The sequence below is a fragment of the Schistocerca gregaria genome, chromosome 7 (assembly GCF_023897955.1).
Source record: "Schistocerca gregaria isolate iqSchGreg1 chromosome 7, iqSchGreg1.2, whole genome shotgun sequence".
Classification (NCBI taxonomy): domain Eukaryota; kingdom Metazoa; phylum Arthropoda; class Insecta; order Orthoptera; family Acrididae; genus Schistocerca; species Schistocerca gregaria.
This window is the reverse complement of record NC_064926.1, coordinates 318,334,089-318,478,267: the sequence shown is the minus strand read 5'-3', so window position 1 is coordinate 318,478,267 and position 144,179 is coordinate 318,334,089. Positions and strand designations below refer to the sequence as shown.

Below are 144,179 nucleotides of genomic sequence, written 5' to 3'. Positions count from 1 at the left end.
CTGCTGTTATAAAGACGTTGTGGCTCTGTCTCACGTTACAACAGACATATGTACTCGAAAAGGAAATGGCTGGATAATGAACTCAAACTACGCAGTACTCGCTTGAACTTACAAAATTGCGACCTCTATTATTATAAGATTGTGTTAAAATATTTTACCTTCATAAGAAACGTTGTGTTGAGTAGAGCTTATTTTTCAAATTACATTGTTAACAGAAGGGCATTTTATTCCTAACTATGAAGGTGCTTCAGAGTTTATTTTACGTATGATAAGCGAACATATAACTAATGGAAACGACATAAATGCTTTTAAAAATACCTTTTACCATTAACACACGTTGTTTTCTTGCTAAGAAGATGCTAGAAAATTAGATGAAGTAGATTGCTTACACCAGTTCCATTCATATAAATGATACTACGTGTTTCTGAAATTTCATCGAGACAAACTTATCGTATTACTGTGAGTCATATGATTTACTGTTTCTGTAATATGATACTACTAACTTTAAATGATTTTAATTTAACTTTCTCGGTGAAAATGATGTCTAAGTGCCGGTATAGGGTCGAAATCAGTGGGATTTGTCGTAAATCGTAAATGGTTTCACGTTGAAAGGAACTGAGTCATAAGAACAATGCTAAATCCAGTGAAGCAACGTTTCAGAATTCAAAACAGATTTATAATGGACCAGAAAAGGGGCATCAGTACCCCTTGTTCGAAATTGGAGCAAGGTAAGAAGAAACTGCATACGTCCATGACAGAGAAATTATAATGGAAAGTAGCAGTTGGGGCAATGGGGAGAAGCGAAGATTGGTTTCGAGATACCACCAAGGATAAAGACTCCCAGTTTTATATGGCATTGAGGACAATTATGGAGCAATTAACACGTAATCATTGGCGATGCTACAGTCCTTCTTCGATGAGGATATAACAGCATCAATTACATCGGTCGATTTTTGGCACCCATTTGGCATTGAAATTTCAAGGATTCAAAATATTCAATTATTCACTCGAAAATTTTTACTAGCTCGAGCGATAGCTTCTCATTAAATAATTGAGAAGTGTAGGTATCATCGTGTGACCTCGTGGAGCTGCATAATTACCTTCTTATACTAAGCCACATATGCTACATAGGGACTGCTGTAAATTTTCGGTAACTAGTTAGGCTTAGGTAAAAATACTTAACTAATAAGTACACCAACTAAAAATGATTGTCGTCTAGGTTTAGCGGAAGACTATTATCTCAAAAAAACAATTAATTCAAACTATAACTTCTCATGACAGAACTATTACCCTAGTATCACCTGTTACCTTAATGGAGCCATGTTCGATAACTGCTCATTGTCCCATCCTCCTAACTTTGCGATCGTGCGTAGGTTGTCCACGAACGTCAAAATATCTTCTCCTGACTTACGCAAGAAAGAAAGAGCTAATGTGGCTGTTTTAGCGTCTATGATGGGTAGAGAAACACTAGGAGAGGATTCTTCCCTTCTCATCTTCCACAACCTGTGTAGTTCGTTATGCAATTGTAAACTGTCTGCTCGCTTTTGAACGGCTTGATCAAGTAAGTGTGGGATCCATTCCTGAGCAGACATCTCACCACCTTTATTACCAGATACCCTCTTGCTCAGAATGTATTTCTACCTGAAGCCAAACGGGAAACCATTACAATCATAATAACGTGAAGCGAAGAGAGAGGGAAAAAACGACCCTAAAAGCGAACCCAACGATTACAATCGGCAGTCAACTGTACCATTATAATGAATACTGTTGCTGGCCCAGCCATTGGAGGTCTTTATCTTTCATGTTTCCGACGCTGGACTTAAAATGTAGCCCTCACTAGTTCTTCTGAAACAATGTATCGGAGTCGACGGTGCTTGGTAACGTCGACCACTTTGGAGGGAGAGTGGGGTCAGAAGCAGACATAGCAGGGCGACCACTATGAGCCTCTCACTGTAAGCGGGCAAGATATCCAATGGGAGCAGGATCAAAGCCACTGAGGTTGGAACTGATTCACTTCTTTGGTTCAGCGTGCATCGGAGACAGGATGCTCACGCCCAGCAGACCAGAGTGAAAGTCGAACCCATGGTCCTTGGAAGCGGTGGCTCCCAGCATCCTGGTCGCAGGTGTAAACAGTGCAATGGAGCCCAGAACGGTGGGGGCTTGGTAGGCAGTCACACGGTGCGGCTGACTCTCAGTCAGTAATGCAGGTGCGACAACTATATGATGTTGCTGGCCTACATGGTGAAGGTTTGTGACGAAGACAGTGTAATCGAGGGATCCAACTCCAGCCCCTGATGTCTCGCTGTCAGGCCGGGTGACGAAAATACTGAGCAGGTCGGCAGCTAGAAGGGTAGAAATTTCACCCTCGGCCCTTCGGAGCTGATGCTGGATCTTACGGCAGCCAACCCTGAAGTATGACGAGCGATCGTGACTGCACCAGTGGATGGTGGTAGAGCGAGAATGCTTCTCTGGACCACAACATTCGCCGGCTTGAAGCGCTTCGCTTGCTGGGCGGTCAGTGCTCACACATTCCAGGCCCTGGCGTGTCGACATGCAGTTGTCCCAGGCGTCACCTGCATCCACTGTTGCAACGTTACAGGAGCGATGATATACCGACAACGGTCATGAAGGTGAAGCCTTAGCCAGGTCTGCAATCAGCTCGGTTACTGGAGCGGTCAGTTGCTCCAGCCAGCGGCTCAACGTTTATTCCCTCTTTAAAGAACTTTTACCCCAAATTACTTGCTGCTGTTGAACCTGTAACTGTCTGAACTATGACTGTATACTTTATATACTGTTCATACTGCACACAGTTTTCGGATACCTGTTTACAACAAGCACTATTTCACTTTATTGTTTGTACAGGCAGGCAACTTTCCTGGGCTTGCAGGTACTGATGAATCAGTTGTTATATATACACTGATCAAATTACTAAATAATTACAGATTCTCCTTTGGGTTTTCCCAGTTTTCTTGTCACCTATAATGATAAAGACATAAGAATAGGCAGAAGTTCTTAATTTCAGGAGTCGACACTGATACTCTCTGCGATACTGCCTGTATCAGAATATTAGTTCCAATGAAATGCGAAAACTCTGAATTGTTATCGGTTGGTGCAGGAAGGAGAGAAGTTATCAGTCCAAAATTTTGTTTAGCTATTTTAGCTTTTCACTGGGCAGTATCTAGAAAGAAGTATAATCGGGTAAGTAAAGCAGTGAATACGTCAGCATCTTCCTCACATCTGCTACGGACTACCTCGCGTATGGAAGGGCATATGAAACTTCAGATGGACATCGCACGCGTTGCTGTCTTACCTTTACCTTTATTTTTTTAGTACCTCATCTCGTTCGAGGTAGATGCTGGCAACTGAGACGGAGTTCCGGGGCGTTTTTGGTGGACGGACCCAATCCACTTGCACCATGGTAGCATGCATCATTAGCCGTAGCATCAAACAGACTGTGGACGTCTCGGTCACCTAATGAGGTCGCTGACACAGTGTAATACATTTGTTTTAACCTTAAGGACTGGTTAGCATCCTCCATTGTCCATTGTGTAATTCAGGTAGCCTGTTTTCCTCGTTTTACGAACTCTCTTGCCTCTCCAGGGCTTTTATATTTGTCTTCCATACTCGAGCCTTATTTTTTTTTAAAGACCCATACACGTTGCACCAGTACTCATTCGGTTCAATTAAATAGTCCGCGTGACGAGATTAGGCGTTCTGTTTCGAATATAGGCTCCATATTGTCTTAGGGGCTAGCATTAGATGCTTCTATGCCCAGCGGCCAATCTCGCTGCAAAAATAATACTAACCTGTGATCCTTTGGTCAATGGTTATGGAAGTCTAAGCACGTAACATGAATGCAAAATACAAGATGCATTAAGATAAATGTTAATCAAAATCGTAAAAACGATTAAGGTATCGTGGGTAATTGATGTAGCCAGCATCAAAACGTTTATATTGCAATGATGTGATAGTTCATTGGAACAGTTAAAAAATCACAGACAAATTAAAATGGTGGTTCCACAAATATTGTTTAGCCATGAAACAAAATTACAAAAATTAACAAATGCAGTAATATTTGTATGATTGAGTATCTAAAATTGTAGCAGGTTCCCCAGTTATTATCTAAATATCAATGGTCACAGAAAATGTTACATTTCTTCTCTTATACATAAAATACTATCCAGCTCATAAGTAATTAAAGCTCACTTTGGCGTCCAATGTATCAGAATCAGCGTAATCATGAGTAGATTCCCGCAATGTATTTAATAATTATTCCAGATTTTAAGCCGAAAATAGTCAAAGTTCAACAGTTCCATTAAGTGCAATGATTCTAAGTTCCTCTATGTGCCGGTATTCAAGTCAACGCTCACCTCACCTCTTCTATGCCTGGGAAAAACCACCACTTATCTGTCGTAGGTCACTTTCTCGCCAGCCTCGTGGTGGCTGCTGAAGATGTCACACCTGCCTGCCCTCGCCTCAGCCCCTCAGACAAATCTTACAATTCCAAGATCCCAAAATCCTGAATATCTCATCAGCAGAGGCGTTATGTTAAACACGGACGGCTGACATCCTCCCCAAGGGGTAGTTCACAGAACTCGAAAGGAGAACGCCTTTTCTGCAGATATACTACATTATATGGCGACCGTCCTGCACTATCATGCACCTTTTTATCGTTTGCTGCTACTTCATAAGATGGCAAAGCCTCCCATTCCGTTTGGTTAGCCGCGCGGAGTGGCCTCGCAGTTTGAGGCGCCATTTCACGGACTGCGCGGTCTCTCCCGCCGGAGGTTCGAGACCTCCCTCGGGCATGGGTGTGTCTGTTATTCTTAGCATAAGTTAGTTTAAGTAGTGTATAAGTCTAGGGACCGATGACCTTAGCAGTTTTGTCCCTTAGGAATTCGCACAGATTTGAACATTTTCCGCTTGGTTACTGTTGACACAGAAAAATGAATACTTTCAAATGTTCAAATGTGTGTGAAATCTTATGGGACTTAACTGCTAAGGTCATCAGTCCCTAAGCTTACACACTACTTAACCTAAATTATCCTAAGGACAAAGACACACACCCATGCCCGAGGGAGGACTCGAACCTCCGCCGGGAGCAGCCGCACAGTCCCCGACTGCAGCGTCTAAGACCGCTCGGCTAATTCCGCGCGGCATATGAATACTTTGTGATGATCTTGTGCGCTAACGCTGTTCTTGCACTAGGTTGTAGATGCAGTGCTGTCTGTAACTTCTGAATTCGTAGTAATCGCCGTAATTAATATTTATTCCCTGATCTGTTAGCAAAGTTTCAGGTATTCGAAATACGGAAATCCAATGGTTAACCCCAACTTGAGTCACGGTTTCTGCTCACTGATTTGGCAGATGGGCCGGCCGTGGTGACCGTGCGGTTCTGGCGCTGCAGTCCGGAACCGCGGGACAGCTACAGTCGCAGGTTCGAATCCTGCCTCGGGCATGGGTGTGTGTGATGTCCTTAGGTTAGTTAGGTTTAAGTAGTTCTAAGTTCTAGGGGACTTATGACCTAAGATGTTGAGTCCCATAGTGCTCAGAGCCATTTGAACCATTTGGTAGATGAATCGTAAATATATAGTGTGAGAAGTGATCAATGAAGGATAAAAGTACCGATTTCCCATTGGTATTTGCGCGATGGGTCCAGGAATGTCCAACGGTTTGTTGGCCTCTGTTAGTCTCTGCACTGGAGCCTGCTGATAGGGGAACCTGCCGATAGACAAGCACCGTCCTTTTTGTGTAGGGTACACAGTTCTTCACAGTTCTTCTCCTTGTCCAACATGCGCATTCGCCACCTGTAGTTCTCTGCGATACATCCCTTGCCCTACGAAGATAGAGTCGTGGACCTGCCTCAGTATCTCTTCGCATTAACTTGTTGGTATGGCTAAACGTCTTGCATTCTTGGTCTGTCTATGTAGTATCCCATCGTGAGTACAGAACTGTGTTTGCGTTGAGAACTGCTGAAAGTTTAGGCCTTATCCCTGCGGCTCTGGCCATTCATCCGTAAAAATGGTAAAACAGTGTACTGTGTACAACTTCCGATTCACGCCATAGGCGTTATCGTGAGATTTTTGTAGGCCACACAAATTCATTAAGACGTAACATCTACAGGGTCAGGCAGCTAGTCAGGTCCTCCAAGCTCATAAGCCATTTTAATGCTGAATGCAAACGAAGAGGGGCACAACGACGACGTGGCCAGCTGTTACCGCAGTGCTGGCAACCAAAACCAAGAACTTTTGCAGACAAGGGTTGATGTACTGTTCTTTGTTTTGTGTTGTTCTTGTTGCTGCACATTACAGGCCTTTTCACTCTTTTGAAGGTATCTTAACGGAAACAAGGGTAATTTGAAAACAAGGTGAGTAAATGATAATTACATTATTATCAAAACACTTATACAATATCCCTGAAGAACCACAGAAATTTTTCTCTTCCTTAAAACGTACTGTTACCAGGTTTCGCTTTTCACAATGTCTCACTATTACGATCGAGGTACTAATTTGTTTTTACAACGAATTCTTCATTTCAACCGGATCTGTTAAGATGTTTCATGTACAAGTGTTCTATTCGTCATGCGCCAGTGCAGAACTATATCTAAGGCACTCTGTAACTCAAGTAACAGCGCACTAACTTAAGATTCCTACTGGATCTCGTGAACGAGCAGAGCAATTTGCGTCTAAAATGATCCATGAGTAATTTATGTACTTTTCAAAGCAACAGTCCTTTCGCCTTAACGGTTTTAGGATAATTACGAAAACCGTAAATGATGGTGACGTGATAGAGATTTGTACCCCAGTCCTCACAATCCACAGTCCGGCTTACTCTGTGTCTGGCAATGATGGAATATGAATAGCGTTATACTTCGCTTGAGTGGAACCGAAAAGTGTTATGGGAGAAAAATGATCTGCCTGTGTTTTAATCGTTCCGGCAACACTGACGACTTAGCACCTTAAGTTATGTTGTCTCAGCGTACTTCACAGATACAGTTGTAGGCAGCCTGCTATCAGGCTTGGCTCTTGGCGGTTACAAGGCCATACAATGATGTCCTCAGCGCATCAGTTTACATAAACGTGGCAGAAAATGATGAAGGTTCTTTCGAGTACTGGTACAAGTCAAGAAAACTACATACACTGAATTTTTGAGATATAATTTGAGCTAAAATTGAGAAATTTAGTTTATTCTATCATTTATTTGGAATTTCAGTTTCGTATTACACATATAGGCACCTCTTCACGTGTAAAATGAGACCTTACATAATGTTTCATCTTGAATTAAAATTCATGCTTTGCCTTTGGATTTAAATTTTAGGTGCAACACCTATATAACACAAGCATAAAAATGAAAACTTCTTCGGAATAGAGAATCTGTAGTAATAACTACTCATTTACCAGAAAAATTCCCATGTGTGAAGACCGAAGTGAACGTATGAGACCTTGATGCTGATGCCACTACTCATGTGGCTGTATTGGAACTACTTCTGAACAGCACGAAGTCTGATGTATGGAGCAGGTCACAATCAAAGCTAGGAGCAGTGATTAAAAACTCTCAGACTACAAAATATCCTTGGAAGCTATCATACGTGATCTGGAATACAAATGTAAAAAGAAAATGTACTAGTATAATCGAATCTTCGATGAGGTGTTATAGAACATTACAGTAATTCGTGATTTTCACATATCGACATGACCTACGTTCACAGGTATATGATTGTAATAACTTTCACAATTGTGCGTTAATCATACAGCCAATCAATGAGCCTATAACAGGCATTACAGTTCCAATGCACACTACTCTTGTATCGAATAATAATTCTAGACCTCTATTTTGTGGCCAACAGGATGAAGATCGCATGTTATCACATCGTAAGCCGATTATTACCTCATTTTTTAATACACACATCAAAAAAAGTTTTGCATCACCTCGGTTCCGAGAGTTCCGGAACCTGTACAGTAAATTGGAATGGAAATCAACATAAACACCATTTCCGCCCTTTTTATTGCTCTTGAAAACACACATTGTATCTTCTAACACCATCCAGCTGGACCTTTAGAGGTGGTGGTCCAGATTGCTGTACACAGTGGTACCTCTAGCACACAGTAGCACGTCCTCTTGCATTGATGCATGCCTGTATTTATCGACGCATACTATCCACAAGTTCTTAAGACACTGTTGGTCCAGACTGTCCAACTCCTCAACTGCGATTCACAGTCGTTGGTGGGTCACGTCCTCCATAAACAGCCCTCTTCAATCTATGCCAGACATGTTCGTCAGAGTTCATGTCTGGAGAACATGCTGGCCATTCTAGGCGAGCGATATCGTTATTCTGAAGGAAGTCATGCACTAGATGTGCAAGATGAGGGCGCGAATTGTAGTCCATGAAAACGAATGCCTTGCCAACATGCTGTTGATACGGTTGCACTATCGGTCGGAAGATGGCATTCACATATCATACAGCCGTTACAGCGCCTTCCATGACCATCAGCAGCGTACGCCAGGACCATACAATGCCACTCCAAAACAGCAGGGGACCTCCAGCTTGCTGCACTCGCTGGACAGTGTGTCTAAGGCCTTAAGCCTGACCGGGTTGCCTCCAAACACGTCTCCGACGGTTGTCTGGTTGGAGGCATATGCAACAGTCATCGGTGAAGAGAACATGATGCCAATCCTGAGAGGTCCATTCGACATGTTATTGGGCCCATCTGTACTGCCCTGTATGGCGTCGTGGTTGCAAAGATGGACGTCGGAAGTGAAGTTGCGTATCATGCAGTTTGAGTCGTAACACGACGTCCTGCGGTTGCACGAAAAGCATTATTCAACATGGTGGCTTTGCTGTCAGGGTTCCTCTGAGTCACAATCCGTAGGTAGCGGTCAATCCACTGCAGTAGGAGCCCTTGAGCGGCCTGAGCAAGGCGTGTGATCGACAGTCCCTGTCCCTCTGTACCCCTCCATGTCCGAACAACATCGCTTTGGTTAACTCCGAGACGCCTGGACACTTGCCTTGTTGAGCGACCTTCCTCGCTCAAAGTTACAATGCGGACGCGATCGAACCGCGGTATTGACCGTTTAGGCATGGTTGAGCTACAGACAACACGAGCCGTGTACGCCCTTACTGGTGGAATGACTGGCACTGATCGGCTGTCGGACCCCCTCCGTCTAATAGGAACTGCTCATGCATGGTTGTTTACACCTTAGTGCGGGTTTAGTGACTTCTCTGAACAGTCAAAGGGACTTTGAAACTTTTTTGATGTGTGTAGATCACTTTCTTCCATGTTTGACCGTTCCATACAATTGATTTTCAACTAACTTCCCAATGAGATGGAGACTAAATATTAAACGCAGATCAGAACTGCATGACAATGTAGTATTAACTCGCTTACTTGTCTGGTGTGTGGTGGAGTACACTTCATGTAATAGTACTTTTTGCATCCTCTCGTTCACCAGAAGAACGATTCCTAGTAACCTCGGCGTGTTCTAAAACATCTAATTTTTATCTTAACAGCCTTTTCGCATTATGTACGTAGGGGGAAGCAATATACTGGTTTTGTCAGCTCAATGAAAACTGAAATAAATCTAAAATTGTCATGTCTCTTTTATAATATCGTCAAAATGTTTGAAATCGATTAAAAACTTCTGCACTACCCAGAGTAAAGCGAAGAAAACAATTATTTACAACGAAATGAATTTTTAACATGGCACATTTTTACATTGACCTAAAAATGTATAATAATTTCTAGTAAACGCTTACAGATTCCTAACCATATACTGACAGTCTTCAAAATTTGTTGTCTCAAATTCGTAATAGCTATGAAAAAGAATTAAGATTTTTCTTTCTTTTTATTGTTCATTTTTTGACAAATAATCTGTTTAAACTATTGATCAAAGTCCCAAGACACCAGCAAGAAATCATTAATAAATACAATATTGCCAGATAATAAGGTCAGACATTTCTTAACTAAAACAATTTTGCCTAGGAATAATTAAAAGAATATCCCTCCCAAAAGTTTCAGAACAAATCCCAACTTATGGCCTTTAATAGGGTTTAAAAAAAATTTAAATTAATTTCATATTAACTAGACTAGCCTTTGAAAGAACCATCTGCAGCTGCGATTACTACTTGCCAGATCACGAGTCCAAATATTCAGTTTTCAGAACAGACTAAATATAAAAGTTAAGTGCCAAAAGTTATGAACCAGCAAGATTTTCTTTGGCATGTGTGGACAGAATGTAATATGAAAGTTATGGCAAAATAATCAGAAAAACATCTCAAACATTGACCACTAGAGAAAATAAGCATAAAGTTTCCGAATATTAGCACAATAAATAAAGGCTGAAATAATCGATTTAGAAAATCAGAAGATTAATCATAAATCGAGTATAACTCATTTCAGGAGAGACATAAAATATCTGGAGGAAAACATTAACATAGGAGCTTGTAAATAAGAGCGTAGGCTTAAGAAATAGCGCGAATAGCTCCACTAAGGTAATGTAGGGCAGCGAAAACTAATCCTGGAGAACACCATGCCAGTGCATAATGACAAAAGGTCCCCACAGTCAAGCGCAACCTCAGCAACAGGCCCGAAACTTGTAAAACGAAGAGCCGTTAAACACCACTCAGGTGAAACACGAGCTAATGTATGCAAGTTACACTGTATGGCATAAATCCTTCAAATCTGCCATAATAAACAAACAGTAACCTTACTCAAAATTGCACAGAGCACAAGCGTTTAATAACAAAACAGTAAAATGATGGCGTAATAAACGTCTGTCACAAAACAACTAACTGAATAGGGTGAAATCATTACTCTGAGAAAGTTACTTCAGATCGAAAAACAGTCAATAAGTCATCTAGGCTGTCATACCTGTTTGAGCCAAACTGAAATTTCTACGAGTAACAGAAACTATGAGGTCGTACTTAAATGATAACACTTACAAGTAAGGCTCTCTATTATGGCACATAGGCAGAACGATGTAAAACTCAATTAAAACAGCATATGTTAATTGGAGAAATTTCCTTAAAATAATTAAAAGATTAAATTATAAATCCAAGAAAACATCCCAGGGCGTTAAAACAATCACTTAATAAATAGATTTACTTCAGAGATTATGAGTAATCTAATAACACTAGTTTCATTGAACACTAGAGTAACAACAAACGACCTGGCGGCTCACAGGAAAATAGCATGTTACACGTGCGGAACAAGCACTAACCATTAAATGGATCAAGCTTAAACACATCACTTGTAGTTAACAGCAAATACAATAGGTGAAAAATTTTTGAGAGCTCCATACAGCGAGAGTCATAGAGGCCGACATATCACAACGCGATGTTTTCCAACCGTTGCCACATCAAGAAGTCGTTATTCCATAATTTCAGCTCAAAGCAAAACATCAACATCCAAAAGCACAAAGCATGGATATAAAGGAAAACAATTCAGATCAAGCACACTGAAGAGGGTGGTGAAAACATCGATGCAGTCACTAACAGTACACCCGTAACTAATCGGCCTCCTCACAAATACAGCCAACGGCCGACACAGCAGGCGGGTCTACGGCCGTGTAGCTCCGTCGCCAGGTACCCATACACTTCCCAGTTCCACACGCCCCGGATTGCTTTCAAGAATCCGCTAGCAATAGCACACAGGAAGCTAAGGGTAATTCATGCACGCCTAATATAGGTGTGTGTGTGTGTGTGTGTGTGTGTGTGTGTGTGTGTGTATCTTGACGAAAAAATGAAGACGAACCTGCGACCAGAATCATCATCCAACGACAGAGCGCCTGTATTTGTATGTACAGACAGGTTTTTTCACAATTCAAGTTACACACTTCTAGAGTTTCTGAAAGTGAATTAGTAGATCAAGTTTTACCCACGAACCCCAGTCGGAATACGTCATTCAGCGACGCTGCAGACCTTAAAAATTATAGGCGTCGGTGTCTGTAAATGTATGTATGTACAGGGTGATACCGTGATGATGTTACAGACTTTCGGGGATGATGTAGACTGATAAATATATCAATGTGAATAGTTCGGAAACGAATAAGTTGAAAATTATAAGCGAAATCCGTTCAGATACCTTTGACAGTGGAACACATGTACTGGTACTGTTGTTGTTAAACATGTAGGGTAGGCAGCTTTCAGAGGTGGTATTGTAGACGAAGCCAAGAAAAAATGTCCAGTGAACATGGTCTCCTATATGCATACCCTAAGAGCTATGCGCCGAGTACACATCCACCGCGGCGCTCTGGGGCTACAGCACAGCTACGACACCTGAAGATGGGCTTATAACAGCTCGAAACGCCGTGCGGTTCTAGGCGCTACAGTCTGGAACCGAGCGACCGCTACGGTCGCAGGTTCGAATACTGCCTCGGGCATGCATGTGTCTGATGTCCTTAGGTTAGTTAGGTTTAATTAGTTCTAAGTTCTAGGGGACTGATGAGCTCAAAAACTAAGTCGCATAGTGCTCAGAGCCATTTGAACCATTTGAACCAGCCCGAAACCGGTAGTGGGATAGGAAACGAAATTTGCAGCTGAAGCGGTATTTTCAACCAGTGGTATTTTTTCTTGTCTTGTTCCGTACTACCAGCTCTGAAAGTTGCTTGTCGTACATGCCTAGAAATAACTGTACCGGCAGCAGCATTCCACTGTCAGAGGTATCATAGTTACTTTCGTTTGTAGGTTTCGATTCGTTCGTTTCCCTTACCTCAAATTGACGCAGTTATCCATTTCAATCATTCTCGAAAGTTTGTAACATCAATAGGGAATCATCCAATATGCACATAAATTTACAGGCGCCGGCATCTATAACTTTGACGCTCCTCTGCGTCGTTCGGTAACGTTTGCGGACATGGGTTCCTATATAAAACTTGATCTATTAAGTCCTGTACAACCTCTAGAAGTGAGTAACATGAATTGTGAAAAGCACTCTATACAGTGTGATTCTATGATTACGTCACAAAAATCAGAGATGATGGAGTACGATACATTTATCAATTTGAGGAAAGGGCCCCAAGAACGAGTCGAAAGTTACACTACGTGATCAAAAGTATCAGGACACCTGGCTGAATATGACTTACAAGTTCGTGGCACCCTCCATCGGTAATGCTGGAATTCAACAACGTGTTGGCCCACACTTAGCCTTAGTGACAGCTGCCACTCTTGCAGGCATACGTTCAATCAGGTGCTGGGTGGTTTCTTGGGGAATGGCAGCCCATTCTTCACAGAGTACTGCACTGAGGAGAGGTATCGATATCGGTCGGTGAGGCCTGGCACGAAGTCGGCGTTTGGCATTTGGCGGCGTGATCTGTGGCTTATGAGCAGCCACTCGACTTGAAAGCCAAGTTTTCTCACCTTCCGCCTAACTCTCATAGTACTTGCACTGGATCTTGATGTAATTTGGAATTCCTGTCTAAAGGTCTGGATAGATGTCTCCCTATTAGACATTACGACCCTCTTCAACTGTCGACAGTCTCTGTCAGTCAACAGACGAGGGCGGCCTGTACTCTTTTGTGCTGCACGTGTCCCTTCACGTTTCCACTTCACTATCACGTCGGGAACAGTGGATCTTGGGACGTTTAGGAGTGTGGAAATCTCGCGTACAGACGTATGACACAAGTAACATCCAATCACCTGACCACGTTTGAAGTCCGTGAGTTCCGTGGGGCGCCCTATTCTGCTCTCTCACGATGTATAATGACTATTGAGGTCGCTGATATGGAGTACCTGTCTGTAGGTAGCAGCATAATGCATATAATACGAAAAACCTGTGTTTCTTGGAGTGTCCGGATACTTTTCGTCACATAGTGTATAAGCGAAAATCGTTCTGATACCTCTGACAATGGACTACATGTGCCACTATTCCTGTAGGGTAGGAAACATTCAGTGGCGGTAGCATGCGCCAAAACAAGAAAAAACATGGAGTAAACATGGGATCTAAAATGAATATCTGCATTAGTCCAATGTGTGATTATTATTGCATGTGTTACGCGGTGCATAGCTTTATCATATTTTGCAGCGAGATAATTTACTGGCGATAAGATACAGACATTATTTATGACGCAGAGTGTTTCTTGGAACCAGTCGAGGGATACTTGAACTACAGTTAATTGTCGCCTTTCTTTCATTACAGATCAAATGATAAATAGCTCCTCTCCGATCTGTGGGTATATATATTGCCAGGGCGGTTCCTGCTGTTCTGAGCCAAACATGCGTTCTGTTCCGTTGCTGCTAGTCGCTGCTGCCTCCTCCACGAAGGTAGCGGCTGTCCCACGCCTTCCCATCGTTCAAGAGGTACGGTAATCGACATCGAAGGAAGCAAAGTTAAAATTGTACGTAGCTAATTGATAAGAGACATGGCGGCAGTTTAGACTGTTACCTTACTCTCCGAATGCAAAGAGCAGTAAATACACTCCTGGAAATTGAAATAAGAACACCGTGAATTCATTGTCCCAGGAAGGGGAAACTTTATTGACACACTCCTGGGGTCAGATACATCACATGATCACACTGACAGAACCACAGGCACATAGACACAGGCAACAGAGCATGCACAATGTCGGCACTAGTACAATGTATATCCACCTTTCGCAGCAATGCAGGCTGCTATTCTCCCATGGAGACGATCGTAGAGATGCTGGATGTAGTCCTGTGGAACGGCTTGCCATGCCATTTCCACCTGGCGCCTCAGTTGGACCAGCGTTCGTGCTGGACGTGCAGACCGCGTGAGACGACGCTTCATCCAGTCCCAAACATGCTCAATGGGGGACAGATCCGGAGATCTTGCTGGCCAGGGTAGTTGACTTACACCTTCTAGAGCACGTTGGGTGGCACGGGATACATGCGGACGTGCATTGTCCTGTTGGAACAGCAAGTTCCCTTGCCGGTCTAGGAATGGTAGAACGATGGGTTCGATGACGGTTTGGATGTACCGTGCACTATTCAGTGTCCCCTCGACGATCACCAGAGGTGTACGGCCAGTGTAGGAGATCGCTCCCCACACCATGATGCCGGGAGTTGGCCCTGTGTGCCTCGGTCGTATGCAGTCCTGATTGTGGCGCTCAGCTGCACGGCGCCAAACACGCATACGACCATCATTGGCACCAAGGCAGAAGCGACTCTCATCGCTGAAGACGACACGTCTCCATTCGTCCCTCCATTCACGCCTGTCGCGACAGCACTGGAGGCGGGCTGCGCGATGTTGGGGCGTGAGCGGAAGACGGCCTAACGGTGTGCGGGACCGTAGCCCAGCTTCATGGAGACGGTTGCGAATGGTCCTCGCCGATACCCCAGGAGCAACAGTGTTCCTAATTTGCTGGGAAGTGGCGGTGCGGTCCCCTACGGCACTGCGTAGGAGCCTACGGTCTTGGCGTGCATCCGTGCGTCGCTGCGGTCCGGTCCCACGTCGACGGGCACGTGCACCTTCCGCCGACCACTGGCGACAACATCGATGTACTGTGGAGACCGCACGCCCCACGTGTTGAGCAATTCGGCGGTACGTCCACCCGGCCTCCAGCATGCCCACTATACGCCCTCGCTCAAAGTCCGTCAACTGCACATACGGTTCACTTCCACGCTGTCGCGGCATGCTACCAGTGTTAAAGACTGCGATGGAGCTCCGTATGCCACGGCAAACTGGCTGACACTGACGGCGGCGGTGCACAAATGCTGCGCAGCTAGCGCCATTCGACGGCCAAAACCGCGGTTCCTGGTGTGTCCGCTGTGCCGTGTGTGTGATCATTGCTTGTACAGCCCTCTCGCAGTGTCCGGAGCAAGTATGGTGGGTCTGACACAGCGGTGTCAATGTGTTCTTTTTTCCATTTCCGGGAGTGTAGTTTCCAGATATTACGCAGCTTTTGTAGAATTATCCATTGATGAAATCAGTCTTCTGGTCTACAGATTCGTATAGATTTGGGATTTATAGGACTCTATATTTGTCTGCAATCTCAAATGATGTTGTCATTGTAATTCCGTTTCACCATGGTGTTCCTTACAATCCTCAATCTATTGAGCTATCGCAGGGCGTACGTCCATGCCTTCAGCTGAGTTGTCAGCGCGTCTGACAGACACGCAGCAGATTCGACTTTGATTCTCGGCTAGGTCGGAGATGTTCTTCACACGAGGACTGGCTGTTGTGTTGTCATCATCATCATTTCATCATCACCGACGCGCAAGTCGTCCAATATGGTGTCAAATCAGAAGTTTTAAGGTAGAACTTGCCCATGAGGGAACTCTCGGTCAATAATACCAGACGATAACTTCATCTCATTTCACCAGGCGTATGGAAAATGGCGAAAGTCGGCCCTTGTTTTTCCTTAGGGGACAAATTCTGTATTCCAGCAACATCGAATATGTGTCAGGATTGTATATCATGGGCGTGGTTCTTAGCGTGAAACTCTTTCTTGACTTTACGTAAGGAGCTTTGAAGTGGTGGCTGTGCGTGAGTTCCGTAGGGTTCGACATTTGGCTCTTCCACCCCTCTCAGAGGGATATCTTTCAACATTTAAAATAAAAACGTCAGTAATGTGATAATGTCATTGAAGTAAGTTTCAAACAGGTTGTCACAGTTCTTTCAGTTTCATTGAGTGCGAGAATGACATGCTTTTTGTGGGCTTATGGTTATTTAGTAACTAAGAAAATCTTTCTAGGTGTCTCCTGAAGTGGTTGGGAGAAACAAAATATTATTTTACATGAGACATGAAGTCTGCTCCTCTCGAAAGGCAGAATGCACTTTGTCTACGCTATATCCATAGCCACACATTTCTCCCTTCTCTGAACAGTTAGTTCCCTAAAATTTCATTAAAGTAACATAACGTTCCCTTCCTGAGGGATAACTTTCCCTATCTCAGAGACTTTTCTATTTTTTTATAGGTGGTGTACCGAATCAAGTAAGTGCCTCTTGAATTGCCTTTCTTCCCTCCACTGGGATTTTAATAATGATAGTGGTAGAAACTGTCACCGATAGTGGGATATGAAATGATGCCGGTTATTTATTGGGTTAAATTTTTGACCTCTCCCCACAACTGATGCTGATTGAATATCGTTGACGCATTCTTCAAAAGCGTAATGTCTGTGTGTGTGTGTAGATGGTAATTTGAGAACTTGTTATAGGGAGATGACGTATTCGTGACTGTAGAAAACGGTGCCTTGAGGGGTGTAGTGGCTACATCACTGAATGGCGCTCTCTACAACCAGTTCCGAGGCATACCCTATGCCACGCCGCCTCTGGGAGACCTCCGATTCCGTGTGAGTACTAAAAATGAAAGTCTTAAACCATGTCATCATCCTGTACAATAATACACGATGCATGCACTTGTAATAACTTTATTTAACTAATAACATAACCTAGTCCGAACCCGTATGACACGCAGGGAGCTCATACTGTCTTAGGAACATTTTACCTTAAGCTTGAATCTGAGAATGGCAAGTACCTGTAGCGGGGAGATCAATTCCACTTGTAATAACTATTTAAAACAATGTCATACCACTATTTAAAAATTTAGGATGGTCATCTTATTGCTATGTGAATATGCACATATGAATGTGTAACAAAAATGTAAAATGACTTGTTCCATATCATTGCGATTAGTTGTACAAATTATCCATGAAACATAAAACTAACAACCACCTTTCTTTCCTTGAGGTTGTTTGAGATTATTTTGGTACATATATACTGTAACGCCTTATCCAACAATCGGGTACCCTCTAACATTCGCTGTGCATAATACGATAATACGCAATGATAATACGCATCGTAGCTTGTTAAGTGGAGTTCACAATTTTGTATTTTTATAATATTTATTAGTTTTCCATTATTTGCTGGCATGTCATACATTACTACAGTTATAAAACTCATTGCTTTTTTTCTAAAAATTAAGATGTTGCTTTCAGAGATCCTTTCCCTGGAGAGCTTATAACACTAGTCTACCGTGACATAAGCTAATGTTACCCTCTGGGAGGCGTTTGACTTTTGACCGTGCTTGTGTCTAATGGATGAAGGTACCGGACTATAATTTTGAGTAGAGTGTTGTTAACAGAAAAAAACACAGGCTTTAACTTTGGGGTTCATGAAAGTAGTAAAATTCATATACGAATGAAACATCGAACGTTTGCCAGCCCCAGTTGGTCGACAGTGCAACGCACTTTCAATCTGTGTATCACTATAACGACTTTGCGCTATCGACCAACCTTACTTTGGGTGACTGATGATAATTCTAAGTCGACACCTAAACCTACTCCCATTTTACCCTACGTAGGAAACACTTCTAACAAGAACGGTCGTATTTTACGGAAATACGTTGTGAAATGTGTTTCCGTCCTCCATCTAAAATTAGAGCGCTTTTAAGTTCTGTTAAGTATGATCTTGGTCTGCGTAAAGCGGGTGTATATCACATTCCTTGTAACTGCGGCATGGCAGATGTTGGTCAAACAATCAGGACCGTGGAGGACCGATGTACTGAGCATAAACGGCTCACACGATTAGAGCAGCCAAGTAGATCTGCTATTGCCGAACATTGCTTGGATACTGCTCACCCCATGTTTTGTAATAACACCGAGATATTGGCATGCACGTCCAGTTATTGGGACAGTGTTATTAAGGAGGCAGTTGAGATTAAATTAGCGAGCAACCTCGTTAACAGGGATGGAGGTTTTTGTTTAAACTCGGCTTGGAATACGGCTCTCTCCCTTGTCAAAAAACAGAGGGAAAGAGTCAATGCTACCTCACCTGCGAGTTCCTAGTCTCACTGTCGATATCTCTGAGTTTGGTCATCTTTGGTTGCACTAGTGTTTAGTATGTGTGTGTGCGTGTGTGTGTGTGTGTGTGTGTGTGTGTGTGTGCGTGTGTGTTACCTTTCCTACATCAGTCCGAGAACCGAGGTTTTAAATTTGCATGTAAGTCGCCTGTCCGTTTGAATTGAAAATGGCGGGGTGTTCTCACGCCGAAATATCGGCGGTCGCTGAAAGTGTTACCTGACTGAATTCCCGGAAGTTATTTATAAAGCAAACCTGATATTCATCCTCATAGTGGCACTATTGACACCACTCTCATGCGACTGGCGCGAAATTTTGTGCGACCGGTCGGGCTGCATAGGAATGTGCATGTGGTGTGGATGACGAAATAAAATACAATCTCTCTCATCAACTCGCCGAAAATCAAAGTTCTAAATGGTTCACATGTTCATTATCAGCTCGGAGCCCACACGTGTTGTTGCACGCAAAACATTCATTACATAGCACAATCACTTCAATGGATGCTCGCCAATTCACATACGTCGTAATGTACCCAGTGTTCCACAAAAGTATTTAAAATAAATGCGTGCTGGATTTACTATGCAAAAACCATGTACACAGTCACGTATTTTTTCAAGTTTCACAAATTCGAGTTTATTTTTAATAAGAAGATAGAAAAATCGAAAGTCACACTTCACAATAAATTAATTTGAGAGCCTGACTGAATTTCTTAAGATCTTGGAAGTGGTTTAGTAAACTACTGTTAATTGCGTGAATTATTTTTAGAAAACCATTAAGGTACCACCGTATCTCAACTATAAATTCCACAACGGCTACATGCTGAAGCCTAACAAGTGCCCCTTGTTCACACACAAACCGAAAAAACACCAAGTCCTTCAAAAGCCAAAAATTTCTATGTCCAAAAGTAGGAACTCTGAATAACTCACACACGCGAACTAGCAGCTATTTCACAGCTCATCAGATAAAACTTACTCCTAACACAAACTAATATAGTCTGACCGTCTCCAGTGGCGACCGATGCTGGACTCCAACTAAAACGCCGCTCTTCACTCAGAAAACATCGGTCAAGAGCCTCTGGAGGCAGTTAAAACACTATATATGAAAGTTGCCGAAATGATTTTATACAAATATGATGCATCAAATCATATCGAATTTTTCCGATGTATATTAGTTACCAGTTCGTTGAATGTAGATAATTACAGTCATTGGGAAAGGAATGGACAAGGTACAGGGAAACAGTACTAGAAGTGGCTAAAGATTGTCTTGGAACAGTAGTGTGTAAAAGTAGGATGAAGCAAACAGTTTGGTGGAATGACACAGTCAAGGCAGCCTGTAAAAGGAAAAAGAAAGCGTATCAAAAATGGCTATATACTAGAACTCAGGTAGACAGAGAAAGTTATGTTGAAGAAAGAAACAAAGCCAAACAGATAATTGCCGCATCCAAGAAGAAATCTTGGGAAGACTTTGGAAGCGGGTTGGAGACTATGGGTCAAGCTGCTGGAAAACCATTCTGGAGTGTAATTAGCAGTTTTCGAAAGGGAGGTAAGAAGGAAATGCAAAGTATTTTGGACAGGTCAGGAAAACTGCTGGTGAATCCTGTAGATGCCTTGGGCAGATGGAGGGAATATTTTGAAGAGTTGCTTAATGTAGGTGAAAATACGATCAGTAATGTTTCAGATTTCGAGGTAGAATGGGATAGGAATGATGATGGAAATAGGATCACATTTGAGGAAGTGGAGAAAATGGTCAATAGATTGCAGTGCAATTAAGCAACTGGGGTGGATGAAATTAAGTCGGAACTCATCAAATACAGTGGAATGTCAGGTCTTAAATGGCTACACAGGATAATTGAAATGGCCTAGGTGTCGGGACAGGTTCCATCAGACTGGACAAAAGCAGTAATCACACCAATCTTTAAACATGGGAACAGAAAAGATTGTAACAACTACAGAGGTATCTCTTTAATCAGCTTTGTGGGTGAAATCTTCTCAGGTATTGTTGAAAGGAAAGTGCGAGTATTAGTTGAGGACCAATTGGATGAAAATCAGTGTGGGTTTAGGCCTCTTACAGGTTGTCAGGACCAGATCTTTAGCTTACGGCAAATAATGGAGAAGTGTTATGAGTGGAACAGGGAACTGTATCTATGCTTTATAGACCTAGAAAAGGCATATGACCGGGTTCCTAGGAGGAAGTTATTGTCTGTTCTGCGAGATTGTGGAATAGGAGGCAAACTTCTGCAAGCAATTAAAGGTCTTTACATGGATAGTCAGGCAGCAGTTAGAGTTGACCGTAAATTGAGTTCATGGTTCAGAGTAATTTCAGGGGTAAGGCAAGGCTGCAACCTGTCTCCACTGTTGTTCATATTATTTATGGATCATATGTTGAAAACAATAGACTGGCTGGGTGAGATTAAGATATGTGAACACAGAATAGGTAGTCTTGCATATGCGGATGACTTAGTTGTGATGTCAGAATCGATTGAAAGTTTGCAAAGTAATATTTCAGAGCTAGATCAGAAATGTAAGGACTATGGTATGAAGATTAGCATCTCCAAAACGAAAGTAATGTTAGTGGGAAAGAAATATAAACGGATTGAGTGCCAAAGGGGAGGAACTAAGTTAGAACAGGTGGACGGTTTCAAGTACTTAGGATGCATATTCTCACAGGATGGCACCATAGTGAAAGAACTGGAAGCGAGGTGTAGCAAAGCTAATGCAGTGAGCGCTCACCTACGATCTACTCTCTTCTGCAAGAAGGAAGTCAGTACCAAGACTTAGCTTTCTGTGCACCGTTCAATCTTTCGACCAACTTTGTTGTATGGGAGCGAAAGCTAGGTGGATTCAGGTTACCTTATCAATAAGGTTGAGGTTATGGATATGAAAGTAGCTAGGATGATTGCAGGTACTAGTAGAGGGGAACAATGGCAGGAGGGTGTCCACAATGAGGAAATCAAAGAAAACTGGGAATGAACTCTATAGATGTAGCAGTCAGGGCGAAGAGGCTTAGATTGAGGGGTCATGTTACACGCATGGGAGAAGCAAGGTTACCCAAGAGACTCATGGGTTCAGCAGTAGAGGGTAGGAGAAGTCGGGGCAGACCAAGGAGAAGGTACCTGGATTCGGTTAAGAATGATTTTGAAGTAATAGGTTTAACATCAGAAGAGGCACCAATGTTAGCACAGAATAGGGGATCATGGAGGAATTTTATAAGGGGGCTATGCTCCAGAATGAACGCTGAAAGGCATAATCAGTCTTAAATGATGATGATGATGATGATATTATGCTGTTATCCGTTTTCTTTTACCTGACATAATTTGTTTATAAAAAACGATTTATATACTTTTCCTCTGTTTCCGGATTTATTAGTGTATCAAATGGTTCAAATGGCTCTGAGCACTATGGGACTCAACTGCTGAAGTCATAAGTCCCCTAGAACTTAGAACTACTTAAACCTAACTAACCTAAGGACATCACGCACATCCATGCCCGAAGCAGTATTCGAACCTGCGACCGTAGCAGTCGCGCGGCTCCGGACTGAGCGCCTAGAACCGCTAGACCACCGCGACCGGCCGTTAGTGTATCACGAAACAGTTTAAATTATACATTAAATAATCTGTTATATATGTCAAGTTTACTGTATCGCCGCTAGTTTTAATGTTTCTCTATTATTTGGTAAGAAAAGCTGCTTTTAATTGCGCGAAATCCACTTTTGAGCTTCTCACTTAAATGTGTTAATAATTTCAGTGAATCGACTATGACAGTCCGATACAGTTCTACGTGATGTGTCCATAGACACCTCGTTTGTCGCAATTGCATAATGCGTTGCCGAGACATTCACTTTTACATTTCTGGAATTATTTATAACATTTAACTTGCCATAACTTATAAACTAATGCGGATATCGAAGGTGAATTTTCACACGCGTAATTTTCCACTTCAAATGAGGCTATTGGTTCATCAGTGATAGACATGGCTCAGTCTTTATTAATTCTGGGGTGAGCTTTAATTTTGCACTCGACGTGAAACACGGTCATGAGATACGAGGAGTCATTGTGCTGCCCAACGGACGGGTTTTCGGGGTCACGGGGTCGCCCTAGCGGCGAGTGGAAGTGCCGAGATAACCCGATGGTGTGAAACTGGCCCTCCACGTGCTCCTGACAAGCTACTTTCAGTTGTCAACACGGATTTGGCCCGATCCGAACAGCCGGCGGTGCGTCTGCGGCCGCATGTCTCTGACTGAATAAAGTCTCTCTTCCCTTTAAAATACACTGTCGTGTTAAAATAGTCACCAACTTTCAGATGTAGAAACACGTCTGCCAACTTTCGTCTATGTCGCATAACTTCTTCTTGGTGTTATTTTTTTCTGTCAGTGTCCTAAGCAGGTGGTTGTACCGTTTTACTTCACCACTATCGCTAGAAAATAAATATATCTTTACCGTAATCTGTAAGCTGTGTGATCTGATTCTAGCGACGGCCTGGGGTCCACAATTCAGCGCTTAAAAAATCAAGTGAATAAACGTTGAACGTTTTCTTGCTTTTCGATATTTTAGTCAATTAATACTGCAATTTTTGCAGAAACACGTCTTCCATTAGAGAGACACTGGTAATTTGAGCCACTCCTTGCCTCGTGTGTTGACGTCCGCAGGCCCCGCAGCCTGCGACCTCCTGGTCCGGAGTTCGAGACGCGCTGTCCTTCGCGGAGCAGTGTCCCCAGCGATCGGCTCTCGGCTTGCTACCCGCTGCCGGAGCCGAAGACTGCCTCTACCTCAATGTGTACGCGCCGGCTACGGGGAGCGGTCCTTTCCCCGTCATGGTTTACATCCATGGCGGTGCCTTCGCAGTTGGGTCGTCTTCCAGCGGCACTCCAGACTATTTTGTAGAGAAGGGCGTTGTGTTGGTGACAACCACCTATCGCCTCGGTGCCCTTGGTAAGTTAATCCTTTCGTTTAGGCTTTTATGGGGTGCAGTCACGATTTAGGCGTTAAATAAAAAAAATCAGATAAATCCAAAAGTGTTTTATGGTATTTACATAAATCAGTTAGCGATTTATTATCTGGTTTGATGCCGAAGCAAATCACATCGCCCTCAGATTTTAAATAGTTCAATCTATTTGTAGTCAGTATTGCAATCAAAATTGTACAGAATTCTATTGGAACTTGGAATACTAAAGAAGTATGTTAGTCTTATAGAAGCGAGTTTGAAAAACACAAAAGGTTGACTACGCATGGGGAAATTGGAGACAGAAGGATTTGTAACAAAGAACGGACTTAAGCAGGGAGATGCCCTGTCTCCACTACTTTTTAATTTAGTCCTAAAATATATTGTACGAATGGCAGCAGATAATTCAGAAGGTGTGGAGTTAAATAGAAATATTAAGATATTAGGGTATGCAGATCATCTGAACATCATAAACGATAGGAAAGAATCTGTAACAACAAATGCGAATCGGTTAATCAAGGCTAGTGAAGATATAGGTCTAAGGATAAGTGAAGGCAAAACTAAATACCTGGTTACTACTAGAATTCCAAAAGCAGTAGATCAGAAAATGTTAAGAGTTGGAGCCATGCAGTTTGAAAAAGTGAACACATTTAAATATCTAGGCAGAGGCATCACTTCGAGAAATGAGATTGAATCCGAACTGAAGAAGAGATTACGGGCTTGAAATGCGTTCTTCTTCTCACTGAATAGATTACTTTCATCACGGAATATTGTCTAGGAACTTAAAGATTAGAATATAGAAAACTATTATTCTACCAGTTTTGCTGTATGAGTGTGAGACTTGGTATCTCACTGTGCAAAATGAAAAGACGTTTCGAGTATTTGAAAACAAAATTTCGAGGAAAATTTTCGGAGCAAAAGGGGACGACATTAGCGGAGAGTGGCGAAAACTGCATAACGAAGAGGTTCGCGAACTCTATTCAAGCCCTGACATAATCAGTATTATTAAATCACGTACGCTGCGATGGGCGGGTCACGCAGCTCGAATGGATGAGGGCAGGGCAGCGCGCAGAGCACTTGTGGGGCACTTAGAGGGTAAACGTCCTGTGGGGAGACCGAGGCGTAGATGCGAGGACAATAAGAAGGCTGATTTGAGGTACCTACTTATTGAAGGGGAATGGAAGGAAGTAGTCCAAGACAGGAACAGATGGCGAAAGTACGTTGCTGCGATAATGGACTCTCGAGTCCGGTATGACCAGTGAGAATGAATGAATGACTGAACAATCTGTTTGTAAAAGAAAAGCTATTACTGAAACTTCCTGGCAGATTAAAACTGTGTGCCCGACCGAGACTCGAACTCGGGACCTTTGCCTTTCGCGGGCAAGTGCTCTACCAACTTTTTTTTTTTTTTTGGCAAGCGCTCTACCAACTTTTTTTTCTTTTTATTTATTTTTTTTCCTTTCGCGCTCTACCATTTTTTTTTAAATAAGAAAATTTATTAAAACCTCTTGTGCATGAAAATAAGAGACCACGTTCTTCATAAAATAACACAATACCCTTTGAAAATGGAAAACATAAGAGGTAGCTATATTTCCGCAAAGGCCTTCTATTTTTTTTTTGTTAACATAAAGGAGTATACAGTCTCACCATCAGCAGCAAACTCTTTTTTTTTTAGTCTTTTTTGTTTTTGTTCTGGGGGAGCACAGGAGAAAGAAAAAACAAATAGGCTGCAGATAGAGAGCTATGTGTGAAAGGGATAAACATGTATAAGGAGAAAAAAACAGAAGAGGAGGAGAAAAGAGAAGTGAAATAAAATAGGAATACTTTCCGCGCCATGCTCCACTTTGGCGCGCCATCAGAACAAAATGCATTCTATCATTGACCATTGAAGGGGAACGTGGGATCGTCCAGTCTTGGCTGGAAATGTTCGTTGAGATTCCAGCTTTGAGGCGGGTTGGTGAAAATACTCTGTAAATAGTTCGCGAAAGTGGCCCGATTGTGTCGATGTCGGCGAAGGGTGTGGTGACGTACTTGGAGGCGTGTCCAGAAGTCCGCCGGATCGGCGATGTCGTCCCGGAAGAGGTAGTTGACAGCCATGCCACTGATCCATGTGACGGCGTGCCACTTAGCCGGTGGAAAGTATGTCGTGTCAGGATATATCATCATAGTAGGAGGAACATGATGTGGTGGTACTCGGAGGTAGAATGCCACAATCTTCTGTACGAGGGTCCAGACAGCTGCTGCTGGCCCACACTCAAAACGATGTAAATCTGTATCTTCGACATTGCATTTGAGGCACAGGGGTGAGTCCACCAGTGCGATACGATGCAGTTTCTGTCTTGTAGTATACTTGCCGTTGACGAGAAGGTACCACATAGAGGTGGTGTCAGTGGTGTGATATGGTTGGTGGATCGTTTTCCAAACTGTAGGCCATGAAACCTGAAGTTGACGTGTTTCGGCGGGGCTGCGTGGTGGAGACTTTCGGAGAAGGCGGTAGATGTCACGGGTGGTCGTCTTCCTGGTCCTGGGGAGCTCGGTGCATATGTAGCTGTACTCCAAAAAGAAACGGCCGATATGTGACATCGGAGGTGGGATGTGCGCCAAAGACGTCGGTGGGCGTCTCGAAACAGGTGCGAGCTCGGTGGTCAACATTCCAGTAAAACTAGCATTTTGGCTTTTCCATAACCGGAGCACAGTATTGGTGTAAAGTGCCGTAGTCCTGGCTCTCACATTAACCAGGTTGAGGCCACCATCCCGCTTCGGTAAGGTGAGAGCTTCATACTGGACTTTGAATATGTGTCCAGAACAAATGAAATAGCCGAAAGCCGCCTGTAATCTGGCCGCCATTGTCGCAGTGATGGGCAGAATCTGCGCTATATGGGGTATCCGGGTTGCCAGATGGTTATTGACGAAGGTGACTCTCTGGCACATATTCAGCGGGCGTAGAATGTGATTTTGTATGTTGGCCCGGATGCGTTGCAGCAGCGCCCGATAATTGATCGCCGAGGTGCGGCGAATGTCTCGCGTGTACACCAAACCGAGACAGCGAAGAGTGTCCACCAGTTGAAATGGGACGACGCTGTCTGCGGGAAGGCCGCGGCCGATCTTCATGGCGCATGATTTTGCCACATTGATAGCGCTCCCTGCCCCTTCACTGTAACGGGTAATCCACTGCATCGCAGCTTGTACGTCGGCCGCTGAACGTACGACGAGGGCCAAGTCGTCCGCGTAAGCTCGGCAGCGGAACATATGATCCCGGAGTGGAATACCTGTCAAACGTCGCCGTAATCCGCAAATGAGTGGTTCCATCGCAATGGCATAAAGCACCGTCGACAAGGGGCAACCCTGCCGTACTGAGCGTTCAATCCGTATAGGTTCTGTAAGTCTGCCGTTGACGAGAAGTCTGGACGTTGCTCCACGAAGGAGCCGCATAACAACTTGCGTGAACGTCGGGGGAATTGCCATTCGGTTCATCACTGCGTTCAGGAATACATGATTGACGCGGTCAAACGCTTGTTTGAAGTCGATGGAGATTAAAGCGCCTGGCAGCCTCGAGTGTGTTGCCACAGCGATCACATCTCGATATTCACTGAGGGCTGTCTGTATATTACGATCGCCGCCTAAAGATGTTTGTTCGTGGGAAACAATGTCTCGTAAGACATGTTTGAGTCGCACTGCTAGAAGGCGTGTGAAAATCTTAAAGTCGGAATTGAGTAACGTGATCGGCCGATAACTGTCGAGTCGTGTTCCTCCTGCGGGTTTCGGGACTGGTACAAGTAAGCCTTCCATGAACATTGGTGGCGGGTTCGCCGCGCCGGACAAAAGTTCCCAGTACATGTCCCTCCATCGTGACATCATCAAATCTTGGAAGGTTCTGTAAAATTCGAGAGGTAAACCATCCGGGCCGGGAGATCGATTCAGAGACCCTTTAGCCACAGCGCCTTGGACGTCGTCGTTGGTCACTTCAGAAGTCAGGAGGGTTGCAGCTGCTGCGTTTAGAGTACCAAGTGTCTCCTGGGTAACCTCAGCAATGGCTTCTGCACCGGCAGGTACCTCTTGATATAAAAGCCTATAGTGCGTTGTGAATGCATCCGCAATGGTAGCTTGCGAAGTCAGCCGGCGTCCATCAGGTAAGTCTAAAGTTGTCATTAAAGCCTGTCGGCGTCGACGAACATTTTGAATAATATGATGCATAGAAGGTTCTTCACCGTTAATCCTATCTTGGCTGCGTGCTCGTACAATAGCTCCCTCTAGACGACATCTGGTCAAGGTTAAAATCTTCGCCTTAATGCGTTGAGCTTCTTTTAGACGATCCGGGGATGGAGGTTGATCCATGAGTTCACGTAGAGCGCTATAGTAGAAATCAGTTGTATGGTGATTCCACCTGGCTTTGGCTCTGCCAAAGTGTGTCAATGTGCGTCGGATGGCCGGTTTGGCGCACAGCAACCACCACTGCAGTGTGGTCTCGTAACGCGTAATTCGTTGAACACAGGTGTGCCACGTGTCGGTGACCTGTTGTCGACATTCAGGGTCCCGCAGTAGTGCTACATTGAGTTTCCAAGGTCCTGCACTGCGCCATATAGATTGTCAACGTAGGTTCATGGTACAGATGTAGATGTCATGATCCGAGAAGGCAGACGGCCAACGTTCCGCGTCGAGGAGAACTGATTTTAGAGCGTTAGAGATGTATATTCTGTCAAGTCGGCTGGCGGAGTGGCTCGTAATGTGTGTATACCCCGGGCGGTCGCCGTGTACCACTCGCCAAGTGTCGAGGAGACGAAGGCGGCGGACGAGGAAGCGAAGTTCCGGACATGTGGTGAAATGGGGGTATTGGTCTGTGCGCTCGAGAACGCAGTTGAAATCTCCACCTACGATGAGATGATCGTATCGGCCGAGGAATAAAGGTGTGATATCTTCTGCGTAGAACTGGGAGCGATCCCTCCGTTTATCAGTGCCCGAGGGGCGTACAGATTAATGATTTTGAGTCCGTCAACTGTGATGGCCACCCCTCGCGCTGTTGGGAGGTATGCGACATCGGAAACTGCAATCCCTTCTCGGAGGAGGATGGCTGCGCCTGTGTGTTCCATAGCTGCAGGGGCGGCGTACGTCTCATATCCATAACACCCAGCCCAAGTTGCTGTCCTCAGTTCTTGTAACAGGGCGATGTCGATTTCCGCTGCTCTTAGCGTGTCACGGAGCAGTTGAAGTTTAGCGTGGGAGCCGATATTATTAGTATTGATAGTAGCTATTCGGTACGCCTGATGGGAGATTCGTGCTGCCGATAGGGTCGTGGCTGGTGAAGATTGTTGTGGTGGATGCTGGAAGTCCATAGAAGTCGCAGTAGTCGCCGTAGAAACTTCCCCCATTTTAGTGTTGGTCTAACGGAGGAACAGATCTCATTTCCGCATCAGATGGAGGTGGGAAATCCGTGTCATCCGCCCATGAAAAATGTCCGACAGGTTTGACATCGGCGAGAGGTGGCAGCGCCGGCCGAGTCGGCTCAGTTGTGTCGGTGACAACAGGCGTGCTATGTTCCATGGCTTCAGGGCGCGGGGCTTGCGCACGCTCTCTGTTGGACGGTTCACCGTCTTTTGGATGACGCGTCTCCGTGGCAGAGGAGAAAGTGTTATCGTGTTCTCCGTCAGAGTGATGTGCCATCTCTTCGTCCTGCGGAGGGGGCTCAATGGTTGATTCTGATGTCTTGCGGCGTTTTTTTCGTCGTTTGGGCGACTTCTGCTTTCGGCAATGAGTTTCGGTGTCTGAGGAAGGAAGAGATTCACGTCGTTCGGGTACAAAAGCCGCGGGTGCTATGATGCGGTCGTCATTCCCCAGAACACTCTCACTGGCATCCTTGTGATCTTCTAGCATGGGTGTGTCCGGCTGTTGGACATGTTCACGGGCGGCATCGTCGGTGTCAAGGTGCTGGGACGCCTCCGAGTGTATCGGACCAGAGAGACGCTCATGAACGGCGTCTTGTGTGGGCTGGACGTGCAGTGTCGCCGCATAGGTGACTGGAAGGGTGGTCGTGGTTCTGTCGGTGTTCGTATCGTCGGGCCTTACTTGTGTGATGCGGCGTTGCAGGCATTCATTACGGACGTGGCCTTCTTTGCCACAACCGGAACATGTTCGAGGTTGTCCGTCGTAAATGACCACCGCGCGGCAGCCGCCGATAGAAATGTACGATGGAACATGCCGTTTGAGATCGATTCGGACTTGTCTCACACCATTAAGCACCGGATACGTCGTAAACTGTGCCCATGTCTCGGCTACGTGGCTCTGGACTTTTCCGAACGGGCTTAGCGCCGCGATGACTTCATCTTCATTTACCTCGAAAGGCAGTTCGAATACACGGATCGTCCGAAGGCCAAGTCCTGCATGGTCGACATCCACAGGCCCGACGTTTCCGTCGGAGTGCCGAAATTTTAGTCCATGTCGCGTCCTTTGAATAATCTCATTGCAGGCAGCGTCAGAAGTCATCTTAACATAAACGACGCTCCTAATGATCGATAGGTGTATGCCGATGAGTTCGTCACGGGGGATCTTCACGTCTTCGCGTAGGAAGCGTTCGACGGCCAGTGCGTATTCATTTGAGAAGGTGAACTTAAGAGTGTTCTTCCTGTAAGAGTTGGCCATTAGAGCGTGTTCGACTGAGAATCGCTGTGACGACGATGTAAACAAAACACTCCGCGGGCGCAGCGGCGTGGACGGCCGAGCGCGGTGCGCACTGCTGCCCTGCCGAACGCAGACTACCAACTGAGCTACCGAAGCACGACTCACGACCGGTACTCACAGCTTTACTTCTGCCAATATCCGTCTCCTACCTTCCAAACTTTACAGAAGCTCTTCTGCGAAACATGCAGAACTAGCACTCCTGAAAGAAAGTTTGGAAGGTAGGAGACGGATACTGGCAGAAGTAAAGCTGTGAGTACCGGTCGTCAGTCGTGCTTCGCTAGTTCAGTTGGTAGAGCACTTGAACGCGAAAGGCAAAGGTCCCGAGTTCGAGTCTCGCTCGGGCACACAGTTTTAATCTGCCATGAAGTTTCATATCAGTGCACACTCCGCTGCAGAGTGAAAATCTCATTCTGGAAAGCTATTACTGTTTCGAGGAACGCAATTATTGGGATATTACCGAACCGTCAGTTTGATAAGCCATGGCGGTAAAATCCAGACACAAACTTTTTTACACAAGAATGGAGTTATTGTCAATATCTGCCCTCTTGGAAGATCAGTATGGATCCTGGAAAAATGTAAGGAAACGCGAAACAGTACTGACGGATTTCCCTAGAATAAAAGTGAAAGGCAAACCTACATTTATAGCATAGATTTAGCAAAAGATTCGGCAACTGTTGACTGGAACGTATCTTTGAAACTGCGAAGGCAGCAGCGATAAAATACAGGGAGAGAAATGTTACCTGCCATTTATGTAGAAGTAAAACTGCAGTTATCAGAGTCGGAGGACATGAAAGAGAATCAATCGTTGATAATGCAGGGAGCCAGGGTTTTGACCAGTTCTCGCTGTTATGCAGTCTGTACATTGAATAAGAGGTAAAGGAAACCGAGGAGGGATTCGGAAAGGAATTTAACCCCAGACAGAATGAATTACAGCTTTTGCATTTACCGACTGCATTGTGGTTCTATCAGAAACGGCAAAGCCTTTAAGAATCGTTGAGAGGAAGGGATTCTTGAAAAGAGATTGTAAGATGAATATCAACAAAGGTAACAAAAAGGGATTGAATGTACTCGTGTTAAATCAGGCGACGCTGAAGGACTTAGATTACAGTGAGTTTTACTATTTGGGCAGCAAAATAATTGACTCAGGCCAAGGTAGAGACTGCATAAGATGCAGAATGGTAGTAGAAAGAAACTCGTACCAGAAAGAGAAATTTGTTAACATCAAATGTAAGTTTAAGTATATGGAACAATTTTATGAAGGTATTTAGATGTATTGTTGTCTTCTGCGTAAGTGAAACGTGGACTATCGACAGTTCAGACAAGAAGAGAACGTAAGGTTTTAACATTTGGTTTTACTAAAAAATTCTGAACATTAGATGTGTGATCGAGTAACTAGTACGGAGTTAGAGGACAGAATTGGGAACAAAAGCAGTTTATAGCCTTAACTGCCTAGAAGATGAGCTCGGTTGGTACGGTGCAGCCTGGGCCTGACGATGAATTATCAGTTTGGTAATGGAAGGAAGCACGAGGGGTAAAGATTGTAGAAGGAACCTAAGGCTTGACTGAAGTAAACAGGTTGAACTAGATGTAGGTTGCCATTCTTATGCAGGGAGAAAGAAAATTCCACACCATAAACTAGTCTCGACAGTGCATCAAACCGGTGTTTGGACTGAAGACCACAACAAAACAAAACCACTTACACTGGAGGTCACACTATGCTGTCACCGTTTGGTAAGAAAACTACATTTCTCCGTATACTTCGGATGTACTTGTACCCTGACGTAGCCTACTCACTCGTACCTAGACTTCGGGGTGCACCAGCCTACACCGGAACTTATCAGTGAAAGCAATATTTCCTCATTTTCGATCGTCCAGTGGCGGTGTCTGCTCTAGTGGCGAACTCTGTGCTCCGTGGCTTGTGGCGATCAGAGGCACACGTGAGGGCATAGAGGCTCCAGTATCCCTTAGCGAGGAGACAGCCCTAGTTTGAACGTTTGATCACCAGTTTTTGGTTTCCATCACTGAACTGACAGGTGATCCGCTGTACTTGGCCTGATCCGAGGCTCTTACAGATCGCGGCAGCCACCAGCGGTAATCGTGAAAATCTTGTTGCCAGTGACAGCCAGTGGCAGCACTCTCTTTTACTCCGAAATGACACGCCCTGGGCACAGTGGCCATCGAAAAATACAGTGTCTGCGTGACGTCCAAGGGGGAGTGAACCGTGTACCGGGCATGGAAGGCCAGGTCGCGATAAAGCAAGCTGACGTCACACGTTCGAGTCACGGTGACTACCGATTAAGTTGTGATGTACGCACAGAACTCTTACTTTTCTGTGGAGAAATTGTCTCTCTATGTCTCTGTCTCACTCACTCACTCCAACAACACAGCTATGTCTAATTCAGTTGCTCATGAGAGCGTGCAGTTAAATTACGCTTCTGTAGCTTACATGTATGACACATAACTTAACTGACATGAGATAACCGCAGTGTACTCCTATCTATAAGAGGGGTAAAATACGAGATGCATTCAAGTTCTAAGGCCTCCGATTTTTTTTCTAATTAACTACTCACCTGAAATCGATGAAACTGGCGTTACTTCTCGACGTAATCGCCCTGCAGACGTACACATTTTTCACAACGCTGACGCCATGATTCCATGGCAGCGGCGAAGGCTTCTTTAGGAGTCTGTTTTGACCACTGGAAAATCGCTGAGGCAATAGCAGCACGGCTAGTGAATGTGTGGCCACTGAGAGTGTCTTTGATTGTTGGAAAAAGCCAAAAGTCACTAGGAGCCAGGTCAGGTGAGTAGGGAGAATGAGGAATCACTTCAAAATTGTTATCACGAAGAAACTGTTGCGTAACGTTAGCTCGATGTGCGGGTGCGTTGTCTTGGTGAAACAGCACACGCGCAGCCCTTCCCGGACGTTTTTGATCAGTGCAGGAAAGAATTTGTTCTTCAAAACATTTTGTAGGAAGCACCTGTTACCGTAGTGCCCTTTGGATCACAATGGGTAAGGATTACGCCCTCGCTGTCCGAGAACATGGACACCATCATTTTTTCAGCACTGGTGGTTACCCGAAATTTTTTTGGTGGCGGTGAATTTGTGTGCTTCCATTGAGCTGACTGGCGCTTTGTTTCTGGATTGAAAAATGGCATCCACGTCTCATCCATTGTCACAACCGACGAAAAGAAAGTCCCATTCATGCTGTCGTTGCGCGTCAACATTGCTTGGCAACATGCCACACGGGCAGGCATGTGGTCGTCCGTCAGCATTCGTGGCACCCACCTGGATGACAATTTTCGCATTTTCAGGTCGTCATGCAGGATTGTATGCACAGAACCCACAGAAATGCCAACTCTGGAGGCGATCTGTTCAACAGCCATTCGGCGATCTCCCAAAACAATTCTCTCCACTTTCTTGATCATGTCGTCAGGCCGGCTTGTGCGAGCCCGAGGTTGTTTCGGTATGTTGTCACACGATGTTCTTCTTCCATTAAACTGTCGCACCCACGAACGCACTTTCGACACATCCATAACTCCATCACCACATGTCTCCTTCAACTGTCGATGAATTTCAGTTGGTTTCACACCAGGCAAATTCAGAAAACGAATGATTGCACGGTGTTCAAGTAAGGAAAACGTCGCCATTTTAAGTATTTAAAACAGTTCTCAACCTCACCTCTGGTGGCAAAATTCCATCTGCCGTACGGTGCTGCCATCTCTGGGACGTATTGACAATGAACGACGCCTCATTTTAAAACAATGCGCATCTTTCTATCTCTTTCAAGTCCGGAGAAAAAAAATCGGAGGTCTTAGAACTTGAATGCACCTCATATGAACGCATCTGTAAAGTTGAACATTACCGTTAACGTTCGTCTTTAGTGGCATATATTCTGAGCTCCAGTAGACTGTTGTGCCAACATGAAAGCCAGTTCAGGACAATAAATCAACACTTATTAGGATCATTTAACGTTGGTTGACTGTTGGACCATTTGCGGATTTGCATGAGATATGGCTTCAATGCAAAAACTGAAAACAATGGTGGAATAAAACAAAGAACTTAGTATCAACAGGAGCTGATATTCATTAATTAACTAATTACGAGATATCATTCATGTGAAAACCTCACAAGTAATGCCTCAGAAGGCTGAACCTATATGCCTAAAGGTCACATGAGGTGATGTCCTGAAGTCTCCACACCAGAAATTGCTAAATTGTGCCGGCTGGGGTGGCAAGCAGTTCTAGGCCCTACAGTCTGGAACAGCGCGACCGCTACGGTCGCAGGTTCGAATCCTGCCTCGGGCATGGATGTGTATGCTGTCCTTAGGTTAGTTAGGTTTAAGTAGTTCTAAGTTCTAGGGGACTGCTGACCTCAGAAGTTCAGTACCATAGTGCTCAGAGCGATTTGATTTTTGCTAAATTGTCAGCCTCTGTATCAGCAAATTTCTCTATTACGATTGGCTATAATCTTATCATGATTTATTAATAGTATACGTCAGAAGGCATATCGACGTCTCCTTACCGTGATAGAGATCTATTCGAAATACCTAGCCTCAGTAATATGGCTGATTTGTACTGCATATTATATTGCGTCACAATGGCACACATTTTCTCAGAGTCTCTCAAAAGATATATTTACTGTGTTATTAATTACCTATAATTAAGAGTAACAGTTACTTAAATTCATTGTAGTGCATTTGTGAAGAACAAGAAACAACATAATATGGTTCAAATGGCTCTGAGCACTATGGGACTTAACTTCTGAGGTCATCAGTCCCCTAGAACGTAGAACTACTTAAACCTAACTAGCCTAAGGACATCACACACATCCATGCCAGAGGCAGTATTCGAACCTGCGACCGCCTAGGTCGCGCGGTTCCAGGCTGTAGCGCCTACAACCGCTCGGGCACTCCGGCGGGCAACAACATAATAACCACAGAGCACAAATGCTGGCAACGTCATGTTACATAACCGTATTTCACACAGTAGCGTAACGTCATATCCGGCAGAATGCACCAAAAAAGATGAAAAAAATACGTTTGCTCATGAGCGTCAAAAATATACAGGCTTCAAGTACATTTTCATCACCATTTAAATCTAATTACATAGCACAGTAATAGGAATGAACAATACAGACTACGCAAATGCAATGTAGATGCACAACACTGTTTTCAGATTCAAGTAAAAGCTGCTACGAGCAATACTGTGTGCGAAATAGTATGGAGATACGTCTATGTTACTACACTCTTCAGTTCAACAGTTTCAGTTCTTAGAATGGCCCATATACCTAATTATGAGGGTCCTTCAATAAGAAATGCTCCACTTTATTTTATGAGAATATGCTTTATTGTTAAGAGTCAGAATTTGATCAGAATATACATGAACATGTCTGGTCCGTGTACTAATTTTCTACGTAGTCTCCATCACGTTCAATGGCCGTAAGCCAACGTTGTGGAAGCGCATGTTTTCCCTGCTGGTAAAAGCTCTTGTCCTGTACGCGTAGCCATGTTTTCACTGGACGACTGACACTCTCGTCATCTTCAAAGCATGTTCCCCGTAGGTAATCTTTAAGCGGCGGTTGGCACGAGTAATGGCATCCGGATGATTCAGAACGTCTGGAGCAGTGGCTGTGGCAGGACGTCCCGAGCGTGGCTGATCGTGGAGCTCTGTTTCTGCATTTCCTGAGGCTGTAATTTTTCTTAGCTATCGCCCAACTGTACTATCAACTGCAGCATCGCCATACACTGCACACAAATGTTTGTGGATGTTCACAACGGTTTCTTTTTCTGCACACTAGAAATCAATAACAGCATGCTGCTTGTAGAGTGGGTCTTATGTAGACCCCATTTTGACGCTGTACTACGGCTCTGCCATCTGCCAGAACAGTTTCAAACTTCACCGGCGCACAGAAAAAAAACTTCAAATGTGAAGGACGTATGTCTATGTGCATTAATGACTTTTTTTTTAATGTGGGGCACTACTTATTGAACGACCCTCGTACTATCCCGTACTGTGGAACTGGCGGCAAGCAGAGTTAAAACAGCGTCCGCTGAACTGCAACGTTAATTTTTAATTGTCTCTCTTTGAAATTCAGTGCTGAGGGTAGCCCTATTTGTAGCTTCAGCACAAAAGTAGTTAAAATGGCTCTAAGCACTATGGGACTTAACATCTGAGGTCATTAGTCCCCTATACTTAGAACTGCTTAGCCTAACTAATCTAAGGACATCACACACATCCATGCCCGAGGCAGGATTCGAACCTGCGACCCTAGCAGCCACGTGGTTCCGGACTGAAGCGTCTAGAACCGTTCGACCACAGTGGCCGGCTGCTTTAGCACACCACCGACCTTTGCTCTCCTCATTCGTGTCTTGCACTTATTGCTTCTCTCGTATACAATTAGTATTTCGAAACTTTGACAATGCCTATTTGAATCTTATCCAAAATTTGCGATGTTCAAAAATTTTCAGATAGAAAATAAATGTTTGGTTTTAAATTTTCATGTCATTCTATCAGCATGTATTCAAGATTGGGATACGAAGTTAACATTTCATTATAAAAAGTTGTAGATCACGTATTTCATAAGTTATGCGAATAGCCAGTAGATGGTACTACAGGCTTGGACGGCAATAGAGAGCTTATATGAAGAGGAATACTTACAACCACAAGGCGGCCTTATTTCACCCAAGATCCTTTGTTAAGCAAAGACTCTTCAACTGTCCGCTTACTCACAGTGAACATTGCTCAATTAACCGAAAACAAATGCGAAACAAATGTGACAACAATTTATCCGCGGACCCTCAGCGGTAGTAACCAAATGGAAACGAAGCGTGATAAAGTGGATTGTAATAAAAATGAAAATGCAACTACAAATCCAAAAGGATTATTTTGCGTATGTATGTTATAGCTCCTTTGTTCACTGCAAATGCTCACTGTTTTCCGTTTTCCTCATTCCGTGGAAATACAATACCTTGACTTCTACGAGTTTCTGCACACGTAAAAGCAGCACAATATGGCATTCTGCAGAACGAATGAGAAATGTTTAAACAGATACCATACAAATGTTACCGTGTTTACTTCAGAAAGGTAGTGGCTTCGCGCAGAATACTTCCTTACATGGACTTCGATGACACCGTTCTCCGAAGGAGACATCACGGACTGTTCTGTCCTTCTAGATTTTCTTCATAATTATAGTACAATTTGAACGTCAGTACCTAGACATAAATTTTCTAAACCAAAGTACAAATATTGTAATCTCGGATTTACTGGCTTAGTTCTAGTTAGTAGCAACACTTTTACTTTCATTTAAATTCCACGTTTGTTAAAAATGGAAGTGTTAATTAGCATATACTTCATCATAATTTTTAATAAAAATAGCAGCTGTTATTTTTAATTACGACAACGGCCTTGCCGCAGTGGATACACCGGTTCCCGTGAGATCACCGAAGTTATGGGCTGTCGGGCGAGGTTGGCACTTGGATGGGTGACCATCCAGGGCGCCTTGCGCTGTTGCCATTTTCGGGGTGCACTCAGCCTCGTGATGCCAATTGAGGAGCTACTCGACCGAATAGTAGCGGCTTCAGTCAAGAATACCATCATAACGGCCGAGAGAGCGGTGTGCTGACCCCACAGCCCTCCTATCCGCATCCTCCTCCGAGGATGACACGGCGGTCGGATGGTCCCGGTAGGCCACTCGTGGCCTGACGACGCAGTGCTATTTTCAATTACCGTTCATATGAGAATGTGAGTTTTCACGTTAGATTATAGCTTGATACTAGAGTGCGAAACGTCGAATACAAGAGAAGAAATACTTTTTTGTTTCTTAAGATTTTTCAGTATTATTGATGTACATCTTTATTATTTTTCTTTTAATTTATAGCAAGGTATTAATAAGATATTTCGTTTGTCTGTAACAAATTCTTAGGAGCATAAATGAAACAGATATAGCTATTTCTAAAACAAAATTATGGGCCTATATTTGCCATTTGATAATGTATATAGAAATTGATTAAAAGTAAAATACGTGATCTGAACCAGATACTTCACAGTCACATGACGTTGACACTAAATATTCAACTACCGGTGTTATGTTCGTATTTTTAAAATATTTTAAGCATCACAGGCGGTTTTTAGACTTCTTTTAGGGTTGCGGCATTCTGCTTTTGGAAACTCATCACCGAGCAGTAACTTTCAAACGTTTCTACAGCTGTAGCCTGTCTCTGAAGACGCTTTTGTGTGCGAAACATGACTCAGGGCGACTGCAAGGGAACCTTGTAACGATCTGCAGCATTGCCTCGAGCGTGGCTGCTTACAATCGATCTACCCCAAAAGTTTTCACGCGTCCTTATGCTATCCATACACCATATCGGAGCATAACGATACACCCGAATCTTTGTCACCAGCAACCACGACAAAAAAAAAACTCTCTTTGTTACTACCGAGTCATGATTCTGTGTCCAGGTGATGAAAGGTAACGCAAACACTTCCGAGAGATAGCAAATAGCAAGCATGTCAAAACAGACTCCTTTTACCCTGAAGAACGTGACACAGTTGTAAAAGGCAGAATTATAGAGAATCTAAGAATGTATATGAACGAGCAGAGGCCAAGAAACTCTAATCTCCCTGTGATATGCACGTTTCAGCATACACCGACATTTTTGCTGTGAAGATAAATTTTAAACAAACCGTTTGATTTTTATCTATTCCCAGAGACGATTTATTCATATGCCACATGTAGGCAACGCGTTTTTTCTTTTCTTTCTGGAAATTCGATGCTAACTCTGAGCTTTGGTGGGTCCCTTACTGTGTTACTGTGTCCAGTGTGTTTGAACAATGCACACTGTCTGAGAAAAAGAAGTGAAAGACCTGGAAGACATGTCAATACAATTTCGTACATTTGCACTTCCTCGGCGGGCAGTGAAACGATAAGAGTTGCATGTGAATGAGCAGACAAGTGACAGACAGAATGGCCACAAAGTACTTTACTGTTGTTCGTGTTTAGTGTCGTTGCGTGGTCTGTTAGGTCCCTGGTCTTGTGTCGGTGCAATTTTTCAACAGTATAACACTCCTCCAAATATAAAACGTGACTCTAAGAACTGATTGCGTGATGCAGATGTACTCATGTGGCCAGCAAGTTCCACACCTCTGTCCCAAAAACCACATGTGTGGGACCAGGTCAGATGTCGACTCAGTCGCAGTGTCCGTACTCAGGATATGAAGGATGAATTGCAACAGTTGGGGGCCATTTGATCTCTGCAAAAGATACAAAGGTTTTACGATACACTTTCTAACCCAATCAGTGCATGGGTAAAGGCCAGAGGGAATACAACGCCATACTGCCAAGTTCTTCCTAAATTTCATACAGTTTTGTAATCACTGAAATAACACTATATTCTCTCCCGATTTGAGAGGTTTCATTTCGTTTCTTCCTCTCTTTCAGTGTACTTCATTTTTTTTTTTTGTCAGGCAGTGTATTTAAAAAAATGATGGTTCAGTTCATCAGTTTTTTCTCAGATATACGAACGAAACTTCTATGGTTATCTGTAGAATCCTATATATTTTGATATCACACATCGATAACACCACATGGACGCTCTACAGTTGATAAGGGAATTGCAAGTTTCTATTAGACACCGACGACGGTCTCGTGGGATATCCGGGATCCAATGGTGCATACCCGCTGAGCCATGACTCCAGCAGCTCTAGATTACGAGCCCCCTCTGCTGTAGAAATACAAGACGACCAACAGCGGCCACTCAATCCATTTGCACTTTAAGCCTCATGTTTACAACACCATCGTTCATGATAATACAGCGAGCCTCATCCTAGTTGCTATTGTTTGAGCTGACTCTGATTCTTGCTGCATTAGACTTAACAAGCCTTCATTCACTTGGAGAAATCCATCATCTGTTTGCTGTGTTAACTTGTTCGCTAATTATTTCTGCTCCTGCCAGCTTTCCTACGATGACAGTCGCCCCACCACTCTGTAGCCCACCTCCCCTTGCCATTGTGTGCTATGTCATACACAACATACACTCATGCTCGTAAATTAAGGATAATTGCAGAATGTGGTGTTACACAGCGTGGCACTACACAAAACTAGCGCCACTAGCATAGGCCATAGGGAACACACATGACACAGATCTGTAGGTACATAGTAATGGTGATAAGTTGAGAAAACCGTCCCGAAACACATGTGCTACAAAACGCCACACTGTTTCCTGCGTATGTACCCCGACATCAACATGGGATATGAGCACCATTCACACGTACACAAGCCGTACAACGGGTTGGCATACTCTGGATCAGGTGGTCGAGCAGCTGCTGGGGTATAGCCTCCCATTCTTGCACCAGTGCCTGTCGGAGCTCCTGAAGTGTCATAGGGGTTCAAAGACATGCAGCGATACGTCGACCGAGACCATCCAAGACGTGCTCGGTGGGGTTTAGGTCTGGAGAATGGGCAGGCCACTCCATTCGCCTTATATCCTCTGATTCAAGGTACACCTCCACGATGGGAGATCGGTGGGGCCGTGCGTTATCATCCATCAGGAGGAAGATGGGAGCCACAGACCCCCTGAAAAGGTGGACATGCTGTTGCAAAATGACTTCCCGATACACCTGACCTATGTCTCTGACGTAGATCTGTTGTAGAATTTTAGAACATGTATTTTGCTCGAGTATAATGTCGTTCTTGGAAACCCAGAATCTACTCTGTAGGAATCAACATGGATTCCGGAAACAGCGATCGTGTGAGACCCAACTCGCTTTATTTGTTCATGAGACCCAGAAATTATTAGATACAGCCTCCCAGGTAGATGCTATTTTCCTAGAATTCCGGAAGGCGTTCGATACAGTTCCGCACTGTCGCCTGATAAACAAAGTAAGAGCCTACGGAATATCAGACCAGGTGTGTGGCTGGATTGAAGAGTTTTTAACAACAGAACACAGCATGTTGTTATCAATGGAGAGACGTCTACAGACGTCAAAGCAACCTCTGGCGTGCCTCAGGGGAGTGTTATGGGACCATTGCTTTTCACTATATATATATATATATATATGACCTAGTAGATAGTGTCGGAAGTTCCATGCGGCTTTTTGCGGATGATGGTGTAGTATACAGAGAAGTTGCAGCATTAGAAAATTGTAGCGAAATGCAGGAAGATATGCAGCGGATAGGCACTTAGTGCAGGGAGTGGCAACTGAACCTTAACATAGACAAATATAATGTATTGCGAATACATAGAAAGATCCTTTATTGTATGATTATATGATAGCGGAACAAACACTGGTAGCAGTTACTTCTGTAAAATATCTGGGAGTATGCGTGCGGAACGATTTGAAGTGGAATGATCATATGAAATTAATTGTTGGTAAGGCGGGTTCCAGGTTGAGATTCATTGAGAGAGTCCTTAGAAAATGTAGTCCATCAACAAAGGAGGTGGCTTACAAAACACTCGTTCGACCTATACTTGAGTATTGCTCATCAGTGTGGGATCCGTACCAGATCGGGTTGACGGATGAGATAGAGAAGATCCAAAGAAGAGCGCCGCGTTTCGTCACAGGCTTATTTGGTAACCGCGATAGCGTTACGGAGATGTCTAACAAACTCAAGTGGCAGAGTCTGCAAGAGAGGCGCTCTGCACTGCGGTGTAGCTTGCTCGCCAGGTTTCGGGAGCGTGCGTTTCTGGATGAGGTATCGAATATATTGCTTCCTCCTACTTATACCTCCCGAGGAGATCACGAATGTAAAATTAGAGAGATTAGAGCGCGCACGGAGGCTTTTAGACAGTCGTTCTTCCCGCGACCCATACGAGACTGGAACAGAAAAGGGAGGTAATGACAGTGGCACGTAAAGTGCCTTCCGCCATACACCGCTGGGTGGCTTGCGGAGTATAAATGTAGATGTCGATGTAGACCTGTTACAGTTCCTCTGTCAAAGACATGCATGGATGTACGTGTACCAGTCATAGTCCCACCCCATACCATTAAACCACGACCTCCATACAGGTCCCTTTCGAGGACATTAAGGGGTTCGTATATGGTTCCTGGTTCACGCCAGTTGGAAAACCCGGCGAGAATCACTGTAGAGATTATACCTGGACTTGTTCGTGAACATAACCTGGGACCACTGTTCCAATGACCATGTACTGTGTTCTTGACACCAGGCTTTATGGGCTCTCCTTTGACCAGGGGTCAGTGGAATACATCTTGCAGGTCTCCGGGCGATTAAACCATGTCTGTTCAGTCGTCTGTAGACTGTGTGTCCGGAGACATCTATTCCAGTGGTTGCGGTAAGGTCCCGTGGTTGCCATAATCTTGTGGCACACGGAGTGCCTGTGCTACGACCTGCTGTGTTTGACCAGCCTCCAGTCGCCCTAGTATTCTACTCCTCATAATGTCACCAGTATGTGTTATTTGAGTCATTTTCAACACACAGTCGCCATTACCACTTTTTCACTGTAATCTGACTTGCACCAACACACCTCTGCGTATGTGGACTGCTGCCAGCGCCACTGTGCGACGACTCAGGTCAGATGCATCGAATGGTCATATCCTTAATTTATGAACATGAGTGTAATTATGTTAGTCACTTTGTTGCATAGCGAAAAAATTAGAAACTGAATGTTAAGGCGTTTGTATGGAGGATAAACGAGATCGATTACGACTGATGGTCTATATGTTTACAGAAATCGTATTTGGTAATTTTGTGTCGTCATGTGGCAGGTTTCCTGAGCCTGCAGAACACTGACATCCCAGGCAACGCGGGCCTCAAAGACCAGGTGCTGTTTTTGCAGTGGGTGCAGAGGAATATCGCGGCCTTCGGCGGGGACCCCAGCACTGGCGTCATCTTCGGGGAGAGCGCGGGTGGCGCCTCCACGTCACACCTCTTCCTCTCGCCGGCGACTGGGGGTGAGCACTCATAAACTGTCAAGAGCAAAAGCTGTATGTATTCATTCAGGAACTATAACACTACTAAAGAAAATAAGGAAAGCAGATATATTAGCACAACTGAGAAATTAACGCACAGCTTTCAGGGTTTTTTTTTTTTTTTTCAGCCCCTTCGGAACATTACATTAATACTGTTCTAGATGTACTGACGTCACCTCTTACGAAATACATAAAACAATTAAATACTAAAGTAGCAGACCTTCGGTCATGTTGCAGCAACTTTCTTTGGGCAAAGACGAGCTATCAATGGATGCTTAAATATATAGCATTTTTGAACGTTTCATAACACCACTGATGTCACATTTTTTAAATTTTATTGGGCCTGAAATACTACTGGTCTGTGGTAGGAGAGAGTGATGGGGTGTATGGCAAACTATTCATGGATAACACAGTTTGCTACTAATTGGTAGCCAACTAGGAATCAGCGAGGGGCGTCCGCGGTGTGGGGGGGGGGGGGGGGGGGGAGGGAGAGGTGACGGCGGGTGGCATGCGGTGTTCTTCTCCAAGAATTAGTTACGAAGAAAAGAACTGCAAGCATTGTGTCCCTTTTCCGTTGGGACTGCTTGTGTGAAATTTCAGACTTCAATGTTATCTAGTGGAGAGTTGTGGCATTACGATGCTTGAGTTTCAACAACAGCCATGTAGAAGCTCTTCTAGCTTCATTGCAGCAGGCATACTGCCACTAATCGAATAGTACGTGTCTAACATCTGTCGGAAAACGACAATGGAGCACTGAGCCAGCATCAAGTTTTTTGGGCCCTCCATTCTTTGTGGGCGAGAATTCAACGAATTTGACCCTAATACTGAGATTGAGCCTCCTGGTTGCACCTCCACGACAACGCTCTGGACCACAAAGTCATTTTCTGTACCTGGCTTCCTCTGGAACTTGTAGAACTTATTGTTTTATGTCGTTTCCGTTGCCTTTCAGTTCTTGTTTGCTACTATTTTTTGCACTGATGCGGTGGGTTCGGGGGTCGGCGTGTGTAAAATATGAGCCGCCTGATGGTGGGATTTAGCGTACAAGTAGTGCTTCTTGGGGGTGGTTTACCTGCAGGCGTTGGGTCCCTATTTGCCGTTGCAAATTCTATGGATTTTGAGGGGCCGAACAGCACGGTTACTTTCTTGTTCTAGCGTGAACTGCATTGTTTTTATGCAGTCTGTTTATATGCTGATGGAATCCCGATTCTCCATAGCCAACCGACGAATGCATCCAGGTTTATTTATTTATTTACTCGTCAAGTTTCCTAGGACCAAATTAAGGAGCAAATCTCCAAAGTCATGGAACGTGTCAGTACAGGAAACATAATCGTAATCACAGATAAAAATAAATGTTCATGAACCTTAAAAAAGTCAGTCCATAATTTTAAGTAAACGCTATCAGCAATACAACAAAAATCAGCTTCATTTTTCAAGGAACTCCTCGAAAGAATAAAAGGCGTGACCCATGAGGAAACTCTTCAGTTTAGATTTGAGAGCGCGTGGATTTCTGCTAAGATTTTTGAATTTGAATGGCAGCTTATTGAAAATGGGTGCAGGTGTATACTGCACACCTTTTTGCACAAGAGTTAAGGAAGTCAGATCCAAATGCAGATTTGATTTCTACCGAGTTTAACCGAGTGAAAGCTGCTTGTTCTTGGGAATAAACTAATATTGGTAACAAGAAACGACAATAAGGAATGTATGTATTGAGAGGCCCATGTTAAAATTCCCAGACTCGTGAACAGAGGTCGAAAAGAAGTTTGTGAACTGACACCACTTATTGCCCGAACCGCCCGTTTCTGAGCCAAAAATATCCTTTTAGAATGGGAAGAGTTACCCCAAAATATAATACCATACGACAATAGCGAATGAAAATAAGCAAAGGAGACTAATTTTCGTGTTGAACCATCACTCACTTCTGATACCCTTCGAATAGTAAAAATGGCGGTATTACGTCTTTGAACAAGATCCTGAACGTGGGCTTTCCACGACAGCTTACTATCTACCTGAACACCTAGAAATCGAACTGTTTAGTTTCACTTATCGTATGTCCGTTCTGTGAAATTAAAACGTCAGCGTTTATTGAATTATGTGTTAGGAACTGTAAAAACTGAGTCTTACTGTGATTTAGCGTTAGGTTATTTTCTACAAGCCATGAACTTAGGTCATGTACTGCACTATTTGAAACCGAACCAATGTTGCACACAACATCCTTTACTACCAAGCTAGTGTCATCAGCAAACAGAAATATTTTAGAGTTACCCTTAATACTAGAAGGTAAATCATTTATATAAATAAGGAACAGGAGTGGCCCCAACGCTGATCCCTGGGGCACCCCTCACTTGACAGTACCTCACTCAGACCCCACATCACAACCGTTATCAACATTGTCAATAATGACCTTTTGCTGCCTGTTGCTAAAGTAAGAGGTGAACCACTTGTGAGCTACTCCCCGTATTGCGTAATGGTCCAACTTCTGGAGCAGTACTTTGTGATCTACACAATTAAATGCCTTAGTTAAATCAAGAAATATGCCAAGCGTTTGAAACATTTTGTTTAACCCATCCAGTACCTCACAGAGAATATAGCATTTTCCGTTGTTAAACGACTTCTAAAGCCGAACTGTACCTTTGATAGCAAATCATGTGATATAAAATGATCAATTATCCTTACATACATAGCCTTTTCAATAACTTTTGCAAACACTGATGGCATAGAAATAGGTCTAAAATTATCTACATTATCCCTTTCTCCCTTTTTATAAAGCGGCTTTACTACTGAGTACTTTAATCGCTCAGGAAACTGACCATTCCTAAAGGAAAAATTACAAATATGGCTAAATACATGACAACCATGTGCAGCACAGTACTTTCATATTCTGCTAGATACTCCATCATAACCATGAGAGATCTTATCCTTATCCTTATTGACTCAGTCTCCCTCTTGTCTGTATCACAGAGAAGTATTTCAGACATGAATCTCGGAAAGGCATTTGCCAAGAAAGTTATATGATTTCCTGTAGAAACTAAACTTTTATTTAATTCACCAGCAATGCTCAGAAAATGATTGTTAAATACTGTACATATACCTGATTTATCGGTAGCAGAACTATTTTTTACTGTGAATTGACTTTATATCGTCAACCTTGTGCTGCTGACCAGGCACTTTCTTCAAAACTGACCATATAGTTTTAATTTTATTCTGTGAATTAGCTATTCTATTTCCATACCACATACACTTTGCCCTTCTAAAAACATTTTAAGCACCTTAAAATACTGTTTGTAATGTAGCTTGATTGTGACTACTTCTAACATCTTGATGTAATTCCCACTTTGTTCTACATGATATCCTTATCCCTCTAGTCAGCCACCCGAGCTGCCCATTATTGCTAGTACCCCTTTTAGAAGTTCTAATTGAAAGCAACTCTCAAATAGCATGAGAAATTTGTTAAGGAAAGAATTGTGTTTATCACCTATGTTATCAGCACTATAAATATCCTGCCACTCTTGTTCCGTGACAAGGTTTAAAAAACTCTATATTGCTGTTGGATGAACTTTCCTACATAGTTTGTAATCAAATATGACATTGTTTTGAGTACAAAAGCCTTTTAGTGTTAAAATTTGTGCATCATGGTCTGAAAGGCCATTTACGCTTTAACTAACAGAATGACCATCTAGTAATGAAAAATGAATAAAAATATTGTATATGGGTGTGCTACTGTTCTCCTGAACGCTAGTTGGAAAAGACACAGTTTGCATCAGATCATATGAATTTAGGAGATATACCAACATTGTTTTCCTTGCAGCATCATATACAAAATTTGTGTTGAAGTTACCACATATAACTACTTTCTGGTACTTCCTACAAAGTGAATCAAGAACCCTCTCTAGCTTGAGCAGAAATGCTCTGAAGTCGGAGTTAGGGGACCTATAAACAACAACAATTAGAAATTTAGTTTCACTAAATTCAGCTACCGCTGCACAACATTCAAATATCTGCTCAGAGCAGTGTCGTGATATATCTATGGACTCAAATGGAATACTGTTTTTCACGTACAGAGCCACTCCCCCACCTCGCAAAAATGATGTCCGTCAACCTCAATGCATTTGGCGATACGTGTAACGATATTCCTCTCAACAGCGAGTAGCTCGCCTTCCATAAAATTCGCACAGGGATTGACTATGCGCTGACGCAAGATGTCAGACGTTGTTGGTGGATCACAATAGCAAATATCCTTCAACTTTCCCCACAGAAAAAAATCCGGGGACGTCATATCCGGTGAACGTGCGGGGCATGGTATGGTGCTTCGACGACCAATCCACTTGTCGTGAAATATGCTATTCAACACCGCTTCAAACGCACGCGAGCTATGTGCCGACATCCATCATGTTGCAAGTACATCGCCATTCTGTCATGCAGTGAAAGATCCTGTAGTAACATCGGTAGAACATTACGTAGGATATTAGCATGCATTGAACCATTTAGATTGCCATCGATAAAATGGGGGCTATTTATCCATCCTCCCATAATGCCTCACCATTCATAAACCAGCCAAGGTCGCTGATGTTCCACTTTTCGCAGCCATCGTGAATTTTCCGTTGCCCAATAGTACATATTATGCCGGTTTACGTTACCGATGTTGGGGAATGACGCTTCGTCACTAAATAGATCGCGTGCAAAACATCTGTCATTCTCCCGTAATTTCTCTTGTGCCCAGTGGCAGAACTGTACACGACGTTCAAAGTCGTCGCCATTCAATTCCTGTTGCATAGAAATATGGTACGGTGCAATCGATATTGATGTAGCATTCTCAACACCGACGTTTTTGAGATTCCAGATTCTCGCGCAATTTGTCTGCTACTGATGTGCGGATTAGCCCCGACAGCAGTTAAAACACCTACTTGGGCGTCATCATTTGTTGTAGGTCGTGGTTGACGTTTCACATGTGGCTGAACACTTCCTGTTTCCTTAAATAACGTAATTATCCGGCAGACGGTTCAGACACTTAGATGATGTCGTCCAGGATACCGAGCAGCATACATAGCACACGCCCTTTGGGCATTTTTATCACAATAGCCATACATCAATAGGATATCAACCTTTTTCGCAACTGGTAGACGCTCCATTTTAACACGGGTAATGTATCACGAATGAATTACCGTCCGCACTGGCGGAATGTTACGTGATACCACGTGACTATTACAGCGCCATCTATCACAAAGCGAAAAAAGTGGTCCAACTAAAACATTCATATTTCTTTACGTACTACACGAATATGTAACAAAAAATGGGAGTTGCTATTTAGAAAAACGCAGATGATATCCGTTTGACCTATGGCAGCGCTATGTAGCGGGCGAACCATAGCGCCATCTGGTTTCCCCCTTCAAGCTAGACTAGTTTCGTTCTTGGTAGTTTTTTCGTTTGATGCTTATTTGATGAGATATTTGGCCCGATCACTATCAGTGCACCACCCTGTAGATGATACTTCCTATTGACGGAAGAGTTGTGAAGCACTGCAGTTAATTCATTAGCTTCTCCTGTAATACGTTTCCTTTGTTTCCTTCTGCTGGTCTGTACGCTTCCATCAGGCACAAAGGCGCTCACAGCCTTGTACAAGAACGAACGAGAGAGAGATTTTTCTGGAAACCTTTCAGCCTGATTTCCGTAAATCAGTATCATTTCAATTTTTCCATTTTTGGTAGCAACATTCATAGTCCACTTGCACGACTTTTCTCCAAATGATAGGTAGGTGTGCAGGTAACAAATACTGCGGAAGTATTATAATGCTTAGAACCGCGCTGCCGGCCGCGGTGGTCTAGCGGTTCTAGGCGCGCAGTCCGGAACCGCGCGACTGCTACGGTCGCAGGTTCGAATCCTGCCTCGGGCATGGATGTGTGTGATGTCCTTAGGTTACGTAGGTTTAAGTAGTTCTAAGTTCTAGGGGACTGATGACCACAGTAGTATAGTCCCATAGTGCTCAGAGCCAGAACCGCGCTCTGCTCCAGTCTGCATTACACGCGAGTTTCTGTCGTAGTGAACTGCCTGTATTGATAACGTCGTAGTTCGCCGCATGGACACGGTGGAGCGCCGCTTAATCACGTGTTCGATATCTCGGAGGAATACAATGTTGCGAATGCGGTTTTAAATCAGAAGCTGCGAAATATTGGCCTTTCCTGCCCTCGCCGTATGGAGGTAGGGTCCCACGTGCCACTGGATATTCAAGGGGCATTGAGTAGCTTATCCTAAATTACGATTGTGTACCCATATCTATTACTCTGTTTACATCTGTCCGACACAAACAAGTCGGGATTATAACGTTTTTTGATCTGACGAGTAGTTTTCGAAGTGTTTCAAAGTCTTCAATTAAAATAAACGTCCTGTACATCCAGAAGGACTTTAAGAACAGCACGCAATGTTATCTACTTAGATATATCATTGTAAACATCTACATCATACTCCGCGAATCATCTAACGGTGCGTAGCGGAGGGTACTTCTGGTGCCATTAACTGATCCCCCATCAATGCTCCACTTGCAAGAGGGGCTTTGGAACAATGACTGTCAGTAAGCCGCTGAATTAGCCGTAATTTCTCGAATTTTCTCGAGTTGGTCATTTCGCGAGAAGTACGTGGAAGGAAGTAATATGTTGTCCGGCTCTTGCGGGAAGGTGCTCTCTTGAAATTTCAATAGTAAACCTTTCCGAGATGAACAACGGATATCGCGTAACGTCTGCCACTGAAGTTTGGTGAACATCTATGTAATGCTCTAGGGCCGATTGCATGATACTGTGACGAAACGCGCCTCTCTTCGTTGGGTCTCTGCTACCTCTTCTATCAGCCCTACCTGGTAAGGATCCCACATTGACGAACAGTACTGAAGAATCGGTCATACAAGCGTCTTATAAGCACTTCCCTCGTGGATGAGTTAAATTTCCTTACGATTCTTCCTATGAATCCCAGTCTGGCATCTGCGTTTCCTACTACTTGTTTTATGGTGTCATTCTACTTAACTTAGTTATAAATAGTTACTCCTCAATGTTTTACAGTAACTGCTGTTTCCAGCTGTTTGTCAGCAATAGCGTAGTTATCCATATTTATCGTCTACTAGAGTCTTCAAAATATCAAAACGAATCGCTAACTGATTTGCATAAGATCTCTGCCATGTGCGAAAAGTGGTAATTGACATAAAAAAAATTGAGGTCCTCCACATGGGTACTAAAAGTTTCTCTTTGCAGCACTATTACTCAAAAAGTTGTCGGTTTAAATATATGTAAGTTAAAATGAACAGTCGAGATCGCACAAATATTTGTTTACTTATCGGTTTCGGCTTATGTAAAAGCCATCTTCCGAATTTTTGGACGCTCTATGGTTGGTGCTGGGGGCTCCTCGGTTTTCTCGTGATATCGCGATCGTACAGTTCTGAAGATGGCTTTTACATAAGCTGAAACCGGTAAGTAAAAAAATATTATTGCGACCTCGACTGTTCATTTTAACTTAAACAAAGCATCAGGTAGCTGCTCTCCATAGAATATGCTGTCTAAATTTATGGATTTCAATATATACCTAGAGATTACAATTACGAGCAACTGAGGTTGGAACCATCACACTGAAAATGTTATGTGCAAGGGGAACGAAGGTCTACGTTTTGCTGGCGCAACACTTAGAAGATGTAACAGGTCCAGCACAGAGACTGCCTACACCACCCTTGTTCGTCCTCTTTTGGGCTATTGATGCACAGAATGGGTCCTTACATCGAAAAAGTTCATGAAACGTCAGCCCATTTTGCATTCTGAAAAATGGGGGACAGTGTGTCACAGATATGATACGCGGCTTGAGGTGACGATCATTTACACAAACACGTCTTTAGTGCCGTCAAGAATGTTCCACAAAATTCCAATCACTCAATATCTCCTCCAGAAGTGACAATATTTTGTTGGTTCCCGCTTACAAGAGGAGAAATTACCATCGTATTAAACTGAGAGAAAGTAGAGCTCATTCAAAAAGGTTTAGGTGTTCAGTTCTCCCAAGTGCAAATAGAGAGCATAACAGCCGAGAAATAATCTGCACATGGTTCTATGAATACTCTGCCAAGTATTTAAGTACGAGTGACAGAGCAGCCATTAGATATAGATTTAGATTCTCATTTCCGTAGGCTAACTGCGTTTCTCCTCTCTTTTATCCACAATTGTTGGTTCATGAGCGTATCTGTATCTTCTCTTCTCGTACTCGCCAGTCCATGATTTTCCCTTTGAAGACACACCTGAAAGCTCGCTCCAAGGACATATTAACCCTATGAAACATTCTGATGTACGCTAAGCAAACAGATGTTCAGCTATTCTCGCGACTTCTCTGTATTCGTGTTTTGTGAATATGAGAGCCGAATCTGATTGTAATAAATAAAACTGCACAATAGGTACCTGTGTTAATAATTTTATTCCAGAACTTTTTTAGGCTTATGATGATAAATAAAAATTTTATAACGTAACACAAGAGTTGGATTAAAGCAGTGGGACGGTCAAATACGTGATTGCAAAATACTACTATTCGCAGTGAGTCAACTGGAAGCTGCCGTTTAGTTGAATATTCTAGAAAAATTCACAGATTATTCAAATGATAGAGACTATACAATCCATTGCCTTTCACAGTTTCTTACTCTTTTACGTCAAAGAGCGTCCAGGTTGTTTTCACTGAAACCAGTCTCGAGCGCGTCACACTGAACAAATGCGATGTTAATTCACCACTACCATAAATCACTTTCATAACATTCACTCTATAATCTTCACAGTATTACTTTTGCTTGTATCGTGCTGAGGCAATTGAAAAATAATCAATTACTTTAAGACTTTTCTAGCCATATACTACAATGTTGCATATCTTCACAGTGTTCTTGTGCTTCGGCTCTCTTGAACGCCTCCTGCCGCAAAGCACACAACCGTCCTGACTCGAGCTGTGTCACGCCCTTCGTAAATGAGTAACCTATCCAAACCACGTGTCGGCGGTACAATCTGAGGATACTATCTCTCGAAATGAAACGAGCTCTTATATTGGGTGAAAAAGGCTTCACGTGTGGCCGTCTTAGATGTTCTCGTATGCGCGGGTATTGGGACCACGGAATCATTTCGCGTCTAGTTATTCTGGTTTAGGATTTAAATAATTGCCCTAGATCATATATAGTGATATTGAAGGGTGGGGTTTAAAGTACTTTCTTATTTCAATTGATGTGAAAGCTTACTACTCGCAAAAGGTAGATATTTGAGCTGAAAAACTGCCTCGATACTATTTTCATTTTAAAGTGTTATCTCATGTGGTCAGTCTGTAACATGTTATGTAAATTGAAGAGTGAGGAGGGTGAAAGGAAAGGAAGTGGAAGGAAATAATCTGGTCAGGGCTTTGCGCGGAATGAGCGGCAACTAGTAAAAGCACATGTTAGACCAGGGCTCGAACCCTGGGTCTCCTACTTCCTAGGCAGCTGCGTTAAGCAGTGCGCTACACAGACACAGTATTTGTCATAAATGCTCCGACTACCTCGGCACGCTACCCGGCCGAATCTCACTCCCAACCTGCCCCACCTACTGCAGTCCCCGGTGTGGCCTCCATGATCGCTAGTTTCAGATCTCGCAGGAAGTCGAACGTAATTGTGCATCCGAACTGAAAGTGAAGGATTCCTGCTCATCGAGGCGAATCAGTTACATGAATGCGTGGTGTCAGTTGTTTTGGACGTGTTCGAAAGAACAGACACCACCATCCATTCGTACAATCTGGAAGAGTGTCGTTCACGAAATGTCGGCATGTGTGTGAAAATAATGACTTGGTACTTTCTTTTCTTTTTACGAATGTGCTGTACATCAGTATATCACTGTAGAGAAATAATTGTATTCGGAATTCGGACATTGTGGGAGCGGTGTAGCTCTAATGTTAAAGGTTAACTTTCTCGGCAGGTCTCTTCAGCGGGGTGATCATGGAGAGTGGGGTGGCGACGACCCCCTGGGCACTGACAGAGAAACCCCGCGAGAGGGCGTACCGGATGGCGGAGGCGCTCGGCTTCCAGGCGCAGGGCGATAACCACAATGACGACGACGACGCGCGGCTGGCTGCCTTCCTTCGCGCCGCCAACTACTCAGACCTCGCCGGTGACGCCAATATCGCTCTCTCTGATTTCGTAAGTGCGCCGATTGTTAGTGCAAAACATATTTTCTGTGAAATTTTATCAGGTAATTACAGCTGAAATATCGCTTCAGGCAAAAACAAATTCCTGACATACACAATGTCGGAAAGAATGCCATAATCGTCGCATAAATTCGGAAGAAAATAGTACTTGTAGCGTGGAGATTTGAGCTGTATGAAGTTTTAGCCACGCCCTTCCCTGAATTTCCCAGAAGTAGGCAGTCGTGTAATGATCAGTCCTAACAGTATCTGCGAGCATAGTATTCAGAGTGACGTGTGTCTGCTGCGTTGCCCGTGTTTGGTAACATGGTCACAATTTCTCGAACCGTCCGTCGAGGACGGGGCTATTGGCGTTGACGTCATTATTCGGCAGCTCCACCTGCACCTGCGCGATCTCCATATTTCCTACGTTTAAATCGATTTCTACAGCTACGGAAACCACAAATGAGATTAGCTGAACCCGCACTTCATACGGCTCTGTTTTAGCTGACAAAGTGTTTGAAGATGTTCTGCCTGGAATCTCATTGACTGGAGTAGGATTGTCATCGGCGATCAGTCCCGCATCGAACTAAGCTCCGATCTACAGCGCCAGTTGGACACAATATGACACGATATCCCTCGGGAGGACATCCAACAACACTGTCAATCATTGCCAGGCCGAGTAACTACTTTCTTGCGGGCCACAGGTGGACCAACGCATTATTGACTTAGTCAGATCGTGAAGACTCTTCTCTTGAATGTATCATCCAATTTTTTCTGAAATTATAACAATTTGTTCATCTGTTCACGTACCTCAGTATTTGTATATCATATATACCTATTTACGTCCCATCAGAATAATTCCTTTGTTGTGTGTCGTTAGCGTGTATAAGACATTCGTTAGTGTTAAAAGATAAGCAGAATGCCCAAAATCAGACAGTTTTTTTCCTCTTTGGTCCTGTCGTAGTCTGAATTTTTTTTATTGCATCTCATATTTTGCATGTAACATGCCTAACCTACCTAACTAAAACGTATAAATGAAATGAAAGAGTAACTGGAATTATTGGAATACTTTCCTGGATATCGTCAACCATTTGTGAGCACTAAAAGTGATAATCAAAAGCAAGCTTATTCTGCAAAGACTCTAATAGGAAATTCCTGTGGTCTGTGGAATACAATGTGGAATTACATCTGAAGTGTATTAATGTGTACATGACTATTTACGCCTAACGATCCTGCTAAGAATTGATTGGATTATATTACATTTGTTAAATATAAAAATTACAAATGAATACAGTATTTGAAATCAGTATCAAATGACAGGATTAAATGTATCACTTAAAGGTTTTTAATTATAGTAAATCTATATCTTAATTGTTTTAATTTCCACAGTACGTTAATTAATTGCAAAACTGATTTAGTAGCTCTTTGGAAAAAATATTCATAGACAGTTAACCTCTTTCTATAAAGAATCTAAGCTTGATCAAAAAAATATTAAAATCATTGTATTAATAACAGCCTCAGAGTCAATTCCCTGGGTGACAGTTATTACTTTGAACCGGATAGAACAGTTACAGGTAGACATTTACACGAACGTTTTGGTGAATCTCATTAACAGGTGCTGTGCAGGTCGTGTGTTGCAAGAATCGACTGTTGGGCAACATCCATACTGCTCATGGAGAAACGCAGTCTCTGTAACTGATGGCTGCATGCATGTTAGTGACCAGGTCAGACTACACAAAGCGTCTACCAGCAATGACTCCATCTGTCATAACCGTTTTTTCTAGTTTGGGAAACTGCAGCTCCTTACAAAAACACTTCATGAAAAATTTAACCTTTTTTATTCTATTGCAGCCGATGTCAGACATATATATCCATTTTAAAATGATATCTGAATAAGACACTGCAACTGGTTGTGGTACGATAAAAGATGTGCATTTGAGGCTAAATTTGACATGTCATGTTGACTCCTGTTGCTTATACGCATTACTAAAATCTTGAACGACTTTCGATCAGCCGTCCATATGCGTCACATTACGTATAGTAGCAAAATATCCCCCAGCAGAAGACTTTCGAAATTTATCTCTAAATTCTCTGCCTTATATGTTATGGGATGGCTCAGATTCATCGACCTGCCGCATTTTCTCATACCAAAACTGGTAATTTTTAAGTCTCAATTTCATGCGCCCTGTAACTAATATGTCAGAAAAGACCGCGAACAGAATCACTGTCTGGGACGGGGAGGGGGGAGGGGGAGGGAGAGGGATGGTATGATTTCTTGTTCGGTTCGTATTTGAGATAGATAGTGGACTAATTTAGCCCGGACCAGCGACTGTTTGTACAGCCATTAGAACATTTGTCTCACTGTAGCTGTGTTCAGTATATTAAGCAAGGTTTGAACGGCGAACAGGAACTGACGCCCAAGTAAATTTTGTAAATTAGTTAATTCATTTCGTAAAAGATTTTAGTTGTTCTGAAATTAATGCTCAGCTAATGCCACCATTTGTATGTGTACCGTGTGTTCAAAAACCATGTTTTTATGGGATGTTTTTTAAGCCCGTCGTCTCCACACATCAAATTTACACGAATCGGTTCAAATTATGCACGGAGGCAGATAAATAGATCAAGTCAAACGAACTTTTATCATCCAACAATCGTTAACCGTTGTCAAGAAACGATGATTAAATGTCGAGCTAAATGTAGCCCACTTCTTCTCGGTAGCTTTTTAAGTGCGCCACTTCTATATCTTAAACATATACGAATCGGATCAAACTTGACACAAAGGTAGATAAATGAAGAACGGCAAAACGAAATTTTTTGTCCAGTAATCTTTATCCGTTCTCGACATACAATGGTTTCAATTCGAGCTAAACATATCACGCAAGATACGTTCTTACGAGAATTGAATGTACGGAAACGGTTAAAAGTGAATCAAATAAATAAAAAGACATTGTTGTTGTTGTGGTCTTCAGTCCTGAGACTGGTTTGATGCAACTCTCCATGCTACTCTATCCTGTGCAAGTTTCTTCATCTCCCAGTACCTACTGCAACCTACATCCTTCTGAATGTGCCTAGTGTATTCATCTCTTGGCCTCCCTCTATGATTTTTCCCTCCACGCAGCCTTCCAATACTAAATTTGTAATCCTTTGATGCCTCAGATCATGTCCTACCAGTCGATCCCTTCTTCTAGTTAAGTTATGCCACAAATTCTTCTTCTAGCCAATTCTATTCCAATACCTCCTCATTGGTTATGTGACCTACCCATCTAATCTTCAGCATTCTTCTGTAGCACCACATTTCGAAAGCTTCTATTCTTTTCTTGTCCAAACTATTTATCGTCCATGTTTCACTTCCATACATGGCTACACTCCACACAAATACATTCAGAAACGACTTCCTGACACTTAAAGCTATACTCGATGTTAACAAATTTCTAATCTTCAGAAACGCTTTCCTCGCCATTGCCAGTCTACGTTTTATATCCTCTCTACTTCGACCATCATCAGTTACTTTGCTCCCCAAATAGCAAAACTCCTTTACTACTTTAAGTGTCTCATTTCCTACTCTAATTCCCTCAGCATCACCCGACTTAATTCGACTACATCCCATTATCCTCGTTTTGCTTTTGTTGATGTTCATCTTATATCCTCCTTTCAATACACTGGCCATTCCGTTCAACTGCTCTTCCAATTCCTTTGCTGTCTCTGACATAATTACAATGTCATCGACAAACCTCAAAGTTTTTATTTCTTCTCCATGGATTCTAATACCTACTCCGAATTTTTCTGTTGTTTCCTTTACAGCTTTCTCAATATACTGATTGAATAATTATTGCGATAAAATTGAAAAGTCACTTTCCAAATTCTAGCTTCATTCGAATTTTAAGTGTAAAAAACATATTTTTTGTGATTTTATTTACGCGCGCCAACAAGTTTTCCTGAGAGGTTTTTTAAACACGTCGCTTCATTGTTTCAAACTTGTATGAATTGTTTCAAATCCTGTAAGAAGGCGGACAGATACATGTAATCAACGGTCGTCCTATTATTTTCTGAAAGCTTTAACCGTTGCACAAGATTGAAAGACAATAGGAAACCTAAAACGAATCAGTCATAGCCAGGGTCAACAAAAACCTACATCGATAGCAAGGTATGGCGGGCTAATGTAAAAATTATGACAGAGCGACAGTTGGGATCCAAAATGAAAAACTTTGACATTTTCGCACCTTTTTACGAGTTTAACACTACTTCCCCAAGACAGTGAGCTATCTTAGCTGCCCGGTTTTAGCACACCTGAATCTTGCAATTTATAGGCTAAAGTCTCTGATCATGTGCCCAGAAATCTAGAACATTGCCCAGCCATAAGTAATCAATACATAATAACGTATAGCTGAAGAGCATAAATGTGATAGCTTAAAAAAGTTTTCTGGGGGAATAAAATTTCTGGGCGTGTATTTGTTCATTTTTTTTATTTATGTGTGGGGGAGAGTTGATTTTTTTCCCTGAGGGGACAATCTCTGCCCCATAGAAACCCCCTATTACATATATGATGAGCGGTGTAAAAACAAAAAGACACGAATTTCTGTGCTGCTAGAGAGTGCGATACATCTATAACAGGAACTATGCGGGAGTGGATGTGCTTCTGTAGTAGGAAGTATCGCAGAGTGGGGAAGCATGCATCCTTAGATTTAAGACACCATGTGCCCTATTGCATGACATGACAAATACTATGGTGGATGACATGATGTCATGTGCCATGTCAGATGACGTAACATCATTTGTACTGGACATGATGCTTTGTGTTACATGACAAGGGTGTTAATACTAACAAGGAACAAAGTGCGTATATGTCAAAGTGTTTTGATTTAAATGTCTCAGAACCTGCCAGATATGTCCAAATGCTAGTGTAATATTAGTAATTTTCGCCTAACACATATTAATATACGCTCAATAGTACACGCCTCATGGTCTAAAGTTATCGAACAATTGTAAAGTAAAAGAAATGAACCATCGAATAGCAGCGACAGCTACAGAATCTATTATTCTTATATTTCCCGTTCTTGCGCGGTGCTTGTATATCTCTATGTACATGTATCGTTTAATAATATAAAAAAGAATTGTGTTTTTTCAAGACAAATGCGGCATTGGGCGCCTCACATTTTACTGTTCGTATACATCTATTGTAATTTAATATGAAAATGTAGGTAAAATTAAAAAAAGGTGTGTTAAAGATAAGTGTGCTTATTTTAGTAAATTAATCTTGATGATTTCCATCTCCTTATTTACTTGAATGATAATTATTTAGTGTTAGTTCATCACCAGAAACTAAGATCACGCTGATGGGCCGAACACAGCATGAGGCAGAAGGAACATTATCGTTTTCCTATTATTTCTGAACCAACTCTTCTTTTAATTGTGTAGGGTTGCATTTCTTTTAAAGTCAATAAATCTTCTGGTCCCTTAGTGTAGTTCCAGGTATGACTACATCGCGACTAAAAAAAAAAAAATGCACAGAAATGATAACGTTTCTTCCGAACGATCTCAAATACATCAATATGCTGCTCTTATTCAGGTATTATTATTATAGTGTAATCACTCCCTGATTCTGTAGCCAAGTGACCCAACAAAATATTCATTTTTCGACATTTAAAAAAAAACAATTCTTTTTCTTTTTGTACCCCAAGAGCAACGCTACACTAGTTCGCTTCTTTTACATCCCTAACTCTTCCCACGAATTATTCACCTTTTTTTCCTATGATGGAGGTATTTTTCATTCTGTGCTTGGTTATTAAGTATCTCACAACTCTATGTCATGTTGCGGCCTATATCTTATTGTCCTCACGCTGTATATTTCCACTGACCCTGCAGATGAACAATACGGTACCACGCTTCCCTTTCCACCACACAATGGCGCTAAGAGTGTAGGGGAGCGTCCGGAACATCACAGTCTGCCGACCAGCTTTCTCTCTTTTTCAAGCTTGCCTCGCGCACACAGAGCTGTAACCTAGTTCTCATAGTACTGTAACATCCTGTATAACCTTTCGTCTTTCCATTTTAATTTAGGAAAATTGCGTCCAAGTGATAATTTGTGTATAGTTACGGTGAATATTATTTGAAGACACGAATCGCTAACATATGTTGTACTATCATTAACTCTGGTTTCACTGTGCAGGAGAAGCGCTGCCCAGGGCAGATAACTTTCGCGCCAGTCGTGGAGCCAGCATCAGACTCTGCAGTGATCACCGAGCCTCCAGTTGACACCATCAGGGCCGGCAGCTACAACCAGGTGCCCATCATACTGGGCGTCACTTCCGGAGAAGGAGTTATCGGACTCTTCAGTACGTAACAAAATCTGACTCCACTTCCGTCACTTTCAATCATGTGACTCACTTGCAACTTTTGTTGTGGGTACAGTTTGAACATCGTTCTATTTGCCCTTTTTGGTATGCAGGTAAATTCAACGTCATGTGGGTCAGGTTCTCTATGCCTTAGAATGTGTGAATACAGCACATTATAGTACAAACCTTATTCACTCGTTCATATTACGCCAAGCATATTAGCCGTTGAAACTGCGCTTTAGCTCGAATATAAATAAACCTGGTTCGTCAGATGACAGTGGACGTGGGCGATGCGGCTGGCTGGGATGCCACGTACTCACGCAATAATACTATGACTGATCTTGGCCTGCAGTTGAAAAAAAACATACATTTCCAAAACTGTTGTCAGAGTCTTCTTCAGCAGTGGGTCGTGGTAGTAAGACCATTAGATTTAGCCATCGTGATGAGTATACGTCAATACCGTCTTGGCAGTAAGACAAGTGGATTTAGTCATCGTCCACTAACGGATGCCCTACAGTAATATAGTGATTGATTTTCACTGACGTCTGTTGGGTGGCTAGAACTGATATAGAATTTAACGAAATGATAAGGTACTCGGTGAATTTTTCACAAAACGTTCATTTCCCAACATATTTTTTTTCACTTCCTTTGTCCACTACCATCGTCATCCCGCTCTTATGGTGTACTTCGCTTTACAATATCCCTTTTTAGTGGCAGTTCATCTGCCAGAAATCACATTTTATTTTTCTTTGAGACATGCCACTAATTTGAATTTTATGGGTTTAGAAAACTGACATTGCTTCCTGTGTTTTGAAGGCATCTTTAGGAGTCTTGTCAAGTAAAATCGAATCTTAACCGTGATTGACTGCTTCCATGAAGAAAGGTGGGTTAAAATGTCCAAACCATAGCCCACACGCCACTATTGAAAAGCATCGCCGTTCATATTATTGCACTCATCGGTTTATGAACTATCAAATAACATTTCAAAAAGTACGTATATCTTTAAGAGAAACTTCACTGTCTCCGTATGTAAAAACGCAATTTCGAGTATTAACCTACAGCAAAATATGCGCGCATTTGCGTGCTGTATTTAACGCTTTATTTCATCTCAAACCGAACACGAAACGCTGTGGGTGTTGTGGCTTCTATTGTAGCTGAAAGTGATGTGATAAATAGTGTATGGGTTTGACATAGCGGGCGACGACCAATTTAAGCGTGACACACCGTAATGTATCGCAGCTATATGTGGCCTTTACAATAGCACCACTGCAATAAAACGATCAATGGACGTCTATTTTACCTGCTTTCATGTTTAAATGATTAACACTCCAGTAGTCAGGAGTAACGCCATCGACATTTTGCTGTAAGAATAAATAACGCAGCAAATTTCTATATCTACTACGTCTGCATGACTACTCTGCAATTCACAGGTAAGTGCATGGCAGAAGATCCATTTTCACAGTGTTTCTCTATAGTCTCTCTCTCAAACAGCACGCAAGATAAACCAACATTTAAATCATAACGAGTAAGCTCTGATTTATCTTATTTTGTTACGATACTCATTCCTCCCTATAAGAAGTGCGTGAACAAAATATTTTCGCATTCGGAGAAGAAAATTGGAGACTTTCGCGGAAAGATCTCGCCGCAACAAAAACCGACTTTTGTTTAAATGACTGCTATTGGAACTCGAGTATCATATCCATGGAACCCTTTCCCCTATCTCGCGAGCCGCCCTTCTTTGAAGTTTTTCGATGTTCTCCACCAATCCTACCTCATAAGGACATTATGCCTCACAGCAATACTCGAGCAGAGGACGGACAATAGTACTGCAGGCAGTCTCTTTAGCTGATCTGTTGCATGTTCTAAGTGTTATAAAATTATAAAACGTAATCTTTGATCCGTTTTTCTTACAACATTATCTGTGTGGTTGTTCGAATTTACGCTGCTCGTAATTGTTATCTCCAGTTATTTAGTTAAATTGACAGACTTCAGAACTACTTAAACCTAACTAACCAAAGGACGCCACACACATCCATGCCCGAGGCAGGATTCGAACCTGCGACCGTAGCAGCAGCGCGGTTCCGGACTGAAGCGCCTAGAACCGCTCGGCCACATCGGTCGGCCAGCCAGGTGCGATCTTGACTTCAAGGGCTTTAGTCCCTAACATAAATAAAAACAGATCGCGTATCTCCTCGCTGACAATGTCAAGAAACTTACGAAACACAATTCTCGCTTTTCCCAGGCGACATCTTCAAAACCATTGATCACTGCCGTCAAGCAGAGGCAGTATTTTTCGACTTTCGAAAGTTGTATGACTTTGTAACACTAATGCTAATTAATGAAAATGCTGTTATATGGGTTATCAAATTTAATTTCTGACTGGACTGAGCATTTCTTGGTAGGAAGATCATCGACAGATGTAGAAGTAAATTCAGGTGTGTTGTGGTACATTTGCTGTTCATTATGTCTAGTAATGACTTGGTAGATAATTTTAATACTAACATCAAATTTTTTGCAGCCAGGTACTAATTGACAGGTGGAGCAAAGATCGGAAACTTTCTATAAACACTTTGGAGTCTAATTTTTTTTTCATTTCGTGAAAGTCAGAAATCTACTTCCCTATGATTACAACATCGATGACGGACAAATGTAATAAGTAAAGCAATACAATTACAATTTCTGGGCGTATGAAGTACAATGATCGCACAGATTCAGACATAGGCAAAGCAGGTCCATTGAAAGGAAATTTCAGTCGATATACAAAATGCTCAAAATGCACTGAGCACTATGGGACTTAACTTATAAGTTCATCAGTCCCCTAGAACTTAGAACTACTTAAACCTAACTAACCTAAGGACATCACACACATCCATGCCCGATGCAGGATTCGAACCTTAGACCGTAGTGGTCTCGCGATTCCAGACTGTAGCGCCTAGAACCGCTCGGCCACCACAGTCAGCTACAAAATGCTCATCCCAGACAAGCAGATATACTGCACCCATACCAACCATGGAAGTCCCTTCCGCTTTGCCCTTGTCAGAGCATTGCAGCATATGGATTTATATGCAGAAGCGCCAGTGGACCATAAGGGCTGTACGTAGCAGCATATTGGAGTGTAGTTGCATGCCTCGGGCCGGCGGCTTGTCCTTAAATCACAATTATTTATCAAGGGAATCTATACCCCGCAATCGGTAAACGTCACGCTCTGTATCAGAGGATAACTCCTCTGAGTTTGTAAACTGTCAAAAGAACACTTTCTCCAACACGACGTGTAACACTAGGTCCAGTCTGTTAGACATTGCATCTCGTACGAGGAAGATATGTGTTGGCTATTTCAGAAACCTGTGAAAATTGAATGATCTTGCTGGGTCATATTTAAAGACTGAATCCCAGTAATAAAGTCGTATCTGTTCGTGATGTGCAAGATTTTCTGTTACCATTTTATATACACTCTTTCAACAAATACTGGGTCACAAAGGCAAACGAGCCCTGAAGGAACTCAACCTGTCTCCATCTACCTCCCAGCAGAGGCATCCTTCCGCTCACGGCATCCTACCTCTAACAAAGGAATCGCAATCACTGCGAACATTAAAAAAAACCGAGAGGAGTTACAATAACATTCAAATAATCTAAAATTACTTCCTTTCCGAACAAAAACATACTCTGGTCTCTCCTTTCTTCTCTCTCTCTCTCTCTCTCTCTCTCACACACACACACACACACACACTCTCTCTCTCTCTCTCTCTCTCTCTCTCTCTCTCTCTCTCTCTCTCTCTTTCTCTCTGTCTTACTCTCATAAATGGCACTCATAACAAATCTACACGAAAAATGTATTACTTAATAAGTAATAACTTATTCACTAAACAGAACATCATATTTCAATTTAATCAAGCGTTTTATTATTTCTGTCCATACAATACACCCATTCGGGTTTCACCCTACTGCCGTCTTCACTTCGTACTATCGTATAGTATAATAGCATTACCTATTGTACGGCTATACCAATGTCCAAAAGTTGGACACAGTCTTAAGTCTAAACCATCGGAAGAAATTTCGGTACAAATGGTATAAATATGTCTGAACAAGTATTGCTAATAAAGATGTGCACTAAAAGTAAGCGTCGTTAGTCAAGTTGGATGGGGACATAATACAACAAATGTGAGAACACATGGGTGCCTATACAACACCGTCGAGATATCGTTGGGGTAAATTGTATTTTAGACAAGGAGGTGCTGCCAATGTACGCTGCTGGTGTTCGAAAGTGCAACACCAGGAGCTACAACAAGTAACGAAATTTTCCTTATTGTAGTGCAGTAGAGTAGGAAGATTACATGATTTTATTCTAAGGGTTAGGCCACAGAGCTGAACGGTCTTACACAGCTGGGCATCGACTCGAACTGAGCTTGAATGACGGTTGTGGATACGTCAGTCCATGCTGCATGAACTCTTAATTAACCTCCTGTATCGTAGTAGATCAGGAAAACACGAGCAACATGTGGTCTTGCTTTATCTTGTTCAAAGGTAACATCATCCGAAAATACGGCACACCCACCGACCTTAATACGACATAAATGTAATACCTTCACAGCAGGTGCTGAGCTCCTAAGTCCGAATAAGAGCGAATACGACTCACGCACTGAGAGTTCCATATATATATATATATATATATATATATGACTCCATGAAACTCTCAGTTGCCTGTCTCTCCGAGTGTTAAGAATCCTTTTTGTCAGGAACAGGTGGAGACATTTAGACATTTAGTTGAAATTTATGTCACGTACTATGGTCTACAGTCTCTTGACGGTGTTAGAAATTTGACCTTGTCAGTCGTTGCAATCAAAGATATGGCTATTCATGTTACATATTTCGATACTCGTAAACCCATCAAAACCTATAGTGTATGTCCCGTTGCCCTAGAATAAAGAAATTTACCAAGTAGCGGAGATTCACGATAAAAGTAAGGAAAAAATCCGAAAACTCTTAAATTGTAATTACAGCACAAACTTTTTTGTCATTTGTTTTCCGACTGTCTGTCTGTCCATCTGTTAAGACCCCTTTCTCTCAACATTTGGTAGACCTACAACTTGCCTTTATCGATATTGATAAGTGCCAAAAACCGTCGAGATCCTTTAAGTGAGAGTTCCATGTTTGGCTCTGAACTCGCGGGTCGACATTTTTCAAATGCTAATCATTTCTGCACAACATACTAATGTACATGTCCTGTGAGTGTCAACGTTCTATCTCTCTTTGTGTTTAGCGACATCGCGGAACGATAAACCAGTCCCGATGGACTACGAGTCTGCCGTTGTTGAATTTCGACGAGAGCTGGCAGACTTTTCTCTATTTTTCACAAGACGTAATACGATTTTCTCACAAAGAACCAACGCCGAACTGCAATTTCTGAATTAGAAAGCCGCCTCGCAACCTTACCTTAGATTCAGTTGCGGTGAAATGTTTTTCATTTGGTACCCAAGAAGCTAATATACGATTTACAAGTTTGACGTTCGTTGCATGCCATCATCACGGTGTTGCCATTTTAATGGCTAGAAGTGTAATTAATTACCAAGAAACATGGACCTAAAAGTTTGACCATCGAAATTTTTCAGTCATCATAACATTAAACGGTGTGAGTATAGGCGTATCCTACCATAAGAATTTTAATGAACAAGTCTGCTTCTCACTGTATGCAGATGAGAGATTAATTGCAAACGTCAGCTGATGATAAGTACTACATACTAGCGTGTCCTAAAACAGACGTGAAATCGTGGAGCACGTTTCATTAACCAGCAGAAGGCCCTAGGTGCACCTTACCTGTAATTGTAGCGGTGTCATTCTCGCAGAAGCTGGGTGTTACTGGAGAGCCGTTTGTGTGTTCAGCGTCTCCATTGGTGACAAAGCGGGGCAAGCCGACATGAAGGACAACTTCACGACGCTGATCGGCTCCCAGCTGCCGCTGCCCACGGAGGAGCAGCGGACTCGTGCGGCGGAACAGCTGGAGCGCTTCTACTTCGGGGACGAGGGCTTCTCCATGGACCAGACGCAGGCAGTGGTTGATGTAATTATAACACATTCTCTTACGACTGAGGACACTTGCCAGGTCGTGCAGAATTGGCTACAGTCTGTTTCTCCTGTATAAGGGGCGATCAAAAAGTTTCCGTTTGAGGGCGTTGCTGCAGCGTATATGCAACGTAGCGCGACTTTAGTGTGGGTGTATAAGCACCAATATGTAGGCAAGGAATCTGTGTTACACTCACGTTCTCCGACGGCCGAGCGGCAAATTCGGAAATTGAGCAATGGGAATGTTATTACTGAATGCATCCAAACAAAACCAACAAGCTGTTATTGTTGCCTTGCCTGCCTGAAGCACAAACACTGGTAGACATCTATCGGAGAACGAAGAGTCAGGGTTCTTAAGCTTCTCCCAGAGGCTTGGACGACATCCTCTATGACCTCTCGCCGCGAGGAGATCATTTTAACTAGGCATCGTATTGGACACTGTCTTTTTAGCCATCGTCATTTGTTAAATGGCGCTCGCCCACCACCTCGTACACACTGCGCTCAACTTTTCACGGTCCGTCATTTCCTGACGGAATGCCCTTTTTTGGCCGCTTACCTTCTCGTTTGCGCCTGCCGTGTGAGTTATCGGTCGTTTCAGCGGACGACGCATAGGCTGTCGACAGCATTTTACTTTTTATCCGTCGTAGCAACATGACGAAAACCATTTAATATTTGGTTCTGGACCTCCATTTTTGCATGGCGTATTTAATAGACCTTTCTCCACGTCCCTGTTTATAGCTGTCTTCCCTTCCGTCGATTGGGATTGACGTGTAGTCGTTTTTAACTCCTCTCTTTGTCTTTGTGTTCTACAGTTTTGACATGGACGCGTATGACCCTAATCTTTTTGGCGCCCTAAAACAAAAACAACAACACGTTTGTCGAAAACAACCGCTGTGGAATGATGCGCCGGATTCTGTGCTACAGCTACATCTACATCTACATCGATGCTCCACTCCCCACCTTACGACCCGTAGCGAAGGTACCCCTTACATCTATTCGTTTCCTTTCTCCTCTCCGTCTATTTTTTTTTTTTTTTCCTAACCTCTTCACTCTTCATCTCAGAGTAGCACTTGCAACCTACGTCCTCATTTATTTGCTGGATGTATTCCAGTCTCTGTCTTACTCTACAGTTTTTGCCCTCTGCAGCTCCTTCTAGTACCATGGAAGTCATTCTCTCATGTCTTACCGGATGTCCTATTACCCTGTCCCTGCTCATGATCAGTGTTTCCTTCATGTTCCTTTCCTCTCCGATTCTGCGCAGAACCTTCTCATTCTTTACCTGATCGGTCTAAGTAATTTTCAACATTCGCCTTTACTAGCACATCTCAAATGCTTCGATTTTCTTCTGTTCCGCGTTTCCCTAAGTCCATATTTCACTAACATACAGTGTTGTACTCCAGATGTACATTCTCAGAAACTTCTTCCTCAAATTAAGGCCGATAGACTTCTCTTAGCCAGGGATGCCCTTTTTGCCATTGCTGGTCTACTTTTGATGTCCTCCTTCCTCCGTCCGTCTTAGGCTACTTTACTGTCCTTAACTTCATCTAATTCGTGAGCATCAATCCTGATGTTAAGTTTCTAGCTGTTCTCATTTCTACTACTTCTCATTACCTACGTCTTTCTTCGATTTAATCTCAGTTCACACTCTGAACTCATTACACTGTTCATTCCGGTCAGCAGATCATGTAGTTCTTCTTCACTTTCACTCAAGATCGCAGTGTCATCAGCGAATCGTATAACTGAATTTTAATTCCGCTCCTGAACCTTTCTTTCATTTCCATCGTTGCTTCCTCGATGCACAGATTGAACAGTAGGGGCGAAAGGCTACATTCTTGTCTTCACCTTTTTTAATACGAGCACTTCGTTTTTGGTCGTCCACTCTTATTATTCCCTCTTGGCTTTTTCACAAATTGTATATGACTTGTCTCTCCCTGTAGCTTACCCCTACTTTTTCAGAATTTCCAACATTTGCATTATTTGATACTGTCGAACGCTTTTTCTAGGTATACAAATCCTATGAACATGTCTTGATTTTTGTTTAGTCTTGCTTCCATTATTAACCGCAATGTCAGAATTGCCTCTCTCGTGCTTTTACCTTTCCCAAAACCAAACAGATCGTCTTCTAGCGCATCCTCAATTTTCTTTTCCATTCTTCTGTATATTTTTCTTGTAAGCAAGATGGATGCGTGAGCTATTAAGCTTACTGTGCGGTAATTGTCAGCCCTTACAGTCTTAATGATTATGTGGATGATATTTTTCTGAAAGTCAGATGGTATGTCGTCAGAGTCATACATTCTACACACCTACGTGAATAGTCATTTTGCTGCCACTTCCCCCAATGATTTTAGAAATTCTGACGGAATGTTATCTATCCCTTCTGCCTTATTTGATATTAAGTCCTCCAAAGCTCTTTTAAATTCTGATTCTAATACTGGATCCCCTCCCTCTTCTAAATCGCCCCCTGTTTCTACTTCTATCACATCAGACAAATCTTCCCCTTCATAGAGGCTTTCAATATATTCTTTCCATCTTTCCGCTCTCTCATGTGCATTTAACAGTGGAATCCCCGTTGCACTCTTAATGTTATCACCCTTGCTTTTAATATCACCGACGGTTGTTTTGACTTTCCTGTATGCTGAGTCTGCCCTTCCGACACTCATTTCTTTTTCCATGTCTTCACATTTTTCCTGAGCCATTTCGTCATAGCTTCCCTGCATTTCTGATTTATATCATTTCTCAGTGTGTTGTATTGCTGTATCCCTCAGTTTCCCGGAACATTTTTGTACTTCCTCCTTCCTTCGATCAATAAAGTATTTCTTCTGTTACCCATGGTTTCTTCGCAGTTACATTCTTTGTACCTATGTTTTCCTTCCCAACTTCTGTGATGGCCCATTTTAGAGATGTCCATTCCTCTTCAACTGTAATGTCTACTGAGTTGTTCCTTACTGTTGCATCTATAACCTTAGAGAGTTTCATCTGTATCTCGTCATTCCTTAGTATTTCCGTATGCCACTTCTTTGCGTATTGATTCTTCCTGAGTAATGTTTTAAACTTCAGCCTACTCTTTATCACTACTATATTGTGATCTGAGTCTATATCTGCTCCTGGCTGCACCATACAATCCAATATCTAATTTCTGAAACTCTGTCTGTCCATGACGTAATCTATCTGAAATCTCCCCCTATCACCCGGCCTTTTCCAAGTATACCTCCTCCTCTTGTGATTCTTGAACAGAGTATTCGCTATTACTAGCCGAAACTTGTTGCAGAACTCAATTAGACTTTTTCCTCTCTCAATCCTTGTCCCAATTCCATATTCTCCTGTAACCATTTCTTCTTCTCCTTCCCTTACGACTGCATTCCAGTTCCCCATAACTATTAGATTTTCATCCCCCTTCACATACTGTATTACCCTTTCGATATCCTCATACACTTCCTCTATCTCTTCATCTTCAACTTGCGACGTAAATTATATAGGGCGATAAAGGCAGTTACGAAGCACGGAATCAACGCTCAACACACGAAATGATACCGCACTGGTTGTATGGTCTAAGCGAATTGGTTATCCGAGGGAGTAAACTGCTGGATCGTTAATATTCCTATGGTGTATCTACCTACTACATGATCTATTACATCAGAAATGTGAAGCAAACCAATCAGATGTGTAGCTTCTAGGACTACCATAATTCGGATAGCACAATTGCAATCGGAAAACCGTTGTTTCTCTAACGCCGTTATCACAAGTGAAAACACATGCCCAAATTTTATAAATTAGTTTCAAGACACGACAAAGTTAGTCCTCTGAAGCACTGTTCTGTTTTATAAACTTCACTGATATCTATATATTTCTACAAATTAAAGTCTGTTCTTATAAATTCACTATTTGCAGCTGTTATCCGACATGTTCTTCATTCATCCAGCGGACTCATTCGCTCGGGCGGTGGTGAACTCCAGCAGTGTACATGTTCACTTCTATTACTTTGACTACAATGGCACCGGCTCCTCGGATTACGGTAAGCGTTCGCCATTAGGCATTTCTTTTGTCTAAAAATGAATGTCCCTGAAAAGAGTGATCGCAAACTTAAATATAATGGTAATAACGTCCATGAAATTGTCTAATAATTCATAGTTTATCCACTAAGTTTTTATTTCATGGAGTGTCTTCTTCTACGCACTCTTAGTTTCATTGTTGACTAAACTCAATTACAGAATAATGTTTCCAGAATGAGATTTTCACTCTGCAGCGGAGTGTGCGCTGATATGAAACTTCCTGGCAGATTAAAACTGTGCGCCCGACCGAGACTCGAACTCGAGACCTTTGCCTTTGCGGGCAAGTGCTCTACCATTCTTCGGTAGCTCAGATGGTAGAGCACATGCCCACGAAAGGCAAAGGTCCCGAATTCGAGTCTCGGTCGGGCACACAGTTTTAATCTGCCAGGAAGTTCCACAGAATAATGTTGTTTGTCTGTTTCTTAACACTACTAAGTTAATAAATCTCTCGCACATTTCTAGAAATATGGTTTATTACGCGGTGTATATATACGAGGGTCAGTCAAAAAGTAATGCCTCCTATTTTTTTTTTCTACGTTTAATTGTCAGGAAATTTAAATGCAATTACATAGGTTGAAAACCACAACATTGAGGATCATTTTGTCATTTTTCAATGTAATCTCCGCCCATCTCTACAGTTTTGGTCCATCTTTGAACAAGGGCATGTATCCCAGCACGGTAAAAATCACAGCTCTGCTTCCTAAGCCATTGACGCACGGATGTTTTGACGGCCTCCTCATCTTCAAAATGAATCCCACGATGAGCTTCTTTTAGTGGCCCGAACAGATGGAAGTCTGATGGTGCCAGGTCAGGGCTGTATGGGGGATGAGGCAAAACTTCCCATCCAATTTTGACAATCTCGTCAGAGGTGTGACGACTGGTGTGTGGTCTTGCATTGTCATGCAAAAGAAGAACATCTGCCATTGATTTTGTTGGGCGAACTCGCTGAAGACGTGCTTTAAGTTTTTTGAGGGTTGTGACGTATTGAACAGAATTTATTGTGCATCCCTGCTCCAAAAAATCAACCAGAATCACACCCTCTGTATCCCAGAAAACTGTTGCCATAACTTTCTCTGCCGATCGCACAGTTTTGAATTTTTTCTTCCTCGGCGAGCTTGTGTGACGCCACTCCATTGACTGCCTCTTTGATTCGGGTTCAAAAAAATGCACCCATGTTTCGTCCCCGGTCACAGTTTTTTTCAGAAACTCATCTCCCTCCAAACGGAAGCGCTGCAAGTGTTGGGAGGCTATTGTTTTCCTTGCCTCTTTATTCTGATCGGTTAACATTCTTGGAACCCACCGTGCACAAACTTTTGAGTACCCCAATTGTTTAATAATCGTGATCACACTGCCTTTACTAAGAGAAATAATGGGACACACTTCATCTGCAGTCACCCGACGGTCACCACGAATGATGTCATCAACTTGCTGAATGTTGTGTGGAGTCACTGCACTCACCGGCCTGCCGCTCCGCTTTTCGTCAGTCAACGGTGTTTGCCCTTCAGCTTCCTTACAACGACGAACCCATCGTCTAACAGTGCTGACATCCACTGTCACAACACCATACACCTTCTTCAGTCTTTCATGAATGCGTATGGGCGTTTCACCTTCTGCATTCAAGAATTCAATCACACAACGCTGTCTCAAACGAACATCGATGTCGGCCATCTTACAAACTTCTGCTGTGCTGCCGCCTGTTGACACAGAAAGTTACTACTGCAGTGGATTGCAGAAGAAGGTTTGAGGAATGGCGCCAAATTCAAATTTTTCACTTAACTTAATTTTTTTAAGTAGAAAAAAATGGGAGGCATTACTTTTTGACCGACCCTCGTATGTCAATATTGTTTCGTCATCACTCATAAATGAAGGCAGCTCAGATTTAACACACATCTGTTAGCCAACTACCGTACGATACAGGTGTTATGATTTATATCTCTTCGCTTCTCGTAGGTCAGTAGAACGGTGTAGCTTACGAACCGTGGCTACGAAGGAAGAACATCTTCCTTTCTTTAATCGACAACAGGTAGCACAAAATCAGGAGAGTGATAAATTCACCAATCTAACAGTAACAGCACGTTGGACTGGAATGTTTCGTGTGAAGATGATTTCTTCACAAAACGTTCGCACAAAATTCAAAGAAATAAATTGTTCACTTATGGTAATATCTAGATACCCTCAGTGTCAAAATACGTTATTAGTGCATCGTTTATCAATGTGAATACAGTTAAGAAAATTCGTTACTCCTGCTTGCGTTATCACAGCTGAACCCATTGATACATGTGACTTATCTCAAAGGCAATATCTAAATAAAAGCATGAAACTTCCTGACAGAATAAACGCATACTGACCTCAGATTCGCTGACTTCCCCTGGCACTGTGTTAAAAGTTCACTAAACTGTAAACGTCCTATTTTCCTTCTTCGGGTAACCTTTAATCAATTCTCCGTGAGCTACGTAACAGTAAGAGTTGTTGATTTGAAGAACGCTGTATGAAATTGCTGTGAATAGTTCGTAGATTGCGGGTGCAGACACAACAGAGCAACACTTTTTTTCGTCTGTTTCTAAAAGATTAAGGAAAAGTCAATCAGGTATATGTTCATCAAATCCTAAACGAAGTACTTCTTTCATATTTTCGAGGGTGGAAGCTTTTTGTGAACGAGTTCTTAATAATTCTGCGTTTACACAGGCTAGTTTTGAGATATCATAACATCTCCACCAGGACAAAGTGGGCTATAATTGGACAAGTTGTTGGGGCGATCATTACTTTAAGGTACCAGTCTGATTTAAGCTGCCACAAGTTAAAGTAGTTATCGAATGGTCAGAGTATGTAGGGTGATTCACGATGATACGCAAATATTTTAATATGTTATTCTACTAGTAAAACTAAAGAAAAAAGTTCATTTGAATAAAGGTCCTCAAATGTTTAGTTACTGAGTTATGGCTAATAAAAGATTTTGCCTGAAATTTAACGACTTCGCTAATATGAAGCAATCACATAAATGTACGTGTTTAAAGTAAAGAACGATTTCCATTTATTTTGTTGTTACTGATCTGGTGAATCTAATAAAAATGGTTCAAATGGCTATAGGCACTATAGGACTTAACATCTGAAGGCATCAGTCCCCTAGACTACTTAAACCTAACTGAGGACATCACACACATCCATGCCCCAGGCAGGATTCGAACCTGCGACCGTAGCACCAGCGCAGTTCCGGACTGGAGCGTCCTAAACCGCTCGGCCACAACGGCCGGCAGTCTAAAAAACATGTCCCAGACGTGCATCTACAGTAGTTTTCTAGAACATCCAGAGAAACAAAGATGTAGATCGTAAAATTTTTAATTTGTCAACTACTTGGACCAACTTGTTTTTTTAAATTCCAGAAAATTGCACAAAATTTTCAACAGAAGTTGTAGAGAATTTAATTTTGGAAAAATGATGATAATAACGTTAACTGAAACTGTGTGAATGTGTCAGATAATTTACTTTTATTAATGCCATAGCACACGTGAATTCATGTTAAACCGGAAAAAACAAAGCTCAGTATTAAGAAAGTTGTACAGTGTACATACAGCTTCACAATATATTCAGAATAAATGTTCAAAAACGTCTCATCCGAGTTCAACGCATTTAACTGCACGTGTATGAACAGATTATGTTGCTCGTGTCAGTTTCACAAGGTTGTTCTTACTTGCGTCTATTGCATTAATAATGCGAGCAAGTAATGCCTCACGTGTATTGACTTTGTCTTCATGAACTATGTCTTTCATCCATCCCCATATACAAAAATCCATTGGTGTTAAATAGGGCAATCTGGGTGACCACAGACGTGTAGCATCACGACTAATCCGTTTGTGGGGAAAATGTTCATTTAAATGTGTAGTAACGGCCTTGGTGAAGTGTGGTGGCGCCTCGTCATGTTGAAAATGCATTTGCTATCGCGAAGCAAGTGGAACATCTTCGAAGAAGCGGAGCATTTCTTCTTGAAGGAATTTTAAGTACGTTTCACCAGTTATACGTCCTGGGAAAATGAATGGTCCAATAAAGTGCGTGTTGACTATACTCCACCACACGTTTGTGGTAAATCACTGCTGGAAATTGCGTTGCACTGTTGCGTGTGGGTTTGCCTCAGACCATACGTGCTCGTTATGTCCCCCCATGAACCATGGACCTTGCCGTTGGTGGGGAGGCTTGCGTGCCTCAGCGATACAGATGGCCGTACCGTTGGTGCAACCATAACAGAGGGGTATCTGTTGACATGTCAGACAAACGTGTGGTTCCTGAAGAGGGGCAGCAGCCTTTTCAGTAGTTGCAGGGGCAACAGTCTGGATGATTTACTGATCTGGCCTTGTAACACTAACCAAAACGGCCTTGCTGTGCTGGTACTGCGAACGGCTGAAAGCAAGGGGAAACTATAGCCGTAATTTCTCCTGAGGGCATGCAGCTTTTTCCATGGTTAACTGATGATGGCGTCCTCTCGGGTAAAATATTCCGGGGGTAAAATAGTCGCCCATTCGGATCTCCGAGCCCGGACTACTCAAGAGGACGTCATTATCAGGAGAAAGAAAACTGGCGTTCTACGGATCGGAGCGTGGAATGTGAGATCCCTTAACCGGGCAGGTAGGTTAGAAAATTTAAAAAGGGAAATGGATAGCTTAACGTTAGATATAGTGGGAATTAGTGAAGTTCAGGGGCAGGAGGAACAAGACTTTTGGTCAGGTGAATACAGGGTTATAAATACAAAACCAAATAGGAGTAATGCAGGAGTAGGTTTAATAATGATTTAAAAAATAGGGGTGCGGGTAAGCTACTACAAATAGCATAGTGAACGCATTATTGTGGCCAAGATAGAAACAAAGCCCACGCCTACTACAGTAGTACAAGTTTATATGGCTACTATCAGTGAAAATAATATAGAAATTGATTAAATGTATGATGAGATAAAAGAAATTATTCAGGTAGTGAAGGGAGACGAAAATTTAATAGTCATGGGTAACTGGAATTCGAAAGAAGGAAAAGGAAACATAGTAGGTGAATACGGATTGGGGGTAAGAAATGAAAGTGTAAGCCATCTGGTAGAATTTTCCACAGAGCATAACTTAATCATAGCTAATACTTGGTTCAAGAATCATAAAAGAAGGTAGTATACATGGAAGAATCCTGGATATACTAGAAGGTATCAGATAGATTATATAATGATGAGACAGAGATTTAGGAACCAGGTTTTAAATTGTAAGACATTTCCAGGGGCAGTTGTGGACTCTGACCACAATCTATTGGTTATGAACTGTAGATTAAAACTGAAGAAACTGCAAAAATTTGGGAATTTAAGGAGATGGGAACTCGATAAACTGACTGAACCAGAGGTTGTACAGAGTTTCAGGGAGAGCATAAGGAAACAATTGACAGGAATGGGGGAAAGAAATACAGCAGAAGAAGAATGGGTTGCTCTGAGGGATGAAGTAGTGAAGGCAGCAGAGGATCAAGTAGGTAAAAATACGAGGGCTAGTACAAACCCTTGGGTAACTGAAGAAATATTGAATTTAATTGATGAAATGAGATAATATAAAAATGCAGTAAATGAAGCAGGCTAAAAGGAATACAAACGTCACAAAAATGAGATCGACAGGAAGTGCAAAACGGCTAAGCAGAGATGGATAGACGACAAATGTAAGGATGTAGAGGCCTATCTCAGTAAAGGTAAGATAGATACTGCCAACAGGAAAATTAAAGAGACCTTTGGAGAAAAGAGAACCACTTGCATAAATATCAAGAGCTCAGATGGAAACCCAGTTATAAGCAAAGAAGGGAAAGCAGAAAAGTGGAAGGAGTATATAGAGGGTCTATACAAGGGCGATGTACTTAAGGACTATACTATGGAAATGGAAGAGGATGTAGATGAAGATGAAACGTGAGATACGAAACTGCGTGAAGAGTTTGACAGAGCACTGAAAGACCTGAGTCGAAACAAAGTCCCGGGAGTAGACAACATTCCATTAGAACTACTGACGGCCTTGGGAGAGCCAGTCCTGACAAAACTGTACCATCTTGTGAGTAAGATGTATGAGACAGGCGAAATACCCTCAGACTTCAAGAAGAATATAATAATCCCAATCCCAAAGAAAGCAGGTGTTGACAGATGTGAAAATTACCGAACTATCAGTTTAATAAGTCACAGCTGCAAAATACTAACACGAATTCTTTACAGACGAATGGAAAAACTGGCAGAAGTCGACCTCGGGGAAGATCAGTTTGGATTCCGTAGAAGTATTGAAATACGTGATGCAATACTGACGTTACGACTTATCTTAGAAGAAAGATTAAGGAAAGGCGAACCTACGTTTCTAGCATTTGTAGACTTAGAGAAAACTTTTGACAATGTTGACTGGAATACTCTCTCTCAAATTCTAAAGGTGGCAGGGGTAAAATACAGGGAGCGAAAGGCTATTTACAATTTGTACAGAAACCAGATGGCAGTTACAAGAGTCGAAGGGCATGAAAGGGTAGCAGTGGTTGAGATGGGAGTGAGACAGGGTTGTAGCCTCTCCCCGATGCTATTCAAACTGTATATTGAGCAAGCAGTAAAGGAAACAAAAGAAAAATTCGGAGTAGGTATTAAAATTCATGGAGAAGAAATAAAAACTTTGAGGGTTGCCGATGACATTGTAATTCTGTCAGAGACACCAAAGGACTTGGCAGAGTAGTTGAACGGAATGAACAGTGTTTTGAAAGATGAACATCAACAAAAGCAAAACGAGGATAATGGAATGTAGTCGAATTAAGTCAAGTGATGCTGATCGAATTAGAGTAGGAAATGAGACACTTAAAGTAGTAAAGGAGTTTTGCTATTTGGAGAGCAAAATAACTGATGGTGGGCGAAGTAGAGAGGATATAATATGTAGACTGGCAATGGCAAGGAAGCGTTTGTGAAGAAGAGAAATTTGTTACAATCGAATATAGATTTATGTGTCAGGAAGTCGTTTCTGAAAGTATTTGTATGGAATGTAGCCATGTATAGAAGTGAAATGTGGAGGATAAACAGTTTAAACAAGCTCACATAGCTAATGAGGAGGTATTGAATAGAATTGGGGAGGAGTTTGTGGCATAACTTGAAAAGAAGAAGGGACCGGTTTGTAGTACATGTTCTGAGGCATCAGGGGATCACAAATTTAGCATTGGACGGCAGCGTGGAGGGTAAAAATCGTAGAGGGAGACCAAGAGATGAACACACTGAGCAGATTCAGAAGGATGTAAGTTGCAGTAAGTACTGGGAGATGAAGAAGCTTGCACAGGGTAAGGTAGCATGGAGAGCTGCATCAAACCAGTCTCAGGACTGAAGACAACAACAACAACAACATTGAAATTGTTTATACCATTTCGGGTAAACTGTGCCTCATCACTAAATAAAATGTATTTGTGTGACCGCCATTAGTAGCTGAAAGTTGGTCAACTCCAGTTGTTTATGGTAAGGATACAGATTATTTTACTTCAGTGTACGCCATACGTTAGTGTGTGAAATGCCTAATCGTTGTACTGGTACCCGGGCTACGTTGAACAGCATCCACAATGTTCTCAACATCGTCTTTACGTATCGGGCGCTCATACTGATTATGAACGCTTGATAGAGAACATGTCCCCATAACAATACTCCGATAATGGTTCATGCATTCGGAATCCTCCGAGTTGGATAACGTACACGATATTCGTTAACTGCATCCGTAGCATTATCATCACATTTGCCATAAATAAACATCAAATCAACGTACTCCTCTGTCGTAAATTTGAAAGGCATCCCTATTTCATAAATAGTACACACTACAATACAACAGTTACTATGTGATTTCACTTATATACACCGTTGTTACTTTCTTTCACTAAACAATACCGAAAACTAACTCATTTCAAGGTTAGGTAACGACTGAAACAACTCACTAACGATTGCCAACAATGACATTCTCAATGGAAATTAAACAAATTTATTTGTATGATAATCTTTGCTTCTCTGGATATTCTGGAAAACTACTGGAGATATACATCTTGAACATGTTTTGTTAGATTCACCAGACCAACAAGAACGTAAATGGAAATCGTACTTTACTTTCACCACGCACTGTTTTGCGATGGCATCATATTAGGGAAGTTGCTAAATTTCAGGCAAAATCTTTTTATAAGCCGTAACTCGGTAACTAAAAATTTGCGGACCTATGTTTATACGAATATTTTTCCTGCAGTTTTACTTGCAGAATAACATATTAAAATATTCGCATATCTCTGCGAATCACCCTGTATATTCTTGTGCATCTACATTTATATTCAGCAAGCCACCTTACAGAGTGTGTCGGAGGGTATTTTGTATATCGGTGTCCCTCCCTTCTTTCTCTGTTCCAGTCGCGTATTGTTCGCGGGAAGAACGATTGCTGGAAAGCCTCCACGTGGATTCCAATCTCTCTAATTTTATCTTTTCAAACGTACGTAGGAGGAGGCAATATATTGGCTGATTCTTCTAGAATTTTAACTGTAGACCATATCCTGGTACATAACGCCTTTCTTACAGCGTGTGCCACAACTGTTTCGCTTTCGTGCGTACTGAATGAACTTGTAACTCTTCTTTGAGTGTTCCCTATTTCCTGCCTCATTGCTGACCTTAGACTGATGAGCAGTATTGGTCGGACGTGTGTTTTGTAAGCTATTTTCTATGTTGATGGACTGCAATTCCTGAGAATTCTTCCAATGGCAGTCTGTCATCTGCCTTAAGAGCGATTAATTTTATATCGTCGACACATTTCAAATCACTCTGTACGCATACTCCAAGATATTTTATCGGAGTAACTGGTTCCAGTGACTGTTCTACAGTCATCCAATCATACAACGAAGGTTGTTTCTGTCTATGTATTCACAATATGATATATTTGCTTACATTGCAAGTCGGTTGCAACTGCACGATGCGTCGTTCCTCTACAGGTCTTCGGGCGTCTCGCTACCATTTTCTAGCGTTGCAAACTCTCCGTATACAACAGCATCAGCCACGAAAGCCTCATGGATCTTCCGACGCTATGTAGCAGGGAATTTATGTTTATTATGAAAAGTAATGGTCGCAAGGCACTTCCTCGTGGCACGAGCGAAGTTACTATTACGTCTTACGACATCTTGTTGTGGTTGGGGGCGTCCAGTTTGATGAAAGTCTCACTGCCCTGAAAAAGCACACACACACACACACACACACACACAGTGAAAGTAACACAGAACAGTGAATAGGAAGATATGTTACACAACTTTGGTCACGCTGGTTGCAGCACTTCTGTAATGCAGGTTTAGCCTATCTGTCCTGCGTTGCCTACAGTTCGATGAACACATACTAAATAATTCCCTATGAACTGAAGTCGAAGAAAACTAATCTTCTGTCTTGATTTACTGCTCAGAGAACAGTTCCAAACTAACAGTTCTTAGTTAAATCTCTATGCAGGTGTTCTCTATCCATACACGAAAATACTATTCACCGTTCTGTTATTCCTGAAGGCTAACCACTGTTCTTTTATCTGCCGCTGTTTCTATCTCGCTCGATGACTTGATGACGTGAAGACAGGACGACTGTTCTGCAACAACTTCCTAGCGGAATCGGACTAACCTTTTGCAACTGACAACTTCTGCTCGTGCAGGTTACCTCAGCGTGCGCTGCCGTTCCAAGCCTTGATTCTCGCGGCCAGCGTGACTTGTTTGCGCGCAGCGTCGTTCCCGCTGCGCATGGACGTCCACGGTACTTCTGGTACCACCTGTCGCAAACTCTTCTTGTGCGGTCTATCAATACATCACACTTCTCTCTGTTTTCCAGATAATCTTCAGTCCAGCCACACTATTGGTGTGATATTCCGTGTACCCGTAATTTTTTCGTTAGATGGCAGTGTGGAACTGTACTGAACTTCTTCCGGAAGTCAAGCAACACGGCATATGTTGGAGCCTCTGTATCTAGTGTTTTCTGGGTCTAGTGTACGAACAGAGCGATCTGAGTTTCAAAAGATCGCTGTTTTCGGAACCGATGTTGATTGCAACAGAGAAGATTTCTGGTTCCGATCTCGCAGTACGAGAGCGTAAAACATGTTTCTAAATTTTACTACAGACAGGCGTCAGAGATACAGGACTATAGCTTTCTGCGTCTGTTCGACGATCCTTCCTGAAAACGGATAAACTTATTTTTTTCACTCATTAAGAATGCTCCCCTAAAGATCTGCAGTACACAGCTGCTAGATGAATGCCAAATTCTTTCGCATACTGTGTGTAGAATCGAACTGGTGCAGTGTACTTTCCTATGTTGATACGATAACAGTTGCTTAGAAATCCTTATGTCACCTATTACAATGTCAGTCATTTTTCAGTTCGTGTGACATATTAAAGGAGGAACTACAGTGCGATCCTCCTCTGTGAAACCATTTTTGAGAAAGACTTATTTCAGTTTTTTCTGCCATCCTCTCTTTCAGAGCCATTATGGTCAGAGTGACTGAACAGATAGCTTCGATCCTCTTTCTGTTTTAACATAGCACCGAAACTTCTTACGATTACTTATTCTTGCCGCCATCCTTGTTACATCGCGTTCAGATTCTGTACGTTTCTTTTTAAAGACTGTTGATTTTTTTCATGGCAATGAATGTGCAGTTGTCACTCGTGTCCAGTGTACCTCACCAGTAGACGTTCCGATCTAAATGTAAAATTTTGTTATCATTTATTGCTAGTTCAAGGCATCTTTTAAGCTAAGTGTCCGATACTTCTCGCACTTGTCGGCTATTGCTATCTTCGGGATTGTGTGGATGATATTTCTCCGGAAATCTGATGGTATATTGGTAGGCTCATACGCTCTATACATTAATGTAAATAGTAGTTTTGTTACAATTGCCCGCAATGATTTTAGAAATTCTGATGGAATTTTCTCTATCCCCTCTGCCTTATTTGATCTTGAGTCTGTTAATGCTCTTTTAAATTCTAATACTTGATCACCTACATCTTCTATAACGTTTCCCGTTTCTTCTTTTGTCACGTCATCGGACAAGCCTTTCCCCTATACACGCCTTATTTGTACTCTTCCCATCTATTCGCTCTCTCCTCTGCATTTAACAGTGGAATTCCATTTTTATTGTTAATGTTACCGCCCTTCCAGATATATTGAGAGAGCGTGATTACAGATAAGTTCGTGCAACTTGTAAATATCACGTTCACATTTCCCTTTTAGTGCTGCATACTGTTGTTGACTTTAAAATGTCATTCGACGATCAAACCGTCCCCATTTTTCCTTGCAATGCTAAGAAAAGAAAAAAAAACAATACACTGAAAGTATGTCTACTAGCGCTCATCTACTTTAATCTATTTACAGGTATGATACATGCTGGTGAAACAACGTTTCTGTTTGCGGGTGGCTTATTTAAACCAGACACAGACCCTAATTCCGACGATGGGAAAGTGTCAAATCAGTTGACAACACTGTGGACAAATCTCTCAAAATACGGGTAAGTACGTCATTAAAACTTGTGCTTAGCTGTAGCAGCCAATTACAGCTTGAAAAAAGTGTTGATCAGACGCACTTGAAATGTTACCACCAACAAATTGATATACGCTGCATGAAAAAGAGGTTAAGCACCACGAATACAAGTCAGATGTCAATGTAACTTCGTACACGTGCACACTTTTGGCGGGTGGGTGAATGATTACAGCTGCAGTTCTCTGTGACAGGTAGAACTGCCACCAGAGAACGTTATTATTGACATGTTTGGTGTTGTTACCAGCCCTCGTAAAGCACACAAGTGGCGTTAACGGTGTCGGTTGTTAAATAGTCACTGTGAGGGAAACGGAGATACCGCATACTGGTGCGAGAAAGCGTTATCAGCATCTGACAGAGTCTGAAAGAGGCCTCATGGTGGGTCATCATTTTTTGCCTGGTCATATCATGCACTATCCGAGTACGCGCCATTCGGATGTGCCAGTGGACGCATGTGCGCCTGCCGTCCGAGTGTAAATAATGGCCGGCCGGGGTGGCCGAGCGGTTCTAGGCACTACAGTCTGCAACCGCGAGACCACTACGGTCGCAGGTTCGAATCCTGCCTTGGTCATGGATGTGTGTAGTGTCCTTAGGTTAGTTAGGTTTAAGTAGTTCTAAGTTCTAGGGGACTGATGACCTCAGCAGTTAAGTCCAATAGTGCTCAGAGCCATTTGAACCATTTTTAAATAATGGAGTCCCTGAACCATTCCGTGTCATTCTGGACCATTTGTCGGAGTCCAGCTGCAGGATATCAAAGAGCATTTAAGACAATTATGATACCCTTCTCTGCACAGTCAGTGCAAAACACCTGGACCATGGAGGGAGAATCGTTATGCTGAGAAGTGGCCTCATAGAGACGAGTTCTTTTTAAATGTGACTCGATTTAGTAATCACCGCAACAACGCCAAAGACCCTCTCAGTATAAAAGGATTGAGGAAGTTCTCTGCAGAACCGGTGAAAGAAAGGAACATATGGAATACACTGACAAAAAGAGGCGACAGGTTGACAGAACATGTCTTAAGACATCAGGGAATAACCATCATGGACTAGATTGAGATGTAGACAGTAAACGCAGTTTAGGAAGACATATATTAGAATACATCCAGCAAGTAATTGAGGACATAAGGTACATGATGAGGTTAGAGCGGTGCGCATGCAACCCGTCGGAAGACTGATGACCCAAAGAAAGTTCTCTTGGACTGTAAAATTCCATATCGTTTCTTCTTTCTCCTCTGGCGCCTTCACATTTGTCAGGCAGAATAATTTTTGTACTTGCATATGTATGCCACTTTGGCAGGACTCGGTTAAATCTCCTGAACGTGGAACTGGTGGTCTGAAACAGTTTATAAAGAACGAGAAGTAAAACATTTAACCATCGAATGACTTCTGACGGACTGCTCATCGAATGAATATGACACTTTATTGTGTGTCTGTCCCAGCTTTCTGCACTACCACCGCCCTCCTCTCAGGCATCACTTAGCTGCCACGTGCAGACAACACTTACCAATAGCAGCGCCGTTCACTGGTATGTAGCACTACCGAGACATCCACGCATCATCTTTGATGTCAACGTCTTTATTCGTTCGAGCCTTGGAAGATTTTGTCATTTCTACCAAATCTGATTTATTTATTTAATTATTTTTCTCAAACACCAACCAAATTGAGTCATTTCCCAAATGCTTAAAAATTAATTTTTATGTTTCCATTCACTATTATCAGCGTTATTGTAGTAGATGCGCACAGTGTATCACAAGGCCGTTAATTTTGTCTTCCAGGGATCCTGCGCCTTCTGGAAATCCAATGGCCTGGGAAAGGTTGACGGCCAGTGCTGCCAACTATCTTGATATGAAACTGGAATTTGTGACACGTCAAGACATGCTCAAGGAACGGATGGATTTCTGGAGAGAAATACTAAATTTGCAATGAGTTACATGCCGTAATATTTCGTGTCATGTACTGTTCAACGCAAAATAAAAGTGGCTTCTGTTTAATATGTCATGACAACATCAGTAGCCTACCGTGCGCAACATACTGCGTCTGCTCGCCATACTTCCGCCAAGTGGTCGACGGAATGTTTGTTGTCATCATTTCTGGATTTGGTCTTTAACATTGCATGCGACAGCCGTACCATTTACATCATGACTTAGGCACAATTCGCCAACCTGAAGATGTTCTACGAACAAAACTAGTAGTAATACAATAAATGTGTAGTAATACAGCTGCGGCTGTTGTCATTAACCAGTAACATTAGTATTAGTTCAGCTGTGGTGCCCAACTTGACGAAGACTATTGCATTTCATATTCTGTAACACAATTTCTGTAAAGAACGGTTAAAATGGTGCTGCTACTGTCAGTAACTTGTTACTCGTAATCCTACAGTATGTGATAAGTACATTGTGTCCTCAGAGTCTTTCAAAGTGTTATGCTTCAATAAAATCTTACCGGTTTACAAGCCGCGCCACTTGGAATAAAACACTCGAGCTTTCGATACCTGCTTCCGCCACCGTCATCGGGACTTAAAATCGCTGACGGCTGGGGCTGGCACGGTTTTCTGCTCAGGTAGGTGGGGCGGCAGCACCTGGACCTTTTCAGAGGGAGCTGAAGTGAAGTGACGCATGTGACGGGTGTCGGGCAGCAAATAACAGCTCCGTCCCACTGCGGGATCGAGTAACGTCCACATTGATTTCTGTCGTTAAGTGAAGGCCGTCGGCGACTGCGTTGTCCGTGGTGAGAGGAATGCCTGAAATTTCATATTTTCGGCTCACTTTTAACACTGTGGATATCGGAATATTGATTTCCTTAACGATTTCTGAAACGGAATGCCCCACGCGTCTAGTTCCAACTATCATTCCGCGTTCAAAGTCTGTCAATTGCCGTCGTGCGGCCATAACCACGTAGGAAACCTTTTCACATGAACTACCAGGGTACAAATGACAGGTCCGCCAAATGCATTGCCCTTTAATCCTTATGTAAGCGATATTTATTCCGTTTGTAAGTGTGCATATCACTATCTCCTGACCTTTCTCACCTCAGCGTACGACTTCAGAACAGCGTAGCAGAATGAATACAAAGCTTACGGGCGTAAAATCCTCAATCTCGTCTTGCTAGATGCAAAAAATTTCTCCTAAACAACAGAGCCTTAAAAAGTTTCGTCTACTTTGCCATGGGAAAACAAAAGTTTCCGGTAGTCTTTAGGTAGTCAATGAAATAGGCTCAGTAGCTGCCAATGAACTTTGACATACGGTCAAGAATTGTAATCAAGACAGGAAATGGTGGAGTCAATGTGGTGTTCCCACGCTCTCTCATCTGCAGATAGTAAGGAACTTGGAAAGATATGTGTCACAGAGTGTAGTACTCGAGATATGGCGACATTTATAATTACAAAAGCTATTGCGATACAGTGACCGTAGGATAGGCAATGATACGTCCACAGAAAATTAGGTGCATTGCTTCGCCTGAGTGGAACTGAAAAGTGTTACGGGAAAACAATGATCTGCCTGTGTTTTAATCGTTCCCGCAATACTGACGACTTAGCAACTTAATTTATGCTGTCTCAGCGTACTTCACAGATACAGTTGTAGGCAGCCTGCTATCAGGCTTGGCTCTTGGCGGTTACAAAACCATTCAATGATGTCCTCAGCGCATCCGTTTACATAAGCGTGACAGAAAATAACCCATGCTCTTTCGAGTTCTGGTACAAATCAGGAAAACTACATAGACTGAATTCTTGATACATAATTTGAGCATAAATTTGAGAAATTTAATTTATTCTATCATTCATTTGGAATTTCAATTTCGTATTATACACATAGGCACCTCCTCACATGTAAGATGAGACTTTACATAATGTCTGATCTTCAATTAAAATTCATGCTTTGCCTTTGGATTTAAATTTTAGGCGCAACACCTATATAACACAAGCATAAAAAATATTTCTTCGGAATAGAGATTCTGTAGTAATAATTACTCATTTTCCGAAAAAATTCCCATGTGTGAAGATCGAAGTGACCTTATGAGACCCATGTGGTTCTATTGGAACTACCTCTCAGCAGCACAATGTCTGATATAAACAGCAGGTCACAATCGATGCCAGGAGCAGTGATTAAAAGCTCTCAGTTTACAAAATAGCCTTGGAAGCTATCACATCTGATCTGGAATATAAATGTATAAAGATGTACTATTACAATCGAATCTTCGATGAGGTGTTATACAAGATTACAGTAATTCGTGATTTGTGCATATCGACATGACCTACGTTCCCACGTATATGATTGTAACAACTTTCTCAATTGTGCCTTAATCATACAGCCGATGAATGAGCCTATAACCGGTGTTACAGTTCCAATGCACACTTCTCTGAGTTTTGTTATGGTATACAATAGGAATTCTAAACCTCTATTTCGTGGCCAACAGGATGAAATTCTCATGTTAGCACATTGTAAGGCGATTATTACCGCATTTTTAAAACGCTCTTTTAAAAAAATTTGCATCACCTTGGTTCCGAGAGTTCCGGAACCTGTACAGAAAATTGGAATGCAGATCAGCATGAACACCATTTCCGCCCTTTTTATTGCTCATGAAAACACATATTGGTTGTTGTACCACCATCCAAAGAGACCTTCAGAGGTGGTGGTCCAGATTGCTGTACGCAGTGGTACGTCTAATACATAGTAGCAAGTCCTCTTGCATTGATGCATGCCTGTATTCGTCGTGGCATACTATCCACAAGTTCTTCAAGACACTGTTGATCCAGATTGTCCTACTCTTCAACGCCGAATCGGCTTAGATCCCTCACAGTGGTTGGTGGGTCATGTCGTCCATAAACAGCCCTTTTCAATCTACCCCAGACATGTTCGACAGAGTTCATGTCTGGAGAACATGCTGGCCATTCTAGGCGAGCGATGTCGTTATCCTGAAGGAAGTCATTCACAAGATGTGCAAGATGGGGGCGCGAATTGTCATCCATGAAGACGAATGCCTCTCCAACATGCTGCTGATATGGTTGCACTATCGGTCGGAAGATGGCATTCACATATCATACAGCCGTCACAGCGCCTTCCATGACCATCAGCGCCGTACGCCAGGACCATATAATGCCACCTCAAGACAGCAGGGGACCTATAGCTTGCTGCACACTCTAGACAGTGTGTCTAATGCCTTCAGCCTCACCGGGTTGCCTCCAAACACGTCTCCGACGATAGTCTGGTTGAAGGCTTATGCGACACTCATCGGTGAAGTGAACATCTCTACCGCGCTGTCAGGCCAATGAAAACTGAAATAAACCTGAAATTTACATGTTTATTTTATAATATCATCAAAATGTTTGAAATTGATTAAAAACTTCCGCACGACCCAGAATATTTACATAAAAATGAATTTTTAACATACCACATTTTTACTTTGACCTAAAAAATGTAAAGCAATTTCTAGGAAACGCTTACAGTTTCCTAAACATATACTGTCATTGTTCAAAATTTATTATCTTAAATTAGTAATAGCAATGAAAGAGAATTAAGATTTTCTTTGACATGCATGGACAGAATATAACATGGAAGTTATGGCAAAATAAGTAGAGAAACATCTCAAACATTGACCACTAGAGAAAATAAGCATAAAGTTTCCAAACATTAGCACAATAAGAACAGGCTAAAATGTTCCACTTAGAAAATCTGAAGATAAATCGTAAATCTCATAATACGAGCATTACTCATTTCAGGAGAGACGTAAAATATTTAGATGAAAACATTAACATAAGAGCTTGTAAAGAGTGTAGGCTAAACAAACTTAAGAAATAGCGCGAATAGCTCCACTAGGATAATGTAGGGAAACCAAAAACAATCCTGGAAATCACCATGTCAGTACATAATAACAACAGGTACCTACAGCCAAGCGCTACCTCAACAACAGGCCCAAAACTCTTAAGCCGTTAACCACCACTCAGGTGAAACATGAGCTAATATATGCAAGTTAAGAAAAAGTAATTCGACCACTCCCTTAGAACTGTATGGCATAAATCCTTCAAATCTGCCATAATAAGCAGACAGTAACGTTACTCAAAATTACACAGAGCAAAACCGTTTAACAAAAAAACAGTAAAATGATGGCGTAATAAACGTCTGTCACAAAACATGTAACTGAATAGGGTGAAATCATTAATTTCAGAAAGTTACTGCAGATCGAAAAACAGTCAATAAGTCATCTAGGCTACACAGCCATACTTGCTTGCGCCAAACTGAAATTTCTGCGAGAAACAGATACTATGAAGTCGTACTTAAATGATAAAACTTTCAAGTAAGGCTCTCTTCTATGGCACATAGGCAGAACGATGTAAAACACAATTTGAACAGCATACTTTAATTCGACAAATTTCCTTCAAATAATTAAAAGATTAAATAATAAATCCAAGAAAACATCCCAGGGCGTACCACTTAATAACGAGATTTACTACGGAGCCTATGAGCTTTTTAACAGCACTTGTTACCAGACTTCATTAAACACTAGAGTAACAGCAAACGACCTGACAGCTCACAGGAAAATAACACTGTTTTGAAAGCCACCAGATTTAAAGCACCAGAGAGCTTGTGGCGTAAACAAGTAAGAGTAAGAACTTCAAGTAACTCCTATAATGGCAAGCAAGAAGTCGGCGTTCCAAATATCCCAAAGCTGTTCTATAGGTTTGAGGTCAGGACCCTGCGCCGGGGCGGCCGATGTGGCCGAGCGGTTCTAGGCGCTTCAGTCTGGAACCGCGCGACCGCTAAGGTCACAGGTTCGAATCCTGCTTCGGGCATGGATGTGTGTGATGTCCTTAGGTTAGTTAGCTTTAAGTAGTTCTAAGTTCTAGGGGACTGATGACCTCAGCAGTCAAGTCCCATAGGCTTCGGAGCCATTTGAACTCTGCGCAGGCCAGTCCAATTTGACAATTCAGAAGCTTCCTTTACCAGACTACAGATTAGCTGGCTGTTTCTAAAGGAGTTCCTTGCGGGTTGGGGGAGTGGCTATATACATAAAAAACAGTATTCCATTTGAGTCCACAGATCTATCACGAAATTTCACTGCACAGATATTTGGAAGTTGTGCAGCAGTAGTTGAATTTAGTGAAACTAAACTTCTAATTGTTGTTGTTTATAGGTCCCTTAACTCCGACTTCCGAACATTTCTGCTCAAGCTAGAGAGGGTTCTTGATTCACTTTTGTAGGATGTACCAGAAACTAGTTATATTTGGTGACTTCAGTATAAATTTTGTGTATGATGGCGCAAGAAAAAGGATGTTGGTAAATCTCCTACATTCATATGATCTGATGCAGACTGTGTTTTTCCCAACTAGGATGCAGGGGAACAGTAGCGCAGTCATAGACAATATTTTTATTCATTCTCTATTACTAGATGGGCATTCTGGCCTTTCAGACCATGATGCACAAAGTTTAACACTAAAAGGCTTTTGTACTCAAACCAATGTCATATTTAATTACAAACTATGTATGAAAGTTAATCCAACAGCAATAGAGTTTTTTAAACCTTGTCAAGGGACAAGAGTGGCAGGATGTTTATAGTGCCTATAACATAGATCATAAATACAATGCTTTCCTTAACACATTTCTCGTGCACTTTGAGAGTTGCTTTCCATTAGAACGTTGTAAACAGGGTACTAGCAGTAATGGGCAGCCCAGGTGGCTGATTAGTGGGATAAAGGATATCATATAGAACAAAGCGGGAATAATATCAAAGTGTTGGAAGTAGTCACAATCAACCTACAGTAGCCCACTACAAACAGTATTGTAAGGTGCTTAAAAATGTTTTTAGGAAGGCAAAAACTATGTGGTATGCAAATAGAATAACTAATTCACATGATAAAATTAAAACCATATGGTCAGTTGTGAAGGAAGTGTCTGGTCAGCAGCACAAAGTCGACGATGTAAAGTCAGTTTGCAGTAAAAATATTTCTGTTACCGATAAATCAGCATTTAAGAATCATTTTCTGGGCATTGCTGGTGAATCAAATAAAAATTTAGTTTCTACAGGAAAGCATATAACTTTCTTGGCAAATGCCTTTCCGAGATTGAAGTCTGAAATACTCCTCTGTGATACAGACAAGAGGGAGATTGAGTCAATAATTAAATCACTGTACACTAAGGACTCGCATGGTTATGATGGAGTGTTCAAATTGTTCAAATGACTGAGCATTATGGGACTTAACTTCTGAGGTCATCACTCCCCTAGAACTTAGAACTACTTAAAAGTAACCAACTTAAGGACATCACACACATCCATGTCCGAGGCATATGATGGAGTGTCTAGCAGAATATTAAAGTACTGTGCTGTACATGTTAGCTCTGCATTTAGCCATATTTGTAATTTTTCCTTTAGGAATGGTCAGTTTCCTGAGCGATTAAAGTACTCAGTAGTAAAGCCGCTTTATAAAAAGGGAGAAAGGGATAATTTCTGTGCCATCAGTGTTTGCGAAAGTTACTGAAAAGGCTATGTATGTAAGGGTAATTGATCATTTTATATCACAAGATTTGCTATCAAACGTACAGTTAGGCTTTAGAAGTCGTTTAACAACTGAAATTGCTATATTTTCTTTTCTCCGTGACGTACTGGATGGGTTATACAAAAGGTTTCGGACGCTAGGCGTATTTTTTTATTTAACTAAGGCCTTTGATTGTGTTGATCACAAAATATTCCTCGAGAAGTTGGACCATTACAGAATACGGGGAGTAGCTCACAATTTAGCAGCAGGCAGCAAAATGTCATTATTCATAATGTTGATAACAGCTGTTATCTGGGGTCTGAGTGTGGTACTGTCTAGTGGAGGGTGCTTCAGGGATCAGTGTTGGGGCCACTCCTGTTCCTTATTTATATATATGATTTACCTTCTAGTATTAAGGGTGACTCTAAAATTTTTCTGTTTGCTGATGACAATAGCTTCGTAGTAAAGGATGTTGTGTGCAACATTGGCTCGGTTTCAAACACTGCAGTACATGAGTTCAGTTCATGGTTTGTAGAAAATAAACTAACGCTAAATCACAGTAAGACTCAGTTTTTACAGGTTCTAACACACAATTCAACAAAATCTGACGTTTTAATTTCACAGAATGGGCATACGATTAGTGAAACTGAACAGTTCAAATTTGTAGGTGTTCACATAGATAGTAAGCTGTCGTGGGAAGCCCTTGTTCAGGATCTTGTTCAAAGACATAATACTGACATTTTTACTATTTGAGTGGCATCAGATGTGAGTGATCGTTCGACACGAAAATTAGTCTACTTTACTTATTTTCATTCGATTATGTCGTATGGTATTACATTTTGGGGTAACTCTTCCCATTCTAAAAGGATATTTTTGGCTCAGAAACGGGCGATCCGGGCAATAAGTGGTGTGAGTTCGCAAACGTCTTGTCGACCTCTGTTCACGAGTCTGGGTATTTTGACATTAGCCTCTCAATATATATACAATCCTTAGTGTCGTTTCTTGTCACCAAAATTAGTTTATTCCCAAGAATAAGCAGCTTTCACACGGTTAATACTCAGCAGAAATCATAGCTGCTTTTGGATTGGACTTCCTTAACTCTAGTGCAAAAGGTGTACAGTATACTGCTGCATCCATTTTCAATGCGCTGCCACTCGATTTCATAAAACTTAACAGTAATCCAAGCGCTTTCATACCGAAATTGAAGATGGGTCACTCCATCTATTCTGTCGAGGACTTCCTTGAAAAATTAAGCTGATACTTATGTTCTTATGTTGTGATTTCATGTACTGACACGTTCCATGACCTTGGAGATTTGGTCCTGTGGAACTTGACGTGTAAATAACTAAATAAAACAGGGATGTTAGTGTAGTGCAACCATTCCTCCACAGGTCGTGCATTCTGAACAGGTGTTCGATCTTGTTGAAAGTTGCAATCGCCATCCCCGAATTGCTCTTTAACAGTGTGAAGCAAGAAGGTGCTTAAAACATCAATGAAGGCTTGTACTGTAATAATGCCACGCAAACCAACAAGGGGTGCAAGCCCCCTCCACGAAAAACACGACCACACCATAACACCACCGCCTCCGAATTTTACTGTTGGCACTACACACGCTGGCAGATGACGTTCACCGGGACTTCGCCATACCCACATCCTGCCATCGGATCGCCACATTGTGTACCGTGATTCGTCACTCCACACAGCGTTTTTCCACCGTTCAACCGTCCAATGTTTATGCACCTTACACCTAGCGAGGCGTCGTTTGGTATTTACCGGCGTGATGTGTGGCTTATGAGCAGCTGCTCGACCTCGAAATCCAAGTTATCTCACCTTCCGCCTAACTCTCATAGTACTTGCAGTGGATCCTGATGCAGTTTGAAATTCTTGTGTGATGGTCTGGATAGATGCCTTCCTATTACACATTATGACCCTGTTCAACTGTCAACAGTCTCTGTCAGTCAATAGTCGAGGTCGGTCTGTACGCTTTTGTGCTGTACGTGTCCCTTCACGTTTCCACTTAACTATCACATCGGAAACAGTGGACCTAGGGACGTTTAGGAGGGTGGAAATCTCGCGTAAAGACGTATGACACAAGTGACACCCAGTCGCCCGACCACGTTCGAAGCCCGAGAGTTCCGTGGGGCGCCCTATTCTGGTCTCTCACGCTGTCTAATGACTACTGAGGTCGCTGATATGGAGTACCTGTCAGTAGGTGGCAGAAAAATGCACATAATATGAGAAACCTGTGTTTTTGGAAGTGTCCGGATTTCTTTTCATCACATAGTATATAAGTGAAAATCGTTCTTATGTCTCTGACAATGGAACACATGTGTCAGTATTCCTGTAGGGTAGGAAACTTTCAGTGGCTGTAGCGTGGACTACAATAAGAAGAAACGTTCAGTAAACATGGACTCTAAAATGAATATCTGTATTAGTCCCATGTGTGATTATTACTGCATGTGTTACGCGGCGCACAGATGTATCATATTTTGCAGCGCGATCCTTTACTGGCGATAAGATACAGACATTATTTATGACGCAGAGTGTTTCTTGGAACCAGTCGAGGGATACTTGAACTATAGTTAATTATCGCCTTTCTTTCATTACAGATCAAATGATAAGAAAACTCCGCTCCGATCTGTGGGTATATATATTGCCACGACGGTTGCTGCCTATCAGAGCCAAACATGCGTTCTGTTGCGTTGCTGCTAGTCGCTGCTGCCTTCTCCACGAAGGTAGCGGCTGTCCCACGCCTTCCCATCGTTCAAGAGGTACGGTAACGGACATCGAAGGAAGGAAAGTTAAAATTGTAGGTAGCGAATTGATGAGAGACATAGCTGCTGTTCAGACTGTTTCCTTACTCTCCGAATGCACTAAATAGTTTCCAGATATTACGCAGCTTTTGTAGAATTATCCAATGATGAAACCAGTCCTCTGGTTTACAGATTCGTATAGATTTGGGATTTATAGGACTCTATATTTGTCTGCAGTCGCAGATGATGTCATTGCTCGTATTTCCGTTTCACCATGGTGGTCCTGCAATCCTCAACCTATCGAGCGTACGTCGGCCTTTTCAGCTGAGTTGTCAGAGTGTCCGACAGACACGCAGTGGACTCGGCTTCGATTCCCGGCTAGGTCGGAGATGTTCTTTACACGAGGACTGGCTGTTGTGTTGTCATCATCTTGATTTCATGATTACCGACACGCAAGTCGCCCAATATGGTGTCAAATCAGAAGATTTAACGCAGAACTTGCCCATGAGGGAACTCTCGGTCAATAATACCAGACGATTACTTCATCTCATTTCACCAGGCGTATGGAAAATGGCGAAAGTCGGCCCTTTTTTTACTTAGGTGACAAATTCTGTATTCCAGCAACTTCGAATATGTGTCAGGATTGTATATCATGGGCGTTATTCTTAGCGTGAAACTCTTTGTTGGCTTTGCACAGGGAGCTTTGAAGTGGTGGCTGTGCGTGAGTTCCGTAGGGTTCGACATCTGGCTCTTCCACCTCTCCCAGAGGGGGATGTTTCAACATTTAAAAGAAAAACGTCAGTAATATGGTAATGTCATTGAAGTAAGTTTCAAACAGGTTGTCACAGTTCTTTCAGTTTCATTGAGTGCGAGAATGACATGCTTTTGTGGGAATATGCTTTCGAAAATATTTTTTCATTTTCATTCAGCCGCAGCAAAACTTTGGTTCACTGCAGTTATCTGCAAATTAACTGGTTTAACTCCCTACTTAGCAGTTCCGAAGATAACAACGCCTTATTAATTAACTAAGAAAACCGTTCTAGGTGTCTCCTGAAGTGGTTGGGAGCAACAAAAAATTATTTTATATGAGACATGAAGTGTGCTCCTCTCGAAGTGCAGAATGCACTTTGTGTACGCTATATCCATAGCCACACATTACTCCCTTCTCTGAACAGTTAGTTCCCTAAAATTTCATTAAAGTAACATAACGTTCCCTTTCTGAGGGATAAAGATCCCTTCCTCAGAGACTTTTCTATTTTTTTTATAGGTGGTGTACAGAATCAAGTAAATGCCTCTTGAATTTCCTTTCTTACCTCCCCAGGGATTTTATTGATGATAGTGGTAGAAATTGTCACCGGCAGTGGGACATGAATTGATGCCGATTAATTATTAAATTTTTAACCTCTTCCCACAACTGATGCTTTCTTCAAATGCGTAATGTCTGTGTGTGTGTGTGTGTGTGTGTGTGTGTGTGTGTGTGTGTGTGTGTGTGTGTGTGTAGATGTTAATTTGAGAACTTGTTATAGGGAGATGACGTATTCGTGACTGTAGAAAACGGTGCCTTGAGGGGTGTAGTGGCTACATCACTGAATGGCGCTCTCTACAACCAGTTCCGAGGCATACCCTATGCCACGCCGCCTCTGGGAGACCTCCGATTCCGTGTGAGTACTAAAAATGAAAGCCTTAAACCATGTTACCATCCTGTACAATAATGCACGATGCATGCACCTGTAATAACTTTATTTAACTAATAACGTAACCTGGTCCAAACCCGTACGACACGCAGGGTGCTCATACTGTCTGAGGAACATTTTACCTTAAGCTTGAATCTGAGAATGGCAAATATCTCTAGCGGGGAGATCAATTCCACTTGTAATAACTATTTAAAACAATGTCATACCACTATTTAGAAACTTTAAAATGGCTATCTTATTACTATATGAATATGCACATATGAATGTGTAACAAAAATGTAAAATGACTTGTTCCATACCATTGCGATTAGTTGTACAAATTATCCATGAAACATAAAACTAACAACCACCTTTCTTTCCTTGAGGTTGTTTGAGGTTATTTTGGTACATATATACTGTAACGCCTTATCCAACAATCGGGTACCCTCTAACATTCTCTGTGCATAATACGATAATCGCGGTGATAATACGCATCGTAGCTTGCTAAGTGGAGGTCACAATTTTGTATTTTTATAATATTTATTAGTTTTCCATTATTTGCTGGCATGTCATACATTACTACAGTTATAAAACTCATTGCTTTTTTCTAAAAATTAAGATGTTACTTTCAGAGATCCTTTTCCTGGAGAGCTCATAACACTAGCCTACCGTGACATAAGCTAATGTTACCCTCTGGGAGGCGTTTGAGTTTTGACCGTGCTTGTGTCTAATGGATGAAGGTACCGGACTATAATTTTGAGTAGAGTGTTGTTAACAGAAAAAAAAACACAGGCTTTAACTTTGGGGTTCATGAAAGTAGTAAAATTCATATACGAATGAAACATCGAACGTTCGCCAGCCCCAGTTGGTCGACAGTGCAACGCACGTTCAATCTGTGTATCACTATAACGACTTTGCGCTATCGACCAACCTTACTTTGGGTGACTGATGATAATTCTAAGTCGACACCTAAACCTACTGCCATTTTACCCTACGTAGGAAACACTTCTAACAAGAACGGTCGTATTTTACGGAAATACGTTGTGAAATGTGTTTCCGTCCTCCATCTAAAATTAGAGCGCTTTTAAGTTCTGTTAAGGATGATCTTGGTCTGCGTAAAGCGGGTGTATATCACATTCCTTGTAACTGCGGCATGGCAGATGTTGGTCAAACAATCAGGACCGTGGAGGACCGATGTACTGAGCATAAACGGCTCACACGATTAGAGCAGCCAAGTAGATCTGCTATTGCCGAACATTGCTTGGATACTGGTCACCCCACGCTATATATTAACACCTAGATATTGGCATGCACGTCCAGCTATTGGGACAGTGTTATTAAGGAGGCAGTTGAGATTAAATTAGCGAGCAACCTCGTTAACAGGGATGGAGGTTTTTGTTTAAACTCGGCTTGGAATACGGCTCTCTCCCTTGTCAAAAAACAGAGGGAAAGAGTCAATGCTACCTCACCTGCGAGTTCCTAGTCTCACTGGCGATATCTCTGAGTTTGGTCATCTTTGGTTGCACTAGTGTTCAGTGTGTGTGTGTGTGTGTGTGTGTGTGTGTGTGTGTGTGTGTGTGTGTGTGTGCGTGTGTGTTATCTTTCCTACATCAGTCCGAGAACCGAGGTTTTAAATTTGCATGTAAGTCGCCTGTCCGTTTGAATTGAAAATGGCGGGGTGTTCTCACGCCGAAATTTCGGCGGTCGCTGAAAGTATTACCTGACTGAATTCCCGGAAGTTATTTATAAGGCAAACCTGATATTCATCCTCATAGTGGCACTATTGGCACCACTCTTATGCGACTGGCGTGAAATTTAGTGCGACCGGTCGGGCAGCATAGGAATGTGCATGTGGTGTGGATGACGAAATAAAATACTATCTCTCTCATCAACTCCCCGAAAATCAAAGTTCTAAATGGTTCACATGTTCATTATCAGCTCGGAGCCACCACGTGCTGTTGCACGCTAAACATTTACTCATTCATTACATAGCACAATCACTTCAACGGGCGCTCGGAAATGTGGATGGACTTACAAGTATTTCGCCAATTCACATACGTCGTAATGTACCCAATGTTCCACAAAAGTATTTAAAATAAATGCATGCTGGATTTGCTATGCAAGAACCATGTACACACTCACGTATTTTTTCAAGATTCACAAATTCGAGTTTATTTTTAATAAGAAGATGGATAAATCGAAAGTCACACTTCACAATAAATTAATTTGTGAGCCTGACTGAATTTCTTAAGATCTTGGAAGTGGTTTAGTAAACTACTATTAATTGCGTGAATTATCTTTAGAAAATCATTAAGGTTCCACCGTATCTCAACTGTAAATTCCACAACGGCTACATACTGAAGCCTAACAAGTGCCCCTTGTTCACACACAAACCGAAAAAACACCACGTCCCTCAGAAGCCAAAAATTTCTATGTCCGAAAGTAGGAACTCTGAATAACTCACACACGCGAACTAGCAGCTGTTTCACAGCTCATCAGATAAAAGTTTCTCCTAACACAGACTAATACAGTCTGACCGTCTCCAGTGGCGACCGATGCTGGACTCCAACCAAAGCGAAGCTGTTCACCCAGGAAACATCGGTCAAGCGCCACTGGAGGCAGTTAAAACACTAACTATTAAAGTTGACGAAACTCTTAATTTAACCTTTTATACAAATATGATGCATCAAACCACATCGAATTTTTCCGAGATACATTATGCTGTTATTAGTTTTGTTTTATCTGCCATAATTTGATTATAAACAGCCATTTCTATAGTTCTCCTCTGTTTCCGGATTTATAAGTGTAACTATTACATTTCAGGAATTATTTATTACATTTAACTTGCTTTAACTTATAAACTAATGCGGATATCGAAGGTGCATTTTCACACGCGTAATTTTCCACTTCAAATGAGTGGCTCATCATTGATAGATATGGTCAATCTACATTAATTCTGGGGTAAGATTTAATTTTGCACTCGATGCGAAACACAGTCATGAGAAACAAGGAGCCATTGTGCTGCCCGACGGACGGGTTTTCCGGGTCACGGGGTCGCCCTAGCGGCCAGTGGAAGTGTCGAGAAAGTCTCTCTTCCCTTAATGATACACTATCGTGTTAAAATAGACACCAACTTTCAGAGGCAGAAACAAGCCTACCATCTTTCATCCATCTCGCATAATTTCTTCTTGGTGTTGTTTTTTTTCTGTCAGTGTCCTAAACGGGTGGTCGTACCGTTTTGGCTCATCTCTATGTCTTACTTCGCCACTACCGCTTGAAAATAAATATGTTTTCACAGTAATCTGTAAGCTGTGTGACCTGATTTTACCGAAGACCGGGAGTACGCAATCCAACGTTTGAAGAAAATCAAATGAATAAACCTTGAACTTTTTCTTGCTTTATGATATTTTAGCCGATTAGTACTGCAGTTTCTACAAAAAATACATCGTCCATTGACGAGAAACTGGTCATGTCACACAGCTCCCCGTAACTCGTGTGTTGACGTCCGCAGCCCCCGCAGCCTGCGACTTCCTGGTCCGGAGTTCGAGACGCGCTGTCCTTCGCGGAGAAGTGTGCCCAGCCATCGGCTCTCGGCTTGCGACCCGCTGTCGGCTCCGAAGACTGCCTCTACCTCAATGTGTATGCGCCGGCCACGGGGAACGGTCCTTTCCCCGTCATGGTTTACATCCATGGCGGTGCCTTCGTAGCTGGGTCGTCTTCCAGCGGCACTCCAGACTATTTTGTGGAAAAGGGCGTTGTAATGGTGACAACCACCTATCGTCTCGGTGCCCTTGGTGAGTTAATCCTCTGGTTTACGCTTTTATGGGGTCCAGCCACGATTTAGTCGTTAACTAAAAAAAATTCAGATAAATGCGAAAGTTTTTGCAGTATTAACAGAAGGCAGTTGACGTTTTATAGCCTGGCTTGATGTAAATCATATCGCTATCAAAATTTAAATATTACGATTACTTGTAAAAAAACTCTGCCAATCTTAATTTTTTTCACTGTCCTCATGGAAGATCAGTTTGGATTCTGTCCGCCCCCGGTAGCTGAGTAGTCAGCGCGACAGCATGTCAATCCTAAGGGCCCGGGTTCGATCCCCGGCTGGGTCGGAGGTTTTCTCCGCTCAGGGACTGGGTGTTGTGTAGTCCTAACCATTATCATTTCATCCCCATTGACGCGCAAGTCGCCGAAGGGACGTCAAATCGAAAGACTGCAGCAATTGAACCGTCTGCCCGACGGGGGACCCTAGTCACACGACATTTTAGTTTGCATTCTGGAAAAATGTGGGGAAACGCGAGGCAGTACTGACAGATTTTCTTAGAATACAGGTGAAAGGCAAACCTAAGCTTATAGCAAAGATTTAGCAAAAGATTCGGCAACTGTTGTCTGGAATACATCCTTTGAAACTGCGAAGGCAGCAGTGATAAGATACTTACAACGTTTAAGTTTACCGAGTGCATTGTGATTTTATCACAAACGGCAAAAGAGTTGGAGAATAGTTGACAGGAACGAATTCTTGAAAAGAGATTGTAAGATGAATATCAACAAAGGTAAAGAACGGGGTTGTGGAATGAAGTCGTAGCAAATTAGGTGATTGCTGGAGGAATTAGATTAGGAAGTGGCACTAAACTTTGTCAACGAGTTTTGCTATTTAGGCAGCAAAATAATTAACTTTAGCCGAGGTGGAGACGTCATAAAATGTAGACTGGCAGTTGGAAGAAAATCTCATCAGAAACAGAAATTTGTTAATATCTAATGTAAGTTTAAGTATTTGGAACAATTATGTAAATATTTTTGATGTATAGTAAGTATTTGTAAGTGAAACACTGACGATCGACATCTAAATCAAGAAGAGAATGGAAGTTTTTAACACTCGATTCTACTACAAAATGCCGAAGCTTAGATGTATGACCGAATAACTAGAGAGGAGTTAGCGGTTAGAAATGAGAACAAAAGCAGTTCAAATTCAAATGTGTGTGAAATCTTATGGGACTTGAATTGCTAAGGTCATCAGTCCCTAAGCTTACACACTATTTAACCTAAATTATCCTAATGACAAACACACACAACTATGCCCGAGGGAGGACCCGAACCGCCCCCGGGACCAGCCGCAGAGTCCATGACTGCAGCGACCCAGATCTCTCGGCTAACCCCGGGCGGCACAAAAGCAGTTTGTAGCCTTAACTGACTATAAGATGCGCTAGGTAGATACCGTATGTCCTGAGGCATCAAAAACCATCAATCTGTTAATGGAAGCAGTACGAGAGATAAAGACTGTAGAAGGAACCTAAGACTTGACTGCAATAAACAGGCTGAAATACATGTAGGTTCCGGCTGTTGTGGCCGAGCGGTACTAAGCGCTTCAGTCTGGAACCGCGCGACCGCTACGGTCGCAGGTTCGAATCCTGCCTCGGACATGGATGTGTGTGTTGTCCTTAGGTTAGTTAGGTTTTATTAGTTCTAAGTTCTAGGCGACTGATGACCATAGATGTTAAGTCCCATAGCGCTCAGAGCCATTTGAACATGTAGGTGTCAATTGTTATGTAGGGAGAAAAGAAGTTTCACACGAAACACTAGCGTCGAGATCTGCATCAAACCGATATTTGGACTGAAGTCCAAAACAAACAAAACATTTACACTGGAGGTCGCGCTATGCTATCACCGTTTCGTAAGGAAACTGCATTTCTCCGTATAGTTCGGATGTATTTGTACTCTGACGTAACCTACTCACTGGTACCTAGACTTCATCGTACACCAGCCTAAACTGGAACTTATCGCTCAAAGCAACCATCTCCTAATCTTAGATCGTCCAATGGCGGTGTCTGCTCTAGTGGCGAAATCTGTGCTCCGTGGCTTGTGGCGATCAGAGGCACAAGTGAGGGCATAGTGGCTCCAGTATCCCTTAGCGAGGAGACAGACCTAGTTTGAACGGTTGCTCACCAGTTTTTGGTTCTCATTACTGAACTGACTGGTGATCCGCTGTACTCGGCCTGACTAGAGACCCTTAAAGTTCCCGGCAGTCATCAGCGAACCTCGTGAACAGCTCGTTGCCAGTGACAGCCAGTGGCAGCACTCTCTTTTACTCCGAACTGACCCAACCTGGGCACAGTGGCCAGTGAAAAATACATTGTCTGCATGACTTCCAAGTTGGAGTGAACCATGCACCGGGCATTGAGGGCCAGGTTCCGATAAAGCAACGTGACGCCACGCGTTTATCCTACCCTACACTCGTGAGCCACGGTGACTTCCGATTAAGTTGTGATGTACATACAGAACTATTACGTGTCCTGTGGAGGAAGTCTCTCTCTCGCCCCCCCCCCCCCTCTTTCTCTTTCTCTCCCCTCTCTCTCGTTCTTGCTCTCTCTTTCTCTCTCTCTCTCTCTCTCTCTCTCTCTCTCTGACTCACTCACACACTCACTCCAACAACACAGCTATGTGTAATTCAGTTGCTCATGAGAACGTCCTACTGAAATACACTTCTATAGCTTACATTTACTACAGAGAAATCAAACGAAATGAGATAATCGAAGAGTACTCCTATTTATAACAGAGATAAAATAAGAACGCAGCTGTGAAGTTGAACATTATTCTTAACGTTCGTCTTTAGTAAGATATATTCTGATCTCCAGTAGACTGTTACACCAAAATGGAAGCCAGTTCATGACAATAGATCAACACTTGGTTCACTATAGCACCATTTACGGATTTGAATAAGAGAATTGCTTTAATATAAAAAATAAAACATGAAACCAATAATGGATTAAAACAAAGAACTTAGTATCAACTGGAGCGGTTATTCATTAATTAACTAGTTAGGAGATATCATTCATGTGAAAACCTCACAGGCAAGGCAGAACCTGTAAACCTAAAGGTCACACCAGAAACAACTAAATTTTCAGCGCCTCTATCAGCAAATTTATTTGTTATGATTGGCTGTAATCTGATTAGGATTTATTCACAGTATACGTAAGAATGCACGTCGAAGACTACTTGCCGTGATACAAGCCTATTCAAAATACCGAGTCTTACTAGTATGGCTAATATTTACTGCATATTATACTGCGTTCCAATGACACACATTTTTTCAGAGTCGCTCTAAAGATATGTTTACTATGTTATCGACTACCTACAGTTAAGTGCAACAGGTTCTGAAATTCATTGTAGTGCATTTGTGAAGAACAAGAGAAAATAATAAATGGTTCAAATGGCTCTGAGCACTATGGGACTTAACTTCTGAGATCATCAGTCCCCTAAAACTTAGAACTACTTAAACCTAAGGACATCACACACATCCATGCCCAAGGCAGGATTCGAACCTGCGACCGTAGTGGTCGTGCGGTTCCAGACTGTAGCGCAAGACAATATAATAACCACAGAAAACAAACATGCACAGTTACATGAACGAATTTCACATAGTGGCATAACGTCATTTCATGCGGAATGCAGCAAACAAGATGAAAAAAAGAAATATATGTACTTATGAGTGTCAGAATATACAGGCTTCAAGTATACTTTCATAAACCCATAGATCTAAGTACATAGCACAATAATCGGAATGAACGATACAGACTACTTAAATGCAATGTAGATACACAGCACTTCTCAAATTCAAGTAAAAGCTGCTACGAGCGATATTCTTTGCGAAATAGTATGCATATACGTCTATGTTACTTCAATCTTTAGTTCAACAGTTTCGGTACTAATAATAGCCCATATATCTAATAATTATCCTGCACAGACGAACTGGCGGCTGACAGAGTTAAAATAACGTGCCCTGAACTGCAACGTTAGTTTCGGAAGCCGTTCGTTATATTCTCCGATTATCTCTATTTGAAATTTTGTGTTGAAAGTAGCCCTATTCGTAACTACAGCACACCGGTGACACCAGTCGTATTTTGCGTTCGTTGTTTCTCTCGCAAACAATTGGTATTTGAAACTTCGACAATGCCTATTTGAATCTTAGGCAAAATTTTCAATGTTTACAATATTTTTTAGATTGAAAACAAACGTTGGCTTCACATTTTCATGACATTCTGTCAGAATGTATTCGAGATCTGGATAAGAACTTAAACATTACATTGTAAAATGTTGTAGATCACAAACTTCATTCAGTTATACGAATAGCCAGTAGATAGTACTACATGCTGGTCAGGAATAGAGAGCCTGTATCATGAAACCCGATGATCGAAATCAAGAAAATTAAAAGAAATGCAGTGCGTCAAAAAAAAAAAAAAAAAAAAAAACAGTACATTGTCCCACCTGGTAGTGCCAGTGATTTTACAAGAAAACACTGAAAGATTCACCTGGCACTTTGGGAGTCACTGTGGGTGGTATAAAAAAGCAAACATTTATCATGACAGGCGTCCCTCATAGGGGTCAGGCAATAAATTGTTCTTACATAAAACAGATCCAAAAGGCTGGACAGCGTCCACGGAAAGATAGGTTAGTGGAATGTAAATGCATTATTTTGCGTATGTGTGCTATATCTCCTTTCTTCACTGCAAATGTTCACTGTTTTTTTCCCTCATTCCGTGGAAATACAAGCCTACTAAATCCACTTTGACGTTTATTTGCACACGCGAAAGCAGCACAATGTGGCAATGTTTCTACTGCAGAATGAACGACAAACGGTAAAACACATATCAAACCAGAGTTACCATGCTTACTTCAGAACGGTACTTTCTTTCCGCCGAATATTTCCTTACATTGACTTCGATGACACCGTTCTCAGAGGGAGAGATCACGGACTGTTCTGTCCTCCTACATTTTCTTCGTAATTATAGCATTTGAATGTCAGTACTTAGACAACAATTTCCTAAACCAGTAATCACGGATTCACTGGTTTAGTTCCAGTTAGTAGCAACTTTACTTCCATTTACATTCCATGTTTATTAAAAATGGAAGTGTTATGATTATGAAGTCTTCGCGACGGAGTCCTTGCATAAAAAGTTCGCGGTTTACTTGCCGCGTCAAATTTGGATAACATCCCAAGCTTTCGATCACTACCTCCGTCCTCAGGGGTAAAACTGACTGTCGTGGACCGGTGAGGCTTCCGCTTTTAAAAGCAGTAGACGGCTTCTCATTGGCTGGGTGACGTCACGGTGAAAACGGCGCGTACCAAGGTGGCGGCCTCTATATCCATTTTCTTTGCGCGCTTTATCCAGCGTTGCTTGCAGCGCCATCCATCTCAACAGGCGGAGCACTGCGAGGAATGTAAGAAGTCTCCCTCTGCGCTCTTTCTCTATCAATTGCGCGCTTCCATGCATTGCTGAGTGCATAACCAGAGTCTCTGTTGAAATTATTTTCACAGAGTCTAAATTCAACTTCTTCCCTGATGACAGAGTCCCAATAGTTTGAAGCGTGATCAAGTAGTCTTGTTTCATCGATAAAATCCTATGTTTATTTAACAAACTGTGCTCAGCAAACCGCAGATTTTTCTAGATACCTGTTTTTCAGGTGACGCTGATGTTCCACACAGAGATCGGCAACAGTTCCTATAGACTGACCCACATAATTTTTGCCACATTCGCAAGGAATGCTGTAAATTCTCGGCACTCTCAGGCCAAGATTATCTTTCACGGGTCCCAGCATCTCCTTAATCTTCCTGTGTGGCCGGAAGACTGGTCCGATTCCCTGCCAGTTCAGGACTCTGCTGATCTTGCGGGGCGTTGCACCGCAGAATGGTAGCCGCGCGATGTGTTGGTCCTCTTTATCTGTTCGATCAGCGTCCTTCCTAGGTTTCTTCGCCAGAGTAGATCTGATATCACGATCGGAATATCCATTTTTTCTGAATACCATCGTCATATAGTTAATCTCGGAGCCGAGATGATCCTTGTCCGAAATAGTCCTTGCTCTGTGTACCAAGGTATTCAGCATAGCTGCTTCTGAGCTGGGTGGTGAAAACTACGCGCGTTTAGATATAAATCTGTATGCGTTTTCTGTACACTGAATGTCCAAGACGTCCATCTGATTTTCGCTCCACCAGCACATCTAAGAAGGGTAACTTCCCATCCTTCTCCACCTCCACAGTAAATCATATGTTCTGATGTATACCATTCAAATGATCAAGAAACTGCTGCAGTGCCTCATTGCAATGTGGCCAGATTAAAAATGTATGGTCAACATACCTGAAGAAGCAGGATGGACGTAAGGGAGCACTGTTCAATGCTCGTTCTTCGAAATCCTCCATGAAGAAGTTAGCTATGGATGGTGACAGTGGCGAACCCATGGCTGTTCCGTCAGTCATTTCATAATATTTTCCACCATACAAAAAATAGGTGGTCGTCAAAGTGTGTCGAAATAACTTCAGTAGTTCAGGAGAGAAATTAGCAGCCAACATTTTAACGTATCTTCCACCGGTACCTTTGTAAACAAAGAGACCACATCTAGGCTGATCATGATGTCATTTGGACCTATCCTCATCTGCTTTATGATGTCAACAAACATTTTTGAGTTATTAATATGATGGCTACAGTGGCCGACTATAGGTGCTAATAATTTGGTTAAGTATTTTGCCTAGCGATATGTAGGAGACCCAATAGCACTAACAATAGGTCTCAACGGGACCCCATCCTTATGGAATTTGGGTAGACCATATAACCTGGTGGCCTTACCGCTATTGGTCGTAGATTCTTGACTAATTCTTCTGGGAGGCCAGAGTTCTTCATTATCTCCCCTGTCTTCCTGCTAAGTGCTGCTGTGGGATCCCGTTTAAGAATCTGGTACGTGGCATCTTCCAATAATAGGGCCACTTTCTTATGATAATCGGTAGCATTGAGGATAACTGTGGCATTACATTTGTCGGCTGGTGGTACAACTAACTCTTCATCCTTCCCGAACGATTTTAATGCCAGTGTCTCCACTCTGCTTACATTGTACCCAGGAGGCTTGGCTGTTGCTAAAATCCGACTAGTTGCAAGCCTTACCTCATCTGCTGCCTCTTCAGGAAGGTGCCGAACCGCTTGTTCTACTCCACTGATAATCTCGGCCACTGGTAGCTTTTGTGGAGCCGGAGAAAAGTTCAGTCCCTTACTGAGAACTGAGATGGTGGCGTCATCAATTTCCTTGTCGGAGAAGTTGATAACAGTGCGATGTGCGACGCTGGACCCAGAAATTCCTTTTCCCCGGTTTAGGTGCACAAATTTATCAGCCTGTTTTGCTGTAGTCTTGCTTAAATTAGCACGCTGATGTGAAGCCAAGGTCATGTCTACCGATTCCCAGTCCCAAGGTGACAAAACTGCAGACAAAAACAGATGGCAACTATATAAGGAGCGAGTGTTGGCATCCAGTTCATACCTCGTATGGTATATCTTCTCCCTGACGATCGCAAGACTTGTCTTCCGCGCCGGCCTGAGTGGCCGTACGGTTCTAGGCGCTAGAGTCTGGAGCCGAGGGACCACTGCGGTCGCAGGTTCGAATCCTGTCTCGAGCATGGATGTGTGTGATGTCCTTAGGTTAGTTAGGTTTAATTAGTTCTAAGTTCTAGGCGACTGATGACCTCAGAAGTTAAGTCGCATAGAGCTCAGAGCCATAGAACTTGTCTTGCGCAAGATTCTATCACTGCAGCAGTTCGGATGTGATGTTTGACATCTGCTAAATTTGGTACAACCTCCTTGTCACGACAGCGTCGTAGAAAAGCCAGATTACACAGCAGCTGTGACTGTTTCAAGCGTAGCTTCTCCAGCCGACAAACGCTGCGCGCTTCATCCTCCCCATAGAGGAATCTAATACGATTACGAAGTCTTTCGCGACGGAGTCCTTTCATAAAAAGTTCTCGGTTTATTTGCGACGTCAAATTTGGATAACATTCCAAGCTTTCCATGACTACCTCCGTCATCTTCGTCAGGGGTAAAACTGACTGTCGTGGACCGGTGAGGCTGACGGACCCAATGGCGCATAGCCGCTGAGCCATGTCCCCAGCAGGGCAGTCACTCAACCTTCATCGCTATATCACCATCGTTCATCCTAGTACAGCGAGCCTCATTCTAGGTGCTACTGTATGAGCTAACTAATACTTTCTGCATTAATCGTAACAAGTCTTCATTCGCTTGGAGAAGTACATCTTCTGTTTGCTGTTTTAATGTACGCTAATTATTTTTGCTCCAGCCAGCTTTTCTACGACGACAGTCACCACACCACTCTGTAGCCCACCTCTCCTTACCGTTGCGTGTGAAGTCATACACAACGTACACTACTGGCCATTAAAATTTGCTTCACCAAGAAGAAATGCAGATGATAAACGAGTATTCATTGGACAAATATGTTATACTAGAACTGACATGTGATTACATTTTCAGGCAATTTTGGTGCATTGATCCTGAGAAATCAGTACCCAGAACAACCACCTCTGGCCGTAATAACGGCCTTGATACGCCTGGGCATTAAGTCAAACAGGGCTTGGATGGCGTGTACAGGTACAGCTGCCCGTGCAGCTTCAACACGATACCACAGTTCATCAAGAGTAGTGACTGACGTATTGGGATGAGCCAGTTGCTCGGCCACCATTGACCAGACGTTTTCAGTTGGTGAGAGATCTGGAGAATGTGCTGACCAGGGCAGCAGTCGAACGTTGTCTGTATCCAGAAAGGCCTGTACAGGACCTGCAACATGCGGTCGTGCATTATCCTGCTCAAATGTAGGGTTTCGCAGGGATCGGATGAAGGGTAGAACCACGCGTCGTAACACATCTGAAATGTAACGTCCACTGTTCAAAGTGCCGTCAATGCGAACAAGAGGTGACCGAGACGTGTAACCAATGGTACCCCATACCATCACGCCAGTATGGCGATGACTAATACACGCTTCCAATGTGCGTTCACCGCGATGTCGCCAAACACGGATGCGACCATCATGATGCTGGAAACAGAACCTGGATTCATCCGAAAAAATGACGTTTTGCCTTCTTGCACCCAGGTTCGTCGTTGAGTACAACATCGCAGCGCTGCTGTCTGTGATGCAACGTCAAGGGTAACCACAGCCATGGCCTCCGAGCTGATAGTCCACGCTGCTGGAAACGTCGTCGAACTGTTCGTGCACATGGTTGTTGCCTTGCAAACGTCCTCATCTGTTGACTCAGAGATCGAGACGTGGCTGCACGATCCGTTACAGCCATGAGGATAAAATGCCTGTCATCTCGACTGCTAGTCATAAGAGGCCGTTGGGATCCAGCACGGCGTTCCGTATTAGCCTCCCGAACCCACCAATTCCATATTCTGCTAACAGTCATTGGATCTCAACCAACGCGAACAGCAATGTTGCGATAGGATAAGCCGCAATCGTGGTAGGCTACAATCCGACCTTTATCAAAGTCGGAAACGTGATGGTACACATTTCTTCTCCTTACACGAGGCATCACAATAACGTTTCAACAGGCAACGCCGGTCGACTGCTGTTTGTGTGTGAGAAATAGGTTGGAAACTTTCCTCGTGTCAGCACGTTATAGGTGTCGCCACCGGCGCCAACCTTGTGTGAATGCTCTGCGTATCTCAGCATTTGCGTATCACAGCATCTTCATCCTGTCGGTTAAATTTCGCGTCTGTAGCACGTCATCTTCGTGGTGTAGCAGTTTTAATGTCCAGTAGTGCATATTTTGTTAGATACTTTGTTTCATCACAAAAAAATCAGAAACTGGATCTTAAGTAATTTTTTGTGTAGGATAAACGAGATCGATGACGTCTGGTAGTCTACATGTTCCGACAAACCGTAATTTTGTGTCGACTTTTGGCAGGTTTCCTGAGCCTGCAGAACACCGACATCCCAGGCAACGCGGGCCTCAAAGACCAGGTGCTGTCTTTGCAGTGGGTGCAGAAGAACATCGCGGCCTTCGGCGGGGACCCCAGCAAGGTCGTCATCTTCGGGGCGAGCGCTGGTGGCGCCGCCACGTCACACCTCTTCCTCTCGCCGGCGACTGGGGGTGAGCACTCCTTAAACTATGTGTATTCATTCAGGAACTATAACACTGATAAAATAAATAAGGAAAGCAGATATATTAGCACAGCTGAGAAATTAACGCACAGCTTTCAGGTTTTTTTTTTTCTTAGCAACCCCTTTGGAGCATTTCATTAAAATCATTCTAGATGTATTGGCGTTGCCTCTTATGAAATATGTAAAACAATGAAATACTAATACAGCTGATCTTCGGCCATGTTGCAACCTTCTTCAGGCAAAGACGAGCTAAGGATGGATGCTTCAACATACAGCATTTCTGAAGTGTCATAACACCACCGACGTCACATTTCTTAAATTTAATTGGGTCTGAAATGCTACTGGTCTGTGTTGGGAGAGAAGGACGGATTAAATGACAGACTTGCTGCTAATTGGCAGCCAACTACGAATCAGCGACGAGTTTCTGAAAGGAAGTATTTGAGAGGCGTTGTCCAAGAATTAGTTATGGGAAAACGACGCTAATTGTATTCATTTTTTCCCTTTTCGTTAGGACTGCTTGTGTGAAATTCCAGACTGCAATGCTATCTCATGGCGAGTTGTGACATTACGATTCTTGAAATTTCAACAATAGACATGTAGAAGTTCTAGCTTCACTGTAGCAAGTGTACTGCCACGAATGTAATAACAAGTGTGTGATATCTGTCGGAAAATGGCAGTGGAGCACTTAGGCAAGATCAAGTTGTTTTGAGTCCTCCATCGTTTGTGGGCGATAATTCCGCGAGTTTTACCCGAATACCTAGACCCAGACTCTTGGTCACTCCTCCACGACAATGCTCTGGACCACTAGGAGCTGTTCTATTATTTCATTTACTGTAACTGGCTTCCTACTGAACATTGTAGATCTCATTGTTTTACTGTCGTATTCGTTGGCTATTTCAGTTTTTAGCCAGCTGATGGACCACTGTCCTTGATCGCCCTCTGTATTCGCTCGATTTGGTCCCAGTTGACTTCTGGTTGTTCCTCGAATTGAAGTAGGAAATGAAAGGACGCAGTTACTATCCAACTCGGGATATCCAAGGAAAATGGACCGTAGTACTAAATATAATTCCGAAAAAGGACTATAGCGTCTGTTTCAGTACAGTTTTAAAACAGTTCTGTTTATTGATTCAGGTGGAGACTACTTTGAATAAAGACGGTGCTTATGCGAACATAACCCATGAGTTACATTTTTGATACACCAGTGACGAGTTAGGTCGCTACCCTGCCATCATACACAGCCTCTTGTACCGTTATTCCTGCGACCAGGAGCCATCCGTCTTCTCTGTTGATGTTGTCATGGTGTTTGAAGACCTCAGTCGTTAATTGTATTCCGCAAATGGGCATTCACGACCGTCTCGCAAGTACTCGTTCTCCAGTTGGGACGGTACACCGTCAGTGCCGATCTGTTGTGCTACACGTACCGAACAGAGCTCCCATCGTCTTCTACACGGGTGCTAGCCGTTCCTCGTATGCATCAGCGGCGTTGAATGCTTTGACTGCATCCAAATCCAAACAACCATATTCTAGATGCTGCCCGCCACTCCGTAAAACTGGTCTGATGTCTCCATGGTGAAGCACTATTCCCACTCGATCACTGTCGCCCTTAACTTGAGACAAGTGAACCACTGAGAGCTGTTCTATTACTCCATTTTCTGTACCTGGCTTCCTCCTGAACTCTGTAGATCGTATTGTGTTACTGTCGCATCCGTTGGCTCTTTCAGTTCTTGTTTGCAGTTGTTTTTCGCACTGATGCCTTGTGTTTCGGTGTCGGAGTGTGTAAAATATGATCCGCATAATGGTGGGATTTATCGTACAAGTCTTTTTGTTGGTGGCGGGTTTCCGGCAGGACTTGTGTCCCAGTTTGGCGTTGCGACTTCTATGGATTTCCATAGGCCGAATAGCACCGTTACATTTTTGTTCTAGCGTGAACTGCGTTGTTTTTATGCCGTCTGTTGAGATGCTGATGGAACCGGAATTCTCCATAGAAAACCGACGAATACGTCCAAGTATGTCGGTTATTTTAATATATCGGCGTTTCCAAGTTTTACAACATGTAATGGCAGTACAGGGTGTTCATTTTAACTGAATGCCTTGAAATATCTCGAAAACTACACACTGCATCAAAAAAGTCTTAATTACAATTTGTTTGTGTCCGAGGGAAACGTCCAACGTTACTATACTCGAACCCCCTCCCCACACCGCGCGTGGGTGGCGGGAGGCTATTTTGAAAATTTCAGTGGGAGCTCCCGATTTTTATTGGAAATTACAATTCAACGGCAAAATATACCTCCGTTTTGTTTGGAGGATTTTCATCGTTTCCTCACAGATGGTGCTGTTATCGGAGGAATAGACATGGGTACACAATCTTAATTTAAGACATGCTACTCAGTGTCCAGCATTTTATTACTTCTAATTGCACACCCCATTCGCAACGTTGAATTCCTTCATCTTGTCGAACAGGGAACTACTAGATGCACCACTGTGGTCGTGGCTCTAGGAGAAACCTACTTTACTTTTCCAATTAGAGTAAGTGTTCAAACGTGGTGCCGCCAACTTCAATACAATTAGTGATCCGCTTTTCACATGTCAGCACAGGCGTTTCTGATGCGGTCAACCATGTCTTCACGGCCTGTTGGCAGTTGTTGGTACACCATACCTTTTAAACAACCGTCCAGAAAGAAATCAAATCCGGCGGCCTTGTGGGTCAACTCATATGGCCACATCTGCCGATCCATCGGCCAATGTAAACACAATCAAATACCTAACGTTCTTCAGTTGCGTAATGCGCCGGGCAATCGTCAAGCTGAACCCACATATGCTGTCGAACGTCGTTCAGTAGTGCCGATAGTTCATGTTACAAAAACTTTCGATATTTGTATGCAGTCAATAAATTATGGTCCCTTGAGTTTGTTCCTTACGATATCTCATGATGCGTTACCCGACCAGGGATGTTGACGGCCAACTTTCCGTAACCACTCGGAACTGTACACAGTCCAGTTACGCCGGTTTAACGCTACGATTGCTTGTGAATGTACAATTGTCGGAAAATACTATGCTTATTTGGTGAGATATTTGGCCCGATCACTATCAGTAGACCACCCTGTAGATGATACTTCCTACTGACGGAAGAGTTGTGAAGCACTGCAGTTAATTCATTAGCTTCTCCTGTAACACGTTTGCTTTGTTTGTTTCTGCTGGTCAGTGCGCTGTCATCAGACATAAAGGCGTTCACGACATTGTAAAAGAACGAACGAGAGAGACAGAGAGAGAGAGAGAGAGAGAGAGAGAGAGAGAGAGAGAGAGAGCTTTCTCTGGAAAACGTTAGGCCTGCAAGGCGGCAGCAGCCTCAGTATTTCTCCTATATTATCCGTAAATCAGGATCATTTCAAGTTTTCCTTGTTTGGTTGCAACATTCATCGTCCACTTGCACGACTGTTGTCCAAATGATAGTTAGGTAATAAACACTGCGGAAATATTACAATGTTTAGAACCGCGTTCTGCTCCAGTCTGCATGACACGTGGCCTCCTGTCGCAGTGTACTGCTTTGTTATGATAACGTCGTAGTTCGTTGCACGGCTACGGTGGAGCGCCGAGTAATCACGTGTTCGATATCTCGGAGGAATACAATGTTGCGAATGCGGTTTTCAATTAGAAGTAGCGAAATACTGGCCTGTCCTACCCTCGCTGCAGGATCTCATTTCTGTAGGCTATTTACGTTTCTCCTCTCTTTTATCCACATTTGTTGGTTCATGATCGTAGCTTTATCTTCTCGCACTCGCCAGTCCTTGGTTTGCCCTTTGAAGACGCATCTGAAAGCTCACTCCAAGGACATATTAACCCTACGAAAGATTTTAATGTACGCTAAGCAGACAGATGTACAGCTATTCCTTCAACTTTTCTGTGTTTCCTTTGTTATAACGAACACCATTCGTGTTTTGTGAATATGAGAGCTTAATCTGATTGTAATAAATAAAGCTGCACAGTACGTACGTGTGTTAGTAATTTTATGCAAGAACTTTTTTAGACTTATGATGATAAATAAAAATTTTAAAACGTAGCATACGAGTTGGATTAAAGCAGTGGGGCGGTTAAATCCGTGATTGTAAAAGACTGCTATTTACAGTGGGTCAAGTGGAAGCTGTTGTTTACTTGAATATTCTAGAAAAATTCACAGATTATTCAATTGATAGCGATTAAGCAACCCAGTGCCTTTCACAGTTTCTTACTTTTTTCTATCGTAGAGCGTCCAAGTTGTGCTCACTGTAACTAGTCTTGAGTGCGTCACACTTCAAATGCCATATTGATTCAACACTAAATCACTTTCACAACCTTCACTCTATAATCTTCACAGTATTACTATTGCTTGATTCGTGCTAATGCCATTGAAAAGTGTTCAATAACTTTAAGACTTTTCTAGCCATGTACTACAATCTTCATTGTGTTCTTGTGCTTCGACTCTCTTACTTCGTAAATGAGTAACCCATCCAAGCCCGCCCGGTTAGCCGCGCGGTCTAACGCAGGGCTTTCCGGATTGGAAAGGAGCGCGTGGTCTCCGGCACGAATCCGCCAAGCGGACTTGTGTCGAGGTCCGGTGAGCCGGCAGTCTGTGCATGGTTTTCAGGCGGTTTTCTATCTGCCTCGGCGAATGCGGGCTGGTTCCCTTTATTCCGCCTAAGCGATTCGTGCACAAACAAGTTCTCCCTGGTCGCGTACACCAGCATTACTCTAACGCGCAAACACAGTGGCTACCCTCGTCTGGTGTAAGACGTTCCCTTGGAGGGGGGGGGGGCGTCCACCGGGGGCTGAACCGCACAATAACCGTGAAAGAGTGGTTCGGTGTGGGACGGCGGAGGGGTGAAGTCGACTGCGGTAGTCGTCGAGAAGTTGTGGACCCCTGCGGCTGCGACGGGGACGGAGCCTCTTCGTCGTTTCTAGGTCCCCGGTTAACACAGAACCCATCCAAGCTACATCTCTGGTACAAACTGAGGACACCACCTTTCGAAATTAAACGAGCTGTTATATTGAGGGAAACCAGCTTCAGATGTAGACATCGTAGATGATCTCGTATGTGGGAGTAGTGGGATCATTTCGCGTCTAATTACGGTTTAGGATTTTCATAATTGCCCTAGATCATTTATAGTGAACTCTGAGGGGTGGAGGTTAAAGGACTTTCTTATTTTGGTTATGTGGAAGATAACTATTCGCGAAAGGTAGATATTTGTGCTGAAATCCCGCCTCGATACTATTTTCATTTTAAAACATTATCTCATGTGCCCAGTCTGGAACATGTTACGTAATTTGAGGAGCGAGAAAGAAAAGGAAATGGAAGGAAATAATGATGTGTCAGGACATTGTGCGGAATCAGCGGCAACGAGTAGAAGGACATGCTGGACCAAGCCTCGAACCCTGGGCCTCCTACTTACTGGGCAGCTGCGTTAAGCACTGCGCTACGCAGACACAGTACTTGTCACAAAAGCTCCGACTACCTCGGCACGCTACCTGGCCGAATCTCACTCCCAACCTGCCCCAGCTACTGCAGTCCCCGTGTATGTCCTCCATGATCGCTAGTTTGAGATCTCGCAGGAAGTCGAACGTAATTGTGCATCCGCACTGCAGGTGGAAGATTCCTGCTCATCGAGGCGAATCATTTATATGAATGCGTGGTGTCAGTTCTTTTGGACGTGTTCGAAAGAACAAGACACCACCACCCACTCTTACAATATGGAAGAGTGTCGTTCCCTAAATGTCGGAATGTGTGTCAGAATAATGGCTTGACACTTTATTTTCTTTTTTCGAATGTGCTATACAATCAGTATATCACTGTAGATAAATAATTGTATTCGGAATTCGGACATTGTGGGAGCGGTTTAGCTCTAATGCCAAAGGTTAACTTTCTCGGCAGGCCTCTTCAGCGGGGTGATCATGGAGAGTGGAGTAGCGACGACCCCCTGGGCACTGACAGAGAAACCCCGCGAGAGGGCGTACCGGATGGCGGAGGCGCTCGGCTTCAAGGTGCAGAGCGATAACCACACTGACGACGACGACGCGCGGCTGGCTGCCTTCCTTCGCGCCGCCAACTACTCAGACCTCGCCGGTGACGCCAATATCGCTCTCTCTGATTTCGTAAGTGCTCCAGTTGTTAGTGCGTAACATATTTTCTGTGTAATTTTATCACCTAATTACACCTGAAATATTCAGCCAAAAACAAATTCCTGGCATCCACAATGTCGGAAAGAATGCCATAATCGTCGCATAAATTCGAAAGAAATTAGTACTTGCAGCGTAGAGATATCAAGTTTTAACCTCGCCCTTCGCTGAATTTCCCAGAAGTAGGCAGTCGTGCAATGATCAGTCCTAACAGCAACTGCGAGCATAGTATTCAGAGTGACGTGTGTCTGCTGCGTTGCCCGTGTTTGGTAACATGGTCACCGTTTCTCGAGCCGTCCGTCAAGGACGGTGCTATTGGCGTTGACATTATTATTCGGCAACTCCACCTGCAGCTGCCCTATCTCCATACGTCCTACGTTGAAATCGATTTCTACAGCTACGGAAACCACAAATCAGAATAGCTGAAGCCGTACCTCATACTTCTCTGTTTTAGCTGACTAAATGTTTGAAGATGTTCTGCCTGGAATCTTATTGACTGGAGTTGAATTGTTATCGGCGACCAGTCCCGCTTCGAACTGAGCTCCGATCTACAGCGCCAGTTGGACACAATATGACACGATATCCCTCGGGAGGACATACAACAAGTATGTCAAACAATGCCAAGCTGAATAACTACTTGCTCGTGTGCCAGAGGTGGGCCATCGCGTAACTGACTTGCTCAGTCCCTGAACCCCCTTCTGTCGAATAAATCATTCAATTTCTTCTGAAATTTTAATCATTCGTTCGTCTGTACATGTACCTCGCATGTGAGGATTTCCCATTCGGATAATTCCTTCGTTATACATCTTTAGAGTGTATATGACGTTCGATAGTGTTAAAAGATAAGCAGAATATAGATAAAATGCTGCAAATTATACAGTTAATTTCCTCGTTTCACGTGATTACAGTATTTGAAGTCAGCATCAACTGACAGGATTAAACCTGTGAGTTAAGGATTGTAATTATAGTAAATCTATATCTGAATTGGTTTGATTTCCACAAAACGTTATTTACTCTTCAGAATAACTATTCTTAGACCTCTTTCTATAAAGAAACTAAGATTGATCAGAAAACGTAGTAAAATCATTGTATCAATAAAAGTCTCAGAGTTAGTTCCCTGCGTGATAGTACTGCTTTGAACTTGATAGAACTGTGCCATTCAGACATTTATACGAACGCTTTGATGAATCTCATTCCCAGGTAGTGTGCAGCTGGTGTGATGTCATAGTCGGCTTTCGGGCAATGTCTAAACTGCTAGTGGAGAAAGGCAGTCTATATAGTGCTGGCTGTATGCACGTCAGTGACCAGGTCAGACTGCACAAGGTGTCTACCAGCAATGACTCCACCTGTCATAAACGTTTTCTTCTAGTTCGGGAATACGCAGCTTCTTGTAGAAACACTTTATAAACAAAACTGAGCCTCTTTCATTGTATCGCAACCGATTTTAGACATACAAATCTATTTAAAATGATAACTGAAGAAGACACTACAACCGGTTGTGGTTATTAGTGACTTCTCAACAGACGTTCTCATGCGTCAAATCAGGTATAGTAGCAATGTCCTCCAGCAGGAGACTTTCCAAATTTCTCTCTTAATTCTGCGAAATTCGTCTTTGGACTGCCTTATATGTTCCTGGGTGGCTCAGATTCTTCAACCTGCCAATCACGTCATTTTCTCATACCAAAAAATACAGTTACTCGTCAAAATTGGTCATTTGTAAGAGGCCCCATTGCAAGCGCGCTGTAACTAATATTTCGCAAAAGCCCGCGAGCATACTCGTGGGCCGGCCACAGTGGCCGTGCGATTCTAGGCGCTACAGTCTGGAGCCGAGCGACCGCTACGGTCGCAGGTTCGAATCCTGCCTCGGGCATGGATGTGTGTGATGTCCTTAGGTTAGTTAGGTTTAATTAGTTCTAAGTTCTAGGCGACTGATGACCTCAGATGTTAAGTCGCATAGTGCTCAGAGCCATTTGAACCATAATCGTTGTCTGGGAGGGGGAGAGGGGAAGAAAGGGGGGGGAGTGTTTCTTGGTGTTCGATTCGTATTTGAGCTGGGTACATGGGGTGTAAAGGTTTTTTTGGTTTTTCCTGGACCAGCGGACGTTTGTACATCCTTTCAAACATTTCTCTTACTGTAGCTATGTTACAATATACTAGGCAAAGTTTGAACGATGAACCGGAACTGACGTCCAGGCAAATGGTACGAATCAATTAATTCCTTTTGTGAAAGATTTTAATTGGACTAAAATTAATGCTCACCTAATGGCACCATTTGTATGTGTACCGTTCGGATTTTACCCGCACAAACATTCAAAAAATATGTTTTTATTGGAGGTTTATGTAGTGCGCCATCTCATACACATCAAACTTACACGAATAGGTTCAAATTTTTCGCGGAAATAGATAAATGGATCAAGTCAAAACGAATTTTTTATCATCCAACATTATCCTTTGTCGAGAAACGATGAGTAAATGTCACGCTAAATGTAGCCCACTTCTTCTCAGTAGCTTTTTAAGGGCGCCACTTATATTTTTTTTAAACATGTACGAATCGGTTCAAATTTTGCATAAAGGTAGATAAATGAAGAAAGTCAAAACGAAACTTTTTGTCTAATAATCTTTACCCGTTGTCGATATACAATAGTTTAAATATATATAGCACACGTGATTACGTTTTATGTTAATTGAATCAAACAAATAAAAACGCATTATTGCGATAAAACTGAAAACTCAGTTTCAAAATTTTAGTTTCATTCGGATTCTAAGTGCAAAAAGCACTTTTTTGTGATTTTTTACCCGCGCCAACAGGTTTTTCTGAGATGTTTTTGAAGCACGTCACTTCAATGGTTCAAATCCTGTAAGAAGGTAGAGAAATACATGTAATCAACGGTCATCCTGTTGTTTTCTTAAAGCCTTAACCATTGGCACAAGGTTCGAAAGACAATGAAAAACCTATACCGAATTAGTCATCGCCAGAGTCAACTACATCGGTTGCAAGCTATGGCAGGCTAATGTCAAAATTATGGTAGTGTGAAAGTTGGGAACCAGAATGAAAAACCCTGACATATTCATACTTCTTTACGAGTTAAACTTATTTCCTCAACACAGTGAGCTCTCTTAGCTCCAATGTTTCAGTACACCAGAATCTTGCAATTTGTGGGCTACAGTCTCTGATCCTGTGCCCAGAAATTCAGAATATTCGTCAGCCATAGTAAAGAATACATAATAACATACGGCGGAAGTGCATAAAAGCATTAGCTTAATTTTTTTTTTCTAGGGGAATAAAATTCCTGGGGCTGGATTTGTACAGGGTGGAAACTAAGACAATTTTTCATTTATGTGTGGGAGGAGTTGATTTTTTTCCCCGAGGGGACCATTTCTCCCCCGTACCCACCGCCACCCCCCCCCCCCCCCCCCCAACTATTACATATATGATGAGCGGAGTAAGAACAAAAAGACACAAATTTGTGTGCTGCCAGAGATTGTGAGCACATCTATAATAGGAAGTGCTTGGGAACTTCTGTAATAGGAAGTATCCCAGAGTTGAGACGCATGCATCCTAAACTTTAATGACACCATATGCCATCGAGCATGACATGACAAACGCCATGATGGATGACATGATGGCATGTGCCATGTCAGATGATGTAACATCACGTGTACTGGACATGGTGCATTACATTGCACGATGAGGATGTTAATACTAACAAGTAAAACAAGTGTGTATATGTCAAGATGTTTTGATTTAAATGTCTCCAAAGCTGCTAGATATGTGCAAAAGCTAGTTCCCTTCTTTTACATCCCTAACTCTGCCCACGAATTTATCGTTTTCTTTCTTTTTTTTTTTTGTTATGCGATAGGGACATTTTCCATTCTGTGCTTATTTATTCCAGTATCTGACAACTGTACGTCATGTTGCGGCATATATCTTATTGTCCTCAGGCTGTGTATTGCCACTGACCCTGCAGACCAACTATACGCTACCACGCTGTCCTTTCCACCACACAATGACGCTAATGGGGGTAGGGGAACGTCCAGAACATCTCTGTCTGCCGCGCAGCTTTCTCTCTTCTCTAAGCTTCCTTCACGGAAAAAAAGCTGTAACCTAGTTCTCGTAGTTCTGTACCGTCCTGTATAACCTTCCATCTTTCCATTAAACTCAGGAAATTTGCGTCCAAGTGATAATTTGTGTATAGTTACGGTGAATATTATTTAGAGACACAAATCGGTAACATATGTTGTACTATCATTAACTCTGGTTTCACTGTGCAGGAGAAGCGCTGCCCAGGACAGATAGCTTTCGCGCCAGTCGTGGAGCCAGCATCAGACTCTGCAGTGATCACCGAGCCTCCAGTTGACACCATCAGGGCCGGCAGCTACAACCAGGTGCCCATCATACTGGGCGTCACTTCCGGAGAAGGAGTTATCGGACTCTTCAGTACGTAACAAAATCTGACTCCACCTCCACTGCTTTTATTCATATGTGACTCACTTGCAATATTTGTTGTAGATACAATCTGAACATCGTTCTATTTGCCCTTTTTGGTGCTCGGGTAAATACGGCGTCATGTGGTACAAGTTCTCTATGCGTTAGAATGTGTCAATACAGCACATTTCAGTTCAAACCTTCTACACTTGTTCATGTTACGTCAAGAATATTAGTCGCCGAAGTTTAAAATTTCTTTGTAGCTCGAATATAAATTAACGTCGTTTGTCAGATGACATTGGACATGGGCAACGTGGCTGGCTGGGACCACGTTCTCACACAATAAATAGATGGTTGATTTCGGACTGCAACTGAAAAAAATGCACTTCCAAAATTGTTGTCGCAGTGTTCTTCATCAGTGGGTAGGATCTTAGGGGTAGTGCCAGTAAGAGGGACAGATTTAGCCATTGTGATTGGTAAGTCAGTACTGTAAGTAGAGAGCAAAGGCGAATTGTATCCATTAGACGAGTGTTCATAATAAACCATAAAGAAATTGTATGTAGAGAACAAAACTGAATTTTTGATGAAGAGTTTGATACTAACGGATGATTTACACTAATACAGTGGTACATTTCCACTGATGTCTATAGGGTCGCTAGAACTACTGCCGGAATTTAACGAAATAATAAGGTATTCGGTGTACTGTTCACAAAACATTCATTTCTCAACTATTTGCTATCGATTCTTTTGCGGGTTACCCTTCGTCCTTCCACTCTCGTGGTGAAGTTCGGTTTACAACATCTCTTTCTAATGGCACTACTTCTGCCAGAAATCAATTTTTATTGTTGTTTGTTACATATCACTAGTTTAAATTTTATTGGTTTAAAGAAGCTGCATTGCTTCTTGTGTTCTCAAGGCAACCTTAGGCGTCTTGAAAAAGAAAATGTTAAAAGTGATTGGCTACTTCCCTGAAGAAAGGTGGGTTAAAATGACCAAACGATAGCCTACACGCCAGTGTTCAAACGTATCGCCATTCATATATTCATGATATTGTAACCACCGGTTTATCAACTATCAAATAACATTTCAAGAAGTACGGTACATCGTTAAGAGAAGCTTGACTGTCACGGTACGTAAAAACACAATTTCGAGTATTAACCTATAGCAAAATTTACGCGCTTTTGGCACGTTGTTTAGCCAAATACACAGTCCCTTTATCTCAAACCGAACACGAACTGATATTGATGATGTGACATCTACTGTGGCTGGAAGGTATGTGATAAATGGTGTATTGATTTGGCATAGCGGCCGAGGACCAATTTAAGCGCGACACACCGTAGTGTCCCACGACTATATGTGGCCCTTACACTAGCATTGCTGCAGAAAGGCGATCAACAAACGTCTATTTACCTGCTGTGATGTGTAAATGATTCATATTCCAGTAGGCAGGAGTAACACCATCGACATTTTGCATATAAGAATAAATTTCCCAGTGAATTTCTACATCTAACACGTCTACATGACTACTCTTTAAATCGTGCTTAAGTTCGTGGCAGAGGACTCATCGAACCACTTTCACAGTTTTTCTCTGCCGTCTCACACTCGAACAGCGCGCAGGACAAACGAAAACTTAAATCGTATCATGCAAGCTCTGATTTCTTTTATTACAATAATCAATCCTTCCTAAAAGTGGGGCTGAACGAAATACTTTCGCAATCTGAGGAGGAAAGTGGAGATCGAAAGTTCACGAAAATGTCTCGCCGCAGTTCAAAACGACGTTTTGTTTGAATGACTGCTGTTGGGAAAAAAATGTAAATGATCGTATGGCATTGTTGGCCGGGAGGCCCCTTTCCAGGGAGTTCGGCCACCGTATTGCAAGTCTTTTTTAGATAACGCCACTTCGGCGACTTGCAAGTCAATGATGATGAAAATGATGACGATGTTGGAACCCGAGTATATAGTGGCACAATCTCCTCTTTCTTGCGAGCCGCCCTCCTTTAAAGTCTTTCGAAGTATTCCATCAGTCCTATCTGGTAACATACTCGAGCACAGGGCAGTAGTATTGCAGGCAGTCTGTAGTGGATTTGTTTCATGTTCGAAGTGCAACAAAGTAATAAACCGCAATCTTTGGTCCCCTTTTCCCACAGCATTATGTGCGGGATTGTTCGAATTTAAGCTGTTCGTAATTGTTATCTCCAGTTGTTTTGTTGAGTTGACACCCTTTAAATATGTGCGATTTACCATGTAACCGAAAGTTTACTCCTGTGAATGACATCATAATTTCCATTGTTTAGCGTCAGTTGCCACTTTCGCTCCATACACGTATCCTGTATAAATTATTTTCCCGTTGGTTTTTATCTTCTAATGGCTTTACAAATCTGTAAATGACTGTCTTCAAGACGGGTATTGCCAGTGTAATTTACTCTCGCGATAGAAACTACATTTAGTTTACCACGATGTATTTCGTATTTAAGGCATTTAATGTTTCATCAATTTTCTTCTCGTTTCAGTGCAGATACTTGAAGTAAATCGGGCAAGAGTTTTGAATTAAACTACTTCAAAGAAGTCTTCGAGATGTTTAGCAACAACGTTTCTCCTTCTTTACATTTTATACGTATATTAATACACTGCTTATGCTATACACAGGATATGCCCGGCCAAATGTTCATTAAGGGATCGTGTAGAAATTTGAAGTAGATCGGTCAAGAACTTTTAGAGGTTTTTGGTAACAACCTTTCCCCTTTATACACTCCTGGAAATGGAACACATTGACACATTGACACATTGACACCGGTGTGTCAGACCCACCATACTTGCTCCGAACACTGCGAGAGGGCTGTACAAGCAATGACCACACGCACGACACAGCGGACACACCAGGAACCGCGGTGTTGGCCGTCGAATGGCGCTAGCTGCGCAGCATTTGTGCACCGCCGCCGTCAGTGTCAGCCAGTTTGCCGTGGCATACGGAGCTCCATCGCAGTCTTTAACACTGGTAGCATGTCGCGACAGCGTGGACGTGAACCGTATGTGCAGTTGACGGACTTTGAGCGAGGGCGTATAGTGGGCATGCGGGAGGCCGGGTGGACGTACCGCCGAATTGCTCAACACGTGGGGCGTGAGGTCTCCACAGTACATCGATGTTGTCGCCAGTGGTCGGCGGAAGGTGCACGTGCCCGTCGTTCTGGGACCGGACCGCAGCGACGCACAGATGCACGCCAAGACCGTAGGATCCTACGCAGTGCCGTAGGGGACCGCACCGCCACTTCCCACCAAATTGGGGACACTGTTGCTCCTGGGGTATCGGCGAGGACCATTCGCAACCGTCTCCATGAAGCTGGGCTACGGTCCCGCACACCGTTAGGCCGTCTTCCGCTCACGCCCCAACATCGTGCAGCCCGCCTCCAGTGCTGTCGCGACAGGCGTGAATGGAGGGACGAATGGAGACGTGTCGTCTTCAGCGATGAGAGTCGCTTCTGCCTTGGTGCCAATGATGGTCGTATGCGTGTTTGGCGCCGTGCAGGTGAGGGCCACAATCAGGACTGCATACGACCGAGGCACACAGGGCCAACACCCGGCATCATGGTGTGGGGAGCGATCTCCTACACTGGCCGTACACCTCTGGTGATCGTCGAGGGGACACTGAATAGTGCACGGTACATCCAAACCGTCATCGAACCCATCGTTCTACCATTCCTAGACCGGCAAGGGAACTTGCTGTTCCTACAGGACAATGCACGTCCGCATGTATCCCGTGCCACCCAACGTGCTCTAGAAAGTGTAAGTCAACTACCCTGGCCAGCAAGATCTCCGGATCTGTCCCCCATTGAGCATGTTTGGGACTGGATGAAGCGTCGTCTCACGCGGTCTGTACGTCCAGCACGAACGCTGGTCCAACTGAGGCGCCAGGTGGAAATGGCATGGCAAGCCGTTCCCCAGGACTACATCCAGCATCTCTACGATCGTCTCCATGGGAGAATAGCAGCCTGCATTGCTGCGAAAGGTGGATATACACTGTACTAGTGCCAACATTGTGCATGCTCTGTTGCCTGTGTCTATGTGCCTGTGGTTCTGTCAGTGTGATCATGTGATGTATCTGACCCCAGGAATGTGTCAATAAAGTTTCCCCTTCCTGGGACAATGAATTCATGGTGTTCTTCTTTCAATTTCCAGTAGTGTACATATTTTTTCAAATCAGATAAAAAATATTATTTAGACAGTTATCTTCCTCCTATTTGTAAGGTGTAGTTTGAAAAATTTCATCAAAACCGGAATAAAACCGTATAGTTGTTTGAATTACAAACAAACAGACAGACGGATACTCTTTCTTATACACTGAACTTCAGAAGAAACAACGCCTTTAACGATTGGAGATAGGATCGTCATACTCACATGTACATTACTATGTTGTGCAGAAATCATTAATATTTCAGTCACCTCTGTTCAGCATGTGTCCTGTTGCCTAATAGATACAGGATCCGTCAGGGCTCCTGATAACTTGTTCCATGCTTGAGCGCGTCGACGCTTATAAGGGATGAATGGCGACTTGTAGTATAACCATGCATGCTGCATTCACGTGGTTCCAAAGTTCATCTGTGGTGGTTGACATTGGGTCACAACGTTGTACCCGTCGTTTCACCATATCCCATACATTTTCGATTGGCGACAAGTCTGGTGATCTGGCGGACGAGGGCAAAAGGCAGACGTCCTGTGACACCAAGAAGGCACGTATTCGTGTAGATACATGTGGTCGTGCATTTTCTTGTTGAGAAATGGCGTTTGGAGTGTTGTGTAGAAACGTTATGGCTACGAGTCACATGATGTCATTCATGTAAGTCACACTCGTCTCAGTACCTTGGACACGCAGAAAATGTGATTTGTGGTTGTACCCAAAAGCAACCCGCACTATAAGGCCTTGATTTGGTGCTGTATGTCTGGTGCGAATGCAGTCACTGTGATGCAACTCCCGTTGGTGAACTAAAATGTGGCCATCATTTTCAAAGAAACAGAACCTGGTTTCGTCCGAAAACACTATCTGATGTCATTTCTGTCTGTACTGACGTCGTTCCATGCACCATTTCCGACTAACACGTTTCTGCACATTCGTCAAATGTAGGCGGAGAAGTGGACCCATGCCGTGATAAACGGCGATGGACTGTCGTCTTTGATAGTGTAAGATCTGTTACTGTGTGTGCTGTTGCGCCAGATCCGATGAGGACGCAAATCTGTCCTGCAATGCTATTCGGATGAGGTGTCGATCTCCCTGCGGGGGGGGGGGGGGGGGGGGGGTGATCTATGTGTTGCGACCTGACCCCTCTTGTCGTGTTCTCCGGCCTTCCGTTAACCATTCTGTGCACACGTTGTTCCACTGCCAAAACACTTCGTCCTACAAGAGCAGCAATTTCCCATATTCTTTCTTTCTCAAACCTCTGTCCTTCTCCAACGCAGGGTCGGCGTTATTATGGTGGATTTGGCAGTGTTAATGGCAGAGGGTGGCCGGATGCCCTTCCTGTTGCTACCCCAAACCCCCCAGGACGGAAGTAGTGTACCCCAACTGTCTGCATCGAGTGTAAGTCATGAAAGAGTGGAAACGTTTTTCAAATGTCTGTGAGTCGTGTAACTGAGGCGGAACGTGGGGACCAGCCCGGTATTCACCTAGCGCGATGTGGAAAACCGCCTAAAAACCACATCCAAGCTAGCCGGAAACACCGGCCGTCGTCGTTAATCTGCTGGGCCATTCGTCCCGTGGCCGGCGCGACTTCCCGAGTCCAGGAAGAAGCGAGTTAGCGCGCTCGGCTTCCCTGGCAGGTCAGCAATTTCCCTGATGAATCCATCAAATTCTCTCATGCCAGTCACGCGACCACTTTCAGACACAATAATTTCACAGTACGGTTCGCACATGCGTCTGCGTGTCATCCTGCACATCTGCTCAAGTCACACTGAATCCATTAGCTTCGGTTTATAGCGGCAGCGAGAGCCACAGGCACATTTTACCGATATGTGCTGTTGCGTCGCGATATCGAAGTTGACCTTGTACCAGCGGGTCGACATAGTTCAAATGCCAATATGATGTTCTACCTCTAGTCGTCGAGGGGTTCTGTTTCTTCTTAATATGGCAGCTCTGAATCTATCGATTCCATATACGCATGACAAACGTGAAATTGTTTGACGTTCGTTGCACACCACTTTCACGGCGCTACCATTTTCATGGCCAGAACTGTAATTAATTGCCGAGAAACATGGATCTAAAGATTGACCACATCATAACATTAGTAGGCGTATTCTACAACAAGGATTTTAATGAACATGTGTGCCTACTCTTTGCTTGCAGATAAGAAATTTGCCACGAACATCAACTGGTGATAAGTACTACATACTAGTATGTACTAAAACAGACGCGAAATCGTGGTGCACGTTTCATTAGCCAGGAGAACGTGCTAGATGCACCTTACCTGGAACTGTAGCGGCGTCATTCTCGCAAAAGCTGGCTGTTACTGGTGAGCTGTTTGTATGTTCCAGTGTCTCAGCTGCTGACAGAAGCGGGGCAAGCCGACATGAAGGAGAACTTCACGGCGCTGATCGGCTCCCAGCTGCCCCTGCCCACGGAGGAACAGCGGACTCGAGCAGCGGAACAGCTGGAGCAATTCTACTTTGGGGACGAGGGCTTCTCCATGGACCAGATGCAGGCAGTGATTAATGTAATCATAACACATTCTATTATGGCCGAGGATACTCTCCAGGTCGTGCCGAATTGGCTACAGTCTATGTCTCCTGTATAAGGAGCGATCAAAAAGTTTCCATTTGAGGGCGTTGCTGTATCCCGTACGCAACACATCGCGACTCCAATGCGGTTTTGTAAGCACCAATATGTAGGCAAGGCATTATTGTGGCATTCATGTTTTCCGACGTCCGAGCGGCAAATTCGGAAATTTGACCTATGGAAATGTTATTACTAAATGCCTCCAAACAAAACCAGCGTGCTGTTATTCTTGCCTTGGCTGTCTAAAGGGCAAACACTGGTAGACATCTATCGGAGAACGAACAGTCAGGGTTATTAAGCCTCTCCCAGAGGCTTGGACGACATCCTCTTTGACCTCTCGCCGTGAGGAGATCATTTTAACTAGGCTGCGTATTAGACACTGTCGTTTTAGCCATCGCCATTTGTTAAATGGTTCTCCCCCACCACTTCGTACACAATGCGTTCAACATTTGACGGTCCGCCATTTCTTGACGGAATGCCCTTTTCTTGACCGCTTACGTTCTCGTTTGTGTCTGCCGTATGAGTTATCGGCTGTTTCACCGAACGACGCATAGGCTGTCGACCACGTTTTACTTTTCATCCGTGGTAGCAACATGACGAAACCCACTTAATTTTTAGTTCTGGACCTCCGTTTCTATATGGCGAACTTACAGACCTTTCCCCAGATCTCTGTTTTTAGCTGTCTTCTCTTCCGTCGATTGGGATTGACGTGTAGTCGTTTTTAACTCCTCTCTCTGTTTTCGTATTCTACAGTTCTGACATTGGAGCGTTTTTGCGCTCTAAAACAAAACATCAGCAACAACGCGTGTGTCGAAAACCACCGTTGTGGAATGGAGCGCCAGGTTCCGTTCTACATCTACATCTACGTCTACATCGATACTGCGCAATCCACCATACGGCTTGTGGCGAAGGTACCCCTTACCACTACTAGTCTTTTCCTTTCCTGTTCCACACGCAAATAGAATATAAGAAAAACGACTGTCTACGTGCCTCCGTATGACCCCTAATTTCTCGTGTCTTATCTTCGTGGTCATTACGCGCAATGTATGTCCGAGGCAACAGAAACGTTCTGCAGTCAGTTAAAAATGGCCGTTCTCTAAATTTTCTCAATAGTGTTTCTCGAAAAGAATGTAGCCTTCACTCCAGGAATTCCCATTTGAGTTCCCGAAGTAGCTCCGTAACACTTGCGTGTCGTTCGAATCTACCAGCAACAAATCTAGCAGCCTGCCTCTGAATTGCTTCTATGTCCTTGTTTAATCAGACCTGGCACAGATCCAAAACACTCGAGCAGTGCTCTTTATTCTGACTGGTTTTTTGCAGCCCGCCACGAATTCCTCTCCTGTGCTAATCTCTTCATCTCAGAGTAGCACTTGGAACCTACGTCCTCAGTTATTTGCTGGATGTATTCCAGACTCTGTCCTGCTCTACAGTTTTTGCGCTCTCCAGCTCCTTCTAGTACCATGGAAGTCATTCCCTCATGTCTTAATAGATGCCCTATCATCCTGGCCCTTCTCCTGATCAGTGTTTTCATCATGTCCCTTTCCTCTCAGATGCTGCGCAGTACCTCTTCATTCTTGACCTTATCAACATACGTAATTTTCAACATTCGCCTATACTAGCACATCTCAAATGCTTCGATTCTCTACTGTTCCGGTTTTCCCACAGTCCATGTTTCACTACCATACAGTGCTGTACTCTCAATGTACATTCTCAGAAAATTCTTTCTCAAATTAAGGCCGATATGTGATGTAAGTAGACTTCTCTTGGCCAGGATCGCCCTTTCTTCCATTGCTAGTCTGCTTTTGATGCCCTCCTTCCTCCGCCAGTCTTTGGTTATTTTACTGTCCTTAACTTCATATAATTCGTGCGCATCAATTCTGATGTTAAGTTTCTGGCTGTTCTCATTTCTACTACTTCTCATTAGCCTCGCCTTCTTCGATTTACTCTCAATTCATACTCCGCACTCATTAGACTGTTTATTCCGTTCAACAGATCTATGTAATTCTTCTTCACTTTCGATCAAGATAGCAATGACATCAGCGAGTCGTATCATTGATATCCTTTCACCTTGAATTCTAATTCCACTCCTGAACCTTTCTTTCATTTCCATCATTGCTTCCTCGATGTACAGATTGAACAGTAGAGGCGAAAGGCTACATCCTTGTCTTCCACCCTTTTTAATACGATCACTTCGTTCTTGGTCGTCCACTCTTATTATTCCCTCTTGGTTGTTGCACATATTGTATATGACTTATCTCTCCCTGTAGCTTACCCCTACTTTTTCCAGAATTTCGAATATTTGCATCATTTTACACTATCGAACGCTTTTTCTAGGTCGACAAATCCTATGAACGTGTATTGGTTTTTGTTCAGTCTTGCTTCCATTATTAACCACAACGTCAGAATTGCCTCTCTCGTGCTTTTACCTTTCCTAAAACCAAACAGATCGTCTTCTAGCGCATCCTCAATTTTCTTTTCCATTCTTCTGTATATTTTTCTTGTAAGCAAGATGGATGCATGAGCTGTTAAGCTGATTGTGCGATAATTCTCGCACTTTTCAGCTCTTGCGTTTTCGGAATTGTCGGGATGATATTTTTCCTAAAGTCAGACGGTATGTCGCCAGACTCATACATTCTACACACCTACATGAATAGTCGTTTTGTTGCCACTTTTCCCAATGATTTTAGAAATTCTGACGGAATGCTATCTATCGCTTTTGCCTTATTTGATATTAAGTCCTCCAAAACTCTTTTAAATTCTGATTCTAATGCTGGGTCACCTCTCTCTTCTAAACCGCCTCCTGTTTCTACTTATATCACATCAGACAAATCGTCTCCCTCATAGAGGCTTTCAATGTATTCTTTCCATCTTTCCGCTCTCTCATCTTCATTTAACAGTGGAATCCCCGTTGCACTCTTAATGTTGACACCCTTACTTTTAATGTCACCGAAGATTGTTTTGACTCTCCTGTATGCTGAGTCTGTCCTTCCGACATTCATTTCTTTTCCGATGTCTTCACATTTTTCCTGCAGCCATTTAGTCTTGGTTCCCTGCATTTCCTATTTTTATCATTCCTCGGCGTCTTGTATTTCTGTATCCCTTAGTTTCCCAGAACATTTTTGTACTACCTCCTTTCATCGATCAATTGAAGTATTTCTTCTATTACCCATGGTTTCTTCGCAGTTATATTCTTTATACCTATGATTTCCTTCCCAACATCTGTGATGGCCCATTTTAGAGATGTTTGTTCCTCTTCAACTGTAATGCATACTGAGCTGTTCCTTATTGTTGTGTCTCTATCCTTAGAGAATTCAACTGCATCTCGTCATTCCTTAGTACTTCCGTATGCCACTTCTTCGCGTATTGATTCTTCCTGAGTAATATCTAACTTCAGCCTACTCTTTATCACTACTATATTGTGATCTGAGTCTATATCTGCTCCTGGGTACCCCAATATCTAATTTCGGCAACTCTGTCTGACCATGATGTAATCTAACTGAAATCTGCCCCTATCACACGACCTTTTCCAAATATACCTCCTCCTCTTGTGATTCTTGAACAGAGTATTCGCTATTACTAGCCGAAACTTGTTACATAACTCAATTAGTCTTTTCCCTCTCTCATTCCTTGTCCCAATCCCATATTCTCCTGTAACCTTTTCTTCTTCTCCGTCCCCTACGAGTGCATTCCAGTTTCCCATGACTATCAGACATTCATTCCCCTTTACATACTATATTACCCTTTCAATATCCTCATGCACTTTCTTTATCTCTTCATCTTCAGCTTGCGACGTAAGTTATATAGGACGATAAAGGCAGTTACGAAGCACGGAATCAACGCTTAACACATAAAATGATACTGGTTGTATGGTCTAGGCGAATTGGTTATACAAGGGAGTAAACTGCTGGATCGTTAATATTCCTATGGTGTATTTACCTACTACACGATCTATTACATCATAACTGTGAAGCAAACCAATCGGATGTGTATTTTATAGGACTACCATAATTCGGATAGCACAATTGCAATCGGAAAACCGTTGTTTTTCTAACGCTGTTATCACAAGTGAAAACACATGCCCAAATTTTATAAATTAGTTTCAAGACACGACAAAGTTAGTCCTCTGAAGCACTGTTCTGTATCATAAACTTCACTGATATCTATATATTTCTACAAATTAAAGTCTGTTCTTACAAATTCCTTATTTGCAGCTTTTATCCGACGTGTTCTTCATTCATCCAGCGGACTCGTTCGCTAGGGCGGTGGTGAACTCCAGCAGTGTACCTGTTCACTTCTATTACTTTGACTACAATGGCACCGGCTCCTCGGATTACGGTAAGCGTTTGCCATTAGGCATTGGTTTTCGTATCGTAGTGTATCCACTAAACTTTATTTCATGGAGTGTAGTCTTGTACACACTCTTAATTTCATTGTTGAATAAAACTAAATTATAGAATAATGTTGTTTGTCTGTTTTATAACACTGCTACGTTAACAAGTTTCTCGTAATATCTAGTAATATGGTTTATTACATGGTGTATACACAGGGTGGTCCATTGATGGTGACCGGGGCAAATATCTCACGAAATAAGCATCAAACGAAAATACTACAAAGAACGAAACTTGTCTAGCTTGAAGGGGGAAACTAGATGGCGTTGCAATAGGTCAAACGGATATCAACTGCAATTTTTAAGTAGGAACCCCCATTTTTATTACATATTCGTGTAGTACGTAAAGAAATATGAATGTTTTAGTTGGACCAATTATTTCGCTTAGTGATAGATGGCGCTGTAATAGTCACAAACATATGGCTCACAATTTTAGACGACGGTAACAGGTAGGTTTTTTAAATGAAAATACAGGACGTAGGTACGTTTGAATATTTTATTTCGGTTGTTCCAGTGTGATACATGTACCTTTGTGAACTTATCATTTCTGAGAAAGCATGCTGTTACAGCGTGATGCTCAAAATAATGTCCGGCAACGCCAATGGATTTGGCAATACGTGTAACGACATTCCGCTCAATAGCAAATAGTTCGCCTTCCGTAATGTTCGCACATGCATTGACAATGAGCTGACGCATGTTGTCAGGCGTTGTCGGTGGATCACGATAGCAAATATCATTCAACTTTCCCCACAGAAAGAAATTCGGGGACGTCAGATCCGGTGAACGTGCGGGCCATGGTATGGTGCTTCGACGACCTGTCTACCTGCCTTGGAATATACTATTCAATACCACTTCAACCGCACGCGAGCTATGTACCGGACATCCACCATGTTGGAAGTACATTCCCATTCTGTCATGCAGTGGGACATGTTGTAGTAACATCTCTAGAACAATATGTAGGAAATCAGCATACATTGCACCATTTAGATTTCCATTGATTAAATGGGGGCCAATTATCCTTCCTTCCATAATACCACACCATACATTAACCCGCCAAGGTCGCTGTTGTTCCACTTGACGCAGCCATCATGGATTTTCCGTTGACCAGTAGTGCAAATTATGTCGGTTTACGTTCCCACTGTTGGTGAATGACGTTTCGTCGCTAAATAGAACGCGTGCAAAAAATCTGTCATCGTCGCTTAATTTCTCTTGTGCCAAGTTGCAGAACTGTACACGACGTTCAAAGTCATCGCGATGCAATTCCTGGTGCATAGAAACATGGTACGGGTACAATCGATGTTGAAGTAGCATTCTCAACACTGTTGTTTTTGAGATTCCCGATTCTCGCGCAATTTGTCTGCTACTGATGTGCGGATTAGCCGCGACAGCAGTTAAATCACCTACTTGGGCATCATCATTTGTTGCACGTCGTGATTGACGTTTCACATGTGGCTGAACACTTCCTGTTTCCTAATATAACGTACCTATCCGGCGAACGGTCCAGACACTTTAATGAGCAGCATACATAGCACACCCCCGTTGGGTATTTCGATCACAATAGCCATACATCCACCCGATATCGACCTTTGCCGCAATTCGTAAAGGGTCCATTTAAACACGGGTAATGTTTCACGAAACACATACCGTCCGCACTGGCGGAATGTTACGTGATACCACGTACTTATACGTTTGTTACTATTACAACGCCATCTACCACAAAGCGATAGAAGTGGTCCAACTAAAACATTCATATTTCATTACGCACTACACGAATATGTAATAAAAATGGGGGTTCCTATTTAAAAAACGCAGTTGTTATCCGTTTGACCTATGGCAGTGCAATCTAGCGGGCCAGCCATAGCGCCATCTGGTTTCCCCTTTCAAGTTAGACGAGTTTCTTTCTTTGTAGTTTTTTTTCGTTTGATGCTTATTTCGTGAGATATTTGGCCCGGTCTCTATCAATGCACCAGCCTGTATATGTAAATATTGTTTCTTCATCACTCATATGTTAAGGCAGCTCAGATTTAACCCACATCTGTCAGCCAACAACCATACGATACAGGTGTTATAATAAATATGTGTAAGCTTATCGTAGGTCAGTAGAACGGTTCAAAGTGGTTCAAATGGCTCTGAGCACTATGGGACTTAACTTATCAGGTCATCAGTCCCCTAGAACTTAGAACTACTTGAACTTAACTAACCTAAGGACATCACACGTCCTGCCCGAGGCAGGATTCGAACCTGCGACCGTAGCGGTCACGCGGTTCCAAACTGACGCTTTTTTTTATCTCATTTTGTTCTATTCTGTTCGTTGTATATGTTCGGGGCGGACGTCTCATGACACCCGTTCAGGTTGTTCGTTGACCTGTTCACTCAGTTTTTTTATTACAGAGGGTAGCTAACCCCTCTGACCGAACACGCTGAGCTAACGTGCCGGCATTTATATCCATGGTCATCAGTCCCCTAGAACTTAGAACTACTTAAACCTAACTAACCTAAGGACATCACACGACACCCAGTCATCACGAGGCAGAGAAAATCCCTGACCCCGCCGGGAATCGAACCCGGGAACCCGGGCGTGGGAAGCGAGAACGCTACCGCACGACCACGAGATGCGGACTGCTTAGAACCGCACGGCCCCACCGGCCGGCGAGTAGAACGGTGTGGCTTACGAGCCATGGCTACGAAGGAAGAACATCTTCTTTTCTTTAACCCACGACAGGTAGCACAAAATCAGGAAAATGATAAAATTCCCCAGTCTAACTGTAACATCACGTTGGTCCGGAATGTTTCGTATAAAGAAGATTTCTTCACAAAACGTTCGCCCAAAATTCAAAGAAATAAATTGTTCACGTACGGTAATATCTAGATAACCTCAGTGTCAAAATTCGTTATTAGTGTATCCTTTATCAATCTGAATGCATTTCATAAAATACGTTACTCGTGCTTGCGTTATCACAGCTGAACCCATTGATACAAGTGACTTATCTCAAAGGCAATATCTAAATAAAAGCATGAAACTTCCTGACAGAATAAACACATACTGACCTCAGATTCGTTGACTTCCCCTGGCACTGTGTTAAAAGTTCACTAAACTGCAAACGTCCTCGCTTCCTTCTCAGGGTAACCTTTCATCAATTCTCTGTGAGTTACGTAACAATAAGAGTTGTTGATTTGAAGAACGCTGTATGAAATGGCTGTGCATAGTTCGTCGTTTGCTGGTTCAGACACAACAAAGCAACGCTTTTCAATTCGGCTTTCAATCAGGTATATGTTCATCAAAACTTAAACGAAGTACTTCTTTCACCTTTACGTGGGAGGGAGCGTTTTCTAAACCAGTTTTTCAATACTTCTGCGTTTACACAGGCTAGTTTTGAGACATCGTAACATCTCAACCAGGACAAAGTGGGCTTTAATTGGACAGGTTGTTGGGGCGACTATTAGTTTAAGTCGAGAAGGTATTAGTCTGATTTATGCTGCTACAAGTAAAAAGTAGTTTTCGAATGGTACCGCTAAATAACCTCCGTCAGAGTACATAAGGCGATTCGTGAAGATATGCTAATATTTTAATATGTTATTCAACAAGTAAAACTAAAGAAAAAAGTTCATATGAACATAGGTCCTCAAATGTTAGTTACGGAGTTACGGCTAAAAAAAGATTTTGCCTGAAATTTAACAACTTCGCTAACATGAAGCCATCGCATAACTGTACAAGGTTAAAGTATAGCACGTTTTCCATTGATTTTGTTGTTATTGATCTGGTGAATGTAATAAAAATGGTTCAAATGGCTCTAAGAGCTATGGGACTTAACATCTGAGGTCATCGGTCCCCTAGACTTAGAACTATTTAAATCTAACTAACCTAAGGACATCACGCACATCCATGCCCCAGGCAGGATTCGAACCTGCGACCGTAGCATCAGCGCGGCTCCGGAATGAAGCACCTAGAACCGCTCGACCACAGAGGCCGGAAATCTCATAAAACATGTCCCAGACATGCATCTGCAGTAGTTTTCCAGAACATCCAGAGAAGAAAAGACGTAGTTTCTTAAAATTTTTAATTTATTAACTACCTGGCGCAATTTGTATTTTAAATTCCAGACAATTGCACAAGATTTTCAACAGAAGTTGGAGGGAATTTAATTTTGGAAATATGATGGTAACAACGTTAACTGAAAGTTTGTGAGTGTCTCAGATAATCTTCTTTTATTAATGTCATAGCACACGTGAATTAATGTTAAACCAGAAAAAAACAAAGCTTAGTATTAAGGAAGTTGTACAGTGTACATACAGTTTCACAATATATTCACAATAAATGTTCAAAAATGTCTCCACCAAGTTCAACGCATTTAACTGCACGTATACGAACAGATTTTGTTGCTCGTTTCGGTTTCACAAGGTTGTTCTTAATTGCGTCTATTGCATTCATAATGCGATTAAGTAATGTCTCACGTGTATTGATTTGTTCTCATGAACTATGTCTTTCATCCCTTGCCATACACAAAAATCCATTGGTGTTAAACCGGGCCATCTGGGTGGCCACAGACGTGTAGCGCCATGACCAATCCATTTCTGAGGAAAATGTTCATTTACATCTACATCTACATTTATACTCCGCAAGCCACCCAACTATGTGTGGCGGAGGGCTAATAAAGGTGTCTTGGTAGGACGGTTTTAGGGCAGCGCACACACACACACACACACACACACACACACACACACACACGCACACGCAGTGAAGGTAACACAGAATAGTGAACAGTAAAAAACAACTTTGGTCACGCTGGTTACAGCAACTGTATGATCCTGGTTTAGCCTATCAGTGCTGCCTTGACTATATTTCCATGAACACAAACTAAATAATGTTCTCTGAACTAAATTCAAAGAAAACGAATATTCTGTGTAGATGCACTGTTCGCGGAAAGTTCTAAACTAACAGTACTCAGTTAAATCTCTAGGTAGATAGTTTATGTCCATAAACGATAACTCTACTCACTGTTCTGTTTAACTGAAGACTAACCACTGTCTCTCTGCCATTGTTTCTGTCGCACTCTACGACTTATGTATTGATGACTTGAAAAGACGGCGAACGTTCTGTAAGAACTGCCCTACAGGACTCGGACTCACTCACAACTTTCGACTGACAACTCCTGCTCGTGCACGGTTACCTTAGCGTGCGTCTGTCTTACTGCTGGCGCCGATTCTTGGGTCTTGACTGGTTTGCGCGCAGCTATGATCGCGTTGCGGACGGACGTCCACGGTACTTCTGGTACCAACTGTCGCAAACTCTTCTTGTGCGGTATCTCAGTACACCACAATTCTCTCCGTTTAGAATAACATGTGCTTACTGTTGTCCAGAAGCTCTTCAATCCAACCACACTATTGGTTGGATATTCAGTATACGCGTTTTTTGTTCATGAGATGGCAGTGCTGAACTGTATCGAACTTCTTCAGGAAGTCAAGCAACACGGCATCTATTGGGGCGCCTGTATTTTCTGCTTTCTGGGTCTCGTGTACGAACAGAGCGAGCTGAGTTTCAAAAGATCGCTGTTTTTGGAACTTATGTCGATTGCAACGGAGGAGATTTCTGGTTCTGGTCTTGCCGTAAGAGAGTGTAAAACATTATTTCAAAATTTTACTTCAGACCGGCGTCAGAGATATGGGACTGTAGCTTTCTGCGTATGTTCGACGATTCTTCTTGAAAACGGAAAAAGTTTTTTTTTCAGTCATTAAGAAGGCTTCGCTCCTCTAAAGATTTGCAGTACACAGCTGATAGAAGAGAGGCAAATTCTTTTGCTTACTCTAAGTAGAATCGAACTGGTATCCCGTCAAGTCCATTGTACTCTCCTTTGTTGACAGTTGGTTAGAAATCCTTCTGTCACCTATTATAATGTCCTTCATTTTTCAGCTCGTGTGTCAGATTAAAGGAGGAACTACAATACGATCCTCCTCTGTGAAACCGTTTTCGAGAAAGACGTATTCCACTTTTTACTTTCATCCCTTCTTTCAGAGCCATTATGGTCAGAGTGACTGGACAGATGCTCTCGATCCTATGTTTATACGAACATTTTTCCTGCAGTTTTACTTGCAGAATAACATATTAAAATATTCGCATATCTCTGCGAATCACCCTGTATATTCTTGTGCATCTACATTTATATTCAGCAAGCTACCTTACAGAGTGTGTCGGAGGGTATTTTGTATATCGGTGTCCCTCCCTTCTTTCTCTGTTCCAGTCGCGTATTGTTCGCGGGAAGAACGATTGCTGGAAAGCCTCCACGTGGATTCCAATCTCTCTAATTTTATCTTTTCAAACGTACGTAGGAGGAGGCAATATATTGGCTGATTCTTCTAGAATTTTAACTGTAGACCATATCCTGGTACATAACGCCTTTCTTACAGCGTGTGCCACAACTGTTTCGCTTTCGTGCGTACTGAATGAACTTGTAACTCTTCTTTGAGTGTTCCCTATTTCCTGCCTCATTGCTGACCTTAGACTGATGAGCAGTATTGGTCGGACGTGTGTTTTGTAAGCTATTTTCTATGTTGATGGACTGCAATTCCTGAGAATTCTTCCAATGGCAGTCTGTCATCTGCCTTATGAGCGATTAATTTTATATCGTCGACACATTTCAAATCACTCTGTACGCATACTCCAAGATATTTTATCGGAGTAACTGGTTCCAGTGACTGTTCTACAGTCATCCAATCATACAACGAAGGTTGTTTCTGTCTATGTATTCACAATATGATATATTTGCTTACATTGCAAGTCGGTTGCAATTGCACGATGCGTCGTTCCTCTACAGGTCTTCGGGCGTCTCGCTACCATTTTCTAGCGTTGCAAACTCTCCGTATACAACAGCATCAGCCACGAAAGCCTCATGGATCTTCCGACGTTATGTAGCAGGGAATTTATGTTTATTATGAAAAGTAATGGTCGCAAGGCACTTCCTCGTGGCACGAGCGAAGTTACTATTACGTCTTACGACATCTTGTTGTGGTTGGGGGCGTCCAGTTTGATGAAAGTCTCACTGCCCTGAAAAAGCACACACACACACACACACACACACACAGTGAAAGTAACACAGAACAGTGAATAGGAAGATATGTTACACAACTTTGGTCACGCTGGTTGCAGCACTTCTGTAATGCAGGTTTAGCCTATCTGTCCTGCGTTGACTACAGTTCCATGAACACAAACTAAATAATTCCCTATGAACTGAAGTCGAAGAAAACTAATCTTCTGTCTTGATTTACTGCTCAGAGAACAGTTCCAAACTAACAGTTCTTAGTTAAATCTCTATGCAGGTGTTCTCTATCCATACACGAAAATACTATTCACCGTTCTGTTATTGCTGAAGGCTAACCACTGTTCTTTTATCTGCCGCTGTTTCTATCTCGCTCGATGACTTGATGACGTGAAGACAGGACGACTGTTCTGCAACAACTTCCTAGCGGAATCGGACTAACCTTTTGCAACTGACAACTTCTGCTCGTGCAGGTTACCTCAGCGTGCGCTGCCGTTCCAAGCCTTGATTCTCGCGGCCAGCGTGACTTGTTTGCGCGCAGCGTCGTTCCCGCTGCGCATGGACGTCCACGGTACTTCTGGTACCACCTGTCGCAAACTCTTCTTGTGCGGTCTATCAATACATCACACTTCTCTCTGTTTTCCAGATAATCTTCAGTCCAGCCACACTATTGGTGTGATATTCCGTGTACCCGTAATTTTTTCGTTAGATGGCAGTGTGGAACTGTACTGAACTTCTTCCGGAAGTCAAGCAACACGGCATATGTTGGAGCCTCTGTATCTAGTGTTTTCTGGGTCTAGTGTACGAACAGAGCGATCTGAGTTTCAAAAGATCGCTGTTTTCGGAACCGATGTTGATTGCAACAGAGAAGATTTCTGGTTCCGATCTCGCAGTACGAGAGCGTAAAACATGTTTCTAAATTTTACTACAGACAGGCGTCAGAGATACAGGACTATAGCTTTCTGCGTCTGTTCGACGATCCTTCCTGAAAACGGATAAACTTATTTTTTTCACTCATTAAGAATGCTCCCCTAAAGATCTGCAGTACACAGCTGCTAGATGAATGCCAAATTCTTTCGCATACTGTGTGTAGAATCGAACTGGTGCAGTGTACTTTCCTATGTTGATACGATAACAGTTGCTTAGAAATCCTTATGTCACCTATTCAATGTCAGTCGTTTTTCAGTTCGTGTGACATATTAAAGGAGGAACTACAGTGCGAGCCTCCTCTGTGAAACCATTTTTGAGAAAGACTTATTTCAGTTTTTTCTGCCATCCTCTCTTTCAGAGCCATTATGGTCAGAGTGACTGAACAGATAGCTTCGATCCTCTTTCTGTTTTAACATAGCACCGAAACTTCTTACGATTACTTATTCTTGCCGCCATCCTTGTTACATCGCGTTCAGATTCTGTACGTTTCTCTTTAAAGATTGTTGATTTTTTTCATGACAATGAATGTGCAGTTGTCACTCGTGTCCAGCGTACCTTACCAGTAGACGTTCCGATCTAAATATAAAATTTTGTTGTCATTTATTTCCAGTTTAAGGCAGCTTTTAAGCTAAGTATCCGATACTTCTCGCACTTGTCGGCTCTTGCTATCTTCGGGATTGTGTGGATGATATTTATCCGGTAATCTACAGTATATCTCCAGTCTGATACGATATACACACTAATGTAAATACTCGTTTTGTTATAATTTCCCGCAATGATTTTAGAAATTCTGATGGAATTTTATCTATCCCCTCTGCCTTATTTGATCTTAACTCTTTCAATGCTCTTTTAAATTCTAATACGTTTCCTCTTCTGTCTCGTGATCGGACACGTCATTGCCCTCATAGACGCCTTACATGTACTCTTCCCATCTATCCGCTCTCTCCTCTGCATTTAACAATGGAATTCTCATTTCATTGTTAATTTTACTACCCTTCCTGATATACTGAGAGATTAATCTCAATAAATGGGACATACTTTTGGTTCTATGCTGCACTGAATGTACTACCTAGCGTGGTTACAGAGAAATTCGTGCAACTTGTAAAAGTCACTTAACAATTCCCTTTTTAAACAATTAGTGCTGCATACTGTTGCTGGCTTATAATGTCATTCGATTATCACACCGTCCCCATTTTTCCTTGCGATGCCAAAAGAGAGGAAAAAAACAATTGACAGCAGGTATATCTACTAGCGCTCATCTACATTGATCTATTTACAGGTATGATACATGCTGGTGAAACAACGTTTCTGTTTGCGGGTGGCTTATTTAAACCAGACACAGACCCTAATTCCGATGATGGGAAAGTGTCAAATCAGTTGACAACACTATGGACAAATCTCTCAAAATACGGGTAAGTACGTCATTAAAGCTTGTGCTTAGCTTTATCAGCCGATTAGAGCTTGAAAAGAGTGTTGATCAGACGCACTTGAAATGTTACCACCAACAAATTGATATGCACTACATGTAAAAGAGGTTAAGCACCACGAATACAAGTCAGATGTGAGTGTAACTTCGTACACGTGCAAACCTTTGGCGGGTGGGTGAATGATTATGGCTGCAGTTCTCTATGACAGGTAGAACCACCAACAGAGAGCGTTATTATTGATTATGTTTAGTGTTGTTACCAAGCCTGATAAGGCACACAAGTGGCGTCAACGGTGTCTGTTGTTAAATAGTCACTGTGATGGAAACGGGGATACCGCGTACTGGTGCGAGAATGCGTTATCAGCATCCGACAGAGTCTGAAAGAGGCCTCATGGTGGGTCTTCATTTTTTGCCTGGTCATATCATGCACTATCCGAAATTACGCCCCATTCGGATGTGGCAGTGGATGCATGTGCGTATGCCGTACGAGAGTAAATAATAGAATCCCTGAACCATTCCGTGTCATTCTGGACCAATTGTCGGACACCAGCTGCAGAATATCAAAGACCAGATAAGACAATTATGATATCCTTCCCTTCACAATCAGTGCAAACATCCGGACAATGGAGGGAGCAACGTTATGCTGATAAGTAGCCTCATAGAGCCGAGTTCTTTTAAAGTGTGACTCGATTTTGTGATCACCGCAACAACGCCAAAGAGCCTCTCAATATATAAGGATTGAGGATGTTCTCTGCACAATCGGTGAAACAAGGAACGTATGACAATCAATAACAAGAAGAGGGGACAGCATGATAGAAGATGTGTTAAGAAATCAGGGAATAACCACCATGGACTAGAGGGGCAGTAAACACAGTTTAGGAAGACAGATATTAGAATACATCCAGCAAATAATTGGGGACACTGCGTGCATGATGAGGTTATCTCGGGCCGCTTGCAACCAATCGGAAGACTGATGACCCAAAAAAAGTTCTATTAGACTGTAAAATTCCATTTCGTTTCTTCTGTCTCTTCTGGTGCATTCACATTTGTCAAGCAGCATAATTTTTGTACTTCCATACATATGCCACTTTGGCAGGCCTCGGTTGAATCTCCTGAGCCTGGAACTGGTAGGCTGAAACAGTTTATAAGGAACAGAAAGTCAAACATTTAACCATCGAATGGTTTCTGACGGACTGCTCATCCGATGAATATGACACTTTACTGTGTGTCTGTCCCAGCTTTCTGCACTACCACCGCCTTCCTCTCAGACGTCACTTAGCTGCCACGTGCAGACGACGCTTAACAATCGCAGCGCCGTTCACTGGTATGTAGCTATGTAGCACTACCGAGACATCCAAGCATCACCTTTGAGTCAACGTCTTTATTCGTTCGAGCTTTGGAAGATTTTGTCATTTTTACCATATCTGTAAAAAATCTGATTTACTTATTTAATTAAATTTCTCACACACCAACCATATCGAGTCATTTCCCAAACGCTTAAAATTAAGTTTTAAGTTGCCGTTCACTATTATCAGCGTTATTGTAGTAGATGCGCACGGTATATCACAAGACCATTAATTTTGTTTTACAGAGACCCTGCGCCTTCTGGAAATCCAATGGTCTGGGAAATGTTGACGGCCAGTGCTGCCAACTATCTTGATATGAAACTGGAATTTGTGACACGTCAAGACATGCTCAAGGAACGGATGGATTTCTGGAGAGAAATACTAAATTTTCAATGAGTTACATGCCGTAATATTTTGTGTCATGTACTGTTCAACGCAAAATAAAAGTGGCTTCTGTTTAATATGTCATGACAACATCAGTAGCCTACCGTGCGCAACATACTGCGTCTGCTCGCCATACTTCCGCCAAGTGGTTGACGGAATGTTTGTGGTCATTATTTCTGGATTTGGTCTTTAACATTGCATGCGATAACCCTACCATGACTTAGGCACAACTCGGCACCCTGAAGATGTTCTACGAACAAAACTAGTAGTAAGACAATAAATGTGTGGTAATACAGCTGCGGCTGTTGTCATTAACCACTAAAATTATTATTAGTTCAGCTGTGGTGCTCAACTTGACGGAGACTATTGCATTTCATATTCTGTAACACAATTTCTGTAAAGAACGGTTAAAATGGTGCTGCTACTGTCAGTAACTTGTTACTCGTAATCCTACAGTATGTGATAAGTACATTGTGTCCTCAGAGTCTTTCAAAGGGTTATGCTTCAATAAAATCTTACCGGTTTACAAGCCGCGCCACTTGGAATAAAATACTCGAGCTTTCGATACCTGCTTCCGCGACATTCATCGGGACTTAAAGTCGCTGACGGCCGGGGCTGGCACGGTTTTCTGCTCAAATAGGTGGAACAGCAGCACCTGGACCTTTTCAGAGGGGGCTGAAGTTAAGTGACGCATATGACGCGTGTCGGGCAGCGAATAACAGTTGCGTCCCACTGCGGGATCGGGTTACGTCAGGTGGCATAAAGAGAGACGTTTACCACTCCTGTCACTGTCAAATATGACCGTCTGATATTAATTCTGTTTCCCAGCTATTTTCACAGTTATTTCAGTGAGCATATTGAAGCAATGTGCTCTAAAAGGCAACCTTGAATTCATCATGCTGCAATGGCGTGTCGCCGAAACGTTTCTATGGCCTCTTTTGTCGGCAGAAGGCCGTCTGTGATACTCAGGAGAGCCTCCTTTTGGATAGGGCAGTTTTGAGGAATTCAGGAAGTGACCCTCTCAGCCGCTCTTGATTGCTGGGCAGGTCCCTGCATCCAATGCCTCTGAAGAATGAGGTCACCCCACGGTCCCAGAGATCAATTGAGGACGACGTTTTTGCCTTCCTGCATTTATTTCAACAGTCAGACACCAAACTGGGAGAGCCAGTTGCCTTGGCCCTAAAATTTTGGTTCAGCTGAAAGCATTACTTACAGTTTAAAAAAAAATCCTTTTTTAAAAAATATCTTTATTTCGTAGATCTTGTATCGTGTGATTATAATTAAACTTTCACTATTTAACACGTTATAACACGGAAACTAATTGCTGCACGAGGACAAATTTTGGTAGCATGAATTTCAAGGATATGGAGAAGAGAAATAATGTAGAATTAGTTCAGTTGAAACACTTTGTAATTGTACTGTTATATCTCTGGTTTAGTTGTGGAGTATCTTTGCGGGCAGCCGCGTCTAAAGAGTCGAGCACGGGATACGAAACTGTTATGTTGTGTAGTGTCTAGCTCTGCATGTAAGAAGCATTGTTAGTATTCAGGTTGAAGTGTTGCTACAAGTGCTATTACAGTAACGCGATTAAATATGGAAGTAATTCAGAGGAAAGTGCGTCAAGGTATAATTAAAAATTAGCAGTGACGCCGATAACGTATTTTGTGTATCCTCTCGTTGCGTGTCGCACAGTGTCAATCATCCGCGCCGTGTTCGGTCTCCCAGAATCAACTGATGTCAATCACTAGAAATTAGTTAGCATAGAAGAGTGCAGTCAAGTGCCAGTGTCGTGTAGCGAGCGTGAGGGCGTGCGTTCGATCATCGCGTTTCCGCATCATCAACAATCAGCCGCGCCACGACGGTTAGGCGCACGCTCGTACAAGTGGGAACTGAGAACTGAAAAAATAACTTAACGACCAGCGTTTTATCATTACTAGTGACAAGGAGGACTATTACCAGATACCTGTATGTGTGACGAGCGCAAGAACTTTCTTTCGATCATTCGGCTTCAGCATCATCAACAGTCACCCGCGTCGTGTCGGTTACGCATACGCTCGTCCCAATGATATTTTGGACTGTTAATCAACAAGATTGTTAATTGGGATAAACATTTACGATTCAGAGCGTCAACAGTGCAACCTGTGGTTTCCATATCGTCTCAGAATATAGATGTTCATACCAGCCATAGGACAGTGTTGTGTTTTAACGTTGAGTGGCTCCCCTAAACCCGCTTGCATATTTCGATAGATAATTTCAGGCAAGCCAACAGCAGTGTGGAGCAGGACAACACGACCGCCGCGGGATTATCAGGTACGTGGCGTGGACAGGGCGCACGGTCACGAAACGAGAAGACAGTTTAAAGTACCCCACCCATTCGTACTCCCAGACGTGTTACAACTTTTAATGTGCTGCTGTTGTACATCACACTATTACACACCCGTACTATTGTAAGTAGGCTGTTTAGGTTTTTTTATTGGTAACACCGCCGCCACGTAGCGCTCTGTATAAAAATCACTGGCTGTGCCGTGTGCAGTCTGTGGCTGGTTTGCATTGTTGTCTGCCATTGTAGTGTTGGGCAGCGGCAGCTGGATGCTAACAGCGCGTAGCGTTGCGCAGTTGGAGGTTAGCCGCCAGCAGTGGTGAACGTGGGGAGAGAGGTGGCGGAGTTTTGAAATTTGTAAGAATTGGTGTCATGAACTGCTATATATATTATGACTATTAAGGTAAATACATTGTTTGTTCTCTATTAAAATCTTTCATTTGCTAACTATGCCTATCAGTAGTTAGTGCCTTCAGTAGTTTGAATCTTTTATTTAGCTGGCAGTAGTGGCGCTCGCTGTATTGCAGTAGCTTGTGTAACGAAGATTTTTGTGAGGTAAGTGATTTGTGAAACGTATAGGTTAATGCTAGTCAGGGCCATTCTTTCGTAGGGATTTTTGGAAGTCAGATTGCGTTGCGCTAAAGATATTGTGTGTCAGTTTAAGGACAGTCTTGTATAATTTTTCTAAGGGGACGTTTCACTATTACTGCTACTAAAGGGGCCCAATACAGAGCCAATCAGTGTCCAGAAGTCTGACAGTGCAGAATTTCGTCTGCACAGTAGAACGAAGCTTGTCTGTAGTGATGCTGACTCCGTCTCT

The 144,179-nt window shown here is 42.8% G+C and overlaps 2 protein-coding genes across 2 annotated transcripts; both read left to right on the top strand.

The window, feature by feature from the left end:
* Positions 1 to 23,551: 23,551 nt before the first annotated feature.
* Positions 23,552 to 141,116, top strand: LOC126282383 (cholinesterase 2-like; the record flags this gene model as incomplete). The annotated part of the gene is made up of 8 exons (XM_049982039.1): positions 23,552 to 23,678; positions 43,081 to 43,266; positions 53,220 to 53,440; positions 59,594 to 59,759; positions 125,295 to 125,473; positions 129,747 to 129,870; positions 139,163 to 139,295; positions 140,901 to 141,116. Coding segments are annotated over 8 exons (1,287 nt in total), but the record flags the coding sequence as incomplete, so codon positions are not given.
* LOC126282070 (uncharacterized) lies at positions 69,711 to 83,374 on the top strand. Its single transcript, XM_049981515.1, has 3 exons — positions 69,711 to 69,828; positions 81,222 to 81,354; positions 83,159 to 83,374. Exons 1-3 carry the CDS (start codon positions 69,717 to 69,719, stop codon positions 83,307 to 83,309), a joined length of 396 nt encoding a protein of 131 aa, XP_049837472.1. The 5' UTR covers positions 69,711 to 69,716; the 3' UTR covers positions 83,310 to 83,374.
* Positions 141,117 to 144,179: the final 3,063 nt, after the last annotated feature.

Bases quoted from the DNA above. Each gene is read 5' to 3' on its own strand.
- LOC126282070 (XM_049981515.1), top strand. From the start codon at position 69,717: ATGTTCTTCATTCATCCAGCGGACTCATTCGCTCGGGCGGTGGTGAAC. The intron at 69,829-81,221 runs GTAAGCGTTCGC...ATCTATTTACAG, and splicing joins CACCGGCTCCTCGGATTACG to GTATGATACATGCTGGTGAA. The intron at 81,355-83,158 runs GTAAGTACGTCA...TTTGTCTTCCAG, and splicing joins ACAAATCTCTCAAAATACGG to GGATCCTGCGCCTTCTGGAA.